Below are 144,179 nucleotides of genomic sequence, written 5' to 3'. Positions count from 1 at the left end.
ATGTTGCTAACCGGAAATAGCTTTAGGAAGGTCCTACCAACAGCTGCTTAGCCAGAGTTCTTCAACCTTTACAGACAGAGAGGGCTGTAGCTGTCAGTGAGTCTCCATGACAACGCTGCTAGCAAGAGGCTCCTAGGAGGTCCATTGACTTAACATGGCACCTTTCAACAGCCGCTGCGAGGGCTGTGAAGACCGTAGGAACCTGAAATTCGCAGTGTTACTTCCTGTTGCTATTTCTGACGGTACGGTACGCACCAAGTGGCAGGCGCCTTGCTAAATTTCTTCAGAAATTTTTCTAGTTAGGCGCCTGCCATGGCATTTGCAATGAGGAGGCAGTGCTGTGCGAAGCACAGCACTGCCTCCCATGCAAATGCATGGAGGCACCTATTACTATTCACCTCTAAACGGACTCTTTATTAGGCGCCTGCCATAGCATTTGCTATGAGGAGGCAGTGCTGTGCGAAGCACAGCACTGCCTCCCATGCAAATGCATGGAGGCACCTATTACTATTCACCTCTAAACGGATTATTTATTATTCTTAATTTTTCTTCCGTCACGATTAATGCGGCCCGAACCGTAGCGAGCACCCCCACAATATAGGTATCAAAACGTGTGGCTCGATTACGAGATGTGTGCTGGTACTTTTATTGGGGTTTCGAGTTACCATGGCAACAAAATTAGCGAAAAACCACCCCCAAAAAACCCATAGGAATGAATGGAGTCGGGTAGAAAGAAAGCCTCAAAAAAGCTTCCAAATGACCATTTTCAACGCTGTACTGTGTCGTCATGCTTTCACCTACGAACACCGTTTAACTTCCAGTTTGTAGATACATCTGTGAACTACTCAGAAGTGATAACGGGATGTGGATATCTTTTATCGTCTCCTCACAAGTACTCCTCAAAGCTCATGTCCAAAAATCAGCGAAATCATCGTTTACAATGAAAGTCAATGACGGAATTCTCCAACCGCTAGAGTGGGCCACTCTAGCTTTTTTAAAGATTTCAAAACTCCGAAAAACTTGACCTTTCTCGCTCAATTTTCACTCTACGTAGACAAATTATACATCAAAACGTAGGTATTTTTGTCAGGATTCGGGAAATGTAACCCTCATTGGTCTGGCATTTATAGATTTTTCGCAAATCACCTCAGACCGACACAAACCCGAAACCTCCCCCATTCATTTCCTATGGAGCGGTTTTGAAAAATGACGTCTAAAAATCCAAAACATCACATGTTTTCGCATCGTCACTACTCCTAAACCGTTTTATGTACAGACATGAGACTTTCACACATGAATGTCCCAACCCTTCTGGCACTCAGGAAAAATGAATTTTGTGGATAACTGTTACGGTTTTTCCACAGGAACAATTTGTTCGGGAGTAGCGAATGTGCAAAATCCTGAAATCGCTTTGGAGCTGCATTTTCCCACATCATCCACTTTTTTACATCGTCGCTGTGCCTACACCGATTTTTGTAAAAATATGAAAATTAGCTACATGGTCATCAAAAGCCTGCTGATACTCACAGTGAAAGAATTATTTTGATATCTCTTATACTTTTTTAGCCAGAGCGATTTGTTCGGGATCATTTTCAGAGGATTTCTGAAATTTCATAAAAATATCCTTTAGATCATAATTTTTTACGCCTTTATTAAACTTTTTCCAGCAAAAACCGATAGCAAGTCTTCTTCCCCTATCCTTTACGAAATAAACACAGAAAAAATTACGTCTCTACCATTTACGGTTCCGGAGAAATCGTGCGTTGTTCGAGGCAAAGTTCTCCATTATAATCCAATGGGACTTATTGTGACCAAAGTGTCTGCACTTCCGGCCGCTGCAGGTGTGTGAGTGAGTTTCCATGACGACGGAACTCTGAGGGCCAGAGCTAGACGCTCCATTGAGATACAATGGCAACTTTCATCGCTCACTGCAGTGGCTGTGATTAATGTAGAAATCTGAAATTCGCACAGTCACTTCCTCTTAACATTTTAAAATTTCCATGTGACTTTCAGCCATGTGTCAGTTTTCGGTGCCATTTTGGATCAAACCACTTATGTTTCCAATAATGCATGCCCATATATGGCGCTACAGTGTAGCACAGATGGAAAGTGCAGGCTTTGCATGCAAGAGGTCGTGGGATCGATTCCCGGTATGGAAAACTTGGAGTTTTGTATTATAATCCTCACAGTGTGAATATCAAAACATGTGTGCTGATCCCATGAAGTATTTTTTGTACCACCCGCCATTTTGAGTTACCATGGCAACGTTATAAATGACGTTTTTTCTCCCTATTTGAGGCACATCCCAGTACAGGATTTGGACCAAACTGACAGAGTACACTCACCCAGTGATACCATACACAACCATGTTAGCGGCTAACGGTTAGCATGTTGCTAACCGGAATTAGCTCTAGGAAGCCTGTACAAACTTCTGCTTGACAGATTTGGTGAATTTTAGGATTTTCTCCCTTTTTAGGCACTTCTCAGTACAGGATTTCAACCAAACTAACAGAGTAACATCACCCGGTGATACTGAACACAGCCATGCTAGCGGCTAACCGTTAGCATGTTGCTAACCGGAAATAGCTTTAGGAAGGTCCTACCAACAGCTGCTTAGCCAGAGTTCTTCAACCTTTACAGACAGAGAGGGCTGTAGCTGTCAGTGAGTCTCCATGACAACGCTGCTAGCAAGAGGCTCCTAGGAGGTCCATTGACTTAACATGGCACCTTTCAACAGCCACTGCGAGGGCTGTGAAGACCGTAGGAACCTGAAATTCGCAGTGTTACTTCCTGTTGCTATTTCTGACGGTACGGTACGCACCAAGTGGCAGGCGCCTTGCTAAATTTCTTCAGAAATTTTTCTAGTTAGGCGCCTGCCATAGCATTTGCAATGAGGAGGCAGTGCTGTGCGAAGCACAGCACTGCCTCCCATGCAAATGCATGGAGGCACCTATTACTATTCACCTCTAAACGGACTCTTTATTATTCTTTATTTTTCTTCCTTCACGATTAATACGGCCCAAAACTTAGCGTGCACCCCCAAAATATAGGCATCAAAACCTGTGGCTCGATCTCGAGATGTGTGCTACTACTTTGATTGGGATTTCGAGTTACCATGGCAACAAAATTAGCGAAAAACCAACCCCCAAAAAACCCATGATAATCAATGGAGTCGGGTAGAAAGAAAGCCTCAAAAAAGCCTCAAAAGGACCATTTTCAAAGCTGTACTGTGTCGCCATGCTTTCACCTATGAACACCGTTTAACTTCCAGTTTGTAGATATATCTGTGACCTACTCAGAAGTGAAAACGGGATGTGGATATCTTTTATCGTCTCTTCACAGTTACTCCTCAAAGCTCATGTCCAAAAATCAGCGAAATCATCGTTTACAATGAAAGTCAATGACGGAATTCTCCAACCGCTAGAGTGGGCCACTCTAGCTTTTTTAAAGATTTCAAAACTCCGAACAACTTGACCTTACTCGCTCAATTTTCACTCTACGTAGACAAATTATACATCAAAACGTAGGTATTTTTGTCAGGATTTGGGAAATGTAACCCTCATTGGTGTGGCATTTATAGATTTTTCGCAAATCACCTCAGACCGACACAAACCCGAAACCTCCCCCATTCATTTCCTATGGAGCGCTTTTGAAAAATGACGTCTAAAAATCCAAAACATCACATGTTTTCGCATCGTCGCTACTCCTAAACCGTTTTATGTACAGACATGAGACTTTCACACATGAATGTCCCAACCCTTCTGGCACTCACAAAAAAGAATTTTGTGGATAACTGTTACGGTTTTTCCACAGGAACAATTTGTTCGGGAAGTAGCGAATGTGCAAAATCCTGAAATCGCTTTGGAGCTGCATTTTCTCACATCATCCACTTTTTTACATCGTCGCTGTGCCTACACCGATTTTTGTAAAAATATGAAAATGAGCTACATGGTCATCAAAAGCCTGCTGATACTCACAGTGAAATAATTATTTTGATATCTCTTATACTTTTTTAGCCAGAGCGATTTGTTCGGGATCATTTTCAGAGGATTTCTGAAATTTCATAAAAATGTCCTTTAGATCATAATTTTTTACGCCTTTATTAAACTTTTTCCAGCAAAAACCGATAGCAAGTCTTCTTCCCCTATACTTTACGAAATAAACACAGAAAAAATTACGTCTCTACCATTTACGGTTCCGGAGAAATCGTGCGTTGTTCGAGGCAAAGTTCTCCATTATAATCCAATGGGACTTATTGTGACCAAAGTGTCTGCACTTCGGCCGCTGCAGGTGTGTGAGTGAGTTTCCATGACGACGGAACTCTGAGGGCCAGAGGAAAAAGCTCCATTGAGATACAATGGCAACTTTCATCGCTCACTGCAGTGGCTGTGATTAATGTAGAAATCTGAAATTTCGCACAGTCACTTCCTCTTAACATTTTAAAATTTCCATGTGACTTTCAGCCATGTGTCAGTTTTCTGTGCCATTTTGGATCAAACCACTTATGTTTCCAATAATGCATGCCCATATATGGCGCTACAGTGTAGCACAGATGGAAAGTGCAGGCTTTGCATGCAAGAGGTCGTGGGATCGATTCCCGGTATGGAAGACTTGGAGTTTTGTATTATAATCCTCACAGTGTGAATATCAAAACATGTGTGCTGATCCCATGAAGTATTTTTTGTACCACCCGCCATTTTGAGTTACCATGGCAACGTTATAAATGACGTATTTTCTCCCTATTTGAGGCACATCCCAGTACAGGATTTGGACCAAACTGACAGAGTACAATCACCCAGGTGATACCTGAACACAACCATGCTTAGCGGCTAACAGTTAGCATGTTGCTAACCAGGAATTAGCTCTAGGAAGCCTGTACAAACTTCTGCTTGACAGATTTGGTGAATTTTAGGATTTTCTCCCTTTTTAGGCACTTCTCAGTACAGGATTTCAACCAAACTAACAGAGTAACATCACCCGGTGATACTGAACACAGCCATGCTAGCGGCTAACCGTTAGCATGTTGCTAACCGGAAATAGCTTTAGGAAGGTCCTACCAACAGCGGCTTAGCCAGAGTTCTTCTGCCTTTACAGACAGAGAGGGCTGTAGCTGTCAGTGAGTCTCCATGACAACGCTGCTAGCAAGAGGCTCCTAGGAGGTCTATTGACTTAACATGGCACCTTTCAACGGCCGCTGCGAGGGCTGTGAAGACCTTAGGAACCTGAAATTCGCAGTGTTACTTCCTGTTGCTATTTCTGACGGTACGGTACGCACCAAGTGGCAGGCGCCTTGCTAAATTTCTTCAGAAATTTTTCTAGTTATTCTTTATTTTTCTTCCTTCACGATTAATAGGGCCCGAACCTTAGCGTGCACCCCCACAATATAGGCATCAAAACCTGTGGCTCGATCTCGAGATGTGTGCTACTACTTTGATTGGGATTTCGAGTTACCATGGCAACAAAATTAGCGAAAAGCCAACCCCCAAAAAACCCATGATAATCAATGGAGTCGGGTAGAAAGAAAGCCTCAAAAAAGCCTCAAAATGACCATTTTCAAAGCTGTACTGTGCCGCCATGCTTTTCACCTATGAACACCGTTTAACTTCCAGTTTGTAGATATATCTGTGACCTACTCAGAAGTGAAAACGGGATGTGGATATCTTTTATCGTCTTCTTCACAGTTACTCCTCAAAGCTCATGTCCGAAAATCAGCGAAATCATCGTTTACAATGAAAGTCAATGACGGAATTCTCCAACCGCTAGAGTGGGCCACTCTAGCTTTTTTAAAGATTTCAAAACTCCAAACAACTTGACCTTACTCGCTCAATTTTCACTCTATGTAGACAAATTATACATCAAAACGTAGGTATTTTTGTCAGGCTTCGGGAAATGTAACCCTCATTGGTGTGGCATTTATAGATTTTTCGCAAATCACCTCAGACCGACACAAACCCGAAACCTCCCCCATTCATTTCCTATGGAGCGGTTTTGAAAAATGACGTCTAAAAATCCAAAACATCACATGTTTTCGCATCGTCGCTACTCCTAAACCGTTTTATGTACAGACATGAGACTTTCACACATGAATGTCCCAACCCTTCTGGCACTCACAAAAAAAGAATTTTGTGGATAACTGTTACGGTTTTTCCACAGGAACAATTTGTTCGGGAGTAGCGAATGTGCAAAATCCTGAAATCGCTTTGTAGCTGCATTTTCTCACATCATCCACTTTTTTACATCGTCGCTGTGCCTACACCGATTTTTGTAAAAATATGAAAATGAGCTACATGGTCATCAAAAGCCTGCTGATACTCACAGTGAAAGAATTATTTTGATATCTCTTATACTTTTTTAGCCAGAGCGATTTGTTCGGGATCATTTTCAGAGGATTTCTGAAATTTCATAAAAATGTCCTTTAGATCATAATTTTTTACGCCTTTATTAAACTTTTTCCAGCATAAACCGATAGCAAGTCTTCTTCCCCTATCCTTTACGAAATAAACACAGAAAAAATTACGTCTCTACCATTTACGGTTCCGGAGAAATCGTGCGTTGTTCGAGGCAAAGTTCTCCATTATAATCCAATAGGCAGACTTGGACACCAAGTGTCTGCACTTTTTTAGACTGGCCCGCTGCAGCTGTGTCAGTGAGTTTCCATGACGACGGAACTCTGAGGGCCAGTGGGAGACGTTCCATTGAGATAGAATGGCAACTTTCGACGCCAGCTGCAGCGGCTGTGATTAATGTAGAAATCTGAAATTCGCACAGTCACTTCCTCTTAACATTTTAAAATTTTCATGTGACTTTCAGCCATGTGTGAGTTTACTGTCCCATTTTGGATTTTACATGCTTTCCTATTGGGTCTTTGCTTCCAACAGGACCTGGCATGATGCCTAGACACGACCCACTTGGCCAATACAGCACCACCCACATGTGGGAAATGGCACTACACACTATTTTGGTCAAATGTTGAGTTCTGGGGCCAGATGTGGTGAGGCTGAGTTGCTAAAGGAGGCCAATCTGACCAATGAACTTTGGTCACGTTTGGTGACATTAAGTATTGGCACCCCTATTTGAGGCACTTCCCAGTACAGGATTTGGACCAAACTGACAGAGTACAATCACCCGGTGATACTGAACACAACCATCTTAGCGGCTAACTGTTAGCATGTTGTTAACCGGAAGTAGCTCTAGAAAGGTCTCACCATCTTCTGCTTCACAGAGTCTGTTCTTACTTTAGAGAGAAAGCTCCACAAGAAATTTGGGCTACATGGCATAAAGCATCTCCAAGCTATCAGGTGTCAAACATCCAATGCTTTTCAATGGGGGACCAAAGCCCTTATGGTCCCAATACTGCATGCCCATATATGGCGCTACAGTATAGCTCAGATGTAAAGTGCAGGCTTTGCATGCAAGAGGTCGTGGGATCGAAACCCAGCATGGCAGACTAAGATTTTTGTATTATAATCCCCACAGTGTGTATATCAAAACATATGTGCTGATCCCATGAAGTATTTTTTTGTACCACCCGCCATTTTCAGTTACCATGGCAACGTTATAAACGACGTTTTTTCTCCCTATTTAAGGCTCATCCCAGTACAGGATTTGGACCAAACTAACAGAGTACACTCACCCAGTGATACCAAACACAACCATGTTAGCGGCTAACGGTTAGCATGTTGCTAACCGGAAGTAGCTCTAGGAAGACTGTACAAACTTCTGCTTGACAGATTTGGTGAATTTTAGGATTTTCTCCCTTTTTAGGCACTTCTCAGTACAGGATTTCAACCAAACTAACAGAGTAACATCACCCGGTGATACTGAACACAGCCATGCTAGCGGCTAACCGTTAGCATGTTGCTAACGGAAATAGCTTTAGGAAGGTCCTACCAACTGCTGCTTAGCCAGAGTTCTTCTGCCTTTACAGACAGAGAGAGGGCTGCAGCTGTCAGTGAGTCTCCATGACAACACTGCTAGCAAGAGGCTCCTAGGAGGTCCATTGACTTAACATGGCACCTTTCAACGGCCGCTGCGAGGGCTGTGAAGACCCTAGGAACCTGAAATTCGCAGTGTTATTCCTGTTGCTATTTCTGACGGTACGGTACGCACCAAGTGGCAGGCGCCTTGCTAAATTTCTTCAGAAATTTTTCTAGTTAGGCGCCTGCCATAGCATTTGCAATGAGGAGGCAGTGCTGTGCGAAGCACAGCACTGCCTCCCATGCAAATGCATGGAGGCACCTATTACTATTCACCTCTAAACGGCTTATTTATTAGGCGCCTGCCATAGCATTTGCAATGAGGAGGCAGTGCTGTGCGAAGCACAGCACTGCCTCCCATGCAAATGCATGGAGGCACCTATTACTATGCACCTCTAAACGCGTCTCTATCTTATTAGGCGCCTGCCATAGCATTTGCAATGAGGAGGCAGTGCTGTGCGAAGCACAGCACTGCCTCCAATGCAAATGCATGGAGGCACCTATTACTATTCACCTCTAAACGGCTTATTTATTATTATTCTTTATTTTTCTTACATCACGATAAATGCGGCCCGAACTGTAGCGAGCACCCCCACGATATAGGTACCAAAACTTGTGGCTCGATTACGAGATGTGTGCTAGTACTTTTATTGGGGTTTCGAGTTACCATGGCAACAAAATTAGCGAAAAACCACCCCCAAAAAACCCCATAGGAATGAATGGAGTCGGGTAGAAAGAAAGCATCAAAAAAGCCTCCAAATGACCGTTTTCAACGCTGTACTGTGTCGTCATGCTTTCACCTACGAACACCGTTTAACTTCCAGTTTGTAGATATATCTGTGACCTACTCAGAAGTGAAAACGGGATGTGGATATCTGTAATCGTCTCCTCACAAGTACTCCTCAAAGCTCATGTCCAAAAATCAGCGAAATCATCGTTTACAATGAAAGTCAATGACGGAATTCTCCAACCGCTAGAGTGGCCCACTCTAGCTTTTTTAAAGATTTCAAAACTCCGAACAACTTGACCTTACTCGCTCAATTTTCGCTCTACGCAGACAAATTATACATCAAAACGTAGGTATTTTTGTCAGGATTCGGGAAATGTAACCCTCATTGGTGTGGCATTTATAGATTTTTCGCAAATCACCTCAGAGCAACACAAACCCGAAACCTCCCCCATTCATTTCCTATGGAGCGGTTTTGAAAAATGACGTCTAAAAATCCAAAACATCACATGTTTTCGCATCGTTGCTACTCCTAAACTGTTTTATGTACAGACATGAGACTTTCACACATGAATGTCCCAACCCTTCTGGCACTCACAAAAAAGGAATTTTGTGGATAACTGTTACGGTTTTCCCGCAGGAACAATTTGTTCGGGAGTAGCGAATGTGCAAAATCCTAAAAACGCTTTGGAGCTGCATTTTACCACATCAACCACTTTTTACATCGTCGCTGTGTCTACACCGATTTTTAAAAAAATATGAAAATGAGCTACATGGTCATCAAAAGCCTGCTGATACTCATAGTGAAAGAATTATTTTGATATCTCTTATACTTTTTTAGTTACAGCGATTTGTTCGGAACCGTTTTAAGAGGATTTCTGAAAATCCATAAAAATCCCATTTAGATCATAATTTTTTACGCCTTTATTAAACTTTTTCCAGCAAAAACCGATAGCAAGTCTTCTTCCCCTATCCTTTACGAAATAAACACAGAAAAAATTACGTCTCTACCATTTACGGTTCCGGAGAAATCGTGCGTTGTTCGAGGCAAAGTTCTCCATTATAATCCAATAGGCAGACTTGGACACCAAGTGTCTGCACTCTTTTAGACTGGCCCGCTGCAGCTGTGTCAGTGAGTTTCCATGACGACGGAACTCTGAGGGCCAGTGGGAGACGTTCCATTGAGATAGAATGGCAACTTTCGACGCCAGCTGCAGCGGCTGTGATTAATGTAGAAATCTGAAATTCGCACAGTCACTTCCTCTTAACATTTTAAAATTTTCATGTGACTTTCAGCCATGTGTCAATTTTCTGTCCCATTTTAGATTTTACATGCTTTCCTATTGGGCCTTTGCTTCAAACAGGACCTGGCATGATGCCTAGACACGACCCAATTGGCCAATACAGCACCACCCACATGTGGGAAATGGCACCACTGACCATTTTGGTCAAATGTTGAGTTCTGGGCCCAGATGTGGTGAGGTTGAGTTGCTAAAGGAGGCCAATCTGACCAATGAACTTTGGTCACACTTGGTGACATTAAGTATTGGCACCCCTATTTGAGGCACTTCCCAGTACAGGATTTGGACCAAACTGACAGAGTACAATCACCCGGTGATACTGAACACAACCATGTTAGCGGCTAACTGTTAGCATGTTGCTAACCGGAAGTAGCTCTAGAAAGGTCTCACCATCTTCTGCTTCACAGAGTCTGTTCTTACTTTAGAGAGAAAGCTCCACATGAAATTTGGGCTACGTGGCATAAAGCATCTCCAAACTATCAGGTGTCAAACATCCAATGCTTTTCAATGGGAGACCAAACCCCTTATGGTCCCAATAATGCATGCCCATATATGGCGTTACAGTATAGCTCAGAGGAAGAGTGCAGGCTTAGTATGCAAGAGGTCGTAGGATCGATTCCCGGTGTGGGAGACTTAGAGTTTTGTATTATAATCCCCACAGTGTGTATATTAAAACATGTGTGCTGATCCCATGAAGTATTTTTTTGTACCACCCGCCATTTTGAGTTACCATGGCAACGTTATAAACAACTTTTTTCTCCCTATTTGAGGCTCATCCCAGTACAGGATTTGGACCAAACTAACAGAGTACACTTACCCAGTGATACCATACACAACCATGTTAGCGGCTAACAGTTAGCATGTTGCTAACCGGAAGTAGCTATAAGAAGCTTGTACATACTCCTGCTTGACAGATTTGGTGAATTTTAGGATTTTCTCCCTTTTTAGGCACCTCTCAGTACAGGATTTCAACCAAACTAACAGAGTAACATCACCCGCTGATACTGAACACAACCATGCTAGCGGCTAACCGTTAGCATGTTGCTAACCGGAAATAGCTTTAGGAAGGTCCTACCAACTGCTGCTTAGCCAGGGTTCTTCTGCCTTTACAGACAGAGAGGGCTGTAGCTGTCAGTGAGTCTCCATGACAACGCTGCTAGCAAGAGGCTCCTAGGAGGTCCATTGACTTAACATGGCACCTTTCAACGGCCGCTGCGAGGGCTGTGAAGGCCATAGGAACCTGAAATTCGCAGTGTTGCTTCCTGTTGCTATTTCTGACGGTACGGTACGCACCAAGTGGCAGGCGCCTTGCTAAATTTCTTCAGAAATTTTTCTAGTTATTCTTTATTATTATTCCGTCACGGCTAATGCGGCCCGAACCGTAGCGTGCACCCCCACAATATAGGTATCAAAACCTGCGGCTCGATTACGAAATGTGTGCTACTACTTTTATTGGGGTTTCGAGTTACCATGGCGACAAAATTAGCGAAAACACCCCCCAAAAACCCCCATAGGAATAAATGGAGTCGGGTAGAAAGAAAGCCTCAAAAAAGCCTCCAAATGACCAATTTCAACGCTGTACTGTGTCGTGATGCTTTCACCTACGAACACCGTTTAACTTCCAGTTTGTAGATATATCTGTGAACTATTCAGAAGTGAAAACGGGATGTGGATATCTATTATCGTCTCCTCACAGTTACTCCTCAAAGCTCATGTCCAAAAATCAGCGAAATCATCGTTTACAATGAAAGTCAATGACGGAATTCTCCAACCGCTAGAGTGGCCCACTCTAGCTTTTTTAAAGATTTCAAAACTCCGAACAACTTGACCTTACTCGCTCAATTTTCACTCTACGTAGACAAATTATACATCAAAACGTAGGTATTTTTGTCAGGATTTGGGAAATGTAACCCTCATTCATGTGGCATTTATAACCGGAAGTAGCTCTAGGAAGATCTCACCAACTTCTGTTTCACAGAGTCTGCTCTTACATTAGAGAGAAAGCTCCACAAGAAATTTGGGCTACATCGCATAAAGCATCTCCAAGCTATGAGGTGTCAAACATCCAATGCTTTTCAATGGGGGACCAAACACGTTATGGTCCCAATAATGCATGCCCATATATGGCACTCCAGTATAGCTCAGATGCAAAGTGCAGGCTTTGCATGCAAGAGGTTGTGGGATCGATTCCCGGCTTGGGAGACTAAGAGTTTTGTATTATAATCCCCACAATGTGTATATTAAAACATGTGTGCTGATCCAATGAAGTATTTTTTCGTACCACCCGCCATTTTGAGTTACCATGCGCCATTTTGAGTTACCATGGCAACGTTATAAACAATGTAGTTTCTCCCTATTTGAGGCACTTCCCAGTACAGGATTTGGACCAAACTGACAGAGTACAATCACCCGATGATACCAGACACAACCATGTTAGCGGCTAATGGTTAGCATGTTGCTAACCGGAAGTAGCTCTAGGAAGATCTCACCAACTTCTGTTTCACAGAGTCTGCTCTTACATTAGAGAGAAAGCTCCACAAGAAATTTGGGCTACATCGCATAAAGCATCTCCAAGCTATGAGGTGTCAAACATCCAATGCTTTTCAATGGGGGACCAAACACGTTATGGTCCCAATAATGCATGCCCATATATGGCACTCCAGTATAGCTCAGATGCAAAGTGCAGGCTTTGCATGCAAGAGGTTGTGGGATCGATTCCCGGCTTGGGAGACTAAGAGTTTTGTATTATAATCCCCACAATGTGTATATTAAAACATGTGTGCTGATCCAATGAAGTATTTTTTCGTACCACCCGCCATTTTGAGTTACCATGCGCCATTTTGAGTTACCATGGCAACGTTATAAACAATGTAGTTTCTCCCTATTTGAGGCACTTCCCAGTACAGGATTTGGACCAAACTGACAGAGTACAATCACCCGATGATACCAGACACAACCATGTTAGCGGCTAATGGTTAGCATGTTGCTAACCGGAAGTAGCTCTAGGAAGATCTCACCAACTTCTGTTTCACAGAGTCTGCTCTTACATTAGAGAGAAAGCTCCACAAGAAATTTGGGCTACATCGCATAAAGCATCTCCAAGCTATGAGGTGTCAAACATCCAATGCTTTTCAATGGGGGACCAAACACGTTATGGTCCCAATAATGCATGCCCATATATGGCACTCCAGTATAGCTCAGATGCAAAGTGCAGGCTTTGCATGCAAGAGGTTGTGGGATCGATTCCCGGCTTGGGAGACTAAGAGTTTTGTATTATAATCCCCACAATGTGTATATTAAAACATGTGTGCTGATCCAATGAAGTATTTTTTCGTACCACCCGCCATTTTGAGTTACCATGCGCCATTTTGAGTTACCATGGCAACGTTATAAACAATGTAGTTTCTCCCTATTTGAGGCACTTCCCAGTACAGGATTTGGACCAAACTGACAGAGTACAATCACCCGATGATACCAGACACAACCATGTTAGCGGCTAATGGTTAGCATGTTGCTAACCGGAAGTAGCTCTAGGAAGATCTCACCAACTTCTGTTTCACAGAGTCTGTTCTTACATTAGAGAGAAAGCTCCACAAGAAATTTGGGCTACATCGCATAAAGCATCTCCAAGCTATGAGGTGTCAAACATCCAATGCTTTTCAATGGGGGACCAAACACGTTATGGTCCCAATAATGCATGCCCATATATGGCACTCCAGTATAGCTCAGATGCAAAGTGCAGGCTTTGCATGCAAGAGGTTGTGGGATCGATTCCCGGCTTGGGAGACTAAGAGTTTTGTATTATAATCCCCACAATGTGTATATTAAAACATGTGTGCTGATCCAATGAAGTATTTTTTCGTACCACCCGCCATTTTGAGTTACCATGCGCCATTTTGAGTTACCATGGCAACGTTATAAACAATGTAGTTTCTCCCTATTTGAGGCACTTCCCAGTACAGGATTTGGACCAAACTGACAGAGTACAATCACCCGATGATACCAGACACAACCATGTTAGCGGCTAATGGTTAGCATGTTGCTAACCGGAAGTAGCTCTAGGAAGCCTGTACAAACTTCTGCTTGACAGATTTGGTGAATTTTAGGATTTTCTCCCTTTTTAGGCACTTCTCAGTACAGGATTTCAACCAAACTAACAGAGTAACATCACCCGGTTATACTGAACACAGCCATGCTAGCGGCTAACCGTTAGCATGTTGCTAACCGGAAATAGCTTTGGGAAGGTCCTACCAACAGCTGCTTAGCCAGAGTTCTTCTGCCTTTACAGACACAGAGGGCTGTAGCTTTCAGTGAGTCTCCATGACAACGTTGCTAGCAAGAGGCTCCTAGGAGGTCCATTGACTTAACATGGCACCTTTCAACGGCCGCTGCAGGGGCTGTGAAGGCCGTAGGAAGCTGAAATTCGCAGTGTTACTTCCTGTTGCTATTTCTGATGGCACGATACGCACCAAGTGGCAGGCGCCTTGCTAAATTTCTTCAGAAATTTTTCTAGTTAGGCGCCTGCCATAGCATTTGCAATGAGGAGGCAGTGCTGTGCGAAGCACAGCACTGCCTCCCATGCAAATGCATGGAGGCACCTATTACTATTCACCTCTAAACGGACTATTTATTATTCTTTACTTCTTCTTCCGTCACGATTAATGCGTTCCGAACTGTAGCGTGCACCCCCACAATATAGGTATCAAAACCTGTGGCTCGATTACGAGATGTGTGCTACTACTTTTATTGGGATTTCGAGTTACCATGGCAACATAATTAGCGAAAAACCACCCCCAAAAAACCCATAGGAATGAATGGAGTCGGGTAGAAAGAAAGCTTCAAAAAAGCCTCCAAATGACCATTTTCAACGCTGTACTGTGTTGTCATGCTTTCACCTACGAACACCGTTTAACTTCCAGTTTGTAGATATATCTGTGAACTACTCAGAAGTGAAAACGGCATATGGATATTTTTTATCGTCTCTTCACAGTAACTCCTCAAAGCTCATGTCCAAAAATCAGCGAAATCATCGTTTACAATGAAAGTCAATGACGGAATTCTCCAACCGCTAGAGTGGGCCACTCTAGCTTTTTTAAAGATTTCAAAACTCCGAACAACTTGTCCTTACTCACTCAATTTTCACTCTATGTAGACAAATTATACATCAAAACGTAGGTATTTTTGTCTGGATTCGGGAAATGTAACCCTCATTGGTGTGGCTTTTATAGATTTTTCGTAAATCACCTCAGACCGACACAAACCCGAAACCTCCCCCATTCATTTCCTATGGAGCGGTTTTGAAAAATGACGTCTGGAAATCCAAAACATCACATGTTTTCGCATCGTCACTACTCCTAAACCGTTTTATGTACAGGAATGAGACTTTCACACATGAATGTCCCAACCCTTCTGGCACTCAAGAAAAATGAATTTTGTGGATAACTGTTACGGTTTTTCCACAGGAACAATTTGTTCGGGAGTAGCGAATGTGCAAAATCCTGAAATCGCTTTGGAGCTGCATTTTCCCACATCATCCACTTTTTTACATCGTCGCTGTGCCTACACCGATTTTTGTAAAAATATGAAAATGATCTACATGGTCATCAAAAGCCTGCTGATACTCACAGTGAAAGAATTATTTTGATATCTCTTATACTTTTTTAGCCAGAGCGATTTGTTCGGGACCATTTAAAGAGGATTTCTGAAATTTCATAAAAATGTCCTTTAGATCATAATTTTTTACGCCTTTATTAAACTTTTTCCAGCAAAAACCGATAGCAAGTCTTCTTCCCCTATCCGTTACGAAATAAACACAGAAAAAATTACGTCTCTACCATTTACGGTTCCGGAGAAATCGTGTGTTGTTCGAGGCAAAGTTCTCCATTATAATCCAATGGGACTTATTGTGACCAAAGTGTCTGCACTTCGGCCGCTGCAGGTGTGTCAGTGAGTTTCCATGACGACGGAACTCTGAGGGCCAGAGCTAGACGCTCCATTGAGATACAATGGCAACTTTCATCGCTCACTGCAGTGGCTGTGATTAATGTAGAAATCTGAAATTCGCACAGTCACTTCCTCTTAACATTTTAAAATTTCCATGTGACTTTCAGCCATGTGTCAGTTTTCTGTGCCATTTTGGATCAAACCACTTATGTTTCCAATAATGCATGCCCATATATGGCGCTACAGTGTAGCACAGATGGAAAGTGCAGGCTTTGCATGCAAGAGGTCGTGGGATCGATTCCCGGTATGGAAAACTTGGAGTTTTGTATTATAATCCTCACAGTGTGAATATCAAAACATGTGTGCTGATCCCATGAAGTATTTTTTGTACCACCCGCCATTTTGAGTTACCATGGCAACGTTATAAATGACGTTTTTTCTCCCTATTTGAGGCACATCCCAGTACAGGATTTGGACCAAACTGACAGAGTACACTCACCCAGTGATATCATACACAACCATGTTAGCGGCTAACGGCTAGCATGTTGCTAACCGGAATTAGCTCTAGGAAGCCTGTACAAACTTCTGCTTGACAGATTTGGTGAATTTTAGCATTTTCTCCCTTTTTAGGCACTTCTCAGTACAGGATTTCAACCAAACTAACAGAGTAACATCACCCGGTGATACTGAACACAGCCATGCTAGCGGCTAACCGTTAGCATGTTGCTAACGGAAATAGCTTTAGGAAGGTCCTACCAACTGCTGCTTAGCCAGAGTTCTTCTGCCTTTACAGACAGAGAGGGCTGTAGCTGTCAGTGAGTCTCCATGACAACGCTGCTAGCAAGAGGCTCCTAGGAGGTCCATTGACTTAACATGGCACCTTTCAACAGCCGCTGCGAGGGCTGTGAAGACCGTAGGAACCTGAAATTTGCAGTGTTACTTCCTGTTGCTATTTCTGACGGTACGGTACGCACCAAGTGGCAGGCGCCTTGCTAAATTTCTTCAGAAATTTTTCTAGTTATTAATATTCTTAATTATTTGTGCGTTAATGTGGCCCGAACCGTAGCGTGCACCCCCACAACATAGGTATCAAAACGTGCGGCTCGGTCGGGAATAGTGTGCTACTACTTTTATTGGGGTTTCGAGTTACCATGGCAACAAAATTAGCGAAAAACCACCCCCAAAAAACCCATAGGAATGAATGGAGTCGGGTAGAAAGAAAGCCTCAAAAAAGCCTCCAAATGACCATTTTCAACGCTGTACTGTGTCGTCATGCTTTCACCTACGAACACCGTTTAACTTCCAGTTTGTAGATATATCTGTGAACTACTCAAAAATGAAAATGCGATGTGGATATCTGTTATCGTCTCCTCACAAGTACTCCTCAAAGCTCATGTCCAAAAATCAGCGAAATCTTCGTTTATAATGAAAGTCAATGACGGAATTCTTCAACTGCCAGAGTGGCCCACTCTAGCTTTTTTAAAGATTTCAAAACTCCGAACAACTTGACCTTACTCGCTCAGTTTTCCCTCTATGTAGACAAATTATACATCAAAACGTAGGTATTTTTGTCAGGATTCGGGAAATGTAACCCTCATTGGTGTGGCATTTATAGAGTTTTCGCAAATCACCTCAGACCGACACAAACCCGAAACCTCCCCCATTCATTTCCTATGGAGCAGTTTTGAAAAATGACGTCTAAAAATCCAAAACATCCCATGTTTTCGCATCGTCGCTACTCCTAAACCGTTTTATGTACAGACATGAGACTTTCACACATGAATGTCCCAACCCTTCTGGCACTCACAAAAAAGGAATTATGTGGATAACTGTTACGGTTTTTCTGCAGGAACAATTTGTTCGGGAGTAGCGAATGTGCAAAATCCTAAAAACGCTTTGGAGCTGCATTTTCCCACATCAACCACTTTTTTACATCGTCGCTATGTCTACACCGATTTTTGTACAAACATAAAAATGAGCTTCATGGTCCTCAAAAGCCTGCTGATACTCATGGTGAAAGAATTATTTTGATATCTCTTATACTTTTTGAGTTACAGCGATTTGTTCGGGACCCTTTTTAGAGGATTTCTGAAAATCCATAAAAATGCCATTTAGATCATAATTTTTTACGCCTTTATTAAACTTTTTCCAGCAAAAAACGATAGCTTTTCCTCTTCCCCTATCCGTTACGAACTAAACGCAGAAAAAATTACGTCTCTACCATTTATGGATCAGGAGATATGGAGCGTTGTTCGAGGCAAAGTTCTCCATTATAATCCAATAGCAGCCTCTGACACAAAGTGTCTGCACTTCAGTCTGGCCCGCTGCAGCTGTGTCAGTGAGTTTCCATGACGACAGAACTCTGAGGGCCAGAGGGAGACGCTCCATTGAGATAGAATGGCAACTTTCGACGCCCGCTGCAGCGGCTGTGATTAATGTAGAAATCTGAAATTCGCACAGTCACTTCCTCTTAACATTTTAAAATTTTCATGTGACTTTCAGCCATGTGTCAGTTTTCTGTGCCATTTTGGATTTTACATGCTTTCCTATTGGGCCTTTGCTTCCAACAGGACCTGGCATGATGCCCAGACACGACCCAATTGGCCAATACAGCACCACCCACATGTGGGAAATGGCACTACACACCATTTTGTTCAAATGTTGAGTTCTGGGCCCAGATGTGGTGAGGCTGAGTTGCTAAAGGAGGCCAATGTGACCCATGAACTTTGGTCACGTTTGGTGACATTAAGTATTGGCACCCCTATTTGAGGCACTTCCCAGTACAGGATTTGGACCAAACTGACAAAGTACAATCACCCGGTGGTACTGAACACAACCTTGTTAGCGGCTAACGGTTAGCATGTTGCTAACCGGAAGTAGCTCTAGGAAGGTCTCACCAACTTCTGCTTCACAGCGTCTGTTCTTACTTTAGAGAGAAAGCTTCACAAGAAATTTGGGCTACGTGGCATAAAGCATCTCCCAGCTATGAGGTGTCAAACTTCCAATGCTTTTCAATTGCGGACCAAACCCCTTATGGTTCCAATAATGCATGCCCAGATATGACGCTACAGTATAGCTCAGAGGGAAAGTGCAGGCTTTGCATGCAAGAGGTCTGGGGATCGATTTCTGGTGTGGGACACTTAGAATTTTGTATTATAATCCCCACATTGTGTATAATAAAACATGTGTGCTGATCACATGAAGTATTTTTTTGTACCACCCGCCATTTTGAGTTACCATGGCAACGTTATAAATGACGTATTTTTTCCCTATTTGAGGCACATCCCAGTACAGGATTTTGACCAAACTGACAGAGTACAATCACCCGGTGATACTGAACACAACCATGCTAGCGGCTAACGGTTAGCATGTTGCTAACCGGAAGTAGCTATAAGATGCTTGTACAAACTCCTGCTTGACAGATTTGTTGAATTTTAGGATTTTCTCCCTTTTTAGGCACTTCTCAGTACAGGATATCAACCAAACTAACAGAGTAACATCACCCGATGATACTGAACACAACCATGCTAGCGGCTAACCGTTAGCATGTTGCTAACCAGAAGTAGCTTTAGGAAGGTCCTATGTTCTTCTGCTTAGCCTGGGTTCTTCTGCCTTTACAGACAGAGAGAGGACTGCAGCTGTCAGTGAGTCTCCATGACAATGCTGCTAGCAAGAGGCTCCTAGGAGGTCCATTGACTTAACATGGCACCTTTCAACGGCCGCTGCGAGGGCTATGAAGACTGTAGGAAGCTGAAATTCGCAGTGTTACTTCCTGTTAGTATTCTTGACGGTACGGTATGCACCAAAAGGCAGGCGCCTTGCTAAATTTCTTCAGAAATTTTCTAGTTATCTAAATATTATACTCATAGGACAAATCTATCAGTTAAATTCTGTTAATAATAGTATCCATCTCTATATTTATTCAGTAAAAACCCATGTCCTGTACCCTGTACTTATGGAACCATTGTTTATCCTGCACTTGCTGCTATTGCACTTCTGGTTAGACCTAAACTGCATTCCGTTGCCTTGTACCTGTACCTGTGTAATGACAATAAAGTTGAATCTATAACATGTCCACCATATCAGCTCCAAACACTCATCTATCACGCCCTGCGTTCAACACTTGACGCCACACTGACCACCAAACTGCCATCTGCTTCCACATTCAGGACCAACAGACCTGTCATTATATAAAGAATAGAGAAAAGGAGGCACGCCTCCTCCTTGGAGTAAATTAAACTGAGGTGACACCTTCAGGGTTGAAAATCCAACTGCTGAAACCATCACATGTAAATAATGGATCTTGTAATACCCACCATTTTTTATTTTATTTTCTCTTCCTCTCCCCCATCCTGAGCCACATTAAAAAATTATGTACCAAATGTTTTTTCCCAGCGAGCATAATCACAATCAAGCCTATAACGATTTTGTTTCATCAGCTGTAATACTGAAGAGGATACACCTTTTAACATTACTTCTCTAAGTAATAAGATAAGATAAGATAGTCTTTATTGATCTCACAATGGAGAAATTCACTCGTCACATCGGTTCATACAAGAAGGTGCAGAGTAGGGAAGGTGCATTCAGTTATATACAGTGAATCTTCATATATACAATGGATCAAAAAGAATACCAAAAAATACAAAAAAGGAAATAGGAATGGGCATATGATGTCTCATTTACATTCTTAGTGGTCTATATATAAATATATATAAACATATCTATATACTTAAATATATACATATATCTATGCGCCTACTTACATACGCACCTACGCGTATGTACGTGCATATACATTGTATACATTTGTACATACATACATACATACATACATGTGGGCTGACTTATGTTCAGGTGGTGATAGCAGCAGAAGTCACTACATCAGGATTATTGCACGGGTTGTAGGACAGTGTATTAAATAGATTATTGCACCTTGGTTACTGCACATTAATTATTACAGTTATGGTCACAGTTGCAGTTACAGTGCAGCATTGTAAAGTCTAATAGCAGCAGGAATGAATGACCTGCGGTAGCGCTCCTTTTTACAGACAGGATGCCTAAGTCTTGCACTGAAGGAGCTGCTCAGCTCCTCTACAGTCTGGTGCAGGGGGTGGAAGGTGTTGTCCATGATGGATGTGAACTTGGACAACACCCTCCTCTCAGCTACTTCCTCCACTGAGTCCAGAGTGCAGCCTAGGACAGAAGTGGCCTTCCTCACCAGCTTGTTCAGTCTCTTTCTGTCCCACTCTGCGCTGCCAGGAGCCCAGCAGACGACAGCGTAGAGGAGGGCTGAGGCCACCACAGAGTCATAGAAAGTTTTTAGCAGAGGCCGGCTCACTCCAAAGGACCTCAGCCTCCTCAGGAGGTGGAGGCGGCTCTGGCCCTTCTTATACAGAGCGCCGGTGTTATGTGTCCAGTCCAGCTTATTGTTGACGTGAACACCCAGGTATTTGAAACTCTCCACAGTTTCTATGTCCTGCCCCTGGATGTTCACAGGTGAGTGAGGTGGGGGTCTTCTCCTGAAGTCAATCACCATCTCCTTGGTCTTACTGGTGTTTAAGCACAGATGGTTCTTCTCACACCAGTCCACAAAGTCCATGATGACCGACCGGTACTCCACCTCGTTCCCCTCAGACACACAGCCCACAATGGCCGAGTCGTCAGAGAACTTCTGAAGGTGGCAGCTGTCCGTGTTGTAGGTGAAGTCCGAGGTGTAAAGGGTGAAGAGAAACGGAGATAGTACGGTGCCCTGGGGGGCCCCGGTGCTGCAAAGTGCCACCTCTGACTGACAGCCGTGCAGCCGCACGTACTGAGGGCGGTCAGTGAGGTAGTCCATGGTCCAGTCAGCCAGATGTTTGTCCACCCCAGCGTCCTCCAGCTTCCCCCTCAGTAGCACCGGTCTGATGGTGTTGAAAGCGCTGGAGAAGTCAAAGAACATGACTCTCACAGCGCTCCCGGTGGTCTCCAGGTGGGTGAGCGCCCGCTGCAGCAGGTAGATGATGGCATCCTCTACTCCAATGTTGGGCTGGTAGGCAAACTGCAGCGGGTCCAGGGTGGGGCTCACCACGGTGTGTAGGTGTGCTAGGATGAGGCGCTCCATGGTCTTCATCAGGTGGGAGGTCAGAGTGACTGGTCTGAAGTCGGCCGGTTCCCTGGCGTGCGGCGTTTTGGGAACCGGTACCACACAGGAGGTCTTCCACAGGGTGGGCACCACCCCCAGGCTGAGGCTCAGGTTGTAGATGTAGCTGAGGACCTCACAGAGCTCATCTGCACAGGTCCTCAGTAGCCTGGGGGGATGCCGTCCGGTCCTGAGGCTTTCCTTTGTTTCAGCCTCGTCAGCTGTCCTCTCACCTGCATTGGTGTGACTGTGAGGGGGGAGGAAGGTATGGCTGAAGGTGTGGATGGGTCAGTCGTTGATCGGAGTGGCGGTGGGGGGGATGGTAGGTCTCTGGAGCGCTGGTGGTTGGAGACATGTGGAGAGTTGAGGGCAAGGAGGGGGCCAGTGTGGGGGGAGTCGAACCGGGTGAAGAATGAGTTCAACTCATCTGCAGACTTGGTGTCTCCGTCTGCAGCCCTGCTGGTCCTCTGCCCGAAGCCGGAGATGTTCTTCAGACCTCTCCACACATCCCTGACGTTGTTCTGTGCCAGCTGCTCCTCCATCTTCTTCCCATAATCCTTCTTTGCTGCCCTGATCTTCCACTGGAGCTCCCGCTGGACTCTACGCTGCTCCTCTCTGTCCCCTGAGTAGAAAGCCCTCTTCTTCTGATTCAGGAGGACTTTCAGCTCAGGGGTCACCCAGCGGGGGTTGTTTGGAAAGCATCGTAGCCGTCGTGTTGGCACAATGCTCTCCACACAGAAGTTCATGTAGTCAGTGATGCATTCAGTCAGGCTGTTGATGTCCTCTCCATGAGAGCTTTGGAACATGCTCCAGTCTGTGGTTCTGAAACAGTCCTTCAGTTTCTCACTGGCTTCGTCTGACCAAACTTTCACTGACTTCTTCTGTGCCTTTTGTCTCCTCACCAGTGGAATGTAATAGGGGAGCAGATAGACGAGGTTGTGGTCTGAGCATCCCAGAGGGGGGAGGGGGGCGGAGGTGTAAGCGTCCTTAACGTTAGCATAAAAAAGGTCCAGCGTTTTATTGTCCCTTGTTTTACACATGACATACTGGGTGAGCGTGGGGAGGGTGAAACGGAGAGAGGCATGGTTGAAATCCCCTGTGATCAGCAGGAGAGCGCGGGGGTGCTGTGTTTGCAGATTGTTTACAGCGGCGTGGATCCGTTCACACGCAGCGGCGGCGTCCGCGGAGGGAGGGATGTAAACACAGAGCATGATCACGTGGCCGAACTCTCTCGGCAAGTAATAAGGTCTTAAGCTCACTGCGAGAAGTTCAACATCCGAGCAGCATATCTGCTGCTTCACGTGAACATGCGCCACGTTACACCACCTCTCATTCACAAACACCGCCAGCCCTCCCCCTCTCTTTTTTCCGCTCCCCGCAAAAGTTCTGTCCGCGCGGATAAGTTTAAAGCCGTCCGTGGAGATCACTGAGTCTGGGACAGATCCATCTAACCACGTCTCCGTGAAGCACATAATGCTAGCGTCTCTGTACTTACTCTGGAAACGGGTTAGTGCTGTGAATTCCTCGGTCTTGTTCCGTAAAGATCTAACGTTTCCAGTGACAACCGATGGTAAATAACCTTTCCTCCGCTTCGTCCTCCCGCCCCGACATCCTCTCCGCCTCCTCCATATTTCTGCGGGGATGTATAGTTTCTCAGCGTGGTGATGAACGGGGCCGCAGGGCGAGGAGTCACGTAGTCCGAGAAGCTGGTTCCTCGTGTAGATCAAGGGACGCTTGGAGTTGCGGACAAAGGGATCTCCACTCGCGGCATCGAAATGTGCCGAAAGTAACAAAAATATAATCACTAGAGTCCCAAAAGTTGGTTTCTTCAGGGCATCTAGGCTCAGAATACCCGATGCGGTATTCAAAAATATACATGCAATCCAGAAAACACAATAAAAAGGAGAAAGTAGGAAAAGAAGGGATACCGCCGATGTGACTGACTGCTGCCTGCGCAGCGCCATCTTTGCTAATTCACTGCTGTTGTGGGTCCCAGTCAAATTTAGGAACCACTACTGGGGTGCTAAGGGAAAATGCTGTGTAACTGCATCTTCCAAGTAAGAAATTATTAAAGACAATAAAGTTTCATCTGGCATGTGGAACGTTCAAGCACAGTTTTCAATATCATTTGCAGCAGAAGAGGGCACACAACATCATACAGAGCCAGTTTTGTGCCTTTAGTCAAATTATCTAATTCAGAGAATGTGTTCACATGAAATTAATACTTTGGGATCTGTCCTTTAATTTTTTTCCTAATGCTTTCATTTCTTGCCAATTTTTGCCTCTCTGCAAATTATAACTTCTGTACTAAAATGATTCAAACAAATAACATTTTCCATAAATTTTTAACATCAGTAACACCATCTGAGGATAACTTTAAAACTGATGCATGACTAGACGCAGTGTTGATAAAATCTATCTAATCAGCAGCATTGTCCTTTTGCTAAACACCTTTTAACTTTTAGCTCTGCTGACTGGTGATTCATGCTTTTTCGTCCCCCTTTTTTTTCCAACCAGATATAAGTCTGGTGTATTATCTCTAAAGTAGGGCTGTCAAACTACTAAAAATTTGTAATTTCAATTAATCTTGTATTTTATCTTTTTATTTATGAAAGTGTAAAAACCCATTTGGCCATTTTAATATGCAATTTTGCAATAAATGACATTAGTTAAAATGATGCTTGTACAAAATATATTTTTCATTTTTCGTTTTCAGTTGTCTCAAAGAAATGTTTAATTCCCTGCCAAATATCAACTATAATAACAACTTTTCACCAATATTCTGTCCTCCATTCTCCCTTTACGAAGATCAACTCCACACAGTACTTTTCCACTGTAAATCTCTCCATTCAGACGCTACTCTGAGCCACACATATGCACATACATACGCACGCACATATACGCAGATTTACACACACAGACTCACTCGCGCACACACACACTCTCAAGCGCTGCAGACTCAAACAGTCTCTCCTTTCATGCAATGATCCCATTAAAAGACACATTATGTTGGACAAGATATGACAAAAACAACACATCAGACAAACTGCTTGCGCGCAGAGAGTCTTCTGCCACTCTTCCTTTCTGCAGAACATTTAAACACCTTCTGAAAAAAAAATTTAAGCCCCCTTTGTTTCTTTGGGATCCCTTTTCCTGGAGTTTTAGTGGAACTCTGGTTCCACTTGCCATCATCATCCATCTCCGTGGATGCCATCTGCCTCTTGATCAGCTTCGTCTGGATCGCAGTTGCCGATGCCCCGCCTCTGGTTCGTCTCACCAGGATCGTAGTCGGCGATGTCCCGGTCCTTAGATAGGAGCTGTGTTACGCTCATTTATTTCGTCTTGGTCCTGTGTTCCTTGGTTTTGGTCCTCTGTAGTTTCGTTTTGGTTCTGGCTTCCCCCTGGTTTCCCTGTTCTTGTTCACCTGAGTCCTCCTAGTTCCTCTGTTTCCCTAGTATTTTAGTATTCTAGATTTTGCCTTCCGGTGTAGGCTTTAGTTTTGCTTTAGTGTTTTGTTTCTTTTCTAGTTTTGCTTTGATTTTCTAGTCTTGGCTTTAGTTCTGCTTTGTGTAGTTATCCCTGCCCTAGTTTTCAAGTTTTGATTTATTGTTTAGTTTATGCCTTAGTTTTCTAGTTTTGCCTTTGTTTTCTAGTTCTTGGTTCTTTGTTTCTGTCTTGCTCTCTGATTCCTGCACTTTATGGGTTCCTGCGCTTTATTGGTTCCTGCCGTCTCCCAGCGTTCCTTAGGTCCGAGCGCTCGTTAGGTCCTAGTGTTCCTTAGGTTCTCATTCCTGGTTTTGAGCTTTTCACACTCCTTAGCTTTGTTTGGTTCGAGCCTCTTAGTTTTTGTTTAGGCCTCCGTTCCCTAGTACTTGGATTTATCTGTTCCTGGCGTGTTAGACGCCCTCTGTCTCCTGCTGTTTTAGTTTCCTTGGTTCCCCGGCGTGTTAGGACGCCCTCCGTTCTTGTTCCCTGGCATGTTAGGATGCCCCCCCGTTCCTGTTCCATGGCGAGTTATGACGCCCTCCGTTCTTGTTCTCCGGCATGTTAGGACACCCTCCATTCCTGTTCCCCGGCGTGTTAGGACGCCCCCCGTTCCTGTTCCCCGGCATGTTAGGACGCCCTTCGTTCTTGTTCTCCGGCCTGTTAGGACGCCCTACTTTCTTGTTTCCTGGTGTGTTAGGACACCCTTTGTTCCTGTTTCCTGGAGTTTTAGATGTTACAGTTTCCCGCGCGCCCCGGCCTTCTCTTCCGTCAGGCCCCGGCGATCTCCTCCCTCGCGCCCCAGCGTTTCCCTCATGCCCCGGCGTTCTCTTCTGTCGCGCCCCGGCGTTCTCTTCCCTCACCCTCCGGCGTTTCCCTCATGCCCCGGCGTTTCCCTCACACCTCTGTGGGCTTTTTCCCTGCCGTTTCTGTACGCTAGTTGTGCTCCAGCGTTTCCGTTGTTATGGAAATATATAATTACTTATATGATAATAGGGTATTTTAAAGTAATACAGATATCAACTTTTAACCCAGTAAGCTAAATATGAGAATGTGTCCAGAGCACAAAGGTGGATTCAGACCTCAGCGAGCGTGTACCAGCCACGGGATGGAACGGGGGATTTATGAGAGGCTTGTGAGCAGATAACGCTTTTAAAATTCTTTTCTCAAGGTCTCAATGTTATTTCAGTTAACTCCCAGGAACCGAGCTAGGGTAATAGATTACATCTAACGCTCAAGTGTCAGGAAACAGATGTTTTAGCAGACTCAGCATCTTCACTTAGACTAGGAGGCTGGTCAAGGGAGGGTTAGTCCAGCCCCCTTCTAGAACCGCCTCTGGGTAAAAAGGCTTGTTTCGAGTGTAAGCGCTGAGACACTTCTTACGACTCACGCAGAACATTTCCGGGATAAGATTAGGATATCTACTTGGTGATAAATGTGTATAGAATAGAATTTAAAATTCTCCTTCTAACGTATAAAGCCCTTAATAATCAAGCTCCATCATATATCAGAACTCTGATTACCCCGTATGTTCCTAACAGAGCACTTCGCTCTCAGACTGCAGGTCTGCTGGTGGTTCCTAGAGTCTCTAAAAATAGAATGGGAGGCAGATCCTTTAGCTATCAGGCTCCTCTCCTGTGGAACCAACTCCCAGTTTTGGTCCGTGAGGCAGACACCCTATCTATTTTTAAGACTAATGTTAAAACTTTCCTTTTTGACAAAGCTTATAGTTAGAGTGGCTCATACTCTGAGCTATCTCTATAGTTGTGCTGTGATATGCCTAGGCTGCTGGAGGACATCAGGGTCTAATTTTCTCACTCTACTGATTTCTACTGTTCTTCAGTCTACTGTTCTCCAGTTTTGCATTGTATAACATTGAAATGACTGTCGTCATTTCAGCTTTTAACTTTTTGCTCTCTCTCTTTTTCTTCATAGTAGGTACACCTGGTCTGGCGTTCTGTTAACTGTGACATCATCCAGAGAAGACGGCTCACCCGCTACTACCATCTAATGTAGAACAGATTACTAGATCAATGTGTGCTTCTGTGCCTTTTTGTCTGTCTTGTTGTGTCTCTGCTCTGTCTTCTGTAAGAGGTCCTTATATTTTGTAGCACCTCCACACTGACAAAGGAACATCAAGAGTGGAATGACTGAAAGAAAACAGATGTAATTCAATTAAGAGGAAACAAATGGTTTATTGGTCCATCTATCCATTATTTACCTGCTTATTCATGGAGTGTCAGAAATTACAATCAGAATGAGCTTTATTTCCTAGTATTTTACACATAAGGAATTTGCTTTGGTGATAAGGTGCTACACACAGATAAACATACAGCTGTTGTGCCATTATGCACAGTTTTAAGTTACTTGATGTTTGTTAAATAACCTTCAGTCTGTTAGCTATTGTCTGGTGAATATCAGCCCAAACAACTGATATTAGGACAATATTTGAAAAGGTGATTCGAACACTGTCATTCTTTTAACAGCAAACTGCACACGTATGAAATAAATGAGTGGCAAGTTCATATATATATACCTACTGTGACCATCACAGAGACCAATGAGCTGATATACAGTACAGCAGTTGTGATCCCCCAGTTGGTCGAGGCAGATGACCGTTCATACTGAGCCCGGTTCTACTGGAGGTTTTTCTTCCCGTTAATGGGGAGTTTTTCTTCCCACTGTCGCTTCATGCTTGCTCAGTATGAGGGATTGCAGCAAAGCCATGTACAATGCAGACGACTCTCCCTGTGGCTCCACGGTTCCCCAGGAGTGAATGCTGCTTGTCGGGACTTTGATGCAATCAACTGATTTCCTTATATAGGACATTTTTGACCAATCTGTATAATCTGACCCAATCTGTATAATATGATTGAACTTGATTTTGTAAAGTGCCTTGAGATGACATGTTTCATGATTTGGCGCTATATAAATAAATTGAATTGAATTGAATAAAACTTGTAAGTGTCTCCCACTTTGGAATTCCAAATTGTAATAAATATATGTTATACTGTTTTTTGCCTCTGAATTCACTGTCTCTTCTCTTGTGGCCAAATCATCGAACCGGTGAAACGAGACGGGCCGTTACGAGACGGGCCCTTATGAGTCTCCACACCGTACGTTGTTGAGCCCTAGTGTTTCAGTCCGCCTGTTCCCTGGTGTTTCTGTACACTAGTTGTGCTCCAGCGTTTTGGTACATTGTTGAGCCCTAGCGTTTCAGTCCGCCTGTTCCCCTGGCGATTCCGTACGTATGTTTGTTGCCCTGGCGATTCCGTATGCCTGTTTGTTCCCCTGGCGTTTCGGTACGCTAGTTGTGTGCCAGCGTTGTCGTACGTCTGTTGATCCCTTCCCTCTGGCGTTGGTCGCCTTTCTTGCCTGTTTTGCTCTGTGGCGTTAGTCGCCTATCTTGCCTGTTTTGTCCTATGGCGTTGGTCGCCAATCTTGCCCGTTTTGCCCTGTGCCATTGGTCGCCAATCTTGCCTGTTTGCCCTTGTTATTCGGCTAGCATCTGTTGGATGCTCTTTGTTTTGGTTCACCCTGGTTTGATCAGCTTTTGTCTTGTTTCTAGCCCTCCATCCTACCTTCCCTCCACCCACCCTGGTTAGATCAGTTGTAGTTTTGACCCTTTAGACTCTTTTCACCTGTTAGTTCCCCTATTTAAGTCTCCCTCCGTTCTCATTTCCTCGCTGGTCCATCGTCGTTCAACACCCACTCCGTGCCTGTCTGTTTTTGTCTCCTGCATAACTGGTACCATGCCACCTCTGCTTCTCCTCAATGTTAGTCCTGCTAGCTGTCTCTGAGAAGCTGTTAACTCTGCTAGCCGTCTCTGAGAAGCTGTTGACTCTGCTAACCGTCTCTGAGAAGCTGTGGACTCTGCTAACCGTCTCTGAGAAGCTGTGGACTCTGTTACCCTTCCCTGAAGAGCTTTAGACTCTGCTAGTCGTTTCTGAGAAGCTGTGTACTCTGCTACCCGTCTCTGTGAAGCTGTGGACTCTGTTACCCGTTTCTGAAAAGCTGTGGACTCTGCTAGTCATCTCTGAGAAGCTGTTAACTTTGCTCGCCGCCCCTGAGAAGCTGTGGACTCTGCTAGCCGTCTCTAAGAAGCTGTGGACTCTGTTACCCTTCCCTGAAGAGCTGTGGACTCTGTTACCCGTCTCTGTGAAGCTGTGAACTCTGTTACCCGTCTCTGTGAAGCTGTGGACTCTGCTATCCGTCTATGAGAAGCTGTGTATTCTCTCAGCTGCCAGTCAGCTCCTGCATCCTTCACCTCCGCCTGGTAACAAACTCTGGTTCCACTTGCCATCATCATCCACTCCTTTAAATTAACTCTCTTAAACTCAGCTCTGTGTGTGCGTACTGTATCCGGGTTCATCCACGACAAAATCCTGACACACTCATATTATAACATTGTTAGGATTTTTATCTGGTTATTAACAGTGTAATCCTGTAGCCTGTAGACTTAATAAAGTCCCCTTTGTTGCCTCTAAAGGATAGAAGGAACTGGTTTCTGCTTTGTTATTTAAAAGCTTTTTTGCTGTTCCAATTGCTGCAATACTACAATAGCTTTCTGCCAGAGCAAATCTAACAGTCCAGTTTATTTACACTCAAACATCAAAAAGTGAGGACACCTTCCAAATTTACATTAATTACAAAATAACTACAGTGTTTGGTATTAGGAAAACAATAATTAAGGAAAAATACACAAGTAAAACAGAAGAGTAAAATACCTTTATTAGCAATTTTTTTCTTTAGCTGCAACCAGGGTTTAGCGACATGGTCAACATACATTTCTTTTAAGACCCAACATTAATAAACACATTTTGACCATTGTTCTTAACAAGGAACACCCACATTTCCATCACTTTGATTATTTAATAATATGACAAGGATTTGTATAACCAACAATATTGACTAAGGAACTTAAAAACAGATTTTTTTAGACCCAAAAATAATCAATGCATGATAAAAAAACACCTATTAGAACCAGTATGTCTGTCTTATATGGTACCCCATTTGAGCGTGTGAATGTGTGTGTAAGAAAGAGTTCTTTATTCCCAGGACCAGTCTTGAGCAAAGGAATGACATGGTTGTTTGTAGAGAGAAAAAGTGTTTCAGATAGCAATATGTTAACACAAACTAAATACAAAAGATTAGTGATAATAAATCAATATAAAATATAGAATAAACAATGTGGGATTATTTGAGGCAGGAATACAAAAACTGATAGTGAAAAGAAGGAAAATGCTTTGAAGTAAAAGTATGAAAATCAGCATTTGTCACATCTGTAATTAGGTTAGGAAATTCAATAATTTCAATTTTCAATTTTCATCTTTGTTGATAGCAATGAAAAGACCATCTTTTATGAGGTGTTGCTTATATCTAACTTGATTCCAACTTCTTAAGTTTAGGAGAACTCAAGGGCGATTGTAGAAGCTTCTAAATATGTCTATAATCTCATGCTAATTTTGGTAGTCAACATTTAGAAGCTATGCCAGAAAAAATCAAATGCTATTTGAACTAAATTTACAGGGCATAAAATCTAATTCTAACTACACAACAACTTTTGACCACTAATGCTTAATCTAGTACATGCCTCACATAAGCTCCCATCACCTTAGACCACACCAAAGATGTCTATTGACCCCTTTACAGGCAGAATTTCTTAGTTAATTTCTCTGATTCTACTCAACAGTTTTATTGGTGGGGGCTGTACTAAGTGTGTTTGAAAGATGCACTGCCATGAGTGCCATTGGATGCACCACCACTAACTTGTTGAATCTCAGAGACTTCAATCTTTTGGAGCAAACCTCTTCCATTCTGAAGCTGCTGCCCTCTGCTGTTTGACTCCCCAACTTTCCGGATTGTATGAGATTCTGACAGCTTGTTTACTGTAGTACCACCATGAACGAGGTTAGCCTGATTCCCATTTAATACTTTCATGGAACCTGCGGGGACTTTGCCTTCAACAAAACTCATATTTTGGGCGCCAGAGACCAAGTTTCCAGTGGTTCCTTGGATTCCCATACTGTCCACCAGCACTGTCCCAAAGCTCTGGGTTTGTGCACTGGGTATCATTGTCTGACCTTGAACAATAACACCCTGGGATGCTCCAATGTCAGTGCCATTAACCACTACCATATGCTGAAGATTGGGGGCAGGTGCCTCAGCTAGTATCATGGTACTCTGAAGGGGCTGCTGAACAACATAATGCATGGGCTGCAGCACAGGTGTGGATGTGAAATAGACAGGTTGTTGTTGGTTTAAAACGAGCATCTGGTTCTGATGTGCTATCCCTGTTTGCCCTGAAATCATCCCTTCCCCCACTGCAGCCTTGCTCGTCCTTATTTCAGATTGCGCCATTGTTTTACTGACTAAAGTCTGCTCTGTTCTGCAGTTAGATGGCGGCACATTGGATGAATAGGACATTTCTTGACTTGTCTCCAAGTTTGTCTCTGACATTTGAATGTTGTTTACCGAAGCACTAGTTACAGAAGTGTCCACCTGTGTTATCTCAGTTTGGAGTGTATTGCCTCCACATATCTCAGCAAGCGTTTTAAACCTTGGTCCAAGATCATTAAGGAATTGCACGTCAATGTCTGATTCCAAAAAACTGCAGCAGCCCAAAGAGCCAACAGGGGAGCCCTGGCCTTCATAGTCATACACCAACAGACCATCTTTTATCCCAGGATTCTCATCTCTACTGCAAACCTGTTGGTGTAAAGAGAGTTTATTAGTTATCATATTAACATCCACATAAAACAAGAAACACATCTTAACTTTAAATTAACCAATTAAAACATTTCCCTGAATTATGAAACTGTCTGCTAAGAGAGAAACACCCATGGATTTACTGCTCAACTAACAAAATCTTAGCACAACACAAATTTAATATCAAATAAGGCTTTTGCATGCATAAACATTGTGAAAGTTGCACAACTTCATTGTGATCAAACTTCTTATTTGCACTTCTGATGGTTATTATTGCATTTACACAGCCCCACCTTGCTAAATAGGTATTAAGCTATACTCTTTGTATATATAAAATGGTGAAAAATACATTGCTAAAGCTTATTTATCGGGTACCATGATCAGCAGACCATACAGATCTCAGATCTTAAACAGAGACACTGTTAAGTGGAATGCCCTTTTTATTCTGTTTTTATAGCCATTCATTGTTTCAGAATCCACTTGACAGCAAAGCATAACACACAGATTTTGTCCACAAACATTCTCAGTTTACTCTGTACTCAACTACTAAAAGTACTGATGTTGATATGTAGAGATAATATGCACAGCCACATCAAAATGATAATGGAAAATATATTTTACAAGAACTTCCACAAGTGGTAACTTGTGTAACTATTTAGGAATAACTGCACAGAGAGTTACCTTCATCCACATTTAGATGCGCCAATGATTTAAACTTTACGTAAAAATTAATATCTCACCTTGTTGTAGTAACTATTCAGGAAGCTGTCTGTCGCAATCATGCCATCAGTAAATCCTCTACCTCTTGACTCTCTGCCATTGGACTCTGAGTAGAAGGCACTGCCCTCCCACTGGTTCATCCCCCAAATTCCTTCTTTGTGGCCACTTGAAGGAAGTGGCGCCTTCCAATGCGTCTCACCTTGGAAGGTGCCCAAATTAATGGAAGCAACAGATTGCTGCATTTCCAAACCTGCCCCTGGTACCATTTCTACAGCTTGTTGAGTTGTGCCAATAATCCTCTGTGGTGGCGCATTCATCAAAGGAACCTCCTACAACATTTCAAAGATATAATAGTTAGAGCAAAATCTTTATATATTTTCTGTCAGATCAGACCTCAACATGCAGCATTCTAATAAATATCTTTGAAAGCAAATACTAGCTACAACAAAAACACTGCTCACAAAAGTAAAAAGTCAAGCATTTAGACAGGTTTGTCTCACCGCATTGTCTCCATGGCCCTCAGTGTGGTAGTTAATAAGATATGACTTTGTGGAAAAAGGCACCTCGGTAAAGAGGTCCTTATATTTTGTAGCACCTCCACACTGACAAAGGAACATCAAGAGTGGAATGACTGAAAGAAAACAGATGTAATTCAATTAAGAGGAAACAAATGGTTTATTGGTCCATCTATCCATTATTTACCTGCTTATTCATGGAGTGTCAGAAATTACAATCAGAATGAGCTTTATTTCCTAGTATTTTACACATAAGGAATTTGCTTTGGTGATAAGGTGCTACACACAGATAAACATACAGCTGTTGTGCCATTATGCACAGTTTTAAGTTACTTGATGTTTGTTAAATAACCTTCAGTCTGTTAGCTATTGTCTGGTGAATATCAGCCCAAACAACTGATATTAGGACAATATTTGAAAAGGTGATTCGAACACTGTCATTCTTTTAACAGCAAACTGCACACGTATGAAATAAATGAGTGGCAAGTTCATATATATATACCTACTGTGACCATCACAGAGACCAATGAGCTGATATACAGTACAGCAGTTGTGATCCCCCAGTTGGTCGAGGCAGATGACCGTTCATACTGAGCCCGGTTCTACTGGAGGTTTTTCTTCCCGTTAATGGGGAGTTTTTCTTTCCATTATCGCTTCATGCTTGCTCAGTATGACGTATTGCTGCAAAGCCATGGACAATGCAGACCACTCTCCCTGTGGCTCTACGCTTCTTCAGGAGGGAATGCTGCTTGTCAAGACTTTGATGCAATCAACTGGTTCCCTTATATAGGATTTCTTTTGACCAATCTGTATACTTTGACCCAATTTGTATAATCTGGTTGATTTTGACCTTGTAAAGTGCCTTGAGATGACATGTTTCATGAATTGGCGCTATATAAATAAAATTGAATTGAATTGAATTGAAACCTTGAGATGCTTGGCAAACGTAACATTAAGAGCGGCATAATGGACAATGGAAGAGAGGGTTGGAGGCCAAAATCAAGGCAATACGGAAAGAAGTGCATCCAGAAAGTGAATTCCCCAGAGATACAAACAGACAGCTATACCTGAAGCCCTGGAAACTGCTAAACAAAGACTCCAAGCATTGGCTACCTGACTAAAGAGAGGAGATAGAAGCCAGAATAATAAACAGACACTTTAGCTGGTTCCACTGAACCAGCTAAAGTGGCAGGGTAATAACGCATGAGCCAACCCACCAAGGCAAGAGACTGAGCAATACTGGAAAGGCATATGGGAGAAAGAAGCATCACATAACAATGATGCACAGTGGCTAATAGATCTAAGAGCAGACCACAATAATCTCCCTGAACAAAGTCCAGTGAATATCACAATGACAGACATCCAACAAAGATTCTCAGGTATGAAGAACTAGACAACACCAGGCCCAGATATGATCCACGCCTACTGGCTGAAGAAGCTGACTTCTCTCCATGAACATCTAGTGGCACAAATGAACCGACTGCTGATGAATGGGACCCACTATAACTGGCTGACATAGGGCAGAACACTCCTGATACTGAAATACCCCAAGAAGATGAGATGGCCCCTATCAACTATTGGCCAATAACCTGTCTCTCCACAACATGGATTGCTCCAGTCAGGCATCATAACAGCTAACAAAAGTGGGCAGATGGATCAACACATGACAGAGGCCCAGAAAGACTGTTCTGGTTGACTGAACAGTCACCCTAGACTGCAAATGCTAACAAACAAACCTGTGCATTGCCTATGATTCAATGCCACACATATGGATCCTGGAATACCTGAAGCTGTACAAGGTCAACAGCATTCTGAAAGCCTTTATTTCAAACTCAAGGAGGTGGTGGAAAACCACACTTGGGGCCACTATCAGCCAACTCCTGTGCATGGATGACATAAAGCTGTATGCTAAGAGTAAGCAAGACACTTGACTCACTGATCCACACCACCAGGATCTACAGCAGGGACATAGAAATTTAATTTGGGCTGGAGAAATGTGCTGACAAAGAGAGAGAAGGTAACCCACAAAGAGGGGATTGCACTCACATTGTGCTACTTTTTTGAACGGGCTTGAGGACACCACATATCATTCTGGGGGGCTACCTGGTGCCAGCGGACACCATGTTGGTGACCCCTGGTTTAGATCAAGTAGAGCTTTCTGAGTTATTTAAAATTTTAGCTTCATCTAAACCTTCAATTTGTATGTTAGACCCAATTCCAACCAAGTTATTGAAGGAAATATTCCCTTTCATTAAAGCCCCTGTTTTAGACATGATTAATCTGTCCTTAGAAAATTGAAATGTACCACAGGGTTTTAAAGTAGTTTTTATTAGAAATGTACTTAAGAAGCCCTCTCTTGATCTGGATAAATGAATAATACTAATATTAAATCTTCTTCAAACTATAGGGTCACTTGTGGAGTACCACAGGGTTTTGTCCTTGGGACATTTCTCATCTATCTATCTATCTATCTATCTATCTATCTATCTATCTATATATATATATATATATATATATATATATATATATATATATATATATATATATATATATATATATATATATATATATATGCCTGCCTCTCGCCCATTGAAATGCTGGAGATAGGCACCAGCACCTCTCGCGACCCCATGAGGGATAAAGCGAGTAAGAAAATGGATGGATGGATTGGTAAAATTATCAGACAGCATGGGATTTATTTCCACTGTTATGCTGATGACACTGCTATATTTATCCAATAAATCCTGATGAATCAAATTAATTACTTTGACTACGGGCATGTCTTGATGACATCCAAAACCTGGATGAGTAAATTTCCTGCTTTTAAATTTTGACAACACAGAAGTTTTTGACCAAGAGTCTGCATATGTGTGTGTGTGTGTGTGTGTGTGTGTGTGTGTCTGTCTGTGTGGGGGAGGGGTTCTGACTGTTTTTAGTGCTTATGCGCCAAAAAGCAGTTCAGATTACCCCCCCCCCTTTTGGAGTCTTTGGAAGGGGTACTCAAGAGTGCCCCTCCAGGGGACTCCCTTGTTCTGCTTTTGTTGGACTTCAGTGCTCATCACGGATTGTCCATCACGAACACCATGTTCAAGCATAAGGGTGTCCACATGTGCTCTTGGCACCAGGACACACTAGGCCGCAGTTCGATGATCAACTTTGTTGTCGTTTCATCTGACCTGCGGCTGCATGTCTTGGACACTTGGGTGAAGAGAGGGGCGGAGCTCTCTACCGACCACTACCTGGTGGTGAGTTGGCTCTGATGGTGGGGGAGGAAGCCGGTCAGACCTGGCAGGCCCAAACGTCATGTGAGGGTTTGCTGGGAACGTCTGGCAGAGTCCCCCATTAGACGGAGCTTTAACTCCCACCTCCGGAAGAGCTTTGAAACATTGAGTCAGAGTGGACCATGTTCCGCGCCTCTATTGTTGAGGCGGCTAATCAGAGCTGTGGCCGCAAGATTGTCAGTGCATGTCGCTGTGGCAACCCTCGAACACACTGGTGGACACCAGTGGTGAGGGAAGCCGTCAAGCTGAAGAAGGAGTCCTACCAGACTTTATTGGCCTGTGGGACTCCGGAAGCAGCTGATGTGTACCGGCAGTCGAAGCGGCGGAAAGCTCGGCGAGGCAAAAACTGGGAGGAGTTCGGAGAGGCCATGGAGAAAGACTTCCGTATGCCTTCGAAGCAATTCTGGTCCACCATACGGCGTCTCAGGAGGGGTAAGCAGTGCCGTACTAACACTGTTTACAGTGGGGGTGGTGTGCTGCTGACCTCGACACGGGACGATGTGCGTCGGTGGGCGGAATACTTCGAAGACCTCTTTAATCCCTCCAACACGTCTTCCATTGTGGAAGCAGAGCCTGGGGACTCTGGGTCGGGTTCTTGGTTCTTGGTGCTGAGGTTGCCAAGGTTGTTAAAAAGCTCCTCGGTGGCAAGGCCCCGGGGGTGGATGAGATACGCCCTGAGTACCTTAAGACTCTGGATGTTGTGGGGCTGTGTTGGTTAACGCGGCTCTGCAGCATTGCATGGACATTGGAGGCAGTTCCCCTGGATTGGCAGACTGGGGTGGTGGTCCCCCTATTTAAAAAGGGGGACCGGAGGGTGTGTTCCTTCTACAGAGGAATTACATTTTTAAGCCTACCTGGTAAGGTCTATTCTGTGGTTCTGGAAAGGAGGGTCCATCGGATAGTCGAATCTCGGATTCAGGAAGAGCAGTGTGGTTTTCGTCCTTGCAGTGGAACACTGGTTCAGCTCTACACCCTCAGCAGGATCCTGGAAGGGGCATGGGAGTTTGCCCAACCAGTCTACATGTGCTTTGTGGATCCGGAGAAGGCATTCGACCATGTCCCTCGAGGGATCCTGTGGGGGGTACTCCGGGAGTATGGAGTAACGGGCCCTTTAATAAGGGCTGTCAGGTCTCTGTATGACCGGTGTCAGAGTCTGGTCCGCACTGCCGGCAGTAAGTCGGACTCGTTTCCAGTGAGAGTTGGACTCCGCCAAGGTTGCCCTTTGTCACCGATTCTGCTCATAACTTTTATGGACAGAATTTCTAGGCGCAGCCAAGGTGTTGCGGGGATCTGTTTTGGTGGCCTTAGGATTGTGTCTCTGCTATTCGCGGATGACGTGGTCCTATTGGCTTCATCAGAGCGTGATCTACAGCTCTCACTGGAGCGGTTCGCAGCCGAGTGTGAAGCGGCCGGGATGAAAATCAGTGCCTCCAAATCCGAGACCATGGTCTTGAACTGGAAAAGAGTGCCTCCTCCGGGTTGGGGAGGATGTGCTGCCCCCTAGTGGAGGAGTTCAAGTATCTTGGGGTCTTGTTCACGAAGATGGGGAAGATGGAGCGGGAGATCGACAGGCGGATTGGTGCGCCGTCTGCTGTGAAGCGGCTGCTGTACCGATCCGTTGTGGTGAAGAGAGAGCTGAGCCAAAAGGCAAAGCTCTCGATTTACCGGTCGGTCTACGTTCCTACCCTCATCTATGGTCACAAGCTTTGGGTCGTGACCGAAAGAACGAGATCCCGGATACAAGCGGCTGAAATGAGTTTTCTCCGTTGTGTGTCTGGACTCTCCCTTAGAGATAGGGTGAGGAGCTCAGTCATCCTGGAGGACTCAGAGTAAAGCTGCTGTTCCTCCACGTCGAGAGGTGGCTCGGGCATCTGGTTAGGATGCCTCCCGGACGCCTCCCTGGTGAGGTGTTCCGGGCACGTCCCACCGGGAGGAGGCCCAGGGGAAGACCCAGGACACCTTGGGATTCCCCCGGAGGAGCTGGCCCAAGTGGCTCGGGAGAGGGACGTCTGGGCCTCCCTACTGAAGCTGCTACCCCCGCGACCCAACCCCGGATAAGCGGAAGAAGATGGATGGATAGATGGATGGATATTTACTAAGAGAGTTAACTATTTTGGCAAATGTATACATTCCTCCATCAAATGTTCTCCACCTTACATGTAATATCATCAGTTTAGATGGTTGTTAAAGGTATACTATGCAACCGGGGTTGATTTTCCAGCGAGGCTCCCCCCAGAGGGCAAAAGTAAAAGTGCACTGTTGTAAAGATGCTCAGCTGTTCTGGTTTCTCCGTCAAGCCAGGCGCGGTTGTTTTGAGCTTAGCAGACAGGCGAACGCAACGAAAAGTAAAAAAAAACGGCAGTACAAACAATGACTAAAACAGTGAAAGTATGAACATCAGGGTTTCCCGCAGCGCTATCTTGGCGAGGCGGCCGCCTCGCCAAACTCACGCTACCGCCTCGCCAACATAAAAAAAAAAACACAAAAAAAAACCTTGCAGTTCTTTGTTGTTGCTTTCGCGCGTGCATATAGTGAATGGCAGGGCAAAAACACATGGAGTTCTCGCCGTAAAGCATGACCGACTCTCACGGTCTTGCACGAGACTTCTGAGCTTGTGGGTGCGGGCCGAGGGCTCCTGCAATTGCAAGTGCGGTATTTCCCCCACAGACCACCAGGGCGGCCGAGAAAACCTTTGTTCAACCTGAAATGACTCATTTAATCATCCAAAACGGTATGGAACACATTAATTAACTGAAAAATGTTGCATAGTATGCCTTTAAGGCTGGTTCACATGGCAAGATCTGAAAACTATTAGCCCATTTTCAAAGCCTGAGTGATACCACATAAAACAATAAAAAAAACTGTAGATAAACACAGCACACATGGCAGGAATATCTCTTGTGTCTTATCATCTTTAGAGTCATCATGATAGTTGGGGGCAGTCAGAAGGGAACGATTGGGTCAAAGTTTGGGCTAGTTATCCTTATGTGTGAACCAGCCTTAAGCGCAAACGTCCCATTGCATTTGGTGATTTTAACCATGAGTCACTCTTTGTTACAATTTCAGTGTTGCAAGAGATTTTTAGTTGCTCTACCAGAGAAAAAAAAACCATTTGATTTGTTTCATGCAAATTTCAAGCATGTATAAATTTCCAAAGCAAGACCCCCTTGTGGCAAATCAGATAATATTGGTTTCTCTTCATGGAGTATAAATCCTTTGTTCAGAGGTCACCTGTAATAAAAGAAATATGAAAAGAAGGAGTTGTTTTGAGGCTACACACTGGTATGCACTCTGCCAGCCATGTAGAGAGGACAGCAATGTCACGATTGAGTTTGTGACTGACTATATAAACCTCTGTGTGGATACCAATAAAAAAATTGACTTACTGATATTATTCACAAAAGGATTTCAATTGCTTCTTTGAGCTTGTTCAGCTCAGTGCTGTTTATAGCAAAGCAGTTTTAATATCTGTATAACTGGGCAAATATTTACATTTCCCCTCCCACATGGCAAAACCTCTGGTCTTGTCTTTCTATTTTTGTTTTTAACCTGAATATCTAATATGCATTTAACAGCAGAGAGCCAGTACATGCATATTAGCATGATTAGAAAATGAGTAGCACTCACATAGTAAAAGCATCAGTCCCAGAAGAAGAAGTCCGATGCCTGCAGCTCCTAATATTGGTTGTGGCCGATCTTTGCCGATCATTGTTTTTGCACAGTCAACTCCATCCCCACAATCACAGACATACACCTTAATTTCTTGTGGTTCCTGACAAGCCTTTCCCTGCTGGTCTTTCACTTGAAGCTTCAGGTTGTAGACATCAGGCCACTTGTTCTCCTTTGTCCTCACAATAGCTGCAGTATCTGTCAGATACAACAATGATATGTAAAATTATTTGTCTTTAGTTCAGTACATGTAAGAAAACAGACATAAACACTGTATTTAAGGAAGCAAATGGTTAGTGAGCATTATGCTCACTAACCAAACGAAGTTGAAATAACAAAACAGAGATTTTTCAAGATATAACAAATATCTTTAATCGTGAATTTCCGCACCAAGGGATGGTAAAAGCTATTAATCTTATATTACATTCTAATCTATTCTATACTTTTCTGGCAGACAAACTAAAACTGGATACATCTTTTCAAACATGACTTATGCCTGCCTAATTCAATGGATGCCAAAACTGAGGCCATGAAGCATGTGTATTGCTGTCCTGTAGACCAGTGATTTTCAACCTGGGGAGCCAGGAGAAGTCTACTGGCCTATGGAACATTTAGCATATATTTAAAATAATGTCACAATTAGATGTCAATTTAGAAGTCCAGCTTGTTTGGGAATACAATGTTTTGCAAAAATAATTCATCCTTCTTGGCTTCTTAACTATTTTGCTACATTCCAATGTGTAACTGAAATGTTTTAAATCTTATTTTATGTGATGAATCTGCATAAAATAGTCTATGTTGGTGAAGTCTAAGGGTCTGGAGTGACCACCATTTGCCTCACACAGTGCAACACATCTTTGCATAGAGTTGATCAGGTTGTCAATTGTGGCCTGTGGAATGTTGGTCCACTCTTCTTCAATGGCTGTGCAAAGTTGCTGGATATTGGCAGGAACTGGTACACAGTGTCGTATATGCTGATCCAGAGCATCCCAAACATGCTCAAGGGGTGACAAGTCTGGTGAGTATGCCGGCCATGCAAGAACTGGGAAGTTTTCAGCTTCCAAGAATTGTGTATAGATCCTTGCAACATGGGGCCATGCATTATCCTGCTGCAACATGAGGTGGTGTTCTTGAATGTATGGCACAACAATGGGCCTCAAGAGCTCATCACTGTATCTCTGTGCATTCAAAATTCCATCAATAAAGTGCACCTGTGTTCTTCTTCCATAACAGACGCCTGCCCATACCATAACCCCACCGCCACCATGGGCCACTTGATCCACAACATTGATATCAGAAAACTGCTAACCCACACGACCCCGCACACACTGTCTGCAATCTGCCCTGAACAGTATAAACCAGGATTCATCCATGAAGAGAACACCTCTCCCACGTGCCAGACGCCAGCGAATGTGAGCATTTGCCCATCCAAGTCGATTGCGACAATGAACTGAAGTCAGGTGGAGACCTCGATGAGGACAACGAGCATGCAGCTTCCCTGAGACGGTTTCTGGCAGTTTGTGCAGAAATTCTTTGATTATGTAAACCGATCGTTTCAGCAGCTGTCTTAGTGGCTGGTCTTGGAGGTGAACATGCTGAATATGGAGGTCCTGGGCTGGTGTGGGTACACGTGGCTGCAGTTGTGAGGCTGAGACACACACACACACACACACACACACATATATACATATACATATATATATACATATATATATATATACATACATATATATACATATATATATATATACATATATATATATATATCTGCCTGATCTGACCAGTAATGACATGTTTAGACGCATGTCATCGATCAACCGCTGATTGTCTAGGTGATGTCCTGAAAACAACGTGGGCTACATCGATAACTGCCAAACTTTCTGGGGAAAACCTGGTCTGATTCGGAGAGATGACATCCATCCCACTTTGGGTGGTGCAGATCTTCTTTCTAGGAATCTGGCCGGATTTATTAGTTCCCCAACATGCTGACAACCCAGGGTCCAGACCAGGAAGCAGAGCCGTAGTTTAACACACCTCTCTGCAGCTTCTGCATTGTTACCCACCCATTACCCTATTGAGACGGTGTCTTTCCCACGGCCAAAACTTGGACTCTGCTAGCCGTCTATGAGAAGCTGTGGACTTTTCTAGCCGTCTCTGAGAAGCTGTTAACTCTGCTAGCCGTCTCTGAGAAGCTGTGGACTCTGCTACCCGTCTCTGTGAAGCTGCAGACTCTGCTACCCGTCTCTGTGAAGCTGCGGACTCTGCTACCCGTCTCTGAGAAGCTGTGGGCTCTGTTAGTCATCTCTGAGAAGCTGTGGACTCTGCTACCCGTCTCTGTGAAGCTATGGATTCTGCTACCCGTCTCTGTGAAGCTGTGGACTCTGTTACCCGTCTCGGAGAAGCTGTGGACTCTGTTAGTCATCTCTGAGAAGCTGTGGACTCTGCTAGTCATCTCTGAAAAGCTATGTAGTCTGCTACCGGTCTCTGTGAAGCTGTGGACTCTGCTACCCGTCTCTGTGAAGCTGCAGACTCTGTTACCCGTCTCTGTGAAGCTGTGGACTCTGCTACCCGTCTCTGTGAAGCTGTGTACTCTGCTACCCGTCTCTGAGAAGCTGTGGACTCTGTTAGTCATCTCTGAGAAGCTGTGGACTCTGCTAGTCATCTCTGAGAAGCTGTGTAGTCTGATACCCGTCTCTGTGAAGCTGTGGACTCTGCTACCCGTCTCTGTGAAGCTGCAGACTCTGTTACCCGTCTCTGTGAAGCTGCAGACTCTGCTACCCGTCTCTGAGAAGCTGTGGACTCTGCTAGTCATCTCTGAGAAGCTATGTAGTCTGCTACCGGTCTCTGTGAAGCTGTGGACTCTGCTACCCGTCTCTGTGAAGCTGCAGACTCTGTTACCCGTCTCTGTGAAGCTGTGGACTCTGCTACCCGTCTCTGTGAAGCTGTGTACTCTGCTACCCGTCTCTGAGAAGCTGTGGACTCTGTTAGTCATCTCTGAGAAGCTGTGGACTCTGCTAGTCATCTCTGAGAAGCTGTGTAGTCTGATACCCGTCTCTGTGAAGCTGTGGACTCTGCTACCCGTCTCTGTGAAGCTGCAGACTCTGTTACCCGTCTCTGTGAAGCTGCAGACTCTGCTACCCGTCTCTGAGAAGCTGTGGACTCTGCTAGTCATCTCTGAGAAGCTATGTAGTCTGCTACCGGTCTCTGTGAAGCTGTGGACTCTGCTACCCGTCTCTGTGAAGCTGCAGACTCTGTTACCCGTCTCTGTGAAGCTGTGGACTCTGCTACCCGTCTCTGTGAAGCTGTGTACTCTGCTACCCGTCTCTGAGAAGCTGTGGACTCTGTTAGTCATCTCTGAGAAGCTGTGGACTCTGCTAGTCATCTCTGAGAAGCTGTGTAGTCTGATACCCGTCTCTGTGAAGCTGTGGACTCTGCTACCCGTCTCTGTGAAGCTGCAGACTCTGTTACCCGTCTCTGTGAAGCTGCAGACTCTGCTACCCGTCTCTGAGAAGCTGTGGACTCTGCTAGTCATCTCTGAGAAGCTGTGTACTCTACTACCCGTCTCTATGAAGCTGTGGACTCTCGCACCTGCCAGTCAGCTCTTGCATCCTTCACCTCTGCCTGGTAACAAACTCAGGTTCTCCATGTCATCACCATCCACTACCTGCAAAAAACTCTCTTGAAACCTACTCTGTGTGTGCGTACTGTGTCCAGGTTCATCCAAGACAAAATCATGACACTGATTTGGTGATAAACACTGACAAGGTTCTTATCGTGGGGGATTTCAACATTCATGTTGACACAGAATGTGATAACCGTGGTGTAGCCTTTAAAACTATCCTAGATTCAATTGGTTTTGCTCAAAATGTGCATAAACCGACGCACTCTTGGCTCCATACTTTAGACCTTGTGCTGACATATGGCATTGATTGTGAAGAATTAACAGTATTTCCTCACAGCCCTGTCCAAAACCTGAGCCCTCCTCCTCTGTTTAAAGTTGTATTTTTTTGTTTCACATGAATGGCTTCCTTTACCCCTTTCTTAAACCATCTCTTATTTTTGATCAAGACATGTCATTTAAATCCCATATTAAACAGGTTTCCAGAGTTTCCTTTTTTCACCTCCGGAATATCGTCAAAATTAGAAACATTCTGTCCAGGAGTGATGCTGAAAAACTGGTCCATGCATTTGTTACTTCAAGGCTGGACTATTGTAATTCTTTACTATCAGGAAGTCCACAAAATGCAGTTCAAAGCCTTCAGCTGATCCAAAATGCTGCGGCAAGAGTTCTGATGAAAATCAACAAGAGGGATCATATTTCTCCAATTTTAGCTTCCCTTCATTGGCTTCCTGTTAAATCAAGAATAGAATTTAAAATTCTTCTTCTAACGTATAAAGCCCTTAATAATCAAACTCCATCATATATCAGAGCTCTGATTACCCCGTATGTTCCTAACAGAGCACTTTGCTCTCAGACTGCAGGTCTGCTGGTGGTTCCTAGAGTCTCTAAAAGTAGAATGGGAGGCAGATCCTTTAGCTATCAGGCTCCTCTCCTGTGGAACCAACTCCCAGTTTTGCTCCGTGAGGCAGACACCCCGTCTACTTTTAAGACTAGGCTTAAAACTTTTCTTTTTGACAAAAATTATAACTAGTGGCTCATGTTACTCTCAGCTACCTTTATAGTTTTACTGCTATAGGCTTAGGCTACTGGAGTATATCAGGATCTAATTTTCTCACTCTATTGAGTTCTACTGTTCTTCAATTATGCATTATGTGTTGTCATTTCTGCTTTAACTTTCTCTTCTCTCTCTTATCTTCATAGTAGGTACACCTGGTCTGGCGTTCTGTTAACTGTGACATCATCCAGAGAAGACGGCTCACCCGCTACTACCATCTAATGTAGAACAGATTACCAGATCAATGTGTGCTTCTGTGCTTTTTTGTTTCTCTTGTTGTGTCTCTGTTCTGTCTTCTGTAACCCCAGTCGGTCGAGGCAGATGACCGTTCATACTGAGCCCGGTTCTGCCGGAGGTTTTTCCTTCCCGCTAATGGGTGGTTTTTCTTCCCACTGTCGCTTCATGCTTGCTCAGTATGAGGGATTGCAGCAAAGCCATGTACAATGCAGATGACTCTCCCTGTGGCTCTACGGTTCCCCAGGAGTGAATGCTGCTTGTCGGGACTTTGATGCAATCAACTGGTTTCCTTATATAGGACATTTTTGACCAATCTGTATAATCTGACCCAATCTGTATAATATGATTGAACTTGACTTTGTAAAGTGCCTTGAGATGACATGTTTCATGATTTGGCGCTATATAAATAAAATTGAATTGAATTGAATTGAATCTCTTCTGTTTGAAGTGGAACGTCTTCAGCTTCAAAATAAAAGTCCATTTGTTACATTTTTTTAACCATTTTTTATTGATCATGACATGAATGACTGAGAATCTTCTTCAATAACTTGTTGCATTTGTTTTTAAGTTGTGGGTGACTGGGGGTGTGTCAACCTGGTTGGGACAAAGAAAGGGGTGCGCAGCTAAAAAAGTTTGGGACCCGCTGGTATAGAGGAATTCAATTCAATTCAATTCAATTTTATTGAATGTGCTCTGGATAGATGCAACTGAAATCTTAGCTTTTTGGCCACCATGGAAAACGTGCTTAGGGGATGTTTTTCTTCAGGAGGGACTGGGAAGCTGGTCCGAGTTGAGGGAAAGAAGAATGTTGCTAAATACAGGGATATTCAAAACTTGTGTGTGTCTTACTGTGATATGAGACAGGGAGGTTAACGTTGTATCCTTGTAGTAGGATAGTGACTAGAATTATATTGCTAAAACAACAACTCAAGTGGTAAGTAAATCTTGGAAGTTGTAGACATTCTCTGTAAATGAAATGGTGCAAAACTGTAATCCAAGCAAGCTGTCAACACCTAAAGTTTGTGATATGGGCATCCCACAGGATTTTGTTTTTAGCCTTAAGGCTTTGTTCATGGTCTACATAAAGGATCTGTGGTAAGGTAGATGTATAAATGTACACGAACCACACAGTCATCTTTGTTCAAGGAAAGGATGCCATTAGTGTAGCAAACAAACTAAAGTAATGAACAATATTGCAGACCAGCTTACCTCATCCTGTCTCAAACTGAATCTTAATAAAACTGTTGCAATGTATTTCACCAAAACTAAGAAATAAAACATAAAAATATACATTGTGGAAGATTTCAAATACCTTGGTGTTGTTTTAGATCCAACATTTGGATTTTTAAAAACAATAAAATATGTAATACCGTGAAATACGTTCTAGAACTTTCCACCTCTCACCCAGCCCAGTTGCGTCCGTTCTCCACTCACCCGCTCATCATTTACACATGTCATGTCTAATCAAGCCCGGACTCAGGGCACCTTCCAACACCTCTACTTAAACCTCCCTCAGTCTGCTCTTCCCCGCCGGAAAGTCTTCATTTTTACATCATCCTCACCTTGCCTCACGTCTACCTGCCTGTGCTCCCTATGTCTGCCTGCCTGCTCCCTTTGTCTGCCAGTTTCATCTCCGCCGTCCAGCTCCAGCCATCTCCACCATTCCTCTGCAGCAGCCTGGTACAGTCGTCTGGTTCTTCCTTCCACTATTCAACCTTTTCAATAAAGACTTTTTACACGTGGCTCTGTGTGTGGCTGAATTCGGGTTCAGATCCTAAACTCCTGACAACTTAAGAGGCTGCAAAAATATGTTTAAACTCTATGACCATTTCTTGTGGTCTATACTTGTGGATTACTCTATAATCAGGTTCTAAATACATTTAAAAAAAGCATTTAAGGTATCATTGGCAGATTCTTAGTAAATATATTAAGTTTTAACAATTTAATCATATACACAGATGTGCAACTCATTTTTTACGATTCTACAAAATTAAAAATCAGAAAATCAAAAAACTCATGATGTGATTTTGATCAATATTTGCATTATTCCACATTTGCTCAGAAATTATGTAGTTCAATATATTGTCTTACCATTGTAGTGCTCCACTTGCCAAGTTCCCTCTGTGCCCTCTGGGACAATGATAAATTGAAAAGGTGCTCCATTAGGAAATGCATCCTCATCTTTGGCAGAAACAATGATACTGTTCTTTGATGTGCACATAAACTTGGTGTCACTGGTCAGCGTGGGACAGTGGTCATTATAATCCTCCACCTGGATGGCTATAGTGCCAGTAGCTGTTTTAGCTGGCATATCTGTTATGATAAAGCAGAAAGATATATCATTCACAATGTCGGTTTGCTCTTTTTTTCTAGAAGCATAGTAAATGGCAGTCTTTGTCTTGCAAAGAACTTGGAAGTGTGGTTTGACCTAGTGCTCTCCTTTGAATCTCACATTAAAGAGGTCACAAGGGCTGCGATTTACCATGTTATGTCATGAATCAGAAACAGAGGACCCTGAATTCAGCCAGACAAGCAAAGGTTGTAATAAAAAGGTGATTTATTAACAGAGCAAAAACAGGCAGAAAACCAAAAAGGGCACCAAGCCAAAAAGCTAGGAGGCAGTGACCAAAAAACTCTAACAGTCCACAGCCAACAACCTAAAATAAACTGGTCAGAAGTCAGGCTGGTCTAATAAAACAAAGTGAGCAGAACAGGTCAAATAATTAAGCCAAAAACTAACAGGATCAGGTAGGGTTTCAGGTAGTGATGTTGTTATGCCATTACGGGACGTGACAAAAACGGCATTAATTCGGGACGTGACGGACTGCGTTTCCCATGATGCAATGTGGTCAAAATGGCCACCAACTCCCATCATGCAACGCGGCCCAAAATGGCTGCCGCCCTAACAACGGAGCGGAGAGATAACGTTGCTAGGCAAAAGTTGATAAAACTCGGCCACGCAGGACAATCTGCCTTCTTCCCTGGCGCCCTGCCAACCCAAGAAGACACTCAGCTGTTTCACTCCATTGGGGCAATCCCACGCCACGTGCTCGAGTTTCTCGCTGGACCGAGATTTTTCGAAGCAAAACTATTCCCTGTGCAGACAGGAGGTCGACTCTAAAAGGTACTTTTAATTCCCTCTGATCAAATACTGGAAGCCGCCTTATCTCCCAGTGAAGAGGACTACGCTTGTGCTGGGCGAAGCCAAGCGGCTGTGAGCCCGGAGGAAGAGACGAAAGAGCCTTCTCGCCTGTTCCTGCTGCTGCCCGCTCCGGTGCGTTCAGGACACCGCGTTATTCCGAGCGCCCATGAACCCGAAGCCGGGACTTCATTCGGGACCACCTCAAAGTAACGGGGTTCTCCCCTTTTATTTCTTTTTCATCCATAGGATGTTTAGAAGTGCCTGGGCAGACGTTAGAACTTTGTAGGTGCAGATTAATGCTTTTATTCCACGACGAAGTTGGAATTATTTTGCTGAATGTTTTATTTGTATGTGCATGCATTTTACAATTGATTTTGCTGTGTTTATTTGTGATTCATCAATAACCCCGCCGTGGGTCATTGCTTCAGTTCTTTTCCATCCTCTTCCCTGCTTTCCCCCCTCTCTCTTTTTGCTTCTTCTTATCAGTTTAATCTCTTTGTCCGAGCTCAATTCGCGGGCTCTGCTTAAACTCCCAGTTAGCCGCGCCCTCTCGAAGCGAGGCATTATCCCATCAGCGTAGTTACATCATTAGGACCTCCCCTCACGCATCACGTAAATTGGTAGACCATACGTCATCGTAGCAGCCATCTTGGGAGGGTGACGTGTATCTGAACTGTAGGGAGCTTAGCTGAACTAGCTTTTGTAAGACATCAAAGCGTCCAGTGAGATTCCCGAAGCTGTTCTGTCTGTCAATGCTGATACGTCAAATGCCGGTGTTTTGAGGGCGGTGTTAAACAACTGTGAGTTAAGTTAAGATCTGTTAACCGCTCATTTTAATCCATTGTTTATTTTTGTTTGTTCTTTTATTTCCACATATATATTTTGCATGTTTTAGTTTTAGTAGTGAGTAAGAATTCCAAAGTTGTTGAATCAGAGAATTACTGTAACAGGGAATTGCTTTTGGTTCAATAAAACCAACGACTGCGGAATAGACATTGTTTTGTGTTCAATCTAATTCACAGTTGCGTGGCTATTCAGAATTCAGAGCTAACCTCCTTTGGAGTTAACATCTGATATTAATACAGAGACATATCATTGGATGGTGATAAGGAATAAGGATTTAAACTCTAATTGCAGTTATATTGGGGTTCTCAGAGCTGCCGGATAAACCTCGTCGGTTAAAAGTCCGACCAGATCATTTATTCCAGCATAAATGAGTTCATAACAGCAAATTAACTAATGCATTAGTGGTATAAATTCTTACAAGCTTATAGCTAACATCACCACCATTTGAACTATATTTTGTTATAGCGGAATTTTGAGTTGAATGATTTATTATTTAAATTATAATACCAAATTATAATTAATAATAATAATAATAAGCATATTCACACAGCTTCTGGCATAACAGATGTTAAGTGATGTGCTGAGGCTTCGAGGCGTGTGTCGAGTAATGGAGGGGGCGTTTCCTTAAAGCGCGTATCGAGGCTTGCTTCATTTAGGGGAGGAGCCGAAAACGATGACGTCCGAAGCCTCGCTGCCCGGCTGTACCACGTGACTGCTTCGGGAAGTGGCTCAGAGTTTGCCAGATGACCGGTTCATTCAGAACCAGTCATGGCTGCACGCTGGATCATAAAACAGTTCTGCTAACCAGATGCAGTTTAAAACGCCACTTGGTCTGTTTATAAGTTTAGTTTTTATTAATTCTGCATTTTTTAACTACATGCACCGTGTTTCTGTGCCTCAGCGCTTGCTCCTCCTCCCCCCTCCTTTCCCTCGGAGCAGGTGCTTTTATCACCGTTCATTCAAAACGTGAATCACTACGTTTAATGTCCTCACATCGGTAGCAACGTGTGCCAGTTAAAGTCAATAGGAGAGTTACTAGCTGTGTTTCATGCTCTCGTTTTTAACAACATAGAATCAGTGGCGCTTCGGTGGGCTGCTGCCTCGCGCTTTAATTCAGGTGCGCACTTTTAAGGGTCATTTTAAAGAACTTGTAACATCAGGGGCTTGATCTCAGACCTGTCAGTACCCCTGTTCCGTTTATAGGAGCCCTTTACAGTATTTAGTTATGCATTTTCCCCGCAGCGCACCAACGGGGGTAAAATCCTCCCACCGCACCGCCGCACTGACGAGAGCAATATAAATTTGTCTGGTCAGCGTGCAACTGAGAAACCTGTCGCTGTGAAAGGTGATAAGAATGTTATAAATTAACAGCCTAGAAGTGCATTGAGCTGAAAAGAGGGAGATATCAGCAGCTGGATCGTGCGTAAAGACGCAGCATGAACCTCTGCTTCAGTGTTGCTGCTGAGGGGAAATTGTTGACCATAATCCCCCCCCGCCAAAAAAAATTTTTGCATAATCTCACTCTTAACTTTTGATCAAAGTTGAGAGGTCTGATTATTACACACCATGCCATATCACATGACACTACTATTTTGGGAATAATTACAAACAGAGAATACATTCAAACAATATTTTATTATACACATATGTGTATACATAATTTATGTAGACAAATGATTTTGTCCTACACCTTTTGTGAAGTAATTCCCAAGAGCCATAATAGACAAAAAAATCAATGCATCAGGCTGTGATTATACACCTGGCCAGTAGGTGGTTTCGTGTGCACATGAAGCTCCAAGAAATTAACCCTTTCTCGAACCAAGTGGCTCAAGTGGTTCAATGCCTCACGTGGCTTCATCTCACCATCACTAGTTTCAGGCAGACAGGCAAAACAGAAAACTGGCAGGATCTAACTTACCCCAGGCAGGAAAAAACACACACACAATGATCGGGCAGAGTGCAAGGAACAGAGGCAGGTATAAGTAGGGGAGTGAGCAGGTAAATGGAATGGAATGAAACTAATTAGACTAGGAGGAGCTGATCAGGGAAGTGGCTGGGGGTGGAACTGCACTACTGACATGTGAAAACAGGTTAAACTAAAAAATAGTTCAAGAACCAATCTAGAACACACAATAAATGACAAGGCCCAACCTAAGATGGAACCAAGACTGAAACAGGACACAAGCTAAAATGGAAAAGAACCCAAAAACAGAAACTAAGCTAAGGCAGAAACTTAAACTATGACATGTTAGGAACATTTCCGAAATCAGACAGTGTTTATCCTTTTAAAATGCAGAGGTTTTTATCCATGCATTTGTATCTCTATGCATTGATATTGTAATGTTCTCCTGTCTCTGTTACCAAGGAAAGGTTTTAGAGGCATGCAAAAATGGTTCAAAACGCGGCTGCTCTCATCTTGACCCAAAACTGGGAAATACGAGCATAACACCCCAGTACAGACATCCTTTCGCTGGTTGTCTTGTCTGGTTCAAGCTGATTTTAAGATCTTGCTGCTTATCTACAAGGCTCAAAATGGTCTGGCGCCTTATCTATCCAACCTTTTGCACCTGTACGTTTCAAGTTAGGGTTAGGGTTAGCCTTAGTCCCTAAGGCTAAAAGAAAAACTGTAGGGGAGTGAGCTTTTTCCTTCTCTGCCCCATCTCTGTGGAACAAGACTTCAAACATTCAGCAGGCATGTTCTTTGGAGGTTCTTGTAGCCACGCTAAAGTCCCACTTGTTCACCTTATATTATGCAGCCTAATTCAGTGCGTACACAAAAGTGTTTTAATATTGGTGTTTCCTTTTATTTTTATGTTTTTACTTGTTTATAAATTGTTTTGTTTTATTTCTTGTGTTACTATTTTATCACCTACTGTTTAGCACTTTGAATTAATGTGCTTTATAAATAAAGTTCCGTCCGTACGTCTTCTTCCACTTATCCGGGGTCGGGTCGCGGGGGTAGCAGCTTCAGTAGGGAGGCCCAGACGTCCCTCTCCCCGGCCACTTGGGCCAGCTCCTCCAGAGGAATCCCAAGGCATTCCCAGGCCAGCCGGGAGACATAGTCCCTCCAGCGTGTCCTGGGTCTTCCTCTGGGCCTCCTCCCGGTGGGACGTGCCCGGAACACCTCACCAGGGAGGCGTCCAGGAGGCATCCTGACCAGATGCCCGAGCCACCTCAACTGGCACCTCTCGACGTGGAGGAGCAGCGGCTCTACTCTGAGTCCTCCCCGGATGACTGAGCTCCTCACCCTATCTCTAAGGGAGAGCCCAGACACACTACAGAGAAAACTCATTTCAGCCGCTTGTATCCGGGATCTCGTTCTTTCAGTCACGACCCAAAGCTCATGACCATAGATGAAGGTAGGAACGTAGATCGACCGGTAAATCGAGAGCTTCGCCTTTTGGCTCAGCTCTCTTTTCACCACAACGGATCGGTACAGCGCCCGCTTCACAGCAGACGCTGCACCAATCCACCTGTCGATCTCCCGCTCCATCTTCCCCTCATTCGTGAACAAGACCCCAAGATACTTGAACTCCTCCACTAGGGGCAGCACATCCTCCCCAACCCGGAGAAGGCACTCTACCCTTTTCCGGTTCAAGCCCCCTCCATAATCCTGCTGAGGGTATAGAGCTGGTCCAGTGTTCCACGGCAAGGAGGAAAACCACACTGCTCTTCCTGAATCCGAGATTCAACTATCCGACGGACCCTCCTTTCCAGAACCCCTGAATAGACCTTACCAGGGAGGCTTAAGAGTGTGATTCCTCTGTAGTTGGAACACACCCTCCCGTCCCCCTTTTTAAATAGGGGAACCACCACCCCAGTCTGCCAATCCAGGGGAATTGCCCCCGATGTCCACGCAATGCTGCAGAGCCGCGTTAACCAACACAGCCCCACAACATCCAGGGCCTTAAGGTACTCAGGGCGAATCTCATCCAACACCGGGGCCTTGCCACCGAGGAGCTTTTTAACAACCTCGGCAACCTCAGCACCAGAGATGGGAGAACACGACCCAGAGTCCTCAGGCTCTGCTTCCGCAATGGAAGACGTGTTGGAGGGATTAAGGAGGTCTTCGAAGTATTCCGCCCACCGAAACACGACGTCCCGAGTCGAGGTCAGCAGCACACCACCCCCACTGTAAACAGTGTTGGTACTGCACTGCTTCACCCTCCTGAGACGCCGGATAGTGGACCAGAATTGCCTTGAAGCTGTAAGGAAGTCTCTCCGAACTCTTCCCACGCCCGAGTTTTTGCCTCGGCGACCAGCCGAGCCGCCTGCCACTTCGACTGCTGGTACACATCAGCTGCTTCCAGAGTCCCACAGGCCAAAAAAGCCCGGTAGGACTCCTTCAGCTTGACGGCTTCCTTCACCACTGGTGTCCACCAGCGGGTTCGAGGGTTGCCGCCGCGACATGCATCGACAACCTTGCGGCCACAGCTCCGACTAGCCGCCTCAACAATAGAGCCGCGGAACATGGTCCATTCAGACTCAATGTCCCCCGCCTCCCTCGGGACGTGTTTAAAGTTCTCCCGGAGGTGGGAGTTAAAGCTCCGTCTAGTGGGGGACTCTGCCAGACGTTCCCAGCAAACCCTCACAGTACGTTTGGGCCTGCCCGGTCGGACCGGCTTCCTCCCCCGCCATCGGAGCCAACTCACCACCAGGTAGTGGTCGGTGGAGAGCTCCGCCCCTCTCTTCACCCGAGTGTCCAAGATATGCGGCCGCAGATCAGATGAAATGACAACAAAGTCGATCATTGAACTGTGACCTAGGGTGTCCTGGTGCCAAGGGCACATATGGACACCCTTATGCTTGAACATGGTGTTTGTGATGGACAAGTCCCCCAGCAAAACGAGGGAATCCCCAGGAGGGGCATTCTCCAGTACCCCTTCCAAGGACTCCAAAAAGGGTGGGTAATCTGAACTGCTGTTTGGCACATAAGCGCAAACAACAGTCAGAACCCGTCCCCCCACACGAATGCGGAGGGAGGCCACCCTCTCGTTCACCGGGGAAAACCCCAACGTGCAGGCACCGAGATGAGGGGCAACAAGTATGCCCACCCCAGCTCGCCGCCTTTCACCAGGGGCAACTCCAGAGTGGAAGAATGTCCAGCCCCTCTCAAGGAGACTGGTTCCAGAGCCAGAGCGGTGCGTCAAGGTGAGTCCGACTATCTCTAGTCGGAACCTCTCAACCTCGCGCACGAGCTCAGGCTCCTTCCCCACCAGAGAGGTGACATTCCACGCCCCAAGAGCCAGCTTCTGCAGCAATAAAGTTATTTATTATTATTTATTTTTTTTATTACTATATTATTAAATAGTGTGCTATTTTGCTGGCTGTAATGTAAACTCCCATAGACTACATTTTATTCAATATCATCTTCCATTAAAAAATTATTTTGACTTATCTTCTTTTAAATAATAATAATACATTTAATTTATTTCAGGACACTCAAGAACTCTATAGAACTCAAAGCCAACATGCAATAAAATCAAACTTTTAATATAATACAAATATTACAGATTAAAAATATACATACACAGGTTCAAAGGGATACGTTAATCTAAAGTTTTCTGTTTTCAGATCAGTTTTGAATTGTGAGAGAAGTGATATTTTAAAGGTGAACAGTGCATTCCAGAGTTGAGGAGCAGAGCAGCTGATAAGTCTGCAGCCCATGGTAATAAAACGGTAAATAAAAGGTAGATGAAGCAAAGAGGAAGAGGAAAGAGGCTGATCCAAGAGAGTTGGTGAGGATGGAGCCCAAATTAGCAGGGATGTGCAAGATTGTAAATTGCTTTAAAGGTGAGTAGAAGAAATTTGAAGATGATATGAGATTAAGCTGCAGCAAGACAGATTTGCATAAAGGACAGATCTCATAAATTAAATGCAACTTCAGATGAACACAGAAATAAATTAACTGTGATTTATTGAACATTAAATTTATCTCTTGAGACTTTATCAATACATTTATTTATTATAATCAGGCTGATTTATTTAATCTTTCAGAATTCTGCCTCTACGATAAGCAATATGTTACTATGAATGTGTCAGCTACTGACATTTTCCAATTGCCAAAAATACTGATGATCAGATCATCATGGGATTCATTTCCACTGTTATGCTGATGATACTAAACTATATTTATCCTTACAATCTGATGAATCAAATCAGTTACTTAGATTACAGCCATGATTTGATGAACCTGGAAGAATTTCTCTGCTTTTAAATTAACACAAGACAGAAGTGTTAGTTATTTTTGGAAAAGATTATTTGAAAAAGAACCTTCTTAATTCATCACTTAACCTGTATTGGTTTAAATTGGTCTCTAGTAATAACATTTAAAACCTTGTGGTGTTATTTTTGACCAGGGCATCATTTAAATCCCATAATATACACGTTGCTAGGGTTTTCCTTTTCCACTTTCTAATATTGCCAAAATTAGAAATATTCTGTCCAGGAGTAATGCGGATAAACTTGTTCATGCTGGATTTTTGTAATTATTTACTACCAGGAATTCCACAACTTGCTACTTTTAAAACAAAGCTTAAAACTTTCCTTTTTCATAAAATGTATAGTTACAGTGGCTCCAGTTATCATGAGCTATCTATTATCAAATCCCTCTATATTTGATATGATAATAGAGGCCTGGCTTCTTTTCTTTACTCCATTACCTTCATAATTCTCCAATTATGAATTAGCTGCAGTTATTGCTATCATTAACAATATGTCATTTTTTTCTAGGAGTTACTGTGTTTAGCTGTGTCATCTTCTAGTATTGGGACAGCAGCTGAAATATTGCTAATAACCTAATGTTCTCTTTCTATGGAGGATTTCTTTTGTGTTTCATTGTATCCAAAAGGAGCTATACTGCCACTAACTACTGTTAAGCACAACATTATGTATTAACCTCAGTTTCCTTCTTTCACCTACGGAATATTGCAAACTATTATAATTCTTTACTATCAGGAAATTCACAAAAACACAGTTCAAAGCCTTCAGCTGATCCAAAATGCTGCACTAAACGTTCTTGTGAAAATTAACAAGAAAGATTATAATTTTCCTATTTTAGCTTCTCTTCATTGGCTCCCTGTTAAATCAAGAATGAAATAAAAAAAAAATCTCTTTCTCACATGTAAAGCTATTAATAATCAATGCCCATCATCTATCTGAGCTCTGATTACCCCATATGTTCCTTGAATTTACAAAAGTAGAATGGATGCCAGATCCTTTAGTTGTCAGGCTCCTCTCCTGTGGAACCAACTCCCATTTTTGGTCCATGAGGCAGACACCCCGTCTACTTTTAAGACTAATCTTAAAACTTTCCTTTTTGACAAAGCTTATAGTTAGAGTATCTTAGGTCATCCTGACCTACCTCTGCAATCTTCCATCTCTCCAGGACCTGTACGCCTCCAGGACTCTGAGGCGTGCAGGAAGATTGTGACTGATCCCTCGCACCCCGGTCACAGACTATTTCAGTCACTTCCCTCTGGCAGGAAGCTGCGGTCCATCAGGACCACAACCTCACGCCACAAGAACAGTTTTTTTCCATCTGCTACCAGCCTTATCAACAAGGCCAAGAGCCGCCCGTGAAACTGGACACTGGCTCTCTCTCCCCCGTTCAGGACTTACAAGCTTCTGCGTTACATTAACGCACAGTTTACTGAGTGTATCTAGCTTCTGTATATTTATCCTTTTTATTTTATTGTATTTTTTATTCTTTGTCTGCACCATCAACACCAAGTCAAATTCCTTGTAAGTGCAAACCTACTTGGCGATTAAACTTGATTCTGTTAAAGGGGAGTTTTCCTCTCCACTGTCGCTTTATGGATCCTCAGGATGAGGGATTGCTGCAAAGCCATCAACAATGCTTAGACTTAGACAACTTTATTTGTCATTTTGTATGCACAGAGTGCGTACAGAATGAAATTTCGTTTCAGATGACTGTTCACTGTGGCTCCATGCTCTTTTAGAAGGAGTGAATGCTGCTTGTCAAGACTCGTTGACAGGGCCAGCCCGAGGCAAAAGCGAACTAAGCGGCCGCTTGGGCCCCCCTGGTGGCCATGGGGCCCCCCAATTTATTTTTATTTTTTTTACAATTAACAATTCAATAACTCAAACAAGTGATATAAATCAATGAATCACTGATGATGAAAAAATGTATTTAATATGTTTTGTGACAGTTTGTATTCAGAAGTTTAAAAAAAAAGATTGAAGTTTTTTTTGTATCGTTTATTAATTTATTTTATATTAATACATAACCTGACTGTATTCGTTTGTAATATTTGCTACAGTCACAGGCTATGATTTCGGTGACCCCTGAGAAAAAAAAAGATCCACTTAAATGTGAGTCATTTCGTCCAGTGAGTCTATTCAGATGTCATTATAGGATATTTACCAAAGTACTAGCAGCAAGGATTGAGCCTGTTATAAGTAATATAATACATCCTGACCAGACAGGATTTGTTGCTGGTTAACAACTTCCCAGTAATCTCCATCGCCTTTTTAAAGTGATATACACTGCTGATGATAACATTGATCAAGAGATTGTAATATCCCTAGATGCCCACAAAGCCTTTGATAGAATACAGTATCTTAATTTGTTTAACATCCTTGAGAGATTGGGATTTGGTCCTAAATTTCGTTCGTGGATTGAGTTAATATATGCGAATCCCCAAGATATGGTAAGAACGAATAACATAATATTTGACCCATTCCCTCTGTTTCGGGGGAACAAGACAGGGGTGTCCTCTGTCAGCCCTGCTCTTTATGTGGCAATCCAGCCTCTTCCAATAATGTTGAGGAATGCTGTTGAACTGGGGGGAATACGCAGGGGGATGCAAAATCATCAACCTTCGCCATAGGCTGACGACCTTCTCCTTTTCCTGTCACATCCTGCCACAAGCATTTCAGTGGCTCTCATTATTGAAAACTTCGGGAGGGTTTCGGGTTATAAAATTAATCTAGAAAAAAGTGTTTTTCCCAATTAATGAATGGTCGAGGAGACTATTATTCCAGGCCTATACTTTTATAACCATGAAAGACAAATTCACATATTTAGGAGTTACTGTAACAAGCAAATATAAAGATTTATTTAAGCACAATTTTAAAGTAACAGCAGATAAGGCAAAATCAGATATGGAGAGGCGGTCATCTCTCCCAGTATCATTGGTATGGAAGGTAAACTCTCAAAATGATCGTAAGGCCAAAGTTTGTGTTCTTATTTCAGACAATACCAATTTTTATTCCTACATATTTTAGTTTTTTTAATTAAATAAATGTACATCTACCTTTATATGGGGAAAAAAACAGTCCCCCGGATAAGAAAAGAGTTTCTAGAGAGACAGAGAGAGGATGGGGGCCTAGCCCTACCAAATTATATGCATTTAATCCGGGGCAGCTAATCTACATAAATTGCTATTTTGGGTCTCGCAGTTAGATGATGAGGAAACCCCAGTATGGGTACATATGGAAAGATATGCATCTAGCCCAATATCCCTGTGTTCCCTGATTTGTACCCCTCTGCCCCTAAGCAAGCACCTATACACAAATAAATCTGTTGTATGAAACTATATCAAAATCTGGGTCTAATTCAGAACTCATTTTAAAAACAGAAATGCCTCCCGTCTGCTCCCCTATATGGCAATCAGCTGTTCTCTCCAGCTCTGGGGGGAACAGCATTTAAGGAATGGTATAGAGCTGGGATGGAATCTGTTAAAAATCTGGTTAAAGATGGTGTACTTGTGTCTGCTGCTAAGCTGGAAAAGGAATATGGAATCCCCTTAAAAACTAATTACTTCAATGTCTTTTCTTTGTGAAAAGACATTTTCATCTCTTGAATCACCACAGAGTGGGTGGATAGATTGGCTATTGGATATGAATCTGACTACTAAGGGGTCGGTTTCTAGGCTCTATGTAAATACCCAGAGGGTGACTTCCCCATCCCTTGACCACATAAAAAGGAAATGGGAGAAAGAATTAGAGCTGGACATATCAAATAATGAATGGAGGTGGGCAGTAGAACACATACATTCTTCTTCTGTATTTGTTGGACATGGACTAACACAGTTTAAAGTGGTACATGGACTTTATTTCACAAGGGACAAACTGGCAAGAATTTACTAAGGAGCTGATCCGACTTGCCCTACATGTAAACATGTTCCAGCCAACACATCTCAAATGTTCTGGTCTCTCCCCAGGCTCAAAGAATTCTAGATCAAAATCTTCAAAACCTTTTCATCCATTTACAAGAAAAATATTGAACCCTCTCCTTTGGTAGCCATTTTTTGTGTGGCACTGGGGGAAACAGAATTAACAACTGTCAGGAAAGGTTCTTGTAGCCAAGCTAAAGTCCCACTTGTTCACCTTATATTATGCAGCCTAATTCAGTGCGTACACAAGGAAAGCAGGCATTTTCTTCATTGTTGGCCAGGAGATTGATTTTATTTAATTGGATAAAGGCAGCACCGCCAACTCACAAAAAATGGGTAGAGGAGGTGATGGCACACCTAAAGTTGGAACATCTTAGATTTACTTTACAGGGCAACACTAAGAGATATTTCAAGGTCTGGCAACCTTTTATTTCCTATTTTGAATCTGAATTTTCATCTGCTTCAGCATAACTAGCAGCCTCGCCACCCCCCCCCCCCTTTTTCGCCACCCCCTCAGGTTTGAATGGCAATAACAACCACAATGATAATAATTATATGTATCTAGTTTTAACTGGAACACGGGTGGTGTGTATGGTAGTAGGATCTGTCTTGTCGTTAGTTTGTCTGTGTTTTTTTGAGCTGTTTTTGTGATGTAAATTTTGAGTCCTACTCTATTGTTCTGTATGTTTTGAATGGGATGTCTTTTGTTTCAATATGAAAAATCAATAAAAACAATTTGATTATTATTATAATATTCCCTAGGACATTATAGCGTGACATTTGTAACAATCATTTTCTAGCATAGGTGATTCTGCATGGTGGGAGGAGGGCCCCCAAATCAAATTCTGCTTAGGGCCCCCAAGAGGCTCGGGCAGGCACTGCTCGATGAAATCCGCTGAGTTTTCTTAGATGGGAAACTTTATGACCAATCTGTCTGTATGATTTGATTAAATTTTACTTTGTAAAGTGCTTGGAGATGGTGCGCTGTGAATTGGTGCTAAATAAAAAAACTGAATTGAATTGCATTCAGAGAACAGGAAGGAAAGTATGAATATATACAACCATATCATCTTTTTTTTCTATTGTCTCCTGATATATTAAACCTTTAATTATAAAACTGTACCTTCTGTGATGCAGAGTATTTTAGCAAAATATGTCCCATTGACCAGTGCTGTAGACTCCCTGTCGGGCTTCTTGATCAGTTTGATCTCAGCTGTCTTAGGGTCAATGGTAAACCAGTTTTCGGGGTCAGATCCTTTTACATATCTACACATCAAATACAAAGATAATTAGATAATTCAATGACAAATAAAGCTACAGTTATTTTCTTTTTTACAAACTTTGAGTTTACACTTACTTTACATTCTCCGCTGGTTTCCCAGTGTCTTTATCTGTTGCAGGATAACTTGCAATCACTTGATTCATGGTGAAAGATTGGCCTCCTTCTGTGACGGGAATAGCTTTGACCGCTGGATCAAAATGTGGTCCTTCTGGCTGGTTCTTTACATTGATTTTGATTGGATAGGTTTTAAATGTTGTTCCACTAGCACCGCTGGCACCACTGGCACCAGTGGCACCAGTGGCACCAGTGGCACCACCGGTGCCACTGCCACCGCTGGCACCGCTGGCACCGCTGGCACCACTGGCACCACCAGCCCCACCTCCAAAACCTATATTAGCTCCACCATTGGCACCAGATCCAGCAAACAGAGGAGCCTTGTTCTTTACAGCTAGCCCTAGCTCCAGGTTTTTTACATCCTCATAGTCCACAGCCTGAAAAAAATACAAAGGAACAAAGTTTTGGCTTAAACAGAATGATGTGTGGAGTATTTACATTTTGTGATTTACCTGCATGTAGAGATGAACTCATTTCCTCTTTGTACACAGTATTGATAATCTAAAAATTTCCCAACAAAAGATCTAAAATCTAAGTGATTTTTTTATTTGTGTATGGTCCTAGTCAAAGTGTTCCTCTCCAATGACCTTTTCCTTACTTCCTAGTTTTAAAGGCCTTTTTTATTGCAATGTAAAAGAAAAACTTGAGAGTAGCAAGGCACCGACCATTTATGAAGGCCTAAAATACTATACTTTGCACTTTCAGAGTATGTGGTAACAATAGTTTCTAATTGAATGTTTTTCTTGTGAAAGTAGATTTTTGGTTTTAAAAGAAAAATTTGGATATGAGTCCCAGCTGGCTAGAAAAAACAGTTTGTATGAAACATTACAAAGGAGTTTTGGTGAGTTTGATCACTGGAAGACATTAGTACATTTTGTCCCAATGACATGTTAGTGTCATATTGTTGATTTAAAGTCCAGTTAACTCCAAGGTGTTAAGCAAGATTATGCAAGAAAGGCCAAACTGAGTAAAAATTTATTTACACTACACTTTTTGTTTGTTTGTAAATCATTAACGCCAATCCCTTCTCTTTTAATGTGGCAAATAGGAAAATCCTGCTTTTTGTCTTCTTGCTTTTAGTATTGTTAAAGTTAGATGTTAAAGACAACTAAGTTTAGTGCTTTATGTTAAATTGGACTTTTGTATTTTAAATGGGATTGGCAGATGAGAAATGAACATCAACAACACAACAACAACAATTCTTTGTCTTGGCAAACATACAATAAAATATGAAATTCATTCTCAGCATTTAACCTTAGGATGCAGTGTCAAGCACCCTGGGAACGTTATGGGGCTAAGGGTCTTGCTAAGGGACTCAGAGTAGCAGTTTATGGAATTCAAACCTAGAAAGAGTCAATGGCCTGCTCTCTAACCACTAGATCACCATGGCCCCATTAAAGTGAACTATCAGACTTTAGGCAACATAAAAAATCCTACATAAGCGTGAGGTAAATTTGTGTCTACAGGTAAATCTAAACAAATTTAATATTTAATAAAGTGCAATATTTTTTGTCTATCATTTCAGAAAGTGAAAGTTATTTTGTAGCGATTCAATAAACAGAGCAAAATATGTCTAGCTTGTATTTCTTGTCATTTTGATGATTATGGCTTACAGATTGAGAATACAGAGTGCATTCAGACAATACGGATAAACGTTACGCAATAACGGACTGCTCTTAGCATGTCTGATGATGACGTCAAGCAATACAATAGATAGAATTTAAAAAGCATCCATTTCTTCCAGAAAAGTCTTAAATATTGACTTTACGATGCAGTTCAGTATTCTTTAATGATTTAAGGATATAAATAAAGGTTTTTCAGTACCATAATTACATTATTTTTTGGCGACCCGGAAGTTATTCTGTTTGCGCACGCGCAAATGAGCTGATTGTACGGATCGTGCTTCCTGTACGGATCGGGTAGTGACAAGGCTGCTTATTTTCAACTATTGTAATAGAGCGGGGGTCGGCAACCCGCGGCTTGCGGCTCTTTAGCGCCCCCCTTGTGGCTCCCTGGAGCTTTTTTAGAAATGTATGAAAATGGAAAAAGATGAGAGGGAAAATATATTTTACATTTTATTGTGATTTCTGTAGCAGGGAAACCCCGAGAGAAACATTCTCAATGTTTTCCAAGTATGTAAAATGTGTAGAATACATATTACATTTCAAAATATCTGTCAATGGAGATTTGCGTCATAAGCTGCGGGACTCGTTTCTTGCAGCCCGGCGTAGCACCAGACGGGTCGCAGTTGTAAAAATACCGGTAGGTGTTTGATGCCAAAAGGAAAAAGAGAAAGATAGCTGAGGAGAACAGAGTTGTTGAACCAAATATTTTGCTTTCATTGGCGATATAGTAAATTCGGCAAAAGGCGGCTATTTCTGCCCTGCGATGGACTGGCGACCAGTGTTCCCTCTAAGTTGCACGCGTGTGCCATTGCGCACAGCATCTGGCTTCAGCGCGCACAGCAAATCTATGCTGCGCAGAAAATAAAATCCAAGCTGAACTGTAAACAAAATAATAATAAACCAAGTTGTTCTATTTTGCAACTCTGTTGAGACGGTGTTCCGCGGCCCGCTCTGTGAGCGCCAGGTGCTGATCGGAGCACACCACGGGATGGGTGGGGCAGACGCCTTCATAGTTGGGCAGGTTGCAGTGTGCGTCTTTGTTCTTGGCCTGTTTCAGAAAAAAATCTACCCTAAGTAGAAAGCTGCTGCTCTGAGTAGTTCTTCCTCCCTCTGTCATATTTAGGTTTTCGGTTTTAGAACAGGTGATATCAGCCAGATAACTAAACTCAGTGTTCAACCAACCATGACTTCAACGCGAGCACCAACATGAAAGAAGCCCTGATCAATGGAACACAGATAACGTGCTTCACCATGACAACGACAGGGAATAAGCCTCAAAGTGCGCATGAGTGGAATTACAAAATTTTAATGAAGGCATATGGAGAATATTTAACCATAGGAAATAATGCTGTTGCTGCTGAAAAAGCGAGTTGGCTTGATATGAGAGTTATTTGATGTAGAATTAAAGGTTTTTTCTCACAATTCACTAATTCAACACAAAAGGGAAGTGGGGAGGGCGCATTAATTACAAAAAGCATTGAAAGGACATGACAGCCAATCTTGATGAAGTTTAATCAGGTATGGTAAAGTTCTAAGTTTTCCTATGTTTAAACATACTCAACTAAATCATTAATTGGCTATGTTAAACATATGCAATTAATATTGGGATGGTGTGAGTTATTGAATAACTTATATGTTCATCTTTTTGCAAGCGTTGGTCACCCATCCTTCTAAATGAGTTGACATTGTCTTGTAAGTGTTTAATATGTGCCAAACTCACTTAATATGAATCATATAGACTATATGTATATTTCCAGCTGAAGTAAAGGTAGTGATACTTAAGTCAAGAAATGTGCAGCAGACCTAACAGCGTTGGGGCGGGGGGGATAGGTGAATGAAAACTAAAATATATTAATAGAAAAGTAGAAATGGAAGTGCCAAAATTTGACACAGAATAAATTATTGCTTTAATTCTGTAAAGTACTGTTATTAATTTTGTGGGTCTCTGACTATGGAACAACTTTTCAAAATCGGTTTTATCTAAACTAAATAACCTAAAATAAATTATTGCTGTAACTTGATTATTTTATTAAACCATGTAGCTTGATATAACCTCAGGTTTTGGACAGCTGTAATGTACCCTCAGTGTGCTCGTGTGATGTTGCTCACGGGGGTCAAGTGAACGCTCAGGGAGTTTGTGTGTTTGCTCAGACACATGAAAAATTAGGAGGAACAATGCTGGCGACCTGTCCAGGGTGTACCCTGCCTCTTGCCCATTGACAGCTAGATATCGGCACCGGCACCCCTCAGGACCCCACAAGGGACAGATGTGTTTGAAAATGGTGGACTGGGCTATTTCGTCTGGAAGCAGATACAACATCTCATGGGCGCAGCCATGATGAACTGTTGAACTTGCACGGCTGACAATACAGCAATCTGATTGGCTGAGCAGCAAAACTTGAATCACGTGACCTCTTGGACCAGAGTGCAATGGTTTATATTTTCTATTGGATATAACTTACTAATTTGCAAGTGAAGACGTGGGAACATTGGTGTTTTGAGATCACTGCTATGTGTAGCAACTGATCCAATTGGAAAAAAGTTGCTCCCTGACAGTTCATAATTTGCACAAAACCAAAGAGAAGAGCATAATGCACAGAAATTAAGCTAAAACTCTATTGTTTTATTCTATATACGTTACCTTTTTAAAGGGCTGTTGTTTTATTGCACTTTGTTGCCTAAATAAAGGGGGGGGGGGTTGTTGTGTTAGTGAGCATTAAAGATAACTGCACTGTATTTCCATGGGGAGGTCTGAAGTTGTAGGAGGCCTATTGTGCATGTTCCATTGATGTTTTTTCGAATCCTCAAAATAAAAATAACATAAAAAACTAATTTCTTCATTATTCATCAACGCAATGAAATATAATATGTTAATATTGTTATGGCAGTTATAGCAGTATAGTCAAGTGGTGCTTTATTCTCTCCAGGATGTGCTGCAGGGAAAATAAAAATTAAACATGAATGCTCATTATGTATTTGTAGCCTACTTAGCCATTTGATAGGAGGCTAACATAGCTAATTTAGACACAGCCCATGTTGCCTTTATAATAAGGCTTATATCAGACTTTTCACTTTTTGCGGCTCCAGACAGATCTGTTTTTTGTCTTTTTGGTCCAATATGGCTCTTCAAACAATTTGGGTTGCTGACCCCTGTAATAGAGCAACACCACAACAATTTTGTCTTGTCATATAGAAACGCAGTCTAAAAAAACAGTTTTTAAGAAATAGGCACTTTGGCCGGAATTTCAGAATCATACATTTTCAGAGATGTAAAATAGCATTAACGTGTGGATGAAAGGCCAAACGGCATGAAAATGTATCCGGTTTCCATGTCTAGTCCCTGAAACGTGTGGAAAAGACATTTAGGTCCATCTACAGATTCTTTATTAAATTATATGTCTGGACTTTAGCTGGGTTTCTTTAAAACATTAACATCACTTCTAGTTAGGAGAAACACCTTGGTTAAATTAAAATATTAATTTAAACCAAAATCTGCCAGTGTTGTGAATCATTTTGGGGCTAAACTGTATATCCTCAGTGAGGAAAATAGTACCTTATCAAGCATTAGGATTGCCTCATTCGTTAAGGGATCATTTTTTATGCTGAAATATCCAGCCTCATTGCCTTTGACAATCTCATAAACAGCTTCCCAGTTGTCCGTCGCCCTCTCGTCCAGATCTTGTGCTTTGATCCTCATCACCTCAACACCAGCTGTGTTCTCCTCAATGACACCCTCATACTGCAAAAGAAGACAGTAAAACATGATGGTAAAAGGCTTCATTACAATAATGTATATTTGTCTAGAACATTTGTTTATCACAAAGTCTTTAACTTGACTATGCGACCAGTTGAGGGTTTCTGAACCTGTATTCAATTCAATTCAATTCAACTAATTGGTCATAGACTCAAGTGTTTGCAATAGCGTACCGCGAGCGAGCTATTTTTAGAAACGTAACATCACAATGACGTCACATCACGTGGTACGCAGTAGGGCAAGCTTGCATAGTCCGTCGCTGTGTCGCTGTAAAAGAGACGTGCGTTAGCCTAGGTTTTACTCGGTAAACGACTGCTTTTTCCAAATTTAAGACCATGGTTTTTAAACATTGTTGCTATGGAACGTGCAACAGCGACTCGAGGTACGCTGATCGGCCGCATATGAAGGATGTTTTCTTCAAGACTGCCAAGGAGAAATGTGTGCGCTGGGACCGGTGCGGTCGGCCTACATATGTAGCAAGCATTTTGTTGGAGGAAAGGGCCCAACCGAAGAACATCCTGACCCAATTCCAGCGACATCAAGTAGTGAACAGGTAAGAGTATTTTGGTGGCCGACATGTTAATAATGAAGCGCCTGCTACCATGATAGCATATATGCTATCATGGTAGCAGGCGCTAACATGATACCCTGCTACCAGGATAGCTTACTCAAAAACATTTCAAATAAGACAAACATTAAACATATACCGATTCCTGGACGGTGATTACAAACAAAAAAAACAGCAGACGACGCCATGAACGCAGCGCAGGAAAAAAAACAAAGCTTACCGTTCGATCAACTCGGCCCGTTTTCTGGTCTTTTTAAGCCCTCGACACTTAAGCCATCGTTTGAGCTGAAGGTTGGTGTGTTCTTCAACAGTGCGGCCAGTAATCCGTGCACCTGGGACATCGTCTTGCAAAAGTTTAACGGTTGCAAAGTCGGTCATATCGCTGGTTCTGTTGCGCGTGTAATAACTGGTTGCTACGGGCGTTCTCTACCTGTATGTCCTACCTAAGCGGCAAAAGGGGCGTTGCTCTTGAGACGGTGACGTCACCTGCGCGGTACGCTATTACACTTATAGCTAATAAGCAACCTATCACCTAAAAGCTGCCTTCAGGTTAAAGGGGAAAACATGGAAGTCCAGGATTTTGTTACTTGAGTGCATAGAAACAGTAACATCAACATTGCTGTCCAATCCACAACAACCATGACAACTGAAAACCCCAATAGCAACATGTTCTAATACGATATGTATCAGAATAAAAACATGAAACACTTACTTCCGATTTTTCCAAAGTTGGAGGATTGTCATTCACATCATTAAGTGTTATAGTAACAGTGGCAGTTGCAGTGAGTCCCCCTTCTTCACCATATAAATCTTTTGCCATCACAGTTAGAAAGTATGTGTCTTCTTTCTGAAAGAAAAATTACTTTTATGATTGTGAGCCTAACAAAGGCAAGGAAAGTTTATTTCTGTGGCACCATTCATTCACAATGCAATCCAGAGTCCTTGAAAGGAAGTCAAAGAAAACCTGAGCTTTGAAAGACACCTAAAATTGTTGCATAGAAAGAAAAAGATTTAAAATGCAAATCGTGAATCATGAATTCAATCTCCCATCAGTGAACGAGCAAACTGTTCATTAGTGAGACACTCTAAACAAAAGCTGCTGTTAATAAAATGTTTTCAGTCCTAATTTAAAAGAGCCAACAGTTTCTGCACATCTCAGGTTTTTAGGGAGATTGTCCCATAGCTGAGAAACATAGAAACTGAATGCTGTCTTACCTCAGTTTGATATTTTCCTTAGACCCGAGTAAGTAAGTCTCAAGATAGTAAATGGTAAATCATCTAGTCACACTAATTACCAGACCTCTCAACTTTTATCAAAAGTTAGGAGTGAGATTATGCTAATTTGGGGGCGGGGCTTGTTTGGGGCGGGGCTAACCGGACCCTGGAAAAGCCGGTGGAGTCAACTCCATCTCATTTTTATCCCACCAGACAATGAAGTAGACATGTATTACTTTTGTTAAAAAGAGAAAGAGACATATTAATACTTTATTGTTCAGTTAATAGATTAAAACATAAATAATACACAATTGTTCAAATAATACTGAATAAAATTAAGTAGATTTTAATTATTGACCGAGTTATTATACTGTTACACATTCATCTATGGGTTGTTTATCATTGTAAATCTATAACCTGATTGGTGAATCAGGCTGAGTTTCATCAAGCCTTTATGATCCCCTCAGCAGCAACACTGAAGCACACAGAGGTTCCCGCTGCGTCTTTACGCACGATCCAGCTGCTGATGTCTCCCTCCTTTCAGCTCAATGCACTTCTAGACTGTTACAGTTTATAACATTCTCATCACCTTTCACAGCGACAGGTTTCTCAGTCAGTCGCCGCGCTGACCAGACAAATCTCTATTGCTCTCGTCAGTGCGCTCTGGGCGCACTGACGCCCAGAAAGCACCTGCTCCGAGGGAAAGGAGGGGAGGGAGAGGAGCAAGCGCGGAGGCACAGAAATACGGTGCATGTAGTTAAAAAATGCAGAATTAATAAAAAATAAACTTATAAACTGACCAAGTGGCGTTTTAAACTGCATCTGGTTAGCAGAACTGTTTTATGATCCAGCGTGCAGCCATGACTGGTTCTGAATGAACTGGTCATCTCGCAGCAGCTCCGCCCCCCCCCCCCCTCCTCCTGTGTACGCAGTACAGGACCTTACCGGCTCACTTTCACCACTGTTAAGACTAAAATTATTCATAACTCTGATCACTCTTCCTGCTGCTCTGTTAACATGAACTGCAGCAGGAATTACTGATGGCCACAAGTTGTGAAAGAAGCCGAAACAGCTCAGCAGAAGGCGGAGTTTTGTCGTCCGCAGCCCAGATGGGCTTTGTGATTTTTATGCGTGAGAAATGCCATGTTTGCGTGTGAAATGCCATGTGTTGCGTGTGAGCGTGTGGAGTTAGTGAAATGCGTGTGTCACACGGTCAATGCGTGAGAGTTGAGAGCTATGCTAATTACTCAAAGCCCTCTAAAATATAGCCACATTCACAAACATACATGCACTGATCGGAAGCAGATGAGTTAAGGCCAGGGGTACATCAACACATGCCGAAGTGAATCTAACCCATTATATTATTATTTAATTGAAAGATTTTTATTTTATATTGTTTTATTTGGGGGGAGGGGGGGCTTGTTACTCTGCTGTCTATTCTGGGTTTACTCTGCTGATGCTAGCAGAGCGGTAGGAGCTACAGATGCCAACCAAGCTGTGAAAAAGTCTGAAACCACTTAGCAGAAGGTGTTGCTTAGACTGAGCTCTCAATGGAAAGTGCAGTAACGGATGACTCACAGCCCATTCCGGAAAATGCGTGTGTCTCACAGTCAAGGCATGAGATTTGAGAGAATAGTGCATGTGTACTGCTTAAAAGCTGCTGCGACTAATAAACCTTTGAGATTGTGGAGAAAGTTTTTCCTATGGACAGATAATGAGGTTCAACTGTTGCTTAAGATAACTTTGAATTATATTCGTGCCCAGCTGTGGTTATGGTCATAGGAAACAGCAGCCAAAACAGCACTCTGCTAATCAACATTTTTCTTCTTCTGTGGTTTTTAAAATGGTTAGCAGCTGCAATGTTTTGCCTGTGCATTGATTTCTCCTGATCTTTCACACTGCATGAGTCAGGGATTCTTTTCCTGTTTACATGACAACAGGACGTTTTTGAACCATTACACTCTGGAACCCGTTTTCAAACTGTGCTGTTGTAAGAAAAAAACATGTCATTGTTGAACAAATGAGCAGCACAAACATAACCAAACTGATACATTTTCACCAGAAGATTTTTTTGTGTAACTTCTACTCTTGTGCAACAAGGTCCAAACATGGTGACAGGTCAGATGCATAAATCATGTGCTGACCAGCTAGCAGGGGTCTTTCTCGGCATATATTAAGATTTAAGAATATTGCTAATTCACTATCAGGATGTTCCATTGCATAGTCTTGTGCACAGTTCTGTATATTAAGGTTTAAGAATATTGAAAAATAACTATCTGGAATGTTCATTGCACAGTTTCATATTTAGATAGGACTGACTTCCGGAACTCGGTACGAGTCCTAAAAGACCCTAAAGACTGTTTTGTTTTGCATGCTTTAATCTCTTTTTTTAAAAAGCTGTACACATTGTTTATTTATTGCATAATGTTTATTGTGTGTTCCCTAAGCCAGAGTATGTCCTAGAAACAAATTTCACCATGGTAACACGCAGTGACAATAAAAGATTCTTGATTCTTGACAAGTTCAATTCATCTGCTAAAGTTATGTCCACAACAACAAAACAGCAAAATAACAGGAAAAACAGTAGGTGGTGGAGTTAGTACCTCTCTGTCCAACATAGCACTCTTGACAACGAGAAAGCCATCCGTACTCATGTCAAAATAGGCATTGGGTTTCTGGCTTATAATGGAGTAGGCAATCTTAGAATTCTTTGTGTTTTCTTCATCCGCATCGGTAGCATTGACTATCATAACTGTAGTCCCTGTAAAAAACAGATTTAGATAAAAGTAATGATGTGCCATTAACAATCTGTAATCTGTAATCTGTAATATTTAACACCAAAGTCAAAATGTTTAACATTAGATGATGTTGAGTTTAAAAGAAACATTTTTAAAACATCAATTAAGAGTGTAACCCTCCAGAGTGTTAATCTGAGTGTAATAATAACATGCTTAAAATGGATTTAGGGCAGCAATTTAATTGTGGATCACTTTGTGTGTTCGAGCATTTGAACAGATGAAGTTTGTGATACTCTGTGAAATCAGTATAATTTTAAACTGTTCCAATTTACCTTAAATTGTTTTATGAGTTTTTATAATTGCACCACTGACCTGTAGGACTGCACTCATCCACCGTAGCTTTCAGTACAGATGAACCAAAGTTTGGAGCATTGTCATTCTGATCTACAACTTTAATACGTAGGTCAATGGCTTTCTCTGCTTCAGTGCCATTTGGGTATCTAGCAATACCTTTGAGCTAAAAAAGATGAATCATAGTGTTATCTTTGTCATATTCATAAAACATACACAATGCAAACTGAAAAAAGTTACTAGTTCTAAATGTCCAAATGAGAAAAAAACACAGACTCCCTCACAAACTTAAAAAAAATATTGTAATGAAATGAGACTGATTGATTGATTGATACGAGACACACAATAAAAAAACAACTATAAAAGACAATTGTAAACTAGTACTTCCAAACAGCTAACTGGTGATGCACAGCACTGACCCATGGGCTCACCAAAGTCTTGATTAGGGAGTTCTTGGTACACAAACCTGTACATTAACAGCAACACACTTCAGCTCCCCTCACATCCCACCACCGGTTGCCGGTTTCCCTGTTCCTGTCTGAATACGCACTAAAACTGAATGTTGAAAATGAACTTCACCCAGGGTCTGCAGCACGGGCAGGTATTGGTGGCCCTTGGACACCTGAAGAGCAAGCTGTGCCCGCCCTGTATGCGAGCGGGCAGAATTACAGTTCTATGCGTAAGCTTAGTCAAGAAATGGCTTCTAACACCAAATTTCCCACCAGCAGCAGCGGTGGCGGCAGCGGTGTGGCCATAATATGCACATCTGTGCTTGTCGCTGGTTCAGAGTCAAAGCACCGTTGTTTGTAGGTGCTGCGCAATCGATACAGATAAACAGACCGAATTAGGCCTGAATTCAATTTCCCTCCACTGACGTGAACAATGTTATTGTTTCTCCCGGATCCAATGCAATTCTTTCCTCTGTTGCCTCTGATTCCTCACTCTTTCTTGGTTCCTCTACTCGTTCTTCAATAACTTTCACTATAATGCGGGTTCACATGGCAGGATTTAAAAACAGTCTGCCCATTTTCGAAGCCTGAGGGACACCACACGTAACGATAAAAAAAATCCTAGATAAAACAGTTTTGTTGTTCATACAGTGTGTGATGTCCGGTCAGACCGCAAGCACAACACACCACACACTAGAGGTGTGCAGCTCAATCCTAGTATTGATACTATTGATACCAACGCTGGTATTGACATTGAACAATGCTCGTTTAAAAAGATCAATACTTTTTATTCTCTCCCGCTCGCACTGACTGCAGCAGATTCACCAAAGTCTCCCTGTTTGTCAGGGCACTTTGCTGCTCCTTTCCTCTCGTCACCGTCTTGCACTGTTATGTGGTTCGGCGTGCCAGCCAATCAGCACGCAGGCTCAGCCTGGCCCGCCCACTCAGCTCTCTCTCCACTCGACAAACAAACAACCGCGCTGCTGCTCCTCGGACTCGGAGAGAGAGACTGCCGGAGCAGCAAAACATGGAGGAGAGGAAAAGAAGTGCCGTTTGGCTATATTTTAATTAAATATAATTTAATATTTTAGATAAAGTAACAGCAAGCTGTATAGTTTGTAAAAAGGCAGTAAAATGCAGTGGAAACAACTAATTTATATAAGCACATTAAAAACCATGAGCAAGAAAAAGTCAAGCTGCAGAAACGCAGCGAGGAGCCAAAACTTCACTAATTTCCTGGCCCTGACAGACCCTTGAGTCTCGACCCACAGACTGACATCACTGACTGAGGCATTTCAGTCCTCCAGAGAACTTCCGGTTAGATAAGAGTGGTCATCTTCACCAGCAGTTACACCACATGTTCAAAGTAGATATTATATGTCATATGTTATTGGAGCCCACTCAGAAAGTGTAATTAAGACCTTGAAAGAACCCAGTACATTTATCCCATTAGAAAGTGTTAGCTAAGATAACATGACATAATCCTTTATTTATTCCACCACAGGGAAATTTATAGCATTAAAGCAACTGGCAGGGTATATGGGGGCGAAAATCTGCCTAAAACTTCTGTCCTGAAAACCAGCCTTCACCCGACAGTTTGCCTGATGTCGGCAAATTGAGCGTATTTGTGAGAATGAATGAAGTAGCAGCTACAAGCTAGGTGTGCATATACAGTACAATGTATAACTTCTATATTTCATCTTAAAATGAAGCACAGAAGAAGACCTAAATAAATAAATTTTTCATATGAATACAATTTTATTTATTATATTTACAATTTTTGATTTGAATTTTTATAGAGGAAATGTTTATTTACGCCTATTTATTGTGTGGGGAAAAACACTGTAATTGTGCAATTATCATACCGTCATTACATTTTTCACCATCACGGATGTGCTCTCCACAATTTGGGAATCCCTGCCTTGAGCTATGTAACATAAATGGTCCATTGCAAATGGAACAACACAAAAGCCCCAGACTTTGGTTCATTCTGAGAAACCAAAGCCTTGGGCTTTAAATCCTGGGGCTTCTAATGGAAAGGGGCTAATGTTGCCTCGAAGCACCAGTAAATCAGGGTCTCTGTATCTACATTAAAATTATAACATGCTCTAGGCTAAGGTCATCTAAGTTCAAATAAAACTACCCTGGTGTGAAATAAAAATGGAATTCTTACACCAATCCTATATCAAATGTTAATGTATGTCATGTGGGAATATTCTTGGATGTAATGTGGGTAAAGCTTGATTAAAGCTGAACAAGAGTTGAGCCTTGTCTTTTCTGGTACTATGTCTAACAATTATTTTGTTCACATTTTATGCAATCATGTGTTTGGAAATAAAGCTGAGAACTTACTTCGTAGGTGTCAATCTCCTCCCTGTCAAGAATTTTGGTAACCCGAACGTTACCAGTACGAGGGTCAACCACAAACACATGAAAAGGATACTGGTTTGCTCCTCGACCCTCTAAGGAGTACATAATAGTTTGTCCCCCAGTTTGATAGTCTGATCGGATCTGAAAAAGAGGGAGACTTGATTAATTGAAAAGGAGAGGTACACTGAAGATGCTTCTGCACATAAATGCCTCACACACCAATAACTGAAACACAGCTGGTACCTGGCCTTTACTCCCAGCTCTTACGCTATTACGCTAATACTAACCTTTGAGCTTTTTTTCAGTTATTTGGGTCTGATTGTGTTCATGACATGACCCTGCTGAAAGTGGGCCACTGACCAATCAACTGCAGTAGTGTCTGCTCTAACTAACTTTACAGTCAATCATCCATAGTAATTTGAACAAATCATCAAAAATGAAACTAATTTACCTGGTATAGCCTCTGTCTCCCATGTTTCACCACATCCAAGATGTCTATGTCTATTGTTCTGAATAACTCACCTTGGCAATAGATTCCTTTTGAGTGTAGTCTACATTTTCCGTCAAAGGCTTTGGAGGAAGAACCCACTCTCTTTTGTGTCGTACCAGATTATTTCCAGAGTGAGCTCTTACCACAATGGCAACCTGAACCTGGGAACACAATAAAAATCCATATTTCGGTCAAATTTGAGAAAAATATTTTTTACAGTGGGAAAAGCATTTTATAAATACACAAATGAATAAAGAGAGTGCCCTGTTTCATTCATAAGTGGCAACATTAAATTCAGTTCAGTTAAATTTTATTTAAATAGCGCCAACACATGTCATCTCAAAGCACTTTGCAAAGTCAAATTCAATCAAATCATACAGATTGATCAAAAGGTTTCCTTTCTAAGGAAACCCGAGTAGAGAGTAGAGCCACAGTGGACAGTTGTCTGCACTGTCGATGACTTTGCAGCAATCCCTCATACTCAGCATGCATGAAGTGACAGTGGAAAGAAAAACTCCCCTTTAACGGGAAGAAAAAACCTCCAGGAGAACCAGGCTCAGTATGAACATTCATCTGCCTTGACCCACTGGGGGTTACAGAAGACAAAGCAGAGACACAGATAGCACAGAACTAAACATTGATCCAGGAATCCTATCCATGTTATCTGGTAATAGCGGATGATCCCCCCTGGATGATGTTACAGCTAACAGAATTCCAGACCAGGTGTACCTTCTATGAAGAGAAAAAATGACAGAGAACAAATAGTTAAAAGTTTAAATAACAACAAACAATGCAAATTAGGTAGGAGGAGAACTCAACAGTGTAAGAAAATTAGACCCGAATGTCCTCCAGCAGCCTAAACCTATAGCAGCATAACTACAGAGAGACCTCAGGGTAACCTAAGCCACTGGACTAGAAGCTTTGTCAAAAAGGAACGTTTTAAGCCTAGTCTTAAAAGTAGACAGGGTGAGGAGCCTGATAACTAAAGGATCTGCCTCCCATTGTACTTTTCGAAGACTCTAGGAACCACCAGTAGAACTGCAGTCTGAGAGCGAATGCTCTGTTAGGAACATACGGGGTAATCAGATCTGATTACTTATATATGTGAGAAGGAGAAGTTTTTATTTTATTCTTGATTTAACAGGAAGCTGATGAAGTGAAGCAAAAAGTTGAAGAAATTGATTGGATTCATCAGGATTCACACACACACACACACACACACACACAAATGAATGTCGCAAACAAGGCATGGGGTGCAGGCTAAAGCCATTCCTAGAGGGCGTTTCCCTCTTCTTGTAATGATTCTGGCACTGGAGCTGATTCTGCTCACAATTCACACCCCTGTCCAGTCTCCACCCCTCTGCAATCAGCTTCTACTGGCTTCACCTGTCTCTACGTTGAAGAGGATCCTGAAGTCCCGTAAGTGGGGCAGGGGCACACAATATCTTATCGATTGGGGGGGTATGGCCCAGAGGAACGTCAGTGGGTTCCTTCGCGCCACATCCTAGACAGGGCCCTCATCAGGGACTTCCACAGAGCCCACCCAGACCATCCTAGGGCGTCTGGAATCCGCCCTTGAGGGGGGGGCTCTGTAATGATTCTGGCACTGGAGCTGATTCTGCTCACAATTCACACCCCTGTCCAGTCTCCACCCCTCTGCAATCAGCTTCTACTGGCTTCACCTGTCTCCACCTGCATAAAGTTCCGTCCAAGTCAGCCTCCAGTGCCAGATCGTTTTCGAGCCCCGTGCAAGTAACTTTCCAGCGTTTTTCTACCTGCCTGTCCTAGTATTTGACCCTGACCCGTTACCAGTGTTTTTTGAGCCTGCATTCTCCTAGCCTGTGTCTTTCTGCCTGGTCCCCGTCTCCTGGAACCCTTACCCCTGGACTGCCTCCTAGTGAACCGGATTTCGGATTTGGACCTGGACCCCCCTCTTGGATTTTCCCCGTGTTCTCTGCTCGGTTGGCCGGATTCCCCGATACTGGACCTGGATTGCTTAGTGACAAACGCCTCAAGAAAACCCCAAGTCAAACCGACTTACTCATCAACCGCTCAACAGCTGTGGTCTCCTCATAGAAGGATTCAAGTCTCACCGCAGCTCGCCTGTTTCTGCCAAGCTCTCCCGGCGACAAGGTCAGTGCGTCACAAGAGTCTTATCATTTATTTTGTGACCAAGTCTAACTCTGCGCCTTCGCCCTCAGGAGTTTTCCGGCCAGTGAGCGCGAGCCACAAGAACCGGAGCAGACTGTTCGAGTCTCTGAATAAATCTTTAAGTTTGACTGACCTGTTGTGTTGAATCTTGGATCCAGTTCTCGTTTCATTACACTTCTAGGCTTTTCAAGGCCAATTGAAAAAGAAATTAATTGCTGATTAAAGCCAAGCGGGGCAGGGTGTAGTATGGCGGACGGAATCGAGCAGGGCTGGTGGAAAAAGGGCTTGTACTTTTAGGGAATATTTATAAACGTTTCTTAAAATTATCCCCTAAACAACATTCCATAGTGGAATTCTTACAACATAATATAATAGATTGTGTCATCATGCTGGTAGACCATTCTGATTCAGTTCACACAGGATGGAGGGCTTTCTACCCCTCCACTAATTATACTGTAAATATTCTTATGTTAAAATATAATATCCTAAATGGAATACATCATGACATTTTACCATTTGATATTAACTATATTGGTACATTGCAATGTTACATGTTGTTAGACTGTGGGAACATGATCTTAACATTCTAATATTAAAAAAGCATATAGTTAGAAGGATGAACTTTTCACATTTTATCATGACCCATTAATTTTGTTTTGCTCTTCTTAGAATGACAATGGATCATGTTTTGCTCTGAGTCTGTTCTGATTCTGAGACCAAGCCCACCTAACACCACCTTCTTACATATTTTAGGACATTCCTTTAAGAAGGCATATCATCCAAAAACACACTTTTTTTAAAAATACATTTTGCTGTGTACTTGAAGTGTCTATGAATGCAGAAAATTAGAATTTAGGTACTGCATAGACAGCTGTACATTTTGTTTGGTTTATATTTTCAAGCCGTTTCAATTTTCTCTCTTTATGTCACAGTATTTGATGCGAGAACTGCAAAACAAGCTCATGGACCAATTTACTAATTTTGCAGATCTGCTGATAAAAATTTTTCACTGCTGTTTTGTAGTCCAAGCCGTAGGACGCTAAAGCTACAAGTGGATATGTTGTTGGCTATATTAACCCACACAATTCATTACACCATCCCAGGCAAACTACAAAAATTATCCAATAGGGTGGGATGAAATGCTCTGTGACCTAGAAGTGGTGGGAAGTAACTCATATATTTAAAAAGACAGCACTAAAATGTGATGCTCTCAGACACACCTCAGAACCGGGGGCAAAACAGGGGCTGTGGGGCAACAAAACAAGGAATTCAGACCAAACCATTGCAGTTCTACTTGATCTAGAGCAGTGGTTTTCAACAGGTGAGGCGCGCCTCCCCTGGGGGGCGCCAAAGAGTTGCAGGGGAAGTGTGAAGAAATATAAGACAGTGCTCCCGCTCAACTCTGTGAAACCGGTCATCAGCGCGCATCTGAACGGGCTGCGTGATCAGTTCGGAGAGTATTTTGGAGAGGAGCCACTAGGAAACCAGTGGGACAGAAACCCCTTCTCTTTCCCAACCACAGTCCGCCATGAACTGAGCATCCAAGAGGAGGAGGCTCTTGTTGAGCTCAGCTCAAATGTGGACTTAAAACAGACTGGTGGAAATGCTGATTAAGCGATTCTGGTTGAGCGTCGAGAGCGGGTTTCCTCATGTGTCCGCCAAAGCCATGAGAGTCCTGATCCCCTTCCCCTCCACTTACCTATGTGAATGTGGGTTTTCTGCTCTCACCCTGATCAAAAACAAATACTAGGTTAGGCCTACAAGTGCAGGATGACTTGCGGCTGTTTCTTTCTTCTGTACAACCCTGCATCGAACATTGCTTCCTCATTGTTCGCATTGAGAATGCTTGAGAACATGGTTGTTAAAATAGCAACAGGTTTAAATTGTGTATAATTAGCCTAAAAAAGTAAATCGGAATATGGAATATGTGGATGTCTGTTAAATTCAGGTTATCTTTTTATTATCTTGTTTATCTTGTTTATGTGGACTCCCCTTGAATAGGTAAAGACCTATTCCAAGGGGAGGCTCACATTCAATGAATTTGAAAACCCCGAATATAGATGACAATTAAATGATTTTAATGTGAAAAGGAAGGCATTCAAAGCATGATATGTTTCCTTCAAAGGCAACAGCAACAAGTAAAAATATTAGATTAAATGTAAACCTATAAAATGTCATTTGAAGATAAAGAACAAGGACTGTTACTGAAAAAGATGTTTTACAAATTCAAGAAGCTCGAACCAGCATTTTCAGAATTACGAGTGATAAAGGTCCCATCATTCATCAAATCAACTTATCAAGAAATAAACACAGAAGTGATGAATTAGAGTCTGGTGTGTTTTTTTCAGTTAGTAGAATGAGATTACTGCTGCGTGTCAGAGTGTGGAATTTCGCTGAGACAGAACCACGCCCTGTGCGGACACTAAAAACTGAAGGTGTAAGTTTCTACTTGACAAAAACTGACATTTTGTTTTAAAAAGTATCTACACAAAATTCCTTTGCACTCACCCCAAACAGCAGTAACACCAATAAGGACCAGGACTGTCGAAGCATGATGACTGGGAGAAGTCAAGTGCTTTCCGTAAATCCACAGTCTGACTGAGCTTGTTGCTCTTCTGGTCTGATCAGGTTCAGGAAGGAAACTTTAACTGGGAGGAGTGACCAAACAATCACAAACAGTGTCAGAGTTTCCACGCCCCTAATTCAGGTGTGGGGTTACTTGAGGCTGGCATGAGGTAAAAACTAAACATGTCAGTTTCTGACTTCCCCAGAAGTCTGCTAATTACAAATTCCCAGACAGACAGGCTGAAACACGTAATTATCTGTAACAGCCAAAGGCCAGAATTTTACTAGGAACATGGATCACCACAACAGCTCTTATTTTCTGTTATAAAGCTCTCAGATATCCAAATCAACTGTACTTTTTTATTAACATCGTTATAAACAATGTTTCAACTTTGTTTATTCGAATGTAGTCAGAGAAGCTCATTTAGACTCAGGTGTTTCTGACACAACAGGAAGTTGAGTGAAGGAATGACACTGACTTTAGCCTTTAGAGTTCAAATTCAAATATGTTCAATTTTATGTATATGGTGCCAAGTAATGATACATGTCATCTCAAGGCACTTTGCAAAGTGAAATTCATTCAAATCATACAGATTGGTCAAAAAATGTCCTATCTAAGGAAACCAAAGATAGGACATTTATCTGGTTCTGCTAGAGGTTTTTTCTAAAACGGTCATCTGCCTCGACCAACTGGGTGTTAGAGAAGACAGAGCAGAGACACAGAAAGCACAGAAGCACACAGTGATCCAGGAATAATTTCTATGTTATATGGTAGGGATTTCCAAAGTGAGGCAATTCGTGCACATTGTAATGAATTGTGTATGGAGAACCCAAATGTTAGCCGGACACAGAGCTGAAGCTTAAAAAAGGGGTTTATTAACAAAAAGGTCCAGGAGACAAAAGAACTGGCTTCAGGCAGCACAACAAAGCAAACTCCAAAAACAGACGAGCCGAAAGTTAAACGGGCAAACGGACAGGCAGGCTAAACAAAAACAGTCAAGGGAAAAGTACTCTTACCGGGGAACTGCACATGAGGATAACACGAGACGTCCTGGCAACAAACAGAAAAACTAAAGCGGGCTTAAATAGGCGAACGGAACAGGAGAGCAGGGCGGGACTAATTAACCAAAACAGGTGGAAATGATAAAAGGAGCACACAGACTAATAAACCTAAGACCGAAAAGTGGCTAAACTGAAAGAAAATAACCTGAACCACAACAGAACGTTACAGAGCCCCTCCCTCAAGGGCGGATTCCAGACGCCCTTAACCGTCTCTAAGAGTACAAAGAAAACAAAAGGAAAGTCCGACCGGGCGGGTGGAGGGGGCCACAGGCTGGAGGGTCAGAATCTGAAAAAGAAAAGCAATATCAAAAATACAAGTCCCTCAACAGAAAACAACCCTCAAAGGGCGGATCATAACAAACCGTCCTTCAGCAAAAAACAAGAGTCTGATGGATCTCCCGGAGGACGGCCCCGGCGTGACAGGTTCTCCGGTGGACGTCCCGGCGGACGGCCCAGACGTGACAGGTTCTCCGGCGGTCGTCCCGGCGGACGGTCCAGACGTGACAGGTTCTCCGGCGGTCGTCCCGGCGGACGTCCCAGATGTGACAGGTTCTCCGGCGGTCGTCCCGGCAGACGGCCCAGACGTGACAGGTTCTCCGACGGACGGCCCCGGCGTGACAGGTTCTCCGGCGGCCGTCGGCGGAACTGGGCGACAGGAGGCCGGCGGCGGAGCAGGGCAACCGGAGGCCGGCGGCGGAGCAGGAATCTCGGGGGCCGGCGGCGCGGCAGGACCCTCAGAGACCATTGGCGGTGCCTGAAGAGGGAGAGAATAGAACCTGGCGGCGGACTACAGGGTACGGAAGGCGCCTGACTACAGGGTGCGGAAGGCGCCAGACTACAAGGCGTGGAAGGCGCCAGACTACAAGTCGCGGAAGGCGCCAGACTACAAGGCGCGGAAGGTGCCAGACTACAAGGCGCGGAAGGCGCCAGACTACTGGGTGAGGAAGGCGCCAGACTACAGGGTAAGGACGGCGTCGGACTAGAGGCTAAGGGCGGCGCCGGACTACAGGCTAGGGGCAGCGTCGGATTACAGGCTAAGGGAGAAGTTGCACTACCGACCAAGGGGGGCGCCGCACTACAGACTAGGGGAGGCGCCGGATTACAGGCTGAGGAAAGTGCCGGACTACCGGCTGGGGGAGGCGGCGCCTGGTTACTGGCTACAGGCGTCGGTGCCTGGTCACTGGCTACAGGCGGCGGCGCCTGGTCACTGGCTACAGGCGGCGGCGCCTGGTCACTGGCTACAGGCGGCGGCACCTGGTCACTGGCTACAGGCGGCGGCGCCTGGTCACTGGCTACAGGCGGCGGCGCTTGGCTACAGGCGACTGAGGAGGGGGCCTGACTACAGGCGACTGAGGAAAGAGCCTGGCTACAGGCGACTGAGGAAAGAGCCTGGCTACAGGCGACTGAAGGGGAAGCCTGGCTACAGGCGACTGAAGGGGAAGCCTGGCTACAGGCGACTGAAGGGGAAGCCTGGCTACAGGCAGCTAAGGTGGGAGCCGGGTTACAGGCTGCTAAGGTGGGAGCCTGGCTACAGGCTGCTAAAGAGGCCACAGGACTACAGACTACAGAGGCCACAGGGCTACAGACTACAGAGGCCACAGGGCTACAGGTTTTCAGGAGGACCCGGGCTACAGGTTTCAGGAGGACCCGGGCTACAGGCTTCAGGAGGCCCCGGGCTACAGGCTTCAGGAGGCCCCGGGCTACAGGCTTCAGGAGCTAAAGTCAGACCCTTAGCAACCAGAAGTCTTAAGACCAGCTTCTGGAGGGTCTCGGAAAGCGACATCCAATAGAGTCTCTCCCAAAGTTGGCTGTCCACGAGGGTAATAAGGGGTCTAGGCTTACAAACAAGTCGGAGAGGCTCAAAGTCTCCAAGGGACCATGGTTGCTGAATCCTCTTCTGATTCCCAGGGTGCCCGAAGAGCGAAGGATCCCCCTGGGTCCCCCCCTCACAGGTCAGCGACGAACCCCTCTGGGTTCCCACGTCGCACATCAGGGACGGACCCCTCTGGGTTCCCACGTCGCACATCAGTGACGGTCCCCTCTGGGTTCCCGCGTCGCACATCAGTGACGGACCCCTCTGGGTTCCCGCGTCACACGTCAGTGACGGACCCCTCTGGGTTCCCACGTTGCAGGTCGGTGACGGACCCCTCTGGGTTCCCACGTCACATGTCGGTGACGGACCCCCCTCCTCGGACTTGGGCGAAGGCAGATCCTGCCGGACCCCCTCTCATGACTTGTGCAGAGGCAGGTCCTCCCGGACCCCCTCGTTAGGCTTGACGGGCGCCGAGGCGTCGGCCAGAACCACGGTGACAAACTCAGGAGCCGAGGCGTCGGCCGGTCCCTCGGTGACAGACTCAGGAGCCGAGGCATCGACCAGACCCTCGGAGACAGGTTTTGGTCGGCAGTAGAAAGCCTGGAGGGCTGACCTATAATGTCCCTCAACCTCCTTTAATTTTTTCTCCAGCTCCTCTGAATATTGGATTAGTAGAGCCTCCCTGAGACGTTTGATGATGGGGGCAAAAGTTCTTATTTTACTCTCCAGTGTAAAATACTCCGAGTCACGGACGCCGGCAGGGGGAGCTGTGGGCCTCTCGACTCTGGGAAGCGAGGAACTCCTGTCTGCTGGACCGGAAGTGGGTCGAGCCAGGGATTCGGCAGTCGGGTGAGGCCGGACTGGCTCGTCGGGCGGCTGCCGTCAATGCTGGATGGATGGCCGGCAGGCGAGCGCTTCTTCCTTCGGCGGCGAGACGGCGGGCCTAGCGGGGATGCCGGTTCCTCCCGACGGGACGGAACCGCCAGCGAAGATTCATTCGCCTCCGCGTCAGGAGGGGGAAACGGGACCGACTCAGGGAATAAGTCGGGACGGAGCTCCCAGATCATCTCGGCGTCGACCTCCAGAAAAAGGTCCGGATCCGGGATGAACGGCGATGAGGCGGACTGACAGGGTAAGTCCAGTGAACAACAGCTTAGAGTGTGGGAGGATAGTGGTGCGCCGGTCTGAGTGAGCTTAGCTCCTCCAGAAAGGAGAGAACGTGTCGGCTTCGGGTTCATGTCTGGCCAGGACGTAATGTAATGAATTGTGTATGGAGAACCCAAATGTTAGCCGGACACAGAGCTGAAGCTTAAAAAAGGGGTTTATTAACAAAAAGGTCCAGGAGACAAAGAACTGGCTTCAGGCAGCACAACAAAGCAAACTCCAAAAACAGACGAGCCGAAAGTTAAACAGGCAAACGGACAGGCAGGCTAAACAAAAACAGTCAAGGGAAAAGTACTCTTACCGGGGAACTGCACATGAGGATAACACGAGACGTCCTGGCAACAAACAGAAAACTAAAGCGGGCTTAAATAGGCGAACGGAACAGGAGAGCAGGGCGGGACTAATTAACCAAAACAGGTGGAAATGATAAAAGGAGCACACAGACTAATAAACCTAAGACCGAAAAGTGGCTAAACTGAAAGAAAATAACCTGAACCACAACAGAACGTTACACACATGTTTAAGATGAAAACTGTAATGGCGGTCTAACAGTGTTTTTCCCCATACAATAAAGATGTGTAAATAAACATTTCCTTAAAGTTAAAATGAAAAACTGTAAATTTAATCAATAAATAAAAATGTATCGTAATGATTCGTATAAGACTTTATTGCTAAGTGCTGTTGCACACTTACTGTTTCTTTAAGTTAGATTGTTTTGGGTTTATACCAGAAGAAATGTGTGGCTTACGGGGGGGAGGAGTGGTGGTTCGGGGGACTAGTGGGGTGAAAGCTGTCCAATTTGGTTCGTCCTAAAATAAAGACCTCGGTCTGGTGCTTGGGTGTCATAACGGAACATTACAGTATTCACACAAAATGTATTTATTTAGAAGAAATCTACGCTTCATTTGAAGATGAAATCTTGTACTGTATATGCGCACCTGGCTTGTGGCCTCTGCTTCAATCATTCTCGCAAACATGCTCAATTGGCTAAAACCAGGAAAACTGTCTGGCAGGTGAGATATCAAAGGCAAGGCTTGATGAAGGAGGAGAGGAAGAGAGAGAGAGGAATTGGAGGCAACAGAGGAGAGAATTGTAACGGATCCAGGTGTTACGCCAGTTCTGGACGTGACAGACTACATTTCCCATGATGCAATGTGGTCAAAATGGCCACCAACTTTCGTCATGCAACATGGTTGTGACAAGACGAGGTTATGAGATTTTAATATTTGGCCCCTCGAAACCGGAAATATCAATAACGCCACCTTGGGAATTGCCCCCAAGGAAATAGATCGCCAATAAGGCACTACAAGTTCATTACCCAAAGAGAACAAGACGATTCCACAACAAGATGTATTTTATTATTCCACGCTAAAACACAATTAGGATACAAGGGACAACACGGGGAAGGAAAGGGGACAGTACTGAGGCTAACCAGCAGGGGGTGGGCAGTCCAATTATAGTGAGCTGGATCTTAAAGAAAAAGAAAATGAATCAATCCAAACGAATCACCCCACTCACTTGTGAACAGACATGCATACGTGGAAAAAAAACAAATTATCCCAACACACAGCTCCAGTCCTCAGAAAGGGCTTTCCCCCACCCCACCGCCTTCAGCTCTCAGCCTGGAAATGAGAGGGTAGGACTAATAAAGCAAAAAAAACAAAAATAAAAGGCAATAGTAACAGTTTAAACATACACCAAGGCTAAAATGAGGTTGTTCTTAACCTCAAACATAATTAAAAATAATTCAAGCTTTAATTGGATAACCTAAACAAAGAAACCCAAGGCCAGATGCACACAGAAAACAGGATGGTTAGAATAAACAAATATTAACCCAAAATACAGAACTAAGAAACCCAAATTGAGAATTTAGCAGAAACAAATCCCAAAATAACCAAAAACAACAAAAATAAAGCAAGACAGTAACAATAAAACAAAGCAGCAGAGTCTCCAGCAGGCTGCAGCAGCTTTATCTCTGCAATCAAAGTACAGGTTACGAAGTGATTTCAGAAACTGCAGAAAGTAAAGGGGAGTCAGGCCACCTACCCGAGCTGGATTATTCTGCCACAACCAAGGAGCCCCTTCTGGACCCGCAGCAGGAGGATCAGCATGCAAATACCTTCTATATATATACACACATTTATATCAATAATTATCAATTGTGGTGCTATGAGGATGCGTAAGTGTGATAGAGTACCTACCAGTTTGGTGTCATTACACTGCACTGGGAGGGGGGGGGGGGTCGTTTCATCCACACCCCAGTCCCAAACAAGAGATTTCAGGCACTTTCTAAGGTCAAACAATCTGAGTCAGCCACTAAAATTATAAAGCTAACGCAGCAGGAGAAAACATTACTTACTAGTAGAATTCTTCTCCCTTGAGTGAGCCAAACAATGTCCTCACTACAACATGACCAAGTGTAGGCATAAAGCACCCAGGTGAGGGAGACTCCCTTTATGCTCTCCACCCATAAGCTAATTGAACACCAGGTGTCCTCAATCTCAGGAGAGGCTTCATCCTGCTACATGGTCAAAATGGCCACCAACTCTAGCGACGAGATAACGTTGCTAGGGGGGGTTTTAAGCAATGGACGCGCTGCGTTCATTCTTCTTACTTGGCGCCCCGCCAGACTGGGAAGACACACAGCTGTTTAATCCCGTTGGGATTTCCCCCACGTGCCACGCTCGATTTTTCTCGCTGGACCGAGGATTTTCGAAGCAAACTTCATCCCTGCCGATGCAGGAGGTCGACTTTAAAAAGTACGTTGATCCACTTCGATCAAAGACTGGCAGCCGCTTATCTCCCAGTGATCAAGTGACCACGCTTTCGTTTGGCCGAACAAAGCGTCTGAAAAGCCCAGAGAGACAAAGGGATCTTCCTCGCGTTTCCTCGCTGATCGAAAGACGGCACCGCCGAAGCTGAGACCAGATTCGCGGAACTGAGACCAGGACACCCGCTGAGGCAACGTCATAGTAAAGAAAAGATTCTCCTTTTTATTTCTCTTTTCACCCATAAGGTGATATTTTTGTGCCTGGGCAGAAACCTATTTAGGATACAGTTTAATGCTTAATTACTCCAAAACAGAGTTTTGTTTAACTGCTGGATCTCTCTGATGTATGTACATGCATTTTGTAAGTGATTTTGGCTGTTTTTTTTATAAGTGGCTCCGCCGAGAGCCGATTTCTCCATCTTTTCCCTTTCTCTTTTCTTTCTCCTTATCAGTTCAATCTCTTTGTGCACCCCTCTTCTAGCATTTTCTTTGAATTCCTCATTCAGGACCACCTCCCTAGTCAAGGCACACCCCACTAGATGTGTGCTAAAGACGTCATTAGGCCCGTTTACACTATACTTTTTTAACCGAGCCGAGCCGAGACCAGTCTGAACATGGATCAGTTAACCAAACCGAGAAGACCGTTTACACACTACACTATCCCGGTTCCTTGGTTGCTCCTCGCCTCCTAGTGACGATCAGCGGTACTACTGCTCTCTGGGATTGAAGGCGGGACCGAGCAAATCAAAACGGCGGCGCCCGTAACATTCAGGATGTTATGGTTAGACAGAGTCGGCTTTTGGGACGTGGATAAGACAAACAAACGTCTAATAAGAATTTACAGATGCAGGAAACAACAACAGACACTGAGGTTCATCACACTACTAAGCAGAATCATCTCTGGAAACCGTGTGGCACAGTAAGGAAACTATATTTTTATGAATGTCTGAAATTTGTCTGAATGGAGTGTGAATCGGGACGTGCAGCCAGACACGGCGGAAAAACTGCGGACAGTCAGCTGACTGTAAGAGGATGACGCGGTCTGCTAATGCGCTCTTTATCAGATAACCGGGCCAGAAAAAAAAAACAGGCCGAGACCTACTAGGGAACTGGTCTGCATTTAGCGCGGTCCGGTTATGTTTAGCGCGGTCCAGTTCAGTCTGCTGACCGTTTACACTCAAGAGTTATCTTGGTTACTGAGCTCGGACTGGTCTCGGCTCGGTTAAAAAAGTGTAGTGTAAACGGGCCTATAAGGACCTCCTCCTCGCACATCACACAAGGTTGTAGGTCATGTGTCGTCATAGTCGCCATCTTGGGAAGGAGCACCGTAGCTAAGCTGTTAGCTAGCTTGTTGGAAAACATTGAAGTGTCCATCTGGATTCTCAAAGCTGTTTTGTCTTTCAATGCTGCTACGTCAGTGCCGACGTCTTGAATGTGATCTTTAAACAACTGTGAGTTGAACTAAGATTTGCTGCCTCTCATTTTAATCTATTTTGTTTATTTTCATATAATTTTCCATGTCTATTTTAGTAGTGAGTAGAGTTTCCTAGGTTGTTGAATTAGAATAATTACTGTAACAGGGAATTGCTTTTGGTTCAATAAATAACGTGTGGAATAATAATTGTTTATTTCAATCCAGAGTTGCATGGTCTTTCAGAATACAGAGTTACCTCTTTTTGAGTTAACACTTGAGATTAATACATAAACATTATCATTGGTTGGTGGTAAAGGAAGTAAGGATTAAACTCTAATTGCAGTTATAATGGAGTTATCAACGCTTGCTGTGGATAAACCTCATCAGTCATAAACCGATCAAACCCCTTGTCCTAGCATAAATTAGTTCATAACAGCTAATTAATAAATGCATTATTGGTATTAATAATTACAAGCTTATAGCCCTGGGATCACCACCATTTGAACCATATTTTGTTATAGCTACCATTTAAGTTTGAATGACCTATTATTAAAATTATAATAACAAATTATAATTAATAATAATAATCATATTCAAACAGTTTTCTGGCATAACACAGGAGAAGAAAACAAGTGAGAATCAGAAAATGTCTCTTTCTCTCTCCTGACTTTAAGTAATTTACATCAGCAGAGGAAAAATTTATTCGGGCCGAAAGTTGTATTTACGAGATAAAATTGAGTGACTCTCTATTGATCCCGCAGCGTCTACAAACAGCGCTCCTCATGGTGCCATGAATCTGAACCGCGACAACCACTGATGTGCATGTTACGCCCACACCACTGGAGCCTCCACTGCTGCTGGGGGGAAATTGGTGTAGACGCGATTTTTTTGACTATGCTCGCTGATAGAATTATTGGTACTATTTTCTACATAATTTATGTTTATGTTATTTACTATGTTCATTGCATTTATCATATATATTTACTCTTTATTACTAAGAAGTTTTAAGGTTTTAGATATGAAAGTGTATTTCATGTGACTGATCTCTCTCTCTCATCGTTGCAGAAGGCCTGCAGAAAGCAGAGAAATATGTTGTGATGATAAGTGTTTTTATGAACTCTATTCAGCCATCTCGAGTGGTACGCACAACTGTACTCTGTGAACTGCTTGGTATTATCTTGAAGGTCACAGTTGTTTTGCTTTTCCCTACCCCTTAGCTTGACAAATGTAACCAGGGATCTCTTTTTGGAAATAAAAAGAGAGGAGGCAACAGAGTTGCTTCAGAGCAAGTTTGGAGATCTGTATTAAGCATCTCCGTTTAGCTCTCCTTGCAAGTTTTGAAAATTAACTCTTCTGGTGTCGCTCTTCCTTGTGTTTGTTTAATGAATGTTTTAGGTGTTTAAACCTGACACTCACGCATAGAGCTGTTATACTTTTCATTGTGGATCAAACAGGTGCAGTTCATTATAAAGGGGCGGTTTTAGCGCATTTTCAGACACAAACAGGGAAACCGGAAGTGAGGCTATGGGGAGCTGAGATGTGCTGCCCTGGGTGTGTTTACCTGCTGAAGGTAACCGAAACAATGAGAAAATAACATTTTATTTCTCTGATAATAATAATAATCTTTATGGAGCGCTCTGTTTTTGTTACTCTGTGGCGCTCTACCAGTTCTCTCTTTGGCTCACTCGTCATCAGACACAAACCAAATCAAACTAATTTGTGTATGTATTCTGTGACGTTAATTGTGAGTCAGACTCAGATTTAGAAGCTGGTACATGAAATAAATAGAGACATCACACAATAGTAGATCATCAGAGTTTAGTCCGTGAATCCACCTGGAGGGCCTTTTTATTTATTTTTTTGAAGATTAGGGGTGCATCGACACGGAAGGGGGTGCGCGGCTAAAAAAGTTTGGGAACCCCTGTTATATGGTAAAAGCGGATGATCTGTCTCCCTTGGATGATGTCTCATCTAACAGAACTTCAGACCAGGTGTACCTACGATGAAAAAAAGAAAATGACAGAGAACAAAAAGTAAAAAGCTGAAATAACAACAATACAAATTGGAGAACAGTAGTAGAACTTAGCAGAGTGAGAAAATTAGACCCTGATGTCCTCCAGTAGCCTAAGCCTATAGCAGCATAACTATAGAGCTAGCTCAGGGTAACATGAGCCACTCTAACTAGAAACTGTGTAAAAACGGAAAGTTTTAAGCCTAGTCTTAAAAGTAGACAGGGTGTCTGCCTCACGGAACAAACTGGGAGTTGGTTCCACAGGAGAGGAGCCTGATAGCTAAAGGATCTGCCTCCCATTCTACTTTTAGACACTCTAGGAACCACCAGCAGACCTGCAGTCTGAGAGCGAAGTAACAAAATATGGACAAAATATTTCTAATTTTGGCAATATTCCGGAAGTCAAAAGGGTAAACCCTGGAAACCTGTTTAATATGGGATTTAAATTACATGGTGTTATGCCTTGGTAAAACTGTTAAACCTTGGTGACCAGTTGGTCACAAATAACAATGTAGAAGTTCTCTTCTGCAGGGACAAGAAAGATGGTCAGAGTTGGTATGGGAAGATGGATGGAGCCAAATACAGGGTAATTTTGAAACAAAGCTGAAGAAGTCTGCAAAATCCGTGAGACTGCAGTGGGGGTTAACCCTTCCAGCAAGACAAGGACCCTAAACATAAAACCAGCACTACATTGCAGTGGTTTAAAAAACATTCCAACCTTTTGCTTTCAGTGTGTCTTTAGTTTCAACTATTTGGTATTTTTCTCTAAGTTTCTAATTTTGTTTTACAATTCTGATTGATCTGCAATTATCTCTCTTTTTAAACTTGATGAAATTGCAATATTTTCAATTAGGACAAAAATGGTCCTCTTCCATAATACAGATGGAGATACTGTATCATTGTTATTAAATTGAATGTAGTCTATTAGCTCTTTCCAAATTATCTGTTGGATCTCCAGGTCACTGAGAATGGATACAATTACTCTTCAGTATTCAAAGTTATTACTGGGACAATATTTAGTGTCAAAGTGACAGGTAGTGATTGCTTCTATATTAAATTGGGTTGCTATATACAAGTCTTTTCCTGACATCAAAACCATATCTAGTGGCTACAGTGTGTCATGGTTTTAAGTTGTTTGGCTCACATGCAGACAGATGCAGACGGAAGAACAGTTTTAAGATGTTTAGTAAAGGCTCAACAAAGTCTAACCCACAATGTGAGTGACAGACAGGAACGAGGAAAAGGCATCTAATACAAAACGAAGAGCCAGGTCGGAATGTCAGGGGCTGTGGAGGAAAAAGTGACAGGATTACTAAAAGCCAAACCAGGGGAAACTTCCAGATGCTGCAACGCTTACTGCTATGGTAAAAGGTCCTGTCCGGGAAAGATGAGTGGGGAAGGAGTTCTGTGGTCGTGAGCTTACTGATGGTGGGTGGCTGAGTGACGGAAGGCCTGGCAGTTGGATCCAGGTGGAGAGCTCGAGCAGCCCACAGCAGCGGAGGCGGAAAGGAGCAGCTGGAAGAACCAGGGTGAGTCCAGAAGTACCAGGGGATCCAGGAAGGGGAATCTCGTGCCCAGCTTGGTACCACCAAGTGATTTTGAGGGGGAGATCACCAAAACAGAATCTGAGCGGGCAGGGATTCAGGAGACTGGTCTTCAGAGCAGGGAGCCACACGGGTGAGTAAATCCAAAACACACAACGAACTGAAGGGGACAGGAGACAAAGTCAGATCCAAAAACAGGGGTTTCAAAAAAACTCACAGGGCAGAGTTAGCGGAACAGAGACACACAGAATCCTGACAACCCCCCTCTCCCTCAACGGTCGCCTCCTGGCAGCCCAGAGGAGGACGTCGACGGACGGGAGGCCCAAAAGGAATCCAACAAAGCTGGATCATCGATGGCCGACCCCGAAACCCATGACCGCTCCTCAGGACCACGGCCCTCTCTGTGGACAAGGTACTGATAGCCCTTACCTCACCGACGACAGTCCATGATCCTGAGGATGCGGTGACCCTGATCATCCTGGGCAGGTGGAGGGGTTTCGGCCGGAGGGCAAAGTTCACTGGAAAGGACAGGTTTGATCTGGGAAACGTGAAAGGTCAGGTGGACATGGGAATTCGGACCAAGTGGTAAGCATTGCGGAGGTCAAGTTTAGTGAAAATGACTGCATCCTGGACAGGTTCTAAGGCAGATGATAACAGAGGAAGTGGATACTTGTTTTTAACCGTAATCTGGTTTAACCCTCTGTAATCAATGCATGGACGGAGAGATCCATCCTTTTTGCCCACAAAGAAAAACCCCGCGCCCAAAGGAGAAGAGGAAGGACGAATCAACCCTGTAGCCAGGGATTCACCAATATACTTCTCCAGCGCCTGACGTTCCGGCCTGTGCTGCAACCAACACGCTCTCAATGCCGCTGCATATCACCTGGATCTTGGCGATCAGACCGGCGCTGAACCCGAACCTCTGCATTGTTCTCCACTGGAAGCCATGTTCAATGCGTTCAAACGCGTTTTCTTAATCTAATGCGATCAAGCACGTTCTTAGACTCAATGAACCGGACACCTCCAAAACATCCCGAATTAGGTAGATGTTATCTACCGTGGACCTGCCGGGGACGCAGTAGGTCTGATCCTGGTGAATGACCTTCTCCATAGCTTCTCTGAGCTGAGTTGCCAAGGCTTTGGAGAGGATCTTGTAGTTGGTGCAAAGGAGAGACACAGGGCGCCAGTTCTTAACGTGCTGCAGGTTTCCTTTTTTGGGCAGGAGGGTGATGACTGCCCTGCGGCATGAAAGCAGGAGTGAACCAGCGGCCAAACTTTAATTATAGACCTCCAGCAGGTCTTCTGCTAGGATGTCCCAGTAGGCTTTATAAAATTCCACCATGAGACCATCAATGCCAGGAGCCTTCTGGTTAAAAGAGCTGTTTAATTTGAACTTTTCCATGGCCCACCACTGCCTTAGACAAGTAAAATCACCCTTTCTTTGTCTAAAAACAGTTCAAAAGTAACTTAAAGCTTCTCTAAAACTACAATTGTATGTTTGTTTGTTTTTTTGTTTTTGTTTTTACAGTGTCCTGTCTGGCAATGTGAAGGCAATAAGAATAGTTAAATCTGAAAAACTCACAAAGAAATGGCAATTAGAAGAATTTTATTGACACAATAATTTAAGTCTTTGGTGCTCAGACCTCGGCAGGAACATTAATGCTGAATTATACTTTAATATGCATAAGTAGATGTATGAGAACAGGGATGTTCCCCCCTAGGTCTGAAACTGGTGGTGGAGTGGAGATAGAAGAAGTTTGTTCAGTCCATATGATGATCTGTTTAAAATAGATGTCCAACTTGATAAACACAGGTTTGCATGAACTGTCCATGATGAGCAAGCTTGAAGCGACTGTGCAGAGAAAAAACTCCCCTTTGGGAAGAAACCTCTGGCAGAACCGGGCCCAACATGGTGGTCTTCTGCCGGACCAATAACAGGCGATAGGGAGTGCTGAAGACTGAAGGGAGAAAACACTCTGATGGGTTGAGGATGGAGGAACGTCATGGAAGCTAGATGAACTCAGCTACGATGGTGGAGAAGGGGTTGTCCACCACCACCACACACCATGCTCCTCTCACTTACCACACAACCACTATTTTGTGGATCAAATGTTTTATCCACATTTTTGCTCCTCCACCAAACTCTCCTGCCGGTCTCGTTCCTCCTCATCAGGTCCTCGTCACGTTTGTTCAGGATCATGAAGAGTTGTCTCCGATGGGAGACAACATGCTTCAACAAAGGTGATTTACACCCCGAGATCTTTTTAACAGGGAAAACCACCTTCCCGTGACGCGACAGCTCTTTAACAAGAAACTCGTCTTTAATAAATGGTGGGACATTTCATAAAATCACCCTCGTGGCAGGCTGCGTGAGCGGCAACACCTGAAGGAATGAGCCGTTCATTGAGATGCCCGATATGACCAACAGATGCGCTCGCTCATCCTGCTCAACAAACAACACTGCGGCTCCGTTCATACGCTGTGCCTTGATGGCACTGTGCCCAATTACTTCACCTACCACCAAACACATGTCCTCCATGCTGCACGGAAACCCAGCACCCACCTCCATGTCAGCGCGGAGAAGACGTCCGAACCACCACCAACCACCATGGCGTGTAAGACGGCGACCTGCTGATGCTGTTGTGTTTGTAAATATTGTTTAAAAACAATTTACATATACCCAGTGGAAAGATAGAAATAAGTAAGAAAAACCACTCAAACAACTTTTTTCTCATGCTCTCTCTCTTCCGCTCCTTCATACTCACTCCTCCTACATGAAGAAGAAGAAATGCTAGCTGACTGACTGGCTGCAGAGCCCCTTAAACGCAGCGAGCTAAAATAACATGGAGTCACTGATGAGGGTGAAGAGAGCTAAACAGCAAAGTCGTTACTATATCTAATGTTTGTTCATTTTCAAAGAGAGGAAACACGAGCAGCGCTTGCCTCAAGGCCTGCGAGCGGAGTCATGCGCAGCCGAAGTCGAGCTTCAGGGGCCGCCTGAACAGCAGTCTGCCTGATAGCTCATCTAATGCAGCTGTTAGCTTGTTAGCTGGTTAATGACAGGAGCTTGTTCACGTGCATAACTTTCCTGGATATGATTAAAATGTGTTTGGAGTAAAAGAAAAGTATTCCGAACGCACTGTTTATATGGGCTGAAAATCAAATAATCCAACCATGATGTTTACTCGCACCAAGCTTTATTCGAAATAGAAACTCTCTGACATTAGTTGATGAATTTCCAGAAAACAACTGCAGAAGTCTTGTACTTCTTCGTGTGGAAAAAAAGCAACAAATGCAGAAACTTGTGCGGGTCCATTCTGCAGCACTGCAGCCCCATCCTCCACATGCAAGCGCTGCTAGTTCTTGAGTTAATCGGAACAAGTGTTTAGATTAAGGTGACCAGATTTCTGAAATCAAATCTGGGGACATTTCTTGCTCGTACATATAAAACAATACATCTCATCAAGATGAAATTAGGAAACGGGGACAGTAATGGTTTCATTTATTTTTACATATTTATTAATATTTAAACAACAAAAATCAAGTGTAAAAGCCAGGAATGTGCCTCTCCACACTTTTAGTATATCCTAAGATTAATAAAATTAATAAATAAATAGATAAATAAATAAATAAATTAATAGAAAACTAGAACTGTGTCTTTGGGTTGGGGCAAAGTGATGGGGGTGGGCAGTGGCGGTTCTAGACCAAATTTACCAGGGGGGCCAAGGTGGGGCCAGTGTTATTTCACAGGGGCACAGAACAAAAAAATTAAACAATAAAATGGCAATATTTAACTGTGTAATAATATTAAGTGAGCCACTTGTGGCTTTGGAACTGCAGGTTTCAGACCCCTGATCTAGCAGTTGAAAACTTTGCCCCCTGCTCAATACGGCTAAAGCTAAACGTGAAACATCTTAATTTTTAAATCCTTCTAAGAGTAAAACTGTATAGGTAAAAAATAAAATTGGTCAAAGTAACCAATCAGTTATGGTTTCTTTGCCATTGCAAATAATTATGAGAAGTTTATTTAACATCATGTCTTTAGTACAGGGGCCATAACAGGGGCCAGGACCATTTGTACAGGGGCATGGGCCCCTGTTGGCCCCTGTCTAGAACCGCCCCTGGGGTGGGAGTGGAGGGGTCTAAGGTGGTTAGCAGGGTTTTTCATTTTTGTGTAGCCCAAAGAGTTCTGCCACCTCCTAATGGTAGAGTGACATGAGGAAAAGAAAAACCAGAAAAGTAAATACAAACATTTAGCCTGTGGCTCTCTGTGAAGACAGAGTTCCTCAACCTTTTAAAAAAGTGTAACAAATACTTATTCTGCTCATGTCTACATACCTATGAGCAATAGGTTTTCTGCATTAACATCAAAAAGAAGTAGAGGTCAAGCCCGCAGGTAAAGGATGATACATGTTTCTTATTGTCACCTGGCCACATCAGGGGCCTGTGCATCTCAAATAAGCTGATTAATTTCTTTCCATAATGGGCTATAAGCACAGCTCCACTACTTCCTGAACCTCAGCATCTCTTTTGTTTCCTTTCTTTCATCACTGGACAAGCTGATTAATCCAGGTGTGTCTGGCTGGTTACTGAAGTCAGACACACCTGGATTAATCAGGAGCTGCTGAGCTTCAGGAAGAAGTGGAGCTGTGCATGGAGCCTGTTTGGGACAAGAAAATGGGTTGTGGTGATGTGAGGTGAAACAAAGGCACAGACTTGGAGACCCCTTGGATCAGTGTGCAGCATGAGCATGTATAAACTTACACAAAGTGTGTATAACTACATTATGTGTATGGTAGTAGTTGATGTGCCAGTATATTGTTTGCTCCTATAAGGTGAGTTAACTCCGGTCAGTGAGTCGCTAACATGAGATCATCTCTGGTTTCTTCAAGGCCTTCTGTCTCTGAAGAGCCATCAGCCCCAGTATCCAGAGTTCTGGATAAAATAAGAGGAGAAGAGAATGTATTATGTGCAGAACTGACATTTTAAAACACAAGAAAAAGATACAACTAATCTGCCTCTTAGTTCTGCCACAGCAAGGAAAGTGCAGTGAAACTCATGTTCAGTGCAGAGACTCAGAAAGAGGTTATATCCTCAGACAATTAGGCTTCTTAACTCAAACCTGAGTCACTCTGTTTTACATAGAAAACTTCACACACTACATTACTCAATACGTTACTTTATCACTTAAATCATGTCAACGCTTTATCACTTGAACTTTAATTATACTCTAAGTAAAATTTTATCTCTTCTCATCAAGTGTTCTTTCCATCAATGTTCCCATTTTCCTCCACCCATTTAATCTCCTTGCTGACTTCCTATCCTCTTCCTCTCTCCTCTTGTATCAATCTTACATTATTCTAAAACAGACATTATATAATTAAAATCAGTTCCAAAAACATTAGAATGTACAACATGAAAACTTCCAATTATTGTTATTGTATTATTATATCATCTAATTAAATACTACAAATCTAATTACCACAATATTAGGAGCTACAAGCAAAAACAACATAATAAATGGACATTAAACAGGTGGTTATCTCTTCCTCCATCATTCTCAGATCATGTAGATCTTTTCTCATTCAGTTCTCCTGTTACTGACTTTACTGATTTTTTCATGAGGAGCTTTCATATATCCAAAGTGAGCAGTTGAAAAGCTAAACCTAAGCCTGGAAGTCTATGCTCATAAATCACAACCATAAATCAGCAAAAAAACTAGTAATAACTCTACTTCTAACTATCTGAAATATAAACTAAAGGTTTCCAATCAGTTCTAAAACATCTTTAGAAGAACTCTTGTTGATCCCTGGAGAACCAGCGTACCAGATTAGCGCCTTACAAAGAGTTTTCAATCATTCTGTTACATTTTATCCAAGTGTCTTTTACTGATGTGAGCAGCAACTCGTGGTCTTGTCTTACTTTTTATTGATAATTTTTAACCTGGACAAAAACCAAACATTTATGACAGGATCAGCCCGATCCAAATACTTACCATGACACAGGGCAGCTCCCCCTGTGACAACGAATTTCCACTTCTTCTTCTTCTTCTTCTTCTTCTTCTTCTTCTTCTTCTTCTTCTTCTTCTTCTTCTTCTGTTTTAAAAGTGGTGCGCTCTTCTTCTTCTTTTTCTTCTTCTTCTTCCTCTTCGTGTTTTAATGGCATCTGACATCCAAAAGGATCATTACCGCCATCTAGTGGTGCGCGCAGCGCACCCAGCTACCGCAACACTTATTCCCCTTCGGTAAAATCGGGGACATTTCCGGGGACAGCTTTAGCCGGGGACAGGTGGTCCAAAACGGGGACAGTCCCCGGAAATCGGGGACGTCTGGTCACCCTAGTTTAGATGGACGCTGATTGGATTATGGATCATAGACCAACCCTCTAGATCAGAATACAATTTCATCCATGCTCTGTTGATTAAACATTAAATTTTCATTTGCTGACAAAGTATGAGTGAAGGTACAGTATGGGAGAAAGGAGCAGATCTCTGAACTAAATTTTCAAGAATCAAGATTCTTTATTGTTATGTTACCATAGTGAAAATTTGGTGAGACACTCAGAATTATAACAGGCCACCCAAATTAAAAATAGAAAAACGAGACATCATCATCCCCAAAGGACACCTTCAAAAAATGTAAAACCCTCAGAAGAAATAAAAAGTATTTGGAAGAAAAATATGACGTAAAAATATGTAGGACAAATGTAGCATGTCGTATTTACATTTGATTGAATTGTTTATTTGATTGTCAGAAGTGTTTGTTTTTTCTCTGGTTGCATTGTTATGCCCAATTATTTCCCTAGATGCACGAGTTCAAGGGTGAGGTTCAACCGAACTGCATTGACACCACAGTTTTACAGCTTCACTTTTGTTGTGTTAAATCGCTGTTCATATAGACATAATTGACTATTAAATGATTGATCAACAATTTAGTCAACATAAACTTATTTATTTGAAGCAAAATGATTTATTACTTAATATAATATTATTATATATATTAAGTAATACATAATTTTAACATAGCTTCCGTTAGCATGTTGATACCATCCCATTGCCGATGGGATTTGAGTGTGTTTTTATATTTATAACAAACCTTATCGCCAAAAGGGTTTCATACATTGATGGGATATTAACGTTTATGCTATCCGGCTCATTCATTTTGGCTAAAAATAAAACCGAAGCTTTTAAAATTAGCGCCGAATGTCCACTAGCCAAAATGCTATTTAGCATCTGGTAACGTCCGGGAACCGGACGTTACCAGATGCATACCTACATTACTTAACCAACTTCATTCTTTCACTCATACATTGTGTTCCACCTTCTCAAGTCCATTGGATAACAGCTCTAGGAGTTAGATCCAGACATCCCTCTCCCCAGCAACATATTTGCTCTTTTTCTGGGGGATCTCAAACTAGAAAGGGATATATATTCCTGCCAGTGAGTTCTGCTTCTGATCCTGTGTCTTCACGAAGTGGAATATGTCAGGAGGAAATTGAAAGGGAGGCCCTCCCAGGAGGCATCAACATATGACAACTAAACCACCAAAACAGTCTTTTTATTGAGGAAGAGCAATAGTTGTACATAACTCCCTCAGGTGCCTGATCTTATCCTCTTATTATTAGGCTGTGTCCAGCCACCCTATAGAGTGAGCTAATTTCAGGTACCTGTGTCTGGAATTTCATACTTTCTGTTGCATATCTTATGATAAAAGATGAAGGTTTTACTTTTTGGCTCATCTATTTATTGACTCCAAGGGACAAGAGTGGTGCTTACATTGTTTAAGAAGAGGCCCAAATCCATTTATTTCTCCATCCTACCACAGAACAAGGATACTAAACTTTCTCATGTTAAGACAGAGATTAAACCTAGTGAGAACAATGGACCCATACCCACACTGGTAGCAGACTCTACTTTGTACCGACAATGCGGGCAGAGCTCTTCGTTAGGGGATATAATGACTAAATTACCCTTAAATATTACCCTTACTCAGTACCATATCCTTACACAGCACCTCTACAAAGGATATGTTAGCTTAATTGCCTTAAATGTATATTTTTCATAGCCTTGTCTTTAAAATGTAATTATTCTAATGTGTATTTGTGTGTGCGTGTGTAACTATGTAATGTGTAAAGGAGCATTGTGCAAGTTTGAGGTTAAATATGATTTTTTTTCTTTCCCATATCGCCAGAGGGGAGAAACTTCTGCAAAAACTCTGGAACTTGGTCTATGCCCTATCTTGGTCAGGATTGTTTGCTGTTGTTAGGTGTATGGTTAAAGAGGTTGCTAGGCAAGGCAACTTAATTTATAAAGCAGCTTTTAGTAACAAGACTACTTAAATTTGTAAACGTAATATGTTTTTGTGAGGATTTAATTTTTAAATAACACTAGATGACTTTAACTTTCAACTTAATATACTCTCTGTATCTACATCTAGTTAACCAGAATAATCTTATCCTGATTTATCTTATCTTAATGAAATCTAAAACTATGAGATTTCTATAAGACATGGCGTGTTACTACAAAGTTAGTTTCAGGACACAGAATCATAAAAGAAATGTCTCACAGATGAGCTTGGAGAGTCAGGTTTACAGTGCTAATGCTGTGCAGTGGTCACACCCTAAGGAGACATGAAGGCCAACCAGTGTAACAGAGAGCTCAAAACCACAGCCATAATAGCACTACACAATGTTTTGTACACACCCATTCCCAACCGTGGCTCACCTACCTGAAAAACCAGAAATGTTCTTCATTATAAAGAAGTTTTGTGATAAAAAACAATGATGTAAAAGTCTGTTCAGCTTTTCCTCCATAAGCTGTACTTGAACAGTAATTTAAAATACAACAATTAAAATGTAAAAACCATAATTATTTTTTTTCTTGTATCTGAACCCCTGAGGTAATGCATGTTCAGCATATACTCATTTAATTATCCATGAGCCTTGACAACTGAAGCTGAAGAAGAGCAATCAACCGTTCTTAGGGAAAACATGGATCCATGGGTTGTAAATAGCGACTAAGATCAGAAACAGGCCTTCTTGCTTTTTTTAAATGGTTGCTTCCTTTGTTAAGTCTTCATACTAAAATCACTCACTGTCCAGTGACATGGTCGGTTTGTGCCAAGTGTTGAACTGCCTAGTCCTTGCCATAGTTTGAGCTAAAGCAAAGGGTCAGCCAGATACAGAGCCAAGCTGATTTGTTTTAATATTATAAAGTCCATCCCAGATTTTCTTGTAAATGTGTCTTGTAGATGTAAATTCACTATGCTTGAAAAACAAAAATGCTCATCCCAGGAATGTTTAACACAAAATAAGCATATAGAAATACCCTCAAAACAAATAAGATAATAACAACATCCATCCATCCATCCATCCATTTTCTGATACGCTTATCCCTAGTGGGGTCGCGAGGGGTGCTGGTGCCTATCTCCAGCATTCAATGGGCGAGAGGCAGGGTACACCCTAGACAGGTCGCCAGTCTGTCGCAGGACATCAAAAGAACATTTCAGTCACCAATGAAATGGACTATTCTTATCAATGCTGCTCCTGTGTTCTGGTCAGACCTAAAACCAGAACAAGTAAAGATGCAAAACCTCTCACAGCAGCATTGTGTACCAAACACTCAATACCTTCAAACAGATGTGCCGGGCCTGGGTGGCATTGGAAAAATCCTGCAGAGCTGTAAGTTTAATTTTAGCTTTTGCAGTTCAAAAACATCTGTATAAAATGTAAAGGTTTCACACATGATGTCACATATTAGGTGGCTATTACAAAATGAGATTTTTATCACAAAATGTGTGTAAAAATAACCAACTCCAGAGAGTCATAGGTTAAAGCAAATCACCATATTAAAAATGTTGACAATGAAAGTAAGACGTGTTTGATATATGATGTTACCAGGTTGAAGAAGTCACAGGTAAAGGTGTGTCATTTAAGAAATTAACAGTAGCTATATTTACATGGGGTGTGTCCAAATTGAGGGGCAGCATCCTTCGTAGGACCTGGCCCACACAGACTGAGTCCTACATCAACCGCAAAAAAAAAAGAAACAAAGACCGGAAGAGATTGGCTGTGAATTTGGACAGTCTATCCTTGCAATTACCTCAGAGTAACGCCTGCTGCCTAGCAACCGAAACAGGATTAAGTACAGCTGTGAAGCTGAACAAACAGAGCCCAAAGGCTAATGCTGTCTCCATTAAATACCTGCATTGGTTTTATTTTCCCCTTTAAATATCCTGAAGTTTTGTTTAAAGTATTTTTGTTTTGTTATTTCATTTTACGCTCATTCATCAGTCATAGATATAAAAATATACCACAAAATAAAATTGATCACATATACCATTTGTTTATTAATAATATGTTTAACAATTCAATTCAACTTAAACCCTAACTGCTTTCTGAACAAAGCCCATATCACTTTATTTGTAGAGAAAAATAATAAAGTAACCAAACATTAACTTTAAATAATAACTGACTGAATTACCTCAGCTTTTACCTCATTGCAGAAAGCGAGCGGGAGTTTGAAAGCAACGTCCCGAGGATAAGCGCTCTGTGATGGCATAGCAAGTCTAGGCTGCCTGGTTGGCTAAAAGCATGTGGGACCCGAGGCGTCAGCTGGACCCTCGGAGATAGGATCCAAAGCGTTCATCCTGACGAGGATGGGCACAGAAGCATCCTCATTACCGTGGACTGGTTATGTGGCTTGAGTATTCATAGATATTCAGCTGAACACGGAGTTGCGTTAAAAAGGGTTTATTGGAGATGTTCAATGCAGACAGACGGGAAGTTGCTGGCAGAACCAGACATGACCAGATGCAGGTGGAAAAAGACTTGACCAGATGCAGATTGAGCACACAAGAACTGAAAACACCACAGCGACAGAGCATAACTGACATAATGAGACAATCTGGCAGTGAGTGGGTGAGTGAGGCAGGTATTTGAAGACTGGGGAACAGGTGAGCAGAATAGGAACTGATTAGGTGGAACTGGTCTAGGCTGGTGACTGAGGAGACTGAGCTGATTGGATAGTGGCTGGTGAAAGGCTGAAACTTCAAGGCAAAAACAAACCAACAAAACCCTAAACCATGACAATACCCCCTCCTCAAGGGTGGATACTAGATGCCATAAACAAGAAAAAAACACCCAAAAGTCCAAAAACAAAACAAAAAACAACCCAGACAGGACAGACAGAGGGGGCCAAGGACGGAGGGCTAGATTCCAAAAATCCAAAGGAAAAAAAAAAAAGAACCCAATCAGGGCGGGCGGAGAGCGCATTAGAGTGCAAAATCCCAAAAAACAACAAAATAAAACAACCCCAAAAAGGATGATGTGACCCTCAATAAGGCTCTTCCCTTACCCACATGCTGTTTGTTTGTTTGGTGTTTATACAAAACCTCCTTCTGCTACGCACCTTTACATCTGGAGCCCTTTCTTATCAGGTCACTGTTCCAGCTCATTGTTCTGTCACTGGCGTTACATGTCATTTTTCCAACCACTAACCCAACTGGTGCTGCAATGCTCAGATGTTTAGCTGACAGTAAGACTGCTTTACTCATAACCATGCAGGACAATCTATTTTGTCCTGTGGTATTATTGTATTGCAAAATTATATGAAGTCAAATCTTGTCATCAGGCCTTTAAGCTGATTTATAAACAATGTTTACATACACAAACTTCGGTGCAGGGGCCCGTTCTTCGTACGTCGCTAAATCAGTTAGCTGGATTTGATTGTTGACGATTTGGCATGATCTTGGATCGTTTGGTTCTTCGAAACTCATCTTGGACTTGCTGTCATAGCAACATGCGCTAGCTTAAACCTGCTCGCGAGCAGGCTTATTTAATGTAAACAGGATTAGATCGCAGCTTTATAAGCGGAGGAGATAGGGAAGTCTGTCATAGCCATGTCCATTTTTACGACAGCAACCTGTTGCGGAAGGTGCAAGAATAATTTCAGAGCTTTTCGAATTAATCGCGTATTGCGCAATAGACAGGATCCTTTAGTGCAGTGCGACAGTGTAATTGTAGAGAGATTTTTCTTGGTTATAAACAGACAAGCATATCATTTAACAGTGGCTTTTAAAGATGAAAAAGTGGTGTTAGAGTCATAAATAGAAAATATTTAAGTTATTTGTATGATGGTTTGCTTTTTATTTTTATCATATTCAGTAAGAAGATTTGTTCAGGCCATTTTATTGTGAAGTTTAGTTTTACTTTGAAAGGCTTGCTTCCTGTCGAGCCATATATTGTATTAGAAAAACTATGGATGGATTATCTAGACACGGAGCAATACAGTTTTACTATGTAAACTGTGGATGACTTGGAAAAGGAAGAACTTCATTTTTTTATAGATAAAGATTTTTTTTTGTTAAAATTCCCAGTTTGCACGTGTCATTCACTTCCAGTGTCTAAGGAATGACACCGAAATTTGGATCTCGTGAAATAACAAGTGCCTTTTTAAAATAAAGTATAATAATTAAAGGCTACCATTTTGTAGAATATTCTTGTATTTCATGTTCCCATGTTCTAGTGGGTCCCGTGGAGGCTCTGATATAAAAGAACAAAGTAAATATGAGATTTCTTTCTACATACTGTAGAAAGTGATAGAAACATTTACCATGGACAGTCTTTATGCATTAAATTGTCTGCTACTTTTTGCCAGCCCTCTCTCCTGGCTTTAGCAGACTTTGAGGTGTTCCCTGTCATTTTAATTAATGACTCAAATTTGGCATAACCTTCCATTAAAAGCTTGTGTTCTGCTTGAGAGAAAAACTGTGGGCGTTTTTTGGCCATGCTGAACAGCCAATAGCAGCGCTGCTGATCATTGTTTCTACTATCGATACATTTCCCCTTTTAAACAAACGCATGAACGCGCAGTTGTCTCAGATAACTCAATCCAGCCATACTAATCGTAAACAACAGGTGTGTTCGAAGAACCCAATTAGCCGGATCACGATTAGCCGGATTAAATCATCTTGGATGTCTCATTTGATCTTGGATGTTTTAAGCAACGTACGAAAAACGGACCCCTGGTCTATGAGGTCCATTAACCAACATACAAGTCTATCGGCCTCATTTACTCACTTCCGAAGCTAAGAGCAAAAAGGATCTGAAATCGCGACTGCAACCGGGTCAAAGACTGCAGGCAGGACGTCAGGCCGGCCTACCCTCGACCGCATGTCGGCTAGCTGCAAAGCCGCTAGCCCACTGCTGAAAGAACCAATGTTTCCCCTTTCCACTGCTCTCTCCCTTGGATAGCCAAAGGGAACCGAACTCAAACGAGTGCACCGACTGGTTTGGCATACATATATAATAGGGTGACCAAACGTCCGTATTTCCCGGGACATGTCCGTATTTCACGTGCTGTCCCGGGCGTCCCGGGTTTTTTTTATAAAGTGAGGAAATGTCCTGTTTTTTAAATTACCTTCATTGGTACGTCACGCTGCGTGTGACGTAATCCCTGAGCCGCGTCAGTGTGGGCAACCCTGTTATTAATCAGAAGGTAGAGTCCTCCCTCGCGCTTGTCGGCCGCGCTACAACATCACACCATCCCCCCCCCCCCCGCTCCGAGGTGTCCTGGTTTTCCCAAATGAAAATATGGTCACCCTAATATATAACCCTCTCTCTCTCTCTCTCTCTCTCTGTATATATATATATATATATATATATATATATATAAATATAAGGGCTGGGCAACGATTAAAATATTTAATCGCGATTAATCGCATAATTTGCCTGAATAATCATGATTAATCGCATTGTATTTACAAACTCCAAGAATGTTTTCAAAAGTAGTGTAAATAGCACTTTTATTTTAATGTTCTGCTGCCATATGAACAAAAGTGTTGTAACGTTTGTAGCACTTATCAGTAACACATATTTAGTGTAAAGCTCAACTTAAACATGTAAAACAAAAAATAGCAATAATAATAAATTAAAGGTTATTGCCACTGACAGGGAATTCTCTTTATGGGAAAAAAATCTACCAAAAACAGGCAATTTCTGAGGTAACAGCAGGGAGCAGCATTACCATTTTATGTTCAATACCAAAGTTTAACTTGGCAGTGGTTACAACTAACTTGTTTCTGTCATATTCGTTGCTGGAAGAACTTTAAACTGAAATGCTTGCTAACTCGATATGCGTACATATTTATTTGACGTTAACACGCGGTTTTTTGTTGTTGCTTTCTGGCGTGCATATGGTGAATGGCAGGGGAAAAACAGGCAAAAATACATGGATACTTTGAAACGAGAAGCGACTTCACCGACAGCGTCGATGCAGACCCCGCTCCGCTCTGCACAAAACTTGTTCCATTCGCCAACTCACCGCCTCGCCTAAGCAAATTCCTGTGGGAAACACCGCCTTCCGCATGTCACCTTTGTTTTTTTCCGGCCAGCACCTTTCTTCCTCTTTGAATCCGAGGTTGGGCTGACAGCGAGGTTGTTGGCGCATTATCGCCACCTACTGTTCTGATTCAAACCCCTACACCGCAACAACAGACCTTCACAAAATAAAAGCATGTGAGCAACATGCGTTAATGCGCGTTAAAGTAAATATCCTCATTAATAGTCTAATGAATTAATGCGAAATTAACGCGTTAACTTGCCCAGCCCGTTTCATTTCCTTTATCTAACCAGATGAAAACTCCACTGAGATGCAAATGAGATCAAGATCTCATTTGCAAGGTGGACAGGGCATATATATATATATATATATATATATATATATATATATATATATATATATATATATATATATATATGTATATATTGTCATGATTTGGATAAACCCGGACACAGCATGCACACACACAGCTGATTTTAAGAGAGTGTATTGCAAGCAGTGGATGAGGATGACATGAAGAACCAGAGTCTGTTATCAGGCTGAGATGAAGAATGCAAGAGCTGGCTGGCATGAGCAGAGCGGAGAGACTGACCAGGAACCGGGAGTGAAGCCAGAGTCCATGAAAACGGGAACGGAGATACAGAGTCCATGAAACGGAGGAGCAATAATCCATGACACAGAGGGGAGCTGGGCTGCTGCAGAACCAGGAGCGTAACCAGAGACCATGAAGATGAAGACGGAGGAACAGAAACCAGCAGCGCAGCAAAACAGAAACTAAACTTGACGAGACGGGAACCAAGACGGGAGGACAGGAGCAGACAGGCATGATGTTGAGTGACTGAACACTACGAGCCGGCGACGAAGAACAAACAGAGGTGAGCTTATAAAGGGGTGTGAGCAGGTGGAACCAGTTATGGGGTTATTACAGCCTGACAGGTGCTCCCAATCAGGACTGCGCTGGGAAGGGAGGAGGCAGGAAATGTTCAGGCTGCATCCTGACAGAGGCCTAGAAAACACAGGGAAAATACAGGACCTAGAAAACAAAGAGGAACTACAGGGCCAAGAAAACACAGGGGAACCAAAGAGCATAGGAGACATAAGGGAACCAAAAAGCCTAGGAAACACAGGGAACCAAAGAGAGCATAAGGAAACGCTAGGGGACGATGAGAGCGTAAGGAAACGCCAGGGAACAGGCGTACGGAAACGCCAGGGGGCGAGGAGAGCGTAAGGAAACGCCAGGGGACAAGGAGAGCGTACGGAAACGCCAGAGGGACAGGCATACGGAAACGCCAGAGGGACAGGCATACGGAAACGCCAGAGGAACAGGCGTATGGAAACGTCAGAGGGACAGGCTTACGGAAACGCCAGAGGGACAAAACAGGCGCACGGAAACGCCAGAGGGACAAAACAGGCGTATTGAAACGCCAGGGCTCAACAGACGCACCAAACGCTGGCGCACAACTAACATACCGGAAATGCCAGGGGGAAGAACAGGCGTACCAACGCCAGAGTGAAGAACAGGAGTACGACAACGCCACAGGAACCCATACAGCACAGGAACCCATACACATAGGGACTAGTGAATGAAACAGAACTACATAACTAAATATAGAACTAAGACAAGAACTACGGGACTAAGACAGGAACTACCAGACTAAGACAGTGTTATGCCAGAAGCTGATTGAATATGATTATTATTATTAATTATAATTTGGTATTATAATTTGAATAATAAGTCATTCAAACTCAAATAGTAGCTATAACAAATATGATTCAAATGGTAGTGATGCTAGAGCTATAAGCTTGTAATGATTTATACTACTAAAGCATTTATTAATTAGCTGTTATGAACTCTGACTTACTTGAGGAGTTTCAGTCAGGCTTCAGAGCTCATCATAGCACTGAAACAGCTCTGGTGAAGGTCACTAATGATATTCTCATGGCCTCAGATAATGGACTTGTGTCTGTACTTGTCCTGTTAGATCTCAGTGCTGCATTTGATACAGTTGATCACAATATTCTCCTACAAAGACTTGAACATACTGTAGGGATTAAGGGGAAAGCATTAGGCTGGTTTAAATCTTATCTGTCGGACAGATTCCAGTTTGTTCATGTTAATAATAAATCTTCCTCAAACTCTAGGGTCACCTGTGGAGTACCACAGGGTTCAGTCCTTGGACCAATTCTATTTACTATATATATGCTTCCGATCGGCAAAATTATCAGACAGCATGGGATTAATTTCCACTGATGTGCTGATGATACTCAGCTATATTTATCCATAAATCCTGATGAATCCAATCAGTTACTTCGACTGCAGTCATGTCTTGATGACATCAAAAGCTGGATGACTTTAAATTTCCTGCATCTAAATTCTGACAAGACCGAAGTTGTAATCTTTGGGCCAGAGTCCTCAAAAAATAAACTCCTTAACCAATCACTTAATCTGGGTGGCATTAAGTTGGCCTCTGGTAATAAAGTAAAAAATCTTGGTGTTATTTTTGACCAAGACATGTCATTTAAATCCCATATTAAACAGGTTTCCAGAGTTTCCTTTTTTCACCTCCGGAATATTGCCAAAATTAGAAACATTCTGTCCAGGAGTGATGCTGAAAAACTAGTCCATGCATTTGATACTTCAAGGCTGGACTATTGTAATTATTTACTATCAGGAAGTCCACAAATGCAGTTCAAAGCCTTCAGCTGATCCAAAATGCTGCAGCAAGAGTTCTGATGAAAATCAACAAGCGGGATCATATTTCTCCAATTTTAGCTTCCCTTCACTGGCTTCCTGTTAAATCAAGAATAAAATTTAAAATTCTTCTTCTAACGTATAAAGCCCTTAATAATCAAGCTCTCATCATATATCAGAGCTCTGATTACCCCGTATGTTCCTAACAGAGCACTTCGCTCTCAGACTGCAGTTCTGCTGGTGGTTCCTAGAGTCTCTAAAAGTAGAATGGGAGGCAGATCCTTTAGCTATCAGGCTCCTCTCCTGTGGAACCAACTCCCATTTTTGGTCCGTGAGGCAGACACCCTGTCTACTTTTAAGACTAATCTTAAAACTTTCCTTTTTGACAAAACTTATAACTAGAGTGGCTCATGTTACTCTTGAGCTACCTTTATAGTTTTACTGCTATAGGCTTAGGCTACTGGAGGATCAAGATCTAATTTTCTCACTCTATAGAGTTCTACTGTTCTTCAATTATGCATTATGTGTTGTCATTTCTGCTTTAACTTTCTGTTCTCTCTCTTTTATCTTCATAGTAGGTACACCTGGTCTGGTGTTCTGTTAACTGTGACATCATCCAGAGAAGACGGCTCACCCGCTACTACCATCTAATGTAGAATTGGATCAATGTGTGCTTCTATGCTTTTTTGTCTCTCTTGTTGTGTCTTTGCTCTGTCTTCTGTAACCCCCAGTCGGTCGAGGCAGATGACCGTTCATACTGAGCCCGGTTCTGCCAGAGGTTTTCCTTCCCGTTAATGGGGAGTTTTTCTTCCCACTGTCGCTTCATGCTTGCTCAGTATGAGGGATTGCAGCAAAGCCATGTACAATGCAGACGACTCTCCCTGTGGCTCTATGCTTCCCCAGGAGTGAATGCTGCTTGTTGGGGCTTTGATGCAATCAACTGGTTTCCTTATATAGGACATTTTTGACCAATCTGTATAATCTGACCCAATCTGTATAATATGATTGAACGTGACTTTGTAAAGTACCCTGAGATGACATGTTTCATGATTTGGCGCTATATAAATAAAATTGAATTGAAGTCGGTTGTGCTGGAACAAAATGATCTGATTGGGTTCTGACCGATCAGATTTATCCAGCAACGGTGATAACTCAACTTCTAACTGCAATTAGAATTTAAACCATTACCCTTTTTATCACCAATCCAATGAAAGTGTCTCGATGTTAATATCGGATGTTAACTCAAAAGGGAGGTAATTCTGAATTCTGAATAACCATGCAACTGTGAATTGCAATGAATACAAACAATTACTATTCCACAGTTGTGTTTTTTATTAAACCAAAGGCAATTACCTGTTATAGTAATCAGCGCCTATGCTAATGTGAGGTGGTACCTTGCTTTATAGGCGGTCTGGATGAGAAATTCAAGGGAGAGCGCAAACTGAGGTTCACAAAGAGATTTGACTGATAAGAGAAGGCAAAGATAGAAACAAAGAGAGAGGGAAAAAGATGGAAAATTTGACCCGCGGCGGAGTCTCTTATGAATCACAAATCAACACAGCCAAAATCACTTTCAAATGCATGCACATACAACAGAAAATATTCAGCAAATAAAAACAACTCCGTCTTGGAGTAACAACAATTAAGTTTCTACTTTTGCCCAGGCACTAAAAGAATACCACCTTATAGGTGAAAAGAGAAATAAAAGGGGAAATTCCAGTTTACTTGTGTTGTCTCCGGGCAAAGTCCCAGTGCGCTCCCAGTCCGCGGCGTCCTGGATGCTCTTTGGCATACGCAGGTGTCGGATAGTGGGGAAAAAGGAGGGGAAGTCCCTTCGCCTTTCTCGTTCTGTGGGTGTTCAGACGCTTTGTTCGGCCAAAACAAAAGCGTGGTCCTCTTTTGATCACCGGGAGATCAAACGGCTCTCAGTCTTTGATTAGAGGGAACTCAAAAGTACTTTTAAGTCAACCTCCTGTCCAACACAGGGATAGTTTTGCTTCGGTAATCTTCGGTCCAGCAAAGAGTTATCGAGCACGTGGCGTGTGGGGGTTGAAACCCTTGGAGTGAAGCAGCTGTGGTGCCTTCTCGAGATGGCGGCTTGCCAAAAGAAGAAAGAACGCTTGTGCGGCTGGGTTTTATACTTATCACCCTAGCAACCTTATCTCGGTCGGTGGCCATTTTGGGCCATGTTGCATGATGGGAGTTGGTGGCCATTTTGACCACCTTGTATCATGGGAAATGCAGTCTGTCACACCCCGAACTGCCGTTACAACAGAAACTACAAGACTAAAGCAAAACTAGAAAACTGAAGCATGAACTAGAAAATTAAAGCAAACTAGAAAACTAGGGCTGGAACAAGTACACTAAAGAAAGAACTAGAAAATGAATGCAAGAACTAGAAAATTAAAGCAAAACTAGAAAACTAGGGCTGGAACAAGTACACTAAAGAAATAACTAGAAAATGAATGCAAGAACTAGAAAATTAAAGCAAAACTAGAAAACTAGGGCTGGAACAAGTACACTAAAGCACGGACTAGAAAATTAAAGCAAGAACTAGAAAATTAAAGCAAAACTAGTAAATTAGAGAAAAACTAGAAAACTAAGGCAGAGCTAGAAAACTAAGGCAGAGTTAGAAACCTAAGACAGAGCTAAAAACCTGAGGCAGAGCTAGAAAACTAAGGCAGAGCTAGAAAACAAAAGCAGAACAAGAAAACTAAAGCTGACGTCCTTGACATGCTGGGCAGCGGTGAGCGATAATGCTGTCCTTTAACACTGGGCAGCGTCGGAGGTGGGCTTTGCGGAGGGCGATGCTGGCAGACGAACCAGAAGCGGGGCATCGCCGACTGCGATCTCGGCGGAGCTAAAGCAGATGGCATCCACAGAGACCTTGGGCTGAGGCGGAGCAGAATCCAAAGGCAGATGGCATCCACGGAGACCTCGGGCAGAGGCGGAGCAGATCCAGAGGCGGATGGCACCCACGGAGACCTCGGGCAGATCCAGAGGCAGACGGCACTCACTGAGACCTCGGGCGGAGGCGGAGCAGATCCAGAGGCGGACGGCACCCACGGAGACCTCGGACTGAGGAGAAGCCGATCATGCTCTGTGTGTGCTTGGGTTCATCTTTTGGCCGGCTCGTACTGTCATGATTTTGTCTTGGATGAACCCAAGACAAAAGCCTTCAGGCTGCATCCTGACAGATATGTGTATATATATATATATATATATATATATGTATATATATACACAGATATAGATAGATATATATATATATATATGTGTATATATATATATATATATATATATATATATATATATATATATATATATATATATATATATATATATATATACAGATATAGATATATATATACTGTAAAAGATTGGGTTTACCGGCCTGCTGTTACATGTCTATTGAAAACCCATCTTACCCCAGTTCCGGATTTGGCCGCAAGTGAGAAGACATTAACCAAGAGGTAGAACAGTTTAAATGCATATTTAATTCATAGAAATTAAATATGGAGACAGAGTATACATTCACCAATCAAGATGAATTCACAGCGCGGTCGAGAAGTCTGTCTGAAGTAAGTTTTGGACAAAAACTCTTTATCAACTTTAAAACTCCTCCCTACTCGCTCAAGGGGGAGGAGGACTGACCCCCTCTCCTTCTGACCACCCCCTCGGGGCAATAAAATGCCCCGTTATTCTACCCAGCAACAGAGAGGGGAGACACTCCCACTAAGATATATTTTTTAATTCTCAACAACTCCCTCTGTTTTGATCAATAGATCAAACCAATAACTAGGCTAAACTAAGTCCATGTCTTGAAACCCTAACCCTAACCCCTTATGTAAAATAATGTACCCCTTAAATGTAAAATAACCCAAGTATAAGATAATAAGCTACTAAACCTATCTGAATCTCTGTCCTACTAAAATTAAGAAAAGTAAACACCTTTATCTGAGAGGTGCAAGGCTAAGATAACTGTGCAACTACCAGAAACTATTAAATAATCTAAAAATGACTTTAAGAGTCCTAACCTAGATTAACAAGATATCTTTTCAGAAATTAATATAACGTGTAAAAGCACTACACTCAGATCAAACCACAGAATAAAAACCAGATTATCATGCAATGCAAAACCAAGATTCTAACAGTACTAGCATTTAACATCCAAGGAATATGTAACTCATATGGGAATTACAGTGATTACAAAATTCTTTTTTCTTTTTTACACAATGCATTCAATTGTTGTCATGATGTCTTGCGTCTCAGAGATGTCTTCTCCTCGCCCTTAAAGAAGATGGTGTAAAGAGTCAGTGTTCCAACCGCGATCTCCATACAGCTGTATGTGAATCATTTTATTAAAAATAAAAAACAGAAACAAAATAAAAATCCAGCAGCCTCGTCTGCGAGTGGCAATCGGCACATCAAATGGTTCTGGTGATCCTTCCTTGAACACTCTGTTGGCTGGTACACACGGCTCTGGAATCCTGATGGGCCCCTGACCCTTTGGCCCACCACATCTGTCTGTTGATGACCGTAGCGCGCACTCCTTGAGGTCGGGGGTCGGTGGACTCCCCCTTCCATTCCTTGACTCTCCTAACCTTATGTCTCCAATACAACCTGAAACTTACACAACAATCTTTTAGATATCAAATGTCGTGTGCTACCTGTAATTCCGGAGGTTGACTTCGGTCCCGAAAAGCTCCTTTCAGTCATATGGAATCATATCCTGTTATGAAATTAACTGAACACTCCTACAAGAAACACACTTCAAAGCTTTTGACCCCATTTTCAATTTGTACTGTGCACAGAATTTTAGCCAATCGTGTTTAGAATTATCCCCATTAAGCCTTAGCACCTTCCATTGTTCCATCTCCAGCCTATGGGAAACCTATTTTAATTAATGTAATAGTTAATTAGACACTTTATCGCAATTTCTCTTTCCTTACGCTGTGCCTCTGATTGTCCTGTAAGAAAATGCAGCAACCATACAAATACGTTAATCTCTGGTGAGGATCGCCTTGTCTGTAAAATCAAAAATTAGTTAATGTTTTGAAATTAGTTTTGAAATCAACGTACATTTATCCTGTAAGAATGTCAGAATGTTCTTTGGAATAAAGATTAAAGATTACCATACATCACACCACTCCACACAAAACCTTTCAGCACTCCAAATCTGATAGTATGTCACCACTCTATTAAATTCTGTACCCTTTACTCCATACTCAGATGTCCATGCTGTGAAAAAGTTCCTATTTTTAATCTGAGAGAAAAAGCAAACCCCCATCAGGTCATTTAAAAAAATGTAGTCCCCTTGCAATGAATTCCTCTCCTAGTTTACCTTCAATAGATGCCATCCTCATGTCAAAAAGTCCTGCATCCACCCTTTTGCATCACTTGATGTGCACTGTTTTGTACCAAACCCCTGTTTTGTTCACTTATCATTGTATCCAGTTGTTACAAACCCTGATCCAGTTAACTGCAACAGATATATGCGGCTTTGAATTTTATTTCAACAGGGTCTTTAATAAAATTAGTTTAGTTATACATTAAGTTACCCTCTGTTTTTCTCTGTTTGTCTATTTTATCCAGTTTTTCTTAGTATATATAGTTGTTGTATTTCATTTAACATTCACTTTATTGTACTGCTTAAACTGTGGGACTAAAATCCTCCTCCAGCAGATACGGGCTTTCTGACACTTCTAATTTATGGTCCAGGCTTGTATCTTTGGGAGTCAACTAAACCAACATTCGGAGAGCCATAGTGTCATGATTTGTCTATGGATGAACCCGGACACAGCACGCACACACAGAGCTAGTTCTTGAAGTGAGTTTTATTGTACAGAATGGAGGGTTAATGACGAGAGGAACCAGAGTCTTTATGGACGGAGATGAAGGGTGCAGAAGCTGGCTGACAGGAGAAGCACGGGGAGACTGACCGGGAGGAAACTCTGGAGCGGAGGACTTGAGATCGTGGAACAGCTGCGGAACCGGAGAGCGTGGAACTGAGTTGCAGAACTTGAGAGCGTGGAACTGAGTTGCAGGACTTGAGAGCGTGGAACTGAGTTGCAGGACTTGAGAGCGTGGGACCGAGTTGCAGGACTTGAGAGCGTGGGACCGAGTTGCAGAACTTGAGAGCGTGGGACCGAGTTGCAGAGCTTGAGAGCGTGGAACTGAGTTGCAGAACCTGAGAGCGTGGAACTGAGCTGCAGAACTTGAGAGCGTGGAACTGAGTTGCAGAACCTCAGAGCGTGGAACTGAGCTGGAGAACTTGAGAGCGTGGATCTGAGTTGCAGAACTTGAGAACTTCCGATGGAGCAGAGCTGAGCAGAGTCGGAGAGAAGTGACTTGAACAGAAACCAAGTAGAAGCAACGTTCTTCAGGCTGACTGCAACAAAAACTGATCTGAGACCGAATACTGACTGACACTGAGCAGGAGTAAACACTACGGACCGGCGACGAGAGCAGAAAGAGGTGAGTTTAAATAAGGGTGGAACCAGGTTGAAGCAGTTGGAGGTTAATTGCAGCCTGTCAGGTGAAACCAATCAGGCTGCGCAGGAAAGAGAGAGAGGGAGAGAGGCTCAGCATGCAGCCTACAAGCTGCATCCTGAGACATGGAAGAATTCTTTTGGGGCTTTTAAACAACCGTTATCTAATTTACAACGCAGTGACAAACCTCCCCTTGGGTCCTGCAAAAGAACCCTTCATCCAGGTCAATTAACGGTATCTCCTTTTCCATTTTGTGTAGTTTTTTATTTTATCCTAATTCCCCCCATGGAATAAAAATTATTTTGTTACAAAAACTTAACTGCAAGTGCTTATCTGTGTTGAAGTATGAAAAACACTGCCCTATATCCTGAATTCAAATCAAAACATAATGCAATTTCATCATACCATAGATCTGCAAGAAGTCCTTTAAAGGTTGTGTAAGATCAGTGTACCCATTGAAATGATGACTGTAAAATGATTTGCTCACAGCAATTCGATTTTGTGAGAATCCTGAATGTTCCAAGTTACTTACATACTGATAAAATATTGTGTTTAACCTGAATAAAACACCTGGTAACATAGCAAATTCTGGTGAAAATCTGGTTTATCATAGTAGGCAACAATCTCAATACTTGTGAGCTAATATGGAATAACCAAACAGATCCGTTTAACCTAAAATGTGTCCCAGTATCTTGTGTAAACACAGGATGTAGAAACCAGGGCACCCACTCTGCATTCCAGAGAGAAAGGTCCTCAGGACGTTCGCAACCCCCCCCCCCCCCTTTGCAGAAATTTATGACATGCAGTTGTTAACCAGAGAGACAACTCACAGAAACCTAAGTATAAGTGGAGCACGTCAAAGTATTCCCACCCCTGTGGATTGTCTGCCCATAGAAGATATGGTAAAATACACCTGCTGCTGTTTAATTATGAGCAATATGTTCCTGGACATAATAGAATTAAAACTCATGTGTAAAAGGAACATATCAGTTACATAGCAAAAAATTGAATAGAAATTAGAATATAATTTTCAAAACCGCAAACCTGTACGCTGGGATACGCTCAATTCGGCTGCCTTAAGAAATGTTTTACCGACTCCTGATCCATTTTTCTGAGTGCTCAAAACATGGAGAAAAAGAAAAATATGAGGAAACATGTCATCCAACATCGCATTCCATTAAATTTGATCAGTAGTATATGGCTAAAATAACTGTCTGTTTTACCTTAAGGATGTTTGATACCAGGCAGTGGCACCTGAGATGGATTCGGACTGACATGCAACAGATTCAGGCAGACATGAAATCGGAGTTAAGACATCATATTCAAGGCTTTCATGTGTGACACTCCACATTTCTTCCCCAGTGTTGCAGGAGCTGATCGCTGTAATGTCTCTTCGAGCACCTCAGTGACAAAGTCCCCTTTTCACAACTTCCCATGACAGCTTGGGATCTGCGCTCTTCGTGAGTGCTGGCCACTTTTCCAGGGTGAGGAAACATTGTTCATGGGAGAGTTATCCCCTTGCTGGGGTACTGACCTTCTGGAGGTGAGGTCGTATTGGGACTTCATGCCAAGATCTGATGACTCGAAGCCAGGCTGGCTTGCTGATGCGAAACAGTCACATGCCCCAGTGTCCAGTGTCTGTAGGTGTTTGAAAAGTTCTGACATGTCCACCTCGTCTATTCGATCGTCTGGGTCTTTCCCCATGTCTGCTGATATGTCACAATGCCATCCGGGTTCATGCGCAGGAACAACAACTCTGGAATCAAATAAAGAACAGAAAAGCGGAGGAGGCGCCCCCCCCTCTTTTAATTAAATTAGAGACATTGCTAGGTGTAATCAGCTGCTTACTCTTACTCCCATCCTATGTTGTTTTCCAATAACTGTAATTTTACTAACATTTAGTAATTAACAAACTCAAGCGTTGTGTTTCTCCCCACCTCTTGAGTCACAGGCAAATGGTGTATCAAATATTGTCCCAGCGAGCGTATCAGGAGTTAAGTTCATCCGCTGAAACACTGAAGAAGACACGCTGTCTAACAGTTTTTCTCCAAATAATCCACCCATAATGGACAGAGTTATTTTAGGATCCACACCTATGTGTTTGATCCATCCTACTGATTTTCATCCGCTAAATGTTGAGAGTCCCAGTCAAACTTAGGAAACTCTGCTAAAGTGTATAAAGAAAATGCTGTGTAACTACATCTATTAAGGAAGAAAGTAAAAAAACCCCACTAAAGTTACATTTTATAACGGCTCTAAAATCAGTTTTGTGCCTTTGTTCAGTAAATTTTTAAGTCAAATTCTGCCAGCCACGATCGATCACCAGCAACTGATGTTAAAAAGTTTATTCACCAGAAATTGCACATTACCAAATGAACAAATAGAAAAGATTCTTCGGCCCCTAAATTACTGTGTAACAAGGGCATCTACATTTTGTGGGACTATGAAAATGTGGATACATATACTGAATATCATGGGGACCGTCCTGTGATTATCCCGTAATATTTCCCATTTCTACTAATTCCTGCCGATCTGTAATCACAGTATCTATAATAAAACGATGCAAGCAGTTAACATTTGTCATAGATTCCTCAATTTTAGCTGCTTCATTTAAGGATGACTTCAAAACTGACTCATGACTAAATGCAGGGTTAACAAAATCTGTCAACGCAGCCGCAATATCCTTTTGCCCACACTATTAAGGTACAGTTTAACCTTAACTTTTAACTCTTTTTAGTTCTGCTTACTCATGTTTTCCCAGGCCTGCAAATGAGCAAAAGCTGATAGGGTTTACTATTCTCTATTAATCAGCTAGATTGAAGTCTGACGGATTATATCTATTTATTTATTTATTTATTATAACTAGGGCTATCAAACAATGAAAACATTTTAATCACATTTTAATCGCAAATCATATTTTATGTCTGAAAGTGCATACATTCATTAGGCATTTTAAAATGCTATTTTGCAATAGATAATGCTAGTTAGAATTACACTCTTACAGAAGGCATCTTCCCTTTTTTGTGTTTTCCCAATTTATAATGCCTCAAACAGATGTTTATTGTTCTCCCAAATTTTCAACAACTTTTCCAAACTTCTAACCTCTTTCTAACTTTTAGGCTACAGTTTAAAATAAAACATTTCTCCAAAACTCACCAAGATGCAGCTGGTCGTGCTTTCTCCAATGCATCTCACCCAATCAGCCTGCAGCCAATACTTCAAATGCTTTACTGCATTGAAAGTTCTCCTGCACTTCAACAAACATCATTAATGCATCAACCTTTTTTCCAATGATTTCCAAATTCCCCTTTAGTTTTTTACCCATATTTTTACCCATCACTTTTTACTTAACAGAATGCACTCTCTTATCTTGGGGCCCACGCACGTGGAGAAATTCACACCATCCTGGACACACGCACACACCCCAGCAGAAATACACACACAGACACCCACACTATGCAGAGCCGCAGGGCCCAACCAGTCTCTCCTTTTGTCAAATCATGGATCCCATATTACCGAGACAAAATATTAGACAAGACATAACAAACATACATTTAAGACGGACAGCTGGCGCGACACAGAAGGACTACCCTTAGACCTTTCCATGGTTTCGACGGAACATTCCTTTTTCTTTAATATCGCCTTGGTCTAGCCGTCGTGCTCCAGAACCCAGTTCTGTCACCAGAGAACAATCCAATTGTCCTCCTGGGGCCCCTTTTAATCCATTTTTCTTTTATAGCAGCTCACCATTTAAGGGTCTTGCTGTCCTAGCCTCAACTTAAAGATGTTTATATATTCTTGGCCGTTCTCTATCGCTACGTTTCTGTGGAGAGTCTATTTTCTACGAGGTAACGTTTCACCTCAGTTCTAAGAACTCCAGACTCGTCAGTCTGGAGTGAGGAGTGACCACGTCCGAGACTATTTTTATTCTTTGTATTTTTATATTTTTTATTTAATGTCTTTTCTTTTACAGCCTCAACGTTTAAGTTTTAACTGTATATTTTCTATTTTATTCTCTTATTTTACGGTTTTCCGACGTGGACATACATATAAATCCCATTCAATCATTTCTCGGTTTCAACATAAATTCCATTCAAACCTAGTTGTACTGTTCAGCTTCTGATATTTTAAGAAGAGAGTATCTTAAACCATAGCACCACTTAATTTAGCCTATACATCTAACATTTTGCCAATGGAGAAATATCTCCTTTTTTTCCGGTCGACCGGGGATGCTGCAGCAAAGTCCTCCTTCGTGTCCAATGTTCAAATTCTTCTGCTCACTGCCAAAATCCGAGGGTCACGGCACCATGTAAAAGATTGGGTTTACCGGCCTGCTGTTACATGTCTATTGAAAACCCATCTTACCCCAGGTCCGGATTTGGCCGCAAGTGAGAAGACATTAATCAAGAGGTAGAACAGTTAAAATGCATATTTAATTCATAGAAATTAAATATGGAGACAGAGTATACATTTACCAATCAAGATGATTTCACCGCGCGGTCGAGAAGTCTGTCTAAAGTAAGTTTTGGACAAAGACTCTTTTATCAACTTTAAAACTCCTCCTGCTCGCTCAGGGGGAGGAGGACTGACCCCCTTTCCTTCTGACCACCCCCTCGGGGCAATAAAACGCCCTGTTATTCTACCCAGCAACAGCGAGGGGAGACACCCCTGATAAGATATTTTTTTTTAATTCTCAACAATACACATACACACACACACACACACACACACACATACATACACACACACACACACACACACACACACACACACACATATATATATATATATATATATATATATATATTCTCATATATAACTACAGATCCAGAATAAAGTGATAGTGACGTTGTGCAAGAACAGTGCAAAGAATGAATAAATGTCAACTACAGGGGGGGGTCTGAATCACCGAGGGAGGCGTTGTAGAGATTTTTGACCACTTATGTCATAAAGTGGTCACCATTTATGACCACAGGCAGGAATGAATATTTATGAATATTTTAATGTATGAATATTTTTATATTTATGAATATATTAATGACTATTTATGACCACAGGCAGGAATATTGATGGGATATTAATGTTTATGTTATCTGACTCACTCATTATGGCTAAAAATAAAGCCGAATCTTTTAAAATTTGCGCCGACAGTCCCTTAGCCAAGAGGCTAGTAGCTTCTGGTAACTTCCGGTTCCCGGATAGGCACGAAAAAGGCTTGTTTCAAGCTTAAAGCCTGTTTTTCCACTCTGCCATCATTGGATAGTTCTACAAACAGTATGGCCTCATTAATATAGATTATTAATGATGATTTAAAAGCGTTTTGTATAACTTTAGGATTAACCGATTTTAGCGACCGATTGCTACGGCGACCCCCAGCCTCCCGGAGGTATAATTGCATCAATAAAATCAAGTGTCCCTAAAATTAATGATTTTACTGAGAAAATCATTCTTTAAAATGTTACTTCCTTAAATAATCTTTTGCGTAACTCGGGATTTGCATTGTGAATGGGTTGGAATGTTGTTCTAAATTATTTAAGCAAATTCAATTCCATTCCATGTTCTTTAAGTTAAATCTTGGTTCTTTACCTCAGGTCTGCAGTGAACAGGAATTCAGTGAATTATTCTGATGATTATCAACCACTTTTGTTTTGTCTTTTGTGCATTTTAGTGTGTACATAGTTCCTTAGCTTAGCTTTTTATCTTAATTTTGCTTAGCAGTTTTAGTTAAGTTTCAATAGCCTAGTAGAGAGGATTTGTTAATAGAAATATAGTGTTAATTCAGATAAACAACATTATTTAGTGATGTCTTCTGGATGTTCATTTTATTTCTAGTAGTAATTTTTTGAACTTTAAGAGAAGTTGTTACTCCTTGTTCTGTGTGTGCAGAGTTTGCTGTTAAAAGAACACCAGTACTCGAATCATCCCATTCAACTATTGTTCTGATATCAGCTCTAGACCTGATATCCACCGGACAATACCTAACAGACAGGGAGTTATTTATTCAACATTAAATAACTTTAAACAGTTTATAATTAATCAGTTTATAATTAATCTACATTAAATGGCATTCCAGAGGACGATCGTAAAAACAAGCTTGCACTGCGCACATGTGAGAATATCACCTGTGACACTTTTAGACTTTTAGAAAAATAAAGGTTTTTTATGAAATCTTTATTCAGATTCGGAAGAGATCGGCGATTCACAAATGAGGACACAAAAACTATTTCTGTATAGCACCCCTACTTATTATTCCCCACAGAATACAGCAACACAAAACAGCAAGCACTTCCTAAACACTACTTCTTCTAGAATAACTATATCCTTCATTATTCCCCACAGAATATAGCAAAGTAGCAAGTATTAACAAACACTATTTCTGCTACACAGAATAAAGCAACACAAAACAGCAAGCACTTCACACACGCTAAGTAGCAAGCATCAAAGCCGACAAGCTTTCCACAGGTGTGATGTTCATAAGGTCTGTTACCATGGCACAAACTGGGAAGTCGGTCAGTCCGGTTAGAGCCACATCAACTCGTCTCCCCTTTATATACTTACAAACAAAGGGCCAGGTGTGGAGAAAGAATTGCCATTTTCTCTCCCCACAGCCGATCCATTTCCCAATACATGTTTCCAAAACAGAGACCGTTCCCAGCATCTCAGCAGTGTGCGAAGCAAAATAACATGAGCGCAATCGATGTGAGAAATAAAATAACATTGCGCAAATCAGTGTGTGAAGCACAATACAATTCTAGTTTCACGTGAATACAGTCTGGGAATATAAACAAAATAAGGAATACAGAGATTGAATCCGTGTGTGAAATGAGACATGCAGTTTCCTGTGAACCCAGGTGCGAACAGTCCCGCTCACAACACATCGTCAGAAATTTGCACCACAAGTTAAAAACAAGTTATATAACAACATAACACATGTTGTCCTTAGGTTTATGTGAACTCAAAAATAAGTACCAGTTCTTCCCATAATATAAGTGATATAAGCGACAAAGACAAGCTAAACAAGTTATATAACTGACCAGTTTTTTCCAAATTACATTGTCAAAGAGCAACAATAATTCTTTAATATATCATTCCACCCCTTGGTCTTTGACAAAACCTAATTTTGGAAAAACCGTCCCCAAGGTCTATTTTCTTCAGTAAGAAATGTAACCCGCCATTGCGTCCCTGCATATTCTTGCAAGGTGTCTACCACCAAATCAAGGAATTGTATTATGCTCCTCAATACAAAAGTAATTTCCCTTTCTACTCTGTTATACTACTCCCAATATTGTATTACCAGAATATCCCTTGGTTCTGTAGGATCCACTTGTAAAGTTATCCTTTCCGTGTCATTCTTTTAAATGAACCAGAACGTAACCACACACAGAGTTATGTTTAAAGAGAGTTTATTGAAGAGGATGCATATTGGATGATAATAACCGGAGTCCAGACCAGGCTGAAGCAGGAGGTAGTTAATGGCTGGGGCTGGCAAGCAGGATGGAGCCGAAGCACGGAGGTGGCAAGACCAGCAGCACAGCAGAATGGAGATTTGGAACCAGACTTAACCAGCAGCACGACAAAATGGAAACTTGGGACCAGAACCACAGCAGGATAAACAGCACGGCTGGATGTATACTTGCAGGGCTGGAGTGAGAGCAGGACCATAATCACAGCAGGCAGGCGGAGAACTCAGGCTGGACAAGAACAGGATATGGTAAGCGGCGATGAGCAGTGGAAAACAGAGGTAACAGTAACCAACAGAACGAACCGACAGGGGAGGACTGAAAGCAGGGAGCTTAAATAGGGAGGCTGACAGGTGTGCTGAGTGCTGGCTGATTAGTGGCTGACCGGTGTAGGTGATTAGTGGAGCATGGGATCTGGAGCTGTATGGGAGGCTGAGAGTGCCCTGAAATGTCCATGGTGCAGCAGGCAAGGCTGCACCATGACATTCCGCCCCAAACCACTTTTTGATTATAATCTTCATCTTAAGGTAAACAAACTAAAATAATAATTACAGACATTTCATTAAACATGTCCCACCAATGATGTACAGAGGATTGCTCTATTAACTTAGCCGCATACCAAACCTGTCCTTGGGCCATGACTGTAGACACCTTCAAGATGGAAATGTAGGGCCTGTATGATTCAATTAAGCAATTTAGTTCTGTAGTTCTGCTGATTCAATGCGCATTTGAACCGATCCAGGGAGATCCGCCATTGTACACAGAGAACATCCCATTGTACCGGTGTTAGACGGTTTGCAGTAGTGAAATTGGTTAATTGACAGGTCACGTTATACCAACTCCATATGTATACATCATGTAAACACCCAACGAAAGGCACCTGAACCTGTCCTTGTTGTAGCATACATACCACCCCTTTATCAGCAGTCTCGCATAGATCAAGGTCGTAGGTGTAGTTTGTCTGTGGGTCAAAGCAATCACCATCCAGTTTCAAAAACCAATACCCCTGTACAGTCACTACAGGCAATATATAATAATGACAGACAGTAGTACTATCGGTAATATCATATTGTGTGTTAATGTCCTTCACACATAATATCATCACAATAGGTCTTCTGTGGTTCTAGTTGTAACCAACTGTTACTACTAATCTTCCATAGTTGTCTCTGTCAGGGTGTGTTTACCGAACAACTCAGGAAGCGCACACGGGACAAAAGTTTAAGAGTTTTTATTAAAGGAAGTATGCTTTAACAGGAAACAAGAGAACAGAGACAGATCTTCCAAGACAAAAACCGAGGACTGGCACGGAGTGGTGGATAGCAGAAGACGCCCCAGTGCTGAACTGAAGGCAGAGGGAGGTTTAAATAGAGCACTTAACAGGTGGAACGAGTCTGGCTAATTAACTAGTAAATGTTAACAGGTGTGACTGACTGCTGAGGAGGTGAAGCGAAGATGACAGAAAACAACTGATGACAATGAAAACTAACAATAAATAAAGTCAAACCTAATCCAAATGAGATGAAAAAATGAAAATAACAGAAAAACGAAGCCAAACCAAAAGTCAACCATGACATTTGCCCCCCCCCTCAAGGCCGGTCTCCGGACGGCCTAAATAAAAAAAACTAAACTAAATAGTGACCGAACCAGGGTGGGTGGGGGGTTAGGCAGGATGGAGGGCTAGGTTCAAAACCAAGCTGATCTAACCAGGGTGGGTGGAGGGAAGGTGGACGTGGTGGACGGTCCTGGCGAGGCAGGGTCAGATGGCCCTGAGACTGCGGTCGGCGGCTCCGGCTAAATAGGTCAGTCCGAGGCGGGTGCCGTGGTGGACGGCCCCGGCGAGGCAGGGTCAGATGGCCTGGAGACCGCAGTTAGCGGCTCCGGCTAAATTGGTCAGTCCGAGGCGGGTGCCGTGGTGGATCGCCCCAGCGAGGCAGGGTCAGATGGCCTGGAGACCACAGTTAGCGGCTCCGGCTAAACAGGTTAGTCGGAGACAGGCGCCGTGGTGGACGGCCCCGACGAGGCAAGGTCAGATGGCCCGGAGACCGCAGTCGGCGGCTCCGGCTAAACAGGTCAGTTAAGGGTGCTGTCGGACTACAGGTCTCGGTGGAAACCGAGGCTAGAGGTGGATCCTCCTGGACCCCCTCTTGAGGCTTGGGCAGAGGCAGGTCCTCCTGGACCCCCTCTTGAGGCTTGGGCGGAGGCAGGTCCTCCTGGACCCCCTCGTGAGGCTTGGGCGGAGGCAAGTCCTCCTGGACCCCCTCGTGAGGCTTGGGCAGAGGCAGGTCCTCCTGGACCCACTCGTGAGGCTTGGGCGGAGGCAGGTCCTCCTGGACCCCCTCGTGAAACTTGGACGGAGGTAGGTCCTCCTGGACCCCCTCTTGAGGCTTGGGCAGAGGCAGGTCCTCCTGGACCCCCTCGTGAGGCTTGGGCAGAGGCAGGTCCTCCTGGACCCCCTCGTGAGGCTTGGGCGGAGGCAGGTCCTCCTGGACCCCCTCGTGAGGCTTGGGCGGAGGCAGGTCCTCTTGGACCCTCTCGTGAGGTTTGGGCGGAGGCAGGTCCTCCTGGACCCCCTCGTGAAACTTGGACAGAGGTAGGTCCTCCTGGACCTCCTCGTGATACTTGGACGGACTACAGGCTTCGGAGGGTGGCGCCGGGCTACAGGCTTCGGAGGGATCAGAGGTGGGGGGCAGGTCCTCCGAGGCCCCAATGCGCCGGAGTGCCCGGAGCTTGTGCCGGGAGGAGCCAGACGGAGGAACAGAGGCTCTTTGAGGGGTAACAGCAGGTCCACGGGGAAGAAGGTCCCGACGAGGCAAGGTCAGATGGCCCGGAGACCGCAGTCGGCGGCTCCGGCTAAACAGGTCAGTTAAGGGTGCTGTCGGACTACAGGTCTCGGTGGAAACCGAGGCTAGAGGTGGATCCTCCTGGACCCCCTCTTGAGGCTTGGGCAGAGGCAGGTCCTCCTGGACCCCCTCTTGAGGCTTGGGCGGAGGCAGGTCCTCCTGGACCCCCTCGTGAGGCTTGGGCGGAGGCAAGTCCTCCTGGACCCCCTCGTGAGGCTTGGGCAGAGGCAGGTCCTCCTGGACCCACTCGTGAGGCTTGGGCGGAGGCAGGTCCTCCTGGACCCCCTCGTGAAACTTGGACGGAGGTAGGTCCTCCTGGACCCCCTCTTGAGGCTTGGGCAGAGGCAGGTCCTCCTGGACCCCCTCTTGATGCTTGGGCAGAGGCAGGTCCTCCTGGACCCCCTCGTGAGGCTTGGGCAGAGGCAGGTCCTCCTGGACCCCCTCGTGAGGCTTGGGCGGAGGCAGGTCCTCCTGGACCCCCTCGTGAGGCTTGGGCGGAGGCAGGTCCTCTTGGACCCTCTCGTGAGGTTTGGGCGGAGGCAGGTCCTCCTGGACCCCCTCGTGAAACTTGGACAGAGGTAGGTCCTCCTGGACCTCCTCGTGATACTTGGACGGACTACAGGCTTCGGAGGGTGGCGCCGGGCTACAGGCTTCGGAGGGATCAGAGGTGGGGGGCAGGTCCTCCGAGGCCCCAATGCGCCGGAGTGCCCGGAGCTTGTGCCGGGAGGAGCCAGACGGAGGAACAGAGGCTCTTTGAGGGGTAACAGCAGGTCCACGGGGAAGAAGATCGTCTCGCTCACCATAGAAAAACTCCCACAGCTGGTTCTCCTTGATGCGCGGGGCTCTGCTAGGTGGAACGATGAGCCTCACTCGGGGGGCCAGCTGCGAGTCATGGAGGTGATGACAGAGATGACGAGAGGCTGAGCGGCTTCTCTCCCTGGGCTCCGGGGTAGCCATAACAACGCCCACATCAACCACCTGGGGAGTGGAGTCGGCCCGGATCGGTGGCGCAGGGTCCCGGGCAGAAGCCATCCTGGCATATCTCTCCTTCATCCGGCGTTCGCACATTTGCACATATGCAAGGATCTACGGGTCGTCAATCCCTGCAGGCAAGCCCCATGTGGTTCCTGAGTTCATCTTTTGACTGGGCCGTACTGTCAGGGTTTGTTTACCGAAGAACTCAGGAAGCGCACACGGGACTAAAGTTTAAGAGTTTTTATTAAAGGAAGTATGCTGGATGGCGGATGATGAAGACCGGAGGTTCAGGGCTGCAGAAGGTCAGGGATTGTAGGTGATGGCAGGAGCTGACGGCCCGGAGTAAGACTCCATAAAAGCTAGGTGGCTAGTCAGGTTAGCAGTTCACTGGAGACACCAGGGCACCGAGCGGAGCTTCTCCAGGGCGGCTAGGCAGGTTAGCAGTTCTCAGGAGACACCAGGACACAGAGTAGAGCTTCCTCAGAGCGGCTAGTCAGGTTAGCAGCTCTCTGGAGACACCAGGACACAGAGCGGAACTTCCCAGGAACAACAGTGAGGTGCAAAGTCTTTCAACAAGGCAGGACTAACCTTAAATGAAAAAACAGAAATAGATCTTCCAAGGCGAGGACGAGGACTGGCATGGAGTGGATGATAATAGAAGACGGACCAGCACTAAAGTGAGGCAGAGGGAGGTTTAAATATGAAGACTAACAGGTGAAATGCATCTGACTGAATAATTACTAACAGGTGTGACTGACTGCAAGGAGAGTGAAGTGAAGGCTGGGTGGAAGGGAAGGAGGAAACTATAAATTAACAATGAATAAAGTCAAAACATAACTAAAACCCAAACAAGGTGGAAAAACTGAGAATAATAGTAAACCAAAGCCGAATCAAAACTAAACCATGACAGCTATAAGACAAAAGAATTTGATTAGTTTTCTCTTACATAACATTTATCCATTTTTTCCTCCCCTGAGTAAAATACTTACACTTTTGCATCACTGCCTTGTGAAATGATTTCAGGTGGTCTAGGTGGACCATTTTCTCGTCTCACCCAAACTTTGGCACCTCGTTTATCGGTTGAGCCAACCCCCGTACCTCTTACAGTGATGTTAGTTGGGGAAGCCATTTTCTGAACCTCTGTCATTTCACAGGGTTTCACTAACAGTTGTGCTATTTTTTTCTCCTTTCTCAAATACCAAGGGATTTTGTCCTTGATAATCCCTATCAATCACTTCAGCTTGTATTGCCATTAACAGCTGAGACCTGCAACTCTACAGGCCCCGACATCATCTTTCCCTATGACACAGCTTGTTGCATGGCTTTCTTAGCTAAATCTAATGCTGTTTGCTGTGCTTGTTCCCAAATAAAATTTTTAAATGTTTCAAACAAATGTTTAATTCTCTGCCAAAAATCCAGCAACGTTTCCTAACTTTTAACCTGTCTCCTGCGTTTAATATACTATTTTACTAAACATTTTAACAAAATCTCACCGTAATAACCGTTTTTTGTTTTTTTTTTCAATATAACTGCCTTGACCAGCTGTTGTTTGCACGCAGAACGCTCTCCTGCGTGTGGGGGGCACACATAAAAACTGCCGACTGCGGCATCTGCCCTCCCACTGATATCCTTGCTGCACAATCCTATTGATTTTCACGAATATCCTGAATAAATGCTTCCTCCATGCTGAACACTTTTACTTGTTTGTCGAGAGTAAACTCAAAACTCCAGTAATTTTCCATCGTAAGTCTCTTACGCTCCGGAGCAATTCTCAGCTCCCTAATACGCATTTCTACATGCACAGATTTACACACAAAGTCCCATTTACACACACACTCCGTGGATTCAAGCACACCCCTTTACTCATTCACACACAATGAACTAATTTTCACAGACAAGATATGGCGAAGACAACATATCAGACAGACAGCTTGCGTGCAGAGTCTGTGACACTTACTCACACCTACAGAACTTTTTCCCAGCCTTCGGGATCCCACCCAGACCCCAGTCCAGCTACAAATTAACTGACTTTTTTTTGTTTCTTTCTTGTTACCACAGACACCCTAGCTACAGCTTTCCTGCAACACTAGTTATCTGTTCCAGCTGGTTACTCAACATTTTCACATGCTGTCGACACAGCAACTCAGCAGATTGCAGCTCTATCATTTCCTGCTTGTCTTTTAACTGCTGACTCTTTAATTGTTGGACGGCTTCATACTGATGTTTCCATGCAGTGGCACAGATCCACATACGCCACTGCAATCCGGCCACCGGGGCCTTTTTTTTATTTTGCACTTCAATTTTCTGCAACACTGCCAATAATTCTTTGGGTCTCGCTGCTTGCAGCGGAGCACCCCACGGTTCCAGTCTTCTTCTACTATCGCGTTATCTCCTTAAAAAGAAGCTGTTCCTACCTTGGGACTATCTTCACTGCCATATTTGTATATTGCAGTCTCTTCTCAATCCTGCCGACAACACCAAAATGTTTTATGAAATCTTTATTCAGATTTGGAAGAGATACACAAATAAGGACACAAACACTGTCTCTGTTAGGATAATAGTGCCGATATTTATTATTCCCCACCGAATATAGCAACACAAAACAGCAAGCACTTCTTAAACACTATTTCTGCAAGAATAACTATGTCCTTCATTATTCCCCACAGAATATAGCAAAGTAGCAAGTATTAACAAACACTATTTCTGCTACCCCACAGAATAAAGCAACACAAACAGTAAGCACTTCACACACGCAAAGTAGCAAACATCAAAGCCGACAAGCTTTCAACAGGCATGATGTTTGGCAGGTCTGTTACCATGGCACGAACTAGGAAGTCGGTCAGTCCAGTTAGAGCCACATCAACGCGGCTGGGCATCCTCCCACGGCAGACTTCACCGGACTGAGGGCAGTCTCCCCTTTATATACTTACAAACAAAGGGTCAGGTGTGGAGTAAGAATTGCCATTTTCTCTCCCCACAGCCGATCCATTTCCCAAAATATGTTTCCAAAACAGAGACCGTTACAAGCATCTCAGCAGTGTGCAAAGCAAAATAACATGAGCGCAATCGCTGTGAGAAATAAAATAACATTACGCAAATCAGTGTGTGAAGCACAATACAATTCTAGTTTCACGTGAATACAGTCTGGGAATATAAACAAAATAAGGAATACAGAGATTGAATCCGTGTGTGAAACGAGACATGTTGCTCCCAGTTTCCTGTGAACCCAGGTGCGAACAGTCCCTCCCACAACACATCGTCAGAAATTCCCACCACAAGTTAAAAACAAGTTATAACAAAATAACGCATGTTGTTCTTAGGTTTATGTGAACTCAAAAACAAGTTCCAGTTCTTCCAATAATATAAGTGATATAAGCGACAAAAACAAGCTAAACAAGTTATATAACTGACCAGTTTTTTACAAATTGCATCCTCAGAGAGCAACAATTATTCTTTAATATATCAAAAGGTTAACTCAAATTTTTCTCAGATAGTGATAATAAACTGTACTATAAAAAGCTTAAATTCAAATGCTTGAAACAATCAAGTTATTTGGTATAACTAACAGTCCAATAGTTTATTTAACTGTAAAGTTAATCTTACTGACTGAACCAACTTTTGTTGGACATCTGATTGCAGATGCTGTGATGTGTCCTCATGTTGCATAAACCAAAATTCTTAAATGAAAAGTCCAAAGTTATAAGTTTCAAAACTAACTTCCAGTCCAGAGGAGTTAGATGCTCCAGCATCTAACATAAGATGCTTTGCATATTCGTCTAATAAGACATTTTAAGAGCTTATTTTGTGTTGTGTAGAACAGATTTGTTTCCAGATTTAACTCCTAGTTAATCTGAGGTGCCACACTGTTTATATGGAAAGGGGTCGCTCTCTTCTCAATCAAATCTTTGTTTCTGCTGTCAGATTTAATCCTTCTTGCACAGATATTTTCTTTTCTCGCTTGCTTCTCTTCGCACACAAACCACTTTCTGCTCGAGTCTGAGATACACTCGCAAACCCGTAGGCTCTGCTTGTGGATTTTTTTTTGCTCTCTCTCAGATTGGTGTCGGATCGTCGCCTAGCAACCTTTCCAGCCAATAGAACGACAGCCTCAGAAAGGGTGTGAATGTTTAACTCTACTGAATGTGCCTGTGGTACTACACCCCTCATAAGAGCATCAGCTGAAATTGCTATTCATAGTAGTTTTGTGGCCATTCATAGCTCGATTGAACAAAGTTCAGTAACTATGGATAACCCAAACAATTCTGAAGTAAGTAATTTGAAACAATCAGTGCTTTATTATGTATATAAGCATAGAACTGACATATTACATTATTATGGAGCTAGCAATCTCTTGAGATAATTTGTCAGTATAACGAGAAACATTTACGTTTTAACCAGTCAGTGAGCGATGGATATTTTCAATGTTGGATGAGTGGACAATTCGGTCTGGAAGAGGAGCCCGATTGTAGCTTAAGTAGGACATTACATAGAAAGGAGACGCCTTATGTCATCTGACAGCATCCCACTGTTTTCACCTCAAGGGAGCTTTTCACTGGACTAACTATATGTGGTCTGTTGGCTATATCAGCAGGTTAATAAGTAATAAGTAAAAGCTGTACTATGATGTTAAATCAGGTATTTATTTATTTGAATTTTATTATCATGTTTAATGAACAACCTCCCGCACTCCTCATGATAAGAGGGAAGTAACCCTAGCTTCCTCCTCAGTTGGTGCTGGTGTTGTGCAATTATACACTGTTTAAAGTTATTTAATGTTTATTAAATAACTCTCTGTTTGTTAAGTATTGTCTGGTGATGATCAGCTCTTAAGATGATATCAAGACAATGGTTGAAAGGGATGAATTTGAGCACTAGCGATCTTTTAACAGCAAAACCTGCACACACATAGAATAAAGGAGTGACAACATCTTTTCAAGTTCAAGAATTTAATAACAGAAATAAAATGAACATCCAGAAAACATCATTGTGTAATGCTGTTTACCTGAATTAACACAATATTTTGATTAATAAATCCTCTCTACTAGGCTAGTGAAACTTAACTAAACTACTAAGCAAAATGAAGATAAAAAGAAGCTAAGCTAAGGAACTATTTACATGCAAAAACAAACAAAAGACAAACAAGAGTGGTTGATCATGATCAGAATAACTCAGTAAATCCTTGTTCACTGAAGGTCTGATTCCAAAAACATGGAATGGAGTTAAAACATTTGCCATGTATTTCAATCCATTCACAATGCAAAGCCCAAGTTAAACAAAACATTATTTGTTGAAATAATATTCCGAGGATCGGTTTGTCCTGTAAAATCATTTAACCCCCTACGACGGAGTTTGTTAATGCGATTCTCCCTCCGGGCGTCTGGGGTCGCTGTAGCAACTCGGTGGCTAAGAGGTTACAACATAAAGTTATCAAAATTGCCTTTACCAACATTAATATTCGATAGTAATGAGGGGATAAGGCTCATACCTCCATCGGAGGATGGCGGAGCAGAACAGTTACGCTTAATGCTTTAAAACTTACTCCTTTTGAAAGGTCCGAAACCGGATGTTAGCAAGGCTAATAACATGTTGGCTAGTGGACGCTCGGCGTTAACAAATGAAAGCTTTTGCTTTATTTTTAGTCATAATGAGTGGCTGGATAACATAAACATTAATGTCCCATCAATGTATGAAACCCTTGTGGAGGTAACCTTTCTGTTAAAACCTTAAAACACACTCGACAGTGACATGGTAACAAATGCTAGCAATGCTATATCGTTAGCCTTTTGTTCAAAACACCAGGTATACACGGTTTACAAGACATTTCCCAATAAACCTTTTACTTCACCCTCAGCTCCCTGTCCAAACCTGTCCTTTGTCTCGTGTCAGTTATGTCCAGTTTTGGCCATTCACGGAAGGAGCATTGAAGGAGGAAGCTTTTGGCTTGTCGCTAGCATTCAGCTCTGCAGCATGAGCCAACAGCGTGGTCAGGGTCGAAGGCCTGGTCCCTGCCGCGTTCTCTGACCCAGTTTAAGTCCGATCTAAGCAGGTTCTCCTTGTGAGTATTCAACATGGGCTCTGCAGCTGGCTTTCCGCGGAATCAGGGGTTCTCTTCCTTGTGTACTGAGGAAAAATGCAACAAAACTGTTTTTGGCATGCAGGATCCTTCTTCCTGCATCTGATTATGGGGTTAAGACAGCAAACTTAACCTGATCTGCCCGGACATGTTCTCTGGAGTCTCTCTCCAGATGCTGGATGTGTGTCGGTCAGGCCCGTGCAGGGCCCATGGTCCGAAGCAGCTCTTTCCTGGTCTGAGCAGGAGGCGATCTGTGCAGTCTGAGAAGTGAAGAGTTGAAGAGAAGAGAGCTCTTTGTCTGTGGGAGGAAGGGTTTTTTTTCTGTAAGGAGGGTTCTCAGCGGGACCCCTGGTGGGAAGAAGCCCTGAGAGAGAGAGAGAGAGAGAGAGAGAGAGAGAGAGAGAGAGAGAGAGAGAGAGAGAGGAAAAAGGCCGTCCTTCTGGCCATGTTCCCCCATGTCTGCAGCAGGACAGAATTCCTGTTACCTTCTCCATACCACTGTTCAGAATTCAATCCGAGATCAATTATTCATCATGGCATTATTGCATAACACTGGAAATGGGAGAAGATTGACTTGGTTGACAATTGTTCAGCCTGATAAAAAGTCAGGGAGACAGCAGAGCAAATTGAAAATATCTTCCAAGTTGTTGCCCCCTGGCCAGAAAACAAGCAGAGCTGTTCCACCAGACAGTTTCTAAAATAGAGTTGCGATGCTTATGACTTGTCAAAGAAAGTCACGCAAAATATTTGCGTTGTCAGGTGTGCCTACAGGTGAAAACATTACTGATTGATGAAAGCAAGTCTGTGGACTAGGTTATGAAACATTGTTCAGCTAATTAAGCTCCATAAGTGAACAAATTTACAATGTGAGTTTGTTCAGATTATAGTGATCATTTTGGCAGCAGCTAAAATGACCACTAAAATGCCTGTTAAAACCATCTCTTTAGAACAAGAAAACTATCACATTTTTATGAGATTTTAAAGATATAATCATGTAAAGCTATTCATTTTAGTAAGTCACAACTCCATAATAAATTTTTAAATTATGTTTTAGTTCCACTCTTTTATTAATATGCACATCTAGGCGACCTATAAATATAAAGTATGGCCAGCCAACCAACAGTTTTTCAATAAAAGGCAGTTTTAGTATTTGCCTTGCAATTTTATAGCTAAGCATTTAAAATTATAACATCTCACTAATTTACACAGCAAGATGTATTTCTTTTTTACCTACCTTTTGAAATGAATACTTGTTTCTACTTCTGCAAAATTATACTTTAGGATAACTATAATGTTCCTTTCTATAATTGTTACAGACTCTGCTGAAACGTCAAATTCTGGCGAGATTGCTAAGCAAAATGCAATATGTTCTTAGCCACCCTGAGACAAATATGGATTATCTTCATTTCATGTGCACTCATGAACTTGTTTTAGTTGAAGCACTGGCAGAGCATGTTGCTATTCCAGTGTCGATTCTAAGTGGCATAACGCAACTGTGCAGTAGAGGTAGTGCATGGTGCGAAAGGACTGCCTAAATTCAGCAAGGACTGCCTAAAATCTCGGCAGATACTGTCAAAGTTTTTCTTTGTGATAATTTCTTTGGAATGGTTCCACCTTTTACCATTATGACCATGGCGTTTTGCAGTATAAAACCGTTGACCTTTATCTGGCTGCTTCGGCTTTCGTGGCAACCTGTCTTTAAACCTTTCGGTCTGCTGGATCACTGGAGAACTGACTTTGTGGGGGGGTTTTTTAGGCCTGTTTCCTGTCTGAAGGTTTAAGACTCTACGCCTGCTTTGTTTCCTGTCACATTGCAAATGAATGTTCCAAACATGCTGGGCATATTTGCGGATTTCATGCATGGGAAAGTTACTTTCCTTGCAATGCATGGTCACTTCATAACGTACACTGTCATGTAAATTATGAAGGAACAAAGACTTGAAACAATAGTATTAATCTCTGGGTGTTTCATTTTCCTGTTGACTAACGCTGAAAGCATCAAGTGTTATTGAAGCCTGATCCGTGTATGCAGAATATTCTTTTAAAGCTTTGCAAAGAGCTCAATAACTGTCAAGAATCTCTGGAGGAAGAGCTTTAATGAAAACATGAACGCTCCTAGCTGTTGTTTTCCAAATTAGCTTTCGTTTCTCACGAGATGAGGGAAATGGCAGGTCAAAGGGACAGCGTTCGACTTTCTTCAGTTGGCTATAATTATGAATGTTGGAATCATGATTGTCTGGGTCGAAGTGTTCTATTTCACGAGCAAGAGACTCAAATTGGCGAAAACGGAAACCGTAATTATGAGGTGGCCCTGGACCACCTGGGAAGTCAAATCGGTTATGTTTGTGACCTGATGGAGGTCTGTGAACTAACTTTTGATGTAAGGAAGAATGTTCCTGATCTAATTGAGAGTTTTCTGAGGTGTTAACTCTGACATGTGGTGGGGGCTTAGGTTGGTGTGGACCACCTGTGTGACTCTTCTGGCCCTTAGGAGGTGGCACAGAGTCAGGACAGGTGGTGGTATGAGTCAGGTGTGATGTCTGCTCATCCCTCCAATCTGAACCACCTGTGTCTGCAGAGTTGTTTACCTGGTACTCTTTGGGGTTGTCCACTGCAGCAGGATGAAGCAGGGCTTCATCATGGACAGTCTGACTTCCAGCGTCTCCCATGGAGTCTGTGGAAGTACTTCCTGTGAACTCAAAATTTAGAGGTTTTGCTTTAAATTTTGGCAAGACTGGTTCTGTTCTAGGTGCTGCGTTAGCAACTGCAGAGCTGTTCTGTGATTCCAGCTCCTGCAATGATTCAACCTGCTGAGGTTGATTGTGTGAGGATATCACCTGAAGGGTGGAGAACGCACTTCTCTGGTGAGATGCAGCCTCCCTGACATCAGGAGGTTTGAGGTCCTTGGTCTCAGCGTCAGCTTCCTCCATCCTCACCTCGGCCTTTGAGAGCTCACATCTGCCAGCACTCACTCTGTCAAACCATCTGATGCTCAACCTGTAACTGAAGAAACTGTTTAGCTTTCAGTTTGGATCTTTGCTGATGCAGCAGGGTGATCTGGCAAAGTTCCTTAATCATTTTATCGCATTCAGCAAGGTTAAAACTATTTAAGTTATTCAACTCATCTGCAGATAAGTTGATGAGGTCAGCAACGACAACCTTCTGCCTCTCTATGTCTGCTTGGTCCACCAAAGGTGCAGCTTCAGATCTGAGACGTTCTGGCTCCATCTTGCTAACACAAAACAAACAAGTTATGACAAAACTTTCAAAATAACATAAGATCCAGTCGGTGCACGCTTAGCTATGCTTTTATGTTCAAACATACATTTGCAAATACTTATTTGTGTGTGTAGAAACAGGAGCGCAGGTTGACCGTTCAACATGCAATTTATGACGACACTATTCTTTCAGTGTTAAGAACGCTAGACCTTTAGGACTTAGGAGCTCTGTAGCAACTGCATACCTTTCTTTAGGGTTTACTAGCTTTTGCGCAAGGCTTTACCTTTAAGGAACAACTAGCTTTTTAGCTTATGGTTCTCACCTTTCTTCTAAGGAAAATTAGCACTTTTAGCTTTAAGAGCATCACCCCCCTTTCCACAAATAGGGTGACACGATTAACAAGGAGTTAAATCTGGAGACAAATACGTTCTACACAACACAAGCTAAGCTTTTAAAATGTCTTGTTAGAGAAATATGCAAAGCATCTTAGGTTAGGTATTTGAGCATCTAATGTTCCTGGACTGGAAGTTAATTTTGAAAGCGCATAACTGTGGACTTTCATTTAAGACTAGTGGTTTAAGCAAACATTAGGAAAAATCACATCATCTGAAGACAGATGTGCAACAAAATTTGGTTCATTCAGTAAGTTTACTTTACAGTTAAATCCACTCTGGGACTGTTGGTTATAACAGATGCACCTCCAGTCATCAGTCTGTCGTCTCCTTAAGTTTGCGGACGACACCACTCTCATCGGACTTATCTCTGATGGTGACGAGTCCGCCTACAGGTGGGAGGCTGACCATCTGGTGACCTGGTGCAGGGAGAACAACCTGGAACTCAACACAGTAAAAACAATGGAGATGGTTGTGGACGTCAGAAAGAACTCAGCCCCAGCTACCCCCATCACCCTCTGTGACTCCAACATGGACACTGTGGAGTCTTTCCGCTTCCTGGGAACTATCATCTCCCAGGACCTAAAGTGGGAGCTGAACATCAACTCCCTCACCAAGAAAGCCCAGCAGAGGATGTACTTCCTGCGCCAGCTGAAGAAAGGACAACTGACAAGAACAATGATGGTGCAGTTCTACTCCTCCATCATTGAGTCCATCCTCACCTCCTCCATCACCATCTGGTACGCTGGTGCCACCGCTAAGGACAAGGGCAGACTGCAGCGTGTCATCTGGTCTGCAGAGAAGGTGATTGGCTGCAATCTTCCATCTCTCCAGGACCTGTATGCCTCCAGGACTCTGAGGTGTGCAGGGAAGATTGTGGCTGATCCCTTCACCCCAGTCACAGACTATTTCAGACACTTCCCTCTGGCAGGAGGCTGCGGTCCATCAGGGCCAAAACCTCACGCCACAAGAACAGCTTTTTCCCATCTGCTACCAGCCTTATGAACAAGGCCAAGAGCTGCCTGTGACACTGGACACTGTCTCTCTCCCCCGTTCAGGTCTACAAGCTTCTGCGTTACATTAACACATAGTTTACTGAGTGTATATAACTTCTATATTTTTATCCATTTTATTTAATTTCATTTTATTTTATTGTATTCTTATTTCTTCTGCACCATCAACACCAAGTCAAATTCCTTGTATGTGCAAACCTACTTGGCGATTAAACTTGATTCTGATTCTGATACCTTGATTGATTGAGTCAAGCATCTGAATTTAAGCTCTTTGTAGTAAAGTTTATTATCACTATCTGAGATATTTTTTTGTTAACTTTTATTTTCCTAAAAGTCTAAAAACGTCACTGGTTATATTCTGATATGGGTGCAGTTTAAGCTGTATTCATGAAGGCTCGCCTATGGGGACGCCATAAATATTGTGCAATTATACACTGTTTAAAGTTATTTAATGTTTATTAAATAAACCTCTGTCTGTTAAGTATTGTCTGGTGATGATCAGCTCTTAAGCTGATATCAAGACAATGGTTGAAAGGGATGAATTCGAGCACTAGCGATCTTTTAACAGCAAAACCTGCACACACATAGAATAAAGGAGTGACAACTGATTTTCAAGTCCAAGAATTTAATAACAGAAATAAAATGAACATCCAGAGAATATCACTATATAATGCTGTTTATCTGAATTAACACAATATTTAAATTAACAAATCCTCTCTACTAGGCTAGTGAAACGTAACTAAACTACAAAGCAAAATGAAGATAAGAAGCTAAGGCAAGGAACTATTTACACGCAAAAACGAACAAAAGACAAAACAAAAGTGGTCGATCATAATCAGACTAATTTGGTGAATCCTTGTTCACTGCAGATCTGAAAAGAAAACATGGAGTGGAGTTAAAAACATTTGGCATGTATTTCAATCCATTCACAATGCAAAGCCCAAGTTAAACAAAACATTATTTGATGAACTAATCTTAGTTTAAGTTAAAGAACCAAAGTTCACCTTAAAGAATGTGAATCGTGGTTAAATTAGCTTAACTAACTCAGAATAACATTTGACATGTGTTTCAACCCATTCACAATGCAAAGCACAAGTTAACCAGAACATTATTTTGAGAAAATAACATTCTGGTTCCTGATTTGCCCAGTAAAATCATTTAAACCCTTACGACTGAGTTTGTTAATGCGATTCTCCTTCCAGGCATCTGGGGTCTCTGTAGCAAATCGTTGGCTAAGAGGTTACAACATAAGGTTATCAAAATTGACTTTACCAACATTAATATTCGATAGTAATGCGGGGATAAGGCTCATAGAACCATCGAAGGACGGGCGGAGCCGAACGATTAAGCTTGGTGCTTTAAACGAACTCCTTTTGAAAGGTCCGGGACCGGATGTTAGCAAGGCTAATAGCATTAAGGCTAGCGTGAGCTACCTGTTAGCCCTTTTGTTTATGTGTCCAACGGTTTACAAAACATTTCCCAATAAACCTTTTAACTTCTCCCTCAGCTCCCTGTCCAAACCTGTCCTTTATCTCGTGTCAGTTCTGTCCAGTTTGGCCATTCACGGAAGGAGCGTTGAAGGAGGGAAGTTGTTGGTTTGTTGTTGGCGGGCTAGCACTTAGCTCTCCAGCCCTGAGCTAACCAACAGCCTGTGGAGGGAATGCTTGGGTTTCTGCGGCCTAGCAGAAACACGCATGTGTGGTCGGGACCGATGTCCATTCAATAGTCTGATCATTCAGCTTGTCTGGTGAGGGGAGGCATCCACCGTCTCGCGTCTACTCTCCTGCAACTGCTGACAAAATTGAACAAAGCTGTTTTGGCAGTCTGTACTTTGCGGCTGGTTTGCTCAGCAGTCAGAGAGAAACTTAGCTCTGTTCCAGTGTGTTGTTTATCCGGATTCAGTCAGGGAGGTCCTCAATTGAAGCAGGCAGTCGAGTCTAGCGGACCCTGGATCAACCCTGGACCGCTGCCCGGAAGCGGCTGCGCTTCCAGGCAGCGGCCGCTGCGTACAGCTCCGTACAAACTTGCGGATATTTTCATAAAAAATGCCGCCTAACTCGCTGGAAACTACTCATCTACCCAGCCGATCAATACATGACAGCTAGCACCTGCTGGAGTTACGGCCATGTAGTGTTTTTGGACTTGTAACCACTACTACGCTCAACTGTTTGCACGGCTCTGGATTACTGCGGGCACCAGTCCCGGGGGCCTGTGAGGCGGCGGACTCGGCTAGAAACTCACGCCGGTGGAGAGCGACGCGGAAGCGGCGTAGCCGGCGGAAGAAGCGCAGCTGCCGCGGGGCCTTAGCCGCGAAGCTAAAGGCTAACCTGTTCAGATTGCCGCTCCCTTCCATCCTGCTGTCCAACGTCCGCTCACTGGACAACAAAATTGACCATCTACAACTCGAGCTCTCTGCAAAGAGGGAGTTTAGAGATTGCTGCACTCTGATCTTGACAGAGACATAACTCACATCATCAATCCCGGACAACGGCGTTAGCCTGGAGGGGCTAGCTACTTTCCGCGCCGACAGGAACAAAGAGCTCAGCGGTAAGACCCGAGGAGCACCACCAAGACCATCATCACCCGAGCCAACCAATGACCCTGGATTACTGTGGAGGTCCGTCAAGCGCTAAAAGCACGGAACTCAGCTTTTAAGTCTGGTGACAAGGAGGCACTGAGGACAGCAAGAGCCAACTTGAACCATGCCATCAGGCTAGCCAAGCGAAAACACAGTCAGAAAATCCAGGAGCTTTTCCATGATGCAAGCAACACCAGGAGCATGTGGATGTCATGGTTGAGTTCTGGTTTGACTTCATTTTTCATTTTTTCATCTCATGTGGGTTTGGTTTGACTTTATTTATTGTCAAACCTCCTCTGCAGTTAGTCACACCTGCCAGCCACTAATTAGCCAGACTCACTTCACCTGCCAGCCTCCCTACTTAAACCTCACTCTGCTGTCACTCCTTTGCCGGTCAGTCATCATTCCACACCTCTCCATGCCAGTCCCCGTTTTTGCCTTGGAAGATTTGTTTTTCTTGTTTAAGAGAACTGCTAACTGGACTAGCCATCCTGGAAAGGCTCTGCTCTGTGCCCTGGTGTCTCCAAAGTTCTGCTAACCTGACTAGCCGCCCGGAAGAAGCTCTGCTCTGTGCCCTGGTGTCTCCTAAGTTCTGCTAACCTGACTAGCCGCCCTGGAGAAGCTCAGCTCTGTGCCCTGGTGTCTCTCAAGTACTGCTAACCTGTTGTGGCTATGGGGCCTGCTAGCCGAGCAGTACTGAGCATTCCCGGCTGCCTGGAGAGTCGTGACTCTCTTTCACTCCGGGCCGTCAGCTCCTGCCATCACTCTCAGTCCGGTTCTGTGCTACCTGCTCCTCTGGCCTCATCAAACCTCCATCCATCAACCTTGCAATAAAGACTCTCAATTTTAGTCCCGTGTGTGTGGTTCTGAGTTCATCCGTAGACAAATCGTGACAGTGGATGAACCACTGGGCGATCACCGAATACAACACGCCCTCCCCCCCGGTGGGTGAAGTTGATGCTGACTTCCTCAATGGACTAAATAACTTCTTTGGGAAGATTGAGGCACTGAACAGCACTCCAGCAGTGAAGGCTGTTCCCCATCAGGAAGAGGAGGTGCTCTGCCTTGATACCGCCGACGTGTGGAAGACTCTGAGGAGAGTCAACCCGCGGAAGGCCCCAGGTCCCGACAACATACCTGGGCGGGTGCTCAAGGAGTGTGCAGGTCAGCTGGCTGGTGTCCTCACAGACATTTTTAACACCTCGCTGGACCAAGCCACAGTGCCGACATGCTTTAAGTCGGCCTCCATCATTCCGGTGCCAAAGAAACCTCAAGTCACCTGTTTCAATGACTACCGGCCTGTTGCACTGACTCCCATCATGATGAAGTGCTTTGAAAGGCTGGTGAAACAACACATCATCTCCAGTCTCCCCCCAACACTCGACCCGTTCCAGTTTGCCTACCGAAGGAACCGCTCCACTGAGGACACCATCTCTTCTGCTCTTCACCTGAGCCTGGAACACCTGGAGGAGAAGAACACGCACGTGCGGATTCTGTTCCTGGACTTCAGTTCAGCATTCAACACCATCATCCCACAGCACCTGGTAGGAAAACTGGAACATCTGGGCTTCAGCACACCTCTTCGTAACTGCCTGCTGGACTTCCTCACCAACAGACCTCAGTCAGTCCGGGTTGGACAGAACACCTCTGATGTAATCACCCTCAGCACGGGCTCCCCTCAGGTCTGCGTCCTGAGCCTCCTGCTGTTCACCCTGATGACTCATGACTGCGTCCCCAGGTTCACCACCAATCACATCGTGAAGTTTGCAGACACAACGGTGGTGGGCCTGATTAGAGACGGCAACAGAGGGGCTACAGAGAGGAGGTGGAGCACCTGGTGGGCAGGTGCAAAGACAACAGCCTGGTCCTGAACGTGGAGAAGACGAAGGAGATCATCGTCAACTTCAGGAAGAACCGGCCTCACCACGCTCCACTGCTCATCAACAGCTCAGCTGTGGAGGTGGTCAGCAGCACCTAGTTCCTGGGGGTGCACATCACGGACAACCTCACCTGGTCTGCGAACACCACATCACTGGTGAAGAGGGCACAGAAGCAACTGTACTTCCTGCAGAGGTTGAGGAGAGCCCACCTGCCCCCGCCCATCCTCACAACTTTCTACAGAAGCACCATAGAGAGCATTCTGACCAGCTGTCTCTCCGTGTGGTGTGGAGACTACAATGCCTCCGACTGGAAGAACGTGAGGAGAGTGGTGAGGACAGCAGAAGGGATCATCGGGGCTCCTCTTCCCTCCATCAAGGACATCTCATCTCAGCGCTGTGTGTCCCGAGCCCGTAACATCATCAGGGACCCCTCACACCCCCACCATGGACTGTTTTCCCTGCCGCCCTCTGGGAAGAGGTTCCACAGCATCTGCTGCAGGTTCCACCAGGTTCTGCAAAAGCTTTTTCCCTGTTGCCATCAGACTGTTGAACTGCTGAAGCCACAAAATTGGACTCTGTACCACATTCTTATACTTGCACATTTGCATAATTGCACATTTACACATTTGCGCATATGCCATCAGACTGTTGAACAGCCACAAAATGGCCTCTGTACAATATTCGTATATTTGCACATTGCATCATTGCATCCTTATCTAGCACTACAAATGCTGCCGAACTCTCAGTTACCACTTTCGTTTTTCTCCTGCACTGTTTACATTGTCTACACTTCAATTGTTTACTAGGAAATCACTGCTGCACTGAAATTCACTGCTATTTACTGTAACTTTTCAAGCTGTATGCGAAACGAAATTTCGTTCTGTACGCACTCTGTGCATACAAAATGACAAATAAAGTTGTCTAAGTCTAATTCTAAGTGGCTGGTCCAGGCACCTTCCCTCAGCTGCTGGCTTGTGTGTCGGTCAGGGCCGACCATGCCCTCATGGTCCAGGCCTTCTTTGTCTGCTCTGAGAGAGCTGCTGTAGCGCTGAAGAGGTCTACAGAAATGAGAAGAGAGCTCTTTGTCTGTGGGAGGTATGTTTTATAGCAAGAGAGAACCCCTGCTGGGAAGAAGAGCCGTCCAAGTCATGTTGCAGCCAGAGTGGAATTCCTTGTTACCCCCTCCATAATACATGTTCAGAATTCAATCTAAGATCAATTATTCATCATGGTGTAATTATAGCATAACACAGGTAAGCAGAAGAAAAGACAGGAATAGCAGGTTACAGGATTCAGGCTGGCTCTTAACTCCGAAGGATAATTGGGTCAGGTCTACAGGCAAACAAACAGAGTACGGGGAATGCTGGACAAGACTCTAGATCTGGCAATGTGCAGTAGTTTTAAGCAGGAATACAAAGGGGACTGAGCAGGTAAACAGGAGTGAAGACTAATTACCAGAGGCAGGTGAGAATGATCAGAGGGGTAAAATTACAGGATCCATAACATGAAGAGAAGTTTGGTGTGGTGACTTCAATGCACATAATAGCCTATGGGGAAGCAGACAAACAGACAATAATGGTAAAATAGTGGAAGAAATGATGAATCAAAGGTAACTGGTGTCTCTTAATAATTGACAGGGAACATGAATTGACATACATAAAGGGCCTATGTCATGTCTTGATTTAATTTTAGTATCCAATTCGATCGTTAGTTCTTGTCATTAAAGATATAGATAAAGATTATCATTAAAGATAATTTAATTAGACAAGATGAAATCAAAATAACAAGATTGTGCTTTAATAAGGCAAGGCAAGGCAAATGTATTTATATAGCACAATTCAGTACAGAGACAATGCAAAGAGCTTTACATGATTAAAATATAGCAAAATAAAAGCAAGTAGGAATAAAATGTAGATAGAAAATAGAATAAAAGCAAGTAGGGATAGAATGTAGAAACAAATAAGAACATTAAAAGCAGTAGAACAGTTTAACTAGAACAGTCAAAGGCAATTTTAAACAAATGTGTTTTTAATCTTGATTTAAAAGAACTCAGGCTTTCAGCACTTTTACAGTTTTCTGGAAGTTTGTTCCAGATAAGTGGAGCATAGGAACTAAATGCTGCTTCTCCGTGTTTAGTTCTGGTTCTAGGTATGCAGAGTAGGCTGGAGCCTAAAGACCTGAGTGGTCTGGAGGGTTGATACACTGATAACAAGTCTGTGATGTATTTAGGTGCTAAGCCATTTAGGGATTTATAGACTAACAGAAATATTTTGAAGTCTATTCTCTGAGATACAGGGAGCCAGTGTAAGGACTTTAGAACTGGGGTTATGTGCTCTACTTTCTTAGTCTTAGTGAGGACACGGGCAGCAGCGTTCTGGATCAGCTGTAGCTGTCTGATCCACTTTTTAGGCAGACCTGTGAAAACACCGTTGCAGTAATCTATTCGACTAAAAATAAACGCATGGATACATTTTTCCAGATCCTTGTGAGACATTAGTCCTTTAATCCTGGAAATGTTCCTCAGGTGATAGAAAGCCGACCTTGTAATTGTCTTTAGGTGCTTTTGGAGGTTCAGGTCTGAGTCCATCACTACACCCAGATTTCGGGCCTGATCAATGATTTTTAGCTGAAGCGACTGAAGCTGTGTGCTAACTTTTGATCTCTCATCTATTGGTCCAAATATTATTACTTCAGTTTTGCTTTGTATTCAATTGAAGAAAGTTTTGACACATCCAGGCATTGATTTCTTCTAGGCATTTCCTCAGTGCTTGAACTGGTCCATAGTCACCTGGTGACATGATGATGTAGAGCTGTGTGTCGTCTGCATAGTTATGGTAGCTGATGTTGTTATTTTTTATGATCTGAGCTAGAGGGAGCATGTAGATATTGAAGCGTAGGGGACCCAGGATGGACCCTTGGGGAACCCCACATGTGATTTTTGTCATCTCTGATGTAAAGTTACCTACTGATACAAAAAATTCCCTGTCCTTTAAGTAGGATTTAAACCAGTGGAGAGCTGTACCAGAGAGGCCGACCCAGTTCTCCAGGCATTCTAACAGAAGGAAGTGATCGACAGTATCAAATGCTGCACTGAGGTCCAATAGTACCAGCACGGTAGTTCTTCCACAGTCTGTATTTATATGGATGTCAATAAAGCTAAATGGCAAACATTTTGTAATGACTGGGGTCTGGAGCCCGAATTCAACCTCACACAGAGCCATGGATTTAGGAGCTTCTATTGCCACAAAGAAGGTTGGATGGATCAGAGACAGAACCGGGCTGAAGCAGACTGGAGA

General features: G+C 43.1%; 1 protein-coding gene across 3 annotated transcripts; it reads right to left on the bottom strand.

Annotated features, from left to right (window-relative positions):
- Nucleotides 1-30,128: 30,128 nt before the first annotated feature.
- Nucleotides 30,129-79,215, bottom strand: dsg2.1 (desmoglein 2, tandem duplicate 1). Of its 3 annotated transcripts, none has more exons than XM_036131713.1 (15): nucleotides 79,097-79,215; nucleotides 74,470-74,598; nucleotides 73,930-74,088; nucleotides 71,150-71,294; nucleotides 70,643-70,800; nucleotides 67,537-67,671; nucleotides 66,056-66,241; nucleotides 61,122-61,254; nucleotides 60,839-61,049; nucleotides 60,605-60,747; nucleotides 47,446-47,667; nucleotides 40,400-40,639; nucleotides 33,477-33,607; nucleotides 32,997-33,305; nucleotides 30,129-32,256 (listed from the first exon to the last, which is right to left on the bottom strand). In XM_036131713.1, exons 1-15 carry the CDS (start codon nucleotides 79,139-79,141, stop codon nucleotides 31,261-31,263), a joined length of 3,342 nt encoding a protein of 1,113 aa, XP_035987606.1. In that variant the 5' UTR covers nucleotides 79,142-79,215; the 3' UTR covers nucleotides 30,129-31,260. The 3 variants fall into 3 exon arrangements, with proteins under 3 accessions (XP_035987606.1, XP_035987607.1, XP_035987605.1); XM_036131714.1 differs by having other exon boundaries at nucleotides 61,131-61,254; XM_036131712.1 differs by having other exon boundaries at nucleotides 60,839-61,254.
- Between the last annotated feature and the right edge of the window lie 64,964 nt (nucleotides 79,216-144,179).

This window comes from Fundulus heteroclitus, unplaced genomic scaffold (assembly GCF_011125445.2).
Source record: "Fundulus heteroclitus isolate FHET01 unplaced genomic scaffold, MU-UCD_Fhet_4.1 scaffold_45, whole genome shotgun sequence".
NCBI lineage: Eukaryota > Metazoa > Chordata > Actinopteri > Cyprinodontiformes > Fundulidae > Fundulus > Fundulus heteroclitus.
This window is presented reverse-complemented; position numbering and strand designations above follow the sequence as displayed.

What these genes read in the sequence shown, in the direction of transcription:
- dsg2.1 (XM_036131712.1), bottom strand. Translation starts at nt 79,141, where the DNA reads ATGCTTCGACAGTCCTGGTCCTTATTGGTGTTACTGCTGTTTGGG. An exon ending in AATACTCTGCATCACAGAAG is followed by an intron (nt 47,668 to 60,604) that starts GTACAGTTTTAT and finishes TTATCATAACAG; the next exon opens with ATATGCCAGCTAAAACAGCT. An exon ending in GGGACTGATGCTTTTACTAT is followed by an intron (nt 33,608 to 40,399) that starts GTGAGTGCTACT and finishes GTTTTCTTTCAG; the next exon opens with TCATTCCACTCTTGATGTTC.